A 141,754-nucleotide genomic window follows, 5' to 3' on the forward strand; every position below is an offset into this window, starting at 1 on the left:
GTGCAGATAGCCTCAGGCCAGCCAGCAACCGAACGGAGCTTGCCGCAGACAAGCGGCAACAATGCACCATAATGCCATCAAACTATAAAGGGACAGAATCAATTTGAATCTCTGGTGTGACAGGGGGCTCCCAAGAGCTGACTGTCTTGGAAGCTGGAGTGAGTCTGACTGGGACTGAGTGGCAGATGCACCCTATTGTGACCAAGCCCAGATGCCCCATGCATTCTTGGTATAGATTACCTGAGGAGAGGGTATTTTAGGGACCCGAGGGGGTACTGGTGGGCATTTGGTGTAGCAGCCGTGGAGACAGAAGAAATTACAGCTGTTTACCCTGCCCGGTCTATCAGAGGACCCTTCGTTTGTGGGGCTGCTGAGTGTCGAGGAGCAAAAGGTGCCCATTGCTATTACAACGGTCCAGTGACGGAAATACCTGACTAACAGAGACTCCCTGATCCCCATCCATGAGCTCATCTGTCAATTGGAGAACCAAGGAGTGATCACCAGAACACACTCCCCCTTCAACAGTCCCATATGGCCACTGCGAAAGTCCAGTGGGGAATGGAGACTAACTGTGGACTATCATGGCCCGAAGGAAGTCACACCACCACTGAGCGAAAGCGGCGGCAGCAGCGAAAGCGGCGGCAGTGACTTGAGGTTAGTGCGGGGGCGAGGGCGACATCGGGCTTAACCGGGCGGTTTTTCGTACTCTGGGCCCCCCCTGAGCCCCCCGCGAGCATCAGCCCCGAGCTGCTTCCCTCTGACCCCGGACCCGGACCCGGAGGTTCCCGGCAACGAATCAGGAGAGGAGGGGGCGTAGCCGGAGGCACCGCGGAGGCACTGCGGGCGATTTAAACGCGGTGAAACCAGAACAAACAGCTGACAGCGGCGGCAGCAGCGAAAGCGGCGGCAGTGACTTGAGGTTAGTGCGGGGGCGAGGGCGACATCGGGCTTAACCGGGCGGTTTTTCGTACTCTGGGCCCCCCCTGAGCCCCCCGCGAGCATCAGCCCCGAGCTGCTTCCCCCTGACCCCGGACCCGGACCCGGAGGTTCCCGGCAACGAATCAGGAGAGGAGGGGGCGTAGCCGGAGGCACCGCGGAGGCACCGCGGGCAATTTAAACGCTCCACCCCCTGTTATCGTTGATAAAGATCCTCCTGGAGGGCAGGGACTAGTCCCTGGCCAGACGGGAGTGGGAGAGGGAGACTCAGCAGTGCCTGTGTGAATCTGCAGTGACTGGGTGTGTCCCAGGGCAGGAGAGGCTGCAGTCGTTTGCAGCTCGTTGGGGAGGGCGCTGACTCCCTCCCAGTGCACAAGGCGAGGAAGGTGCCAAGGAGCTGTGAACCAGGGGTGCCACCAACAGGTATTTCCCAGTTCAGTGGAAGAACAATGGTATCTACCCGGTGGAAGAAGACCAAAATGGATGTGGGAACCCAGACAGAGCTCCCACAGAAGGAGGCGATGGTGCAGGTTGCAGGCTGCAGGGAATGCTACACCGTCTCTGTGGTGTCAGGGGGCTGTGTGCGCTGTGAGCAAGTAGATGATCTGCTCGGCCGAGCGGCACAGCTGCAAAGCCAGGTTGAAAGGCTTCAAGCCGAAGTAGAAAGGCTTAGGAGCATTAGGGAGGCTGAAATGGAGATAGACTGGTGGAGCCAGGCTCTGCCCTCCCTGCAACAAAAATGGGAGCACCTGCCAGAGAGCTCCCAGGATCGAGGGGCCCCTGTACTCTGCCCCTCTCAGGTGGAAAACAATAACCTAGAGGAGAGGAGTGAGTGGAGGCAAGTCTATGGCCGTGGCAAAAGGCGAGTGCCCTCCTTGCCTACCTTGCCTCCACAGGTGCCTCTGAGCAATAGATATGAAGCCCTAGTGGAATACAGCTGGTCCAATGGGGATGTGGTGGAGAGGCAACCTATATCAGAGGTCCCACCACAGTCAGAAAAACCTGACAGGCGTATAGCTACCTCCTCCATAAGGAAGAAGAGAAGAGTTTTAGTGGTTGGAGACTCCTTCCTAAAGGGATCTGAGGGCCCAATATGCAGAGCTGACCCCCATCACAGGGAGGTCTGCAGCCTGCCTGGAGCCCGAATCAGGGATATCACCAGGCAACTCCCCAACCTGGTGAAGGCCACAGACTACTACCCCCTGCTGATCTTCCAGACAGGTGGGGAAGAAGCTGCATCCCGTAGTCTGAGGGGGATGAAGAAAGACTATAAGGCCCTAGGGCGGTTGGTGAAAGAGTCTGGAGCACAAGTTGTTTTCTCCTCCCTCCTTCCATTTTCAGGTGATGACGTTGTTTGGAATAGTAGGATTCTCTCTATTAATGCCTGGCTACGAGACTGGTGCTACAGGCAGGGCTTTGGGTTCTTTGATAATGGCTGGTTTTATAAGACAACAGGCGTGACAGTGATACATGGGAAAGGTTTATGTCGTAGGGGCAAAAGGGTTCTGGGACAGGAATTAGCAGGGCTCATTTGGAGAGCTTTAAACTAGATTCGAAGGGGGATGGGGTGGTAGCTGGGCTTGCACCACTGGGGCAACGCTCTAGTGTTGAGGTAGACCAGGAGACCCCCCATCCCCCTGGGGTGAAATCAGGGGGTGAATCTGGGATGAAATCGGTGTGCCCAGCTCGCTCCCTGAAATGCCTGTACACCAATGCACGCAGCATGGGGAATAAGCATGAGGAGTTAGAAATCTGTGTTCGGTCGGGGGGCTATGATCTAGTGGCAATTACAGAGACTTGGTGGGACGCCTCGCATGACTGGAATGTGGTCATGGATGGCTATGTCCTGTTCCTGAAAGACAGGCCACTAAGGAGAGGTGGTGGAGTTGCTCTTTATGTGAGTGAGCAGCTAGAATGTATTGAGTTCTGTCCAGAGGCGGATCAGGAGCGAGTTGAGAGTTTGTGGGTGCGAATTAAGGGGCAGGCTGGCAGGGGTGATACTGTTGTGGGTGTCTATTACAGGCCACCGGATCAGGATGAGGAGGGTGATGAGGCCTTCTACAGGCAGCTGAGAGCAGTCTCGCAATTACAGGGCCTGGTTGTCATGGGGGATTTCAACTACCCTGATATTTGCTGGGAGGCCTACTCAGCCAGCCATCCCCAGTCCAGGAGGTTCCTCCAGTGCATTGATGATAAGTTTCTGATGCAAATGGTGGATGAGCCAACTAGGAGAGGAGCGCTGCTGGATCTGATCCTCACTAACAAGGAGGGTCTGGTTGAAGAGGTGAAGGTTGAGGGCAGCCTTGGTTGTAGTGACCATGAGATGGTAGAGTTCAGGATCTCATGTGGCAGGAACAGAATAGCTAGCAGAATCACAACCCTGAACTTCAGGAGGGCCAACTTTGGCCTTTTCAAGCAATTGCTAGGGGAAATCCCATGGGACAGGGTACTAGAAGGTAAGGGGGCCCAAGATAGTTGGTTAGCATTCAAGGACTGCTTCTTCCGAGCTCAAGATCAGAGCATCCCAACAGGTAGGAAGTCAAGGAAGGGTACCAGGAGACCTGCATGGTTGAACAGGGAACTACTGGGCAAACTCAAGTGGAAGAAGAGGGTGTACAGATCGTGGAAGGAGGGGCTGGCCACTTGGGAGGAATATAAGTCTGTTGTCAGAGGATGTAGGGAGGCAACTAGGAAAGCTAAGGCCTCCTTGGAATTAAACCTTGCAAGAGAGGTCAAGGACAACAGAAAGGGCTTCTTCAAATACATTGCAGGTAAAGCCAACACTAGAGGCAATGTAGGCCCACTGATGAATGAGGTGGGGGCCCTGGAGACAGAGGATAAGAAGAAGGCGGAGTTACTGAATGCCTTCTTTGCCTCTGTCTATACTGCTGGAGGCTGTCCTGAGGAGCCCTGGACTCCTGAGGCCCCAGAAGAAGTCAGGATAGAGGAGGAATCTGTCTTGGTTTATGAGGGCTGGGTCAGGGACCAATTAAGCAACCTGGACATCCATAAATCCATGGGCCCTGATGGGATGCATCCGCGGGTGCTGAGGGAGCTGGCGGAAGTCATTGCTAGGCCACTCTCCATCATCTTTGCTAAGTCGTGGGCAACGGGAGAGGTGCCTGAGGACTGGAGGAAAGCGAATGTCACTCCAGTCTTCAAAAAGGGCAAGAAGGAGGACCCGGGTAACTATAGACCGGTCAGCCTCACCTCCATCCCTGGAAAGGTGATGGAGCAACTTGTTCTTGGTGCTGTCTCTAGGCACATCAAGGATAGGGGGATCATTAGGGGCACTCAGCATGGCTTCACCAAGGGGAAGTCATGCTCAACCAACTTGATAGCCTTTTATGAGGATGTTACCCGGTGGATAGATGATGGTAAAGCAGTGGATGTGGTCTATCTCGATTTCAGTAAAGCGTTTGACACGGTCTCCCACAGCATCCTCGCAGCTAAACTGGGGAAGTGTGGTCTGGATGATCGGTTAGTGAGGTGGATTGTGAACTGGCTGAAGGAAAGAAGCCAGAGAGTAGTGGTCAGCGGGACAGAGTCCAGTTGGAGGTCTGTGTCTAGCGGAGTCCCTCAAGGGTCGGTTCTGGGACCAGTTCTATTCAATATATTCATTAATGACTTGGATGAGGGAATAGAGTGCACTGTCAGCAAGTTCGCTGATGACACAAAACTGGGAGGAGTGGCTGATGTGCCGGAAGGCTGCGCAGCCATTCAGAGAGACCTGGACAGGCTGGAGAGTTGGGCGGGGAGAAATTTAATGAAATATAACAAGGGCATGTGTAGAGTCCTGCATCTGGGCAAGAACAACCCCATGTACCAGTACAAGTTGGGGACAGAGCTGTTGGAGACCAGCGTAGGGGAAAGGGACCTGGGGGTCCTAGTGGACAACAGGATGACCATGAGCCAGCAGTGTGCCCTTGTGGCCAAGAAGGCCAATGGCATCCTGGGGTGTATTAGAAGGGGTGTGGTCAGCAGGTCGAGAGAGGTTCTCCTCCCCCTCTACTCTGCCCTGGTGAGGCCGCATCTGGAATATTGTGTCCAGTTCTGGGCCCCTCAGTTCAAGAAGGACAGGGAACTGCTAGAGAGAGTCCAGTGCAGAGCCACGAAGATGATTAAGGGAGTGGAACATCTCCCTTATGAGGAGAGGCTGAGGGAGCTGGGTCTCTTTAGCTTGGAGAAGAGGAGACTGAGGGGTGACCTCATTAATGTTTATAAATATGTAAAGGGCAAGTGTCATGAGGATGGAGCCAGGCTCTTCTCAGTGACATCCCTTGACAGGACAAGGGGCAATGGGTGCAAGCTGGAACACAGGAGGTTCCACATAAATTTGAGGAAAAACTTCTTTACGGTGAGGGTGACTGAACACTGGAACAGGCTGCCCAGAGAGGTTGTGGAGTCTCCTTCTCTGGAGACATTCAAAACCCGCCTGGACGCGTTCCTGTGTGATATGGTCTAGGCAATCCTGCCCCGGCAGGGGGATTGGACTAGATGATCTTTCGAGGTCCCTTCCAATCCCTAACATTCTGTGATTCTGTGATTCTGTGATTCTGTGATTCTGTGATTCTGTGAGTGCTGCTGTACCGGACATGTTAAAACTCCATTATGAACTGGAGTCAAAGACAGTGAAGTGGTATGCCACGATTGACATCGCTAATGCGTTTTTCTCCATTCCTTTGACAGTGGAGTGTAGGCAACAGTTTGCTTTCACCTGGAGGGTCATCCAGTACACCTGGAATCGATTGCCCCAGGGGTGGAAACATAACCCCACCATTTGCCATGGACTGTTCCAGACTGCACTGGAGAAGGGTGGAGCTCCAGAACACCTGCAGTACATTGATGACATCATTGTATGGGGTAATACAGTAGGAGAAGTTTTTGAAAAAGGGGAAAAAGTCATTCAAAACCTTCTAGAAGCTGGTTTTGCCATCAAATGCCTTAAGGTCAAGGGACCTGCAAAAGAGTTCCAGTTTTTAGGGATCAAGTGACAAGATGGCTGCTGTCAGATCCCAATGGATGTGGTCAACAAAATAACAGCCCTGTCTCTGCCAACTAACAAAAAGGAGACACAAGCTTTCCTAGGCTTAGTAGGCTTCTGGAGGATGCACATTCCCCATTACAGTCAGATTGTGAGCCCTCTCTACGAAGTGACTCGAAAGAAGAATGACTTTAAATGGGGCCCTGAGCAACAACAGGCTTTTGAGGAAATTAAACAAGAGGTAGTCCATGCAGCGGCCCTTGAACCAGTCCAGATGGGACCAGATGTAAAGAATGTCCTCTACTGCAGCCAGGGAGAACGGCCCTACCTGGAGCCTCTGGCAAAAGGCACCAGGGGAGACTTGAGGTTGACCCCTAGGATTTTGGAACTGGGGATATAGGGGATCAGAGGACCGTTATACTCCAACTGAAAAAGATATACTGGCAGCCTATGAAGGTGTTTGAGCTGCCTCAGAAGTAATTGGCACTGAGGCACAGCTCCTCCTGGCACCCCGATTGGCAGTGTTGAACTGGATGTTTAAAGGGAAGACCCCCTCTACACATCATGCAACTGATGCTACATGGACTAAGTGGGTTGCATTGATTACTCAGCGGGCCTGAATAGGGAACCTCAAACGCCCAGGAATTCTGGAATTAATCATGGACTGGCCAGAAGGCAAAGATTTTGGAATGTCATCAGAGGAGGAAGTGATGTATGCTGAAGAGGCCCCACCGTACAATAAACTATCAGAAAATGATTCAGAGTCATACAGCTGGCTCTAGATATTGCTGAGTGAGAAAAATGGCCAGTATTTTATCTGTACGCTGACTCATGGATGGTAGCTAATGCCCTGTGGGGATAGCTGAAGCAATGAAAGAAAAACCACTGGCAGCGCAGAGGCAAACCCATCTGTGCAGCCAAATTATGGCAGGGTATTGCTGCCCGATTAGAGAAGCTGGTTGTGAAGGTATGTCACGTAGATGCCCACGTACTCAAGAATCGAGCCACTGAGGAACATCAAAACAACCAGCAGTTGGAGCAAGCTGCTAACATCAAAGTGTCCCAAGTAGACCTGGACTGGCAGCATAAAGGTGAATTATTTTTAGCTCAGTGGCCCCATATTACATCAGGCTAATCAAGGCAGAGACAGGACATATAGATGAGCTCATCACTGAGGAGTGGATTTGACCATAGATGCTATTGCACAGGTCATCCACGAATGTAAAACATGTGCTGCAATTAAACAAGCCACAGGACTAAAACCCCTGTGGTATGGAGGATGATGGCTGAAATATAAGTATGGAGAGGCCTGGCAGATTGATTACATCTCACTTCCATGAACCCGCCAAGGCAAGCGCTATGTGCTCACAATGGTGGAAGCAAGTACTGGCTGGTTGGAAACATACCCTGTGCCTCACGTCACTGCCCGTAACACTATTATGGGCTTTGAAAAGCAGATTTTGTGGTGACATGGTACTCCGGAAAGAATCACGTCAGACAATGGGACTCATTTCCAAAATAGCCTCATAGACACCTGGGCTAAAGAGCATGGTATTGAGTAGATACATCACATCCCCTACCATGCACCAGCTGCCAGGAAAGTTGAATGATGCAATGGACTGTTGAAGACTACACTGAAAGCGATGAGTGCTGGGACATTCAAAAACTGGGATGAACATTTAGCAAAGGCCACCTGGTTAGTTAATACCAGGGGATCTGTCAATCGGGCTGGTCCTGCTCAATCTGAACTGTTGCACACTGTAGAGGGGGATAAAGTCCCTGTGTTTCACGCAAGGAATATGTTGGGGAAAACAGTTTGGATTCCTCCTGCCTCAAGTAAAGGCAAACGCACTTATGGAATTGCTTTTGCTCAAGGACCTGGGTATACATGGTAGAAGATGGGGAAGTTATATGTGTACCTCAAGGAGATCTGATTTTGGGTGAGAATAGCCAATAACTTGAACTGTATGATGCTAATTTTTATATGATACTGCTTGTCATCATTTCCCTAGTTATTTATCACAGTACGAATCACCCCAGGCAGTGAACGTGGCCTGCACCAGTTACACCAGCTGTGAGCTCCAGATACAACACATCATCCTGCTGCACCCAACTTCACCCATCTGTCAGACCATATTGAGGCCTGGTCCCAATCTGCTGACTGAGTGAATCCCACATCAGTTTTTCCTGCCCTGAGAGACTATTATGACAAATGGAACCCGTGGTTTTTGACTAAATGAATTCAATGAACTTTTTAGAGAGAGAGCCCATAGACTAAGGGAATTATATCTGTGTGTATATATGTATATGTTGAGAGACAAGGAAAAATAGTAGTGACTTGGATGTGACATAGATGATATAGAATAAGGGGTGGAATCCTGTCCTGGTTTTGTGGGGATAAAATTATAGAATCAATTTTCTGTTACATTTTTTTAGTTTGTGGTCAGCCATGGTGATCAAGGCCATTAGTAGTAAGCCCTGGCAGCTGACCCAGGCTGGCCCACAGGTGTGTTCTATACCATAAATGTCAGGTTCACTATAAATTGGAAAGCTTGGTGGGGTTGAGGGGGTTTGTTTGCTCTGCCTTCTTCTCCCTATTTTTTCTTCTACTCTCAAGGGTTATTGTCCCTGGAGGGACTGGCCAACACTCTGCAGGCTAAGTATAACTTTGTGTCTTTTGTAGTAGTATTGATATTGGTTTTCTTATTTTATTAAATCTGTTTCAATTTCAACTCATGAGTCTCCCTCCTTTTCCCAATTCCTTTTCTTGGTCAGGGAGGAGAGATGGGGTGATCGAACAACTGGTTATTTTTTAGCCCTGGGTGTGGGCTAAAGGGAGACACCCTGTCAAAGAAAGCTGGGCACAGAGGTGAGGCTGACTGGCCTGTAGTTCCTCAGGTCTTCCTTTTCTTCCCTTTTTAAAAAAGGGGGTTATGTTTCCTCTTTTCCAGTCAGTGGGGACTTCACCAGACTGCCAGGACTTCTCAAAAATGATGGATAGCGGCTTAGCAACTTCATTTGCCAGTTCCCTCAGGACCCGTGGATGCACCTCATCAGGTCCCATGGACTTGTGCACCTTCAGGTTCCTTAGATGGTCTCGAACCTGATCTTCTCCTACAGTGGGTGGTTCTTCATTCTCCCAGTCCCTGCCTTAGTTTAAGTTAACATGAAACACAGACGCATAACTGCCTCAGGCATACTGAGGGGTGAAGGCAGGGAGCAAAAATGCTGCTATCAACAAGATCTAAAATTTAAAATGAGAAAATATACTCTTAGATACGTTTAGTAGAAGTTGTTTGTGGATACTACCCATTAAATTATTCATTTGCTGCAAAAGTCTAAGATATAAATACTACCCTTAACAGACCAAAATAAGTCAATAGTACAGTCAACGTGTCTCAGATTCAAACACTCGGCTACAAACCTTCATAGTAACATTTGTTTTCCAAGCTCCTAAGGGTAAAAGCCTCTCTAAGATTATTTTGCAATATATATATATATGATACATTTCTCTAAAGAGTCTCTTCCATATAATTCCAAGATCAACATTGTTTTGGTTTCAGTGGTATATCACAGGTAAAATTCATGCATTGGATGAACTTAACTGTAGATAGAACATTTGCAGAGACCAAAGAAGTAAATATGAAAAGTCTAAGGTTAAAACTAAATCAGGTACTAAAGATCATCATAGAAATTCTCATCAAGATAAGATTTTTTTTCCTAATTTCTTTAGCAAATTAGACACCCTCCTCTTTATATTGTGCAGTGGTTATCAAACCTGCTCTGGTAGTGTGTTTATATTTCTTTAAAGTAATAAAGTTTAGATTTCTTTGATTTTTATTCTTAGGTGATCAACTCATCGTTCCTCCCTTCATCTACAGTAGTGCTTCTGTATGTTTTAGGACTTATTAGATTTCATTGTTAAATATGTGGGCACATATAGAGTCATTTACTCTTTCAAAGCACCTTCTTCAATTTGAAGATCATCTTTGTACAAAAATCCTTATCTGTACATAGAATCATAGAATTGTTTTGGTTGGAAAACAACTTTAAGATCAAGTCCAATCATTAACCTAGCACTGCAAGTCCACCACTAAACCATGTCCCTCAGTGCCACATCTACTTGTCTTTTAAATACCTCCAGGGATGGTGACTCAACCACTTCCCTGGGCAGCCTGTTCCAATGTTTGACTGAGGAGAAGAAACTGGACTCCACACAATCCAATGTGAGTCAAAGTGAAGACACTTTATTAAGCATAGGCTGTCCCTTTATACATTTGTACTTTCCCTGGCTGTAAGCATGTGCATTGCTATTGGTTAATATTACTGTCCATGCTTCAAGCACACTCTTCTTTGATGTGTTGATTGGTCACTGCTCTGCCACTGGTCTTTTCTTAATTGGCTCCATCAGTTCTTGTTTCTTCTCCTCCGTGTTCGGCTCCCACCGGCTACTCCCTCAATTCTTGTTTGCTCAGCTGCTGTTTTTCCTCATCTCTCGAAGGTCGGCTTGTTGACACTAGCTACATGAATCTTCTCACGCAGCTAGGCCCTCACTCCATACTCTCATACTTCTGGCTCATTACATGACCATTCTCCTCCAAAAACCCCTCTACAATTCCCCCTTTCTTTTCTTGAGCCAGAAAGGCTGTGTTTATCATCTGCTGCAGAGCCCTTTGCAAGCAGGAGAATAAACACAGTAATACAAGCATGATAATACAAATCACGAACAATCCCATCAATAGCATTTTAAGCAATCCGACCAGCCACCCTCCAAATCCCAGATTACCCAACCAGTCATCCAGAAACCCATGCTGTTCCCGTATTTTCTGTGTGGCGTTCATGAGCTCTTTGATCTGCTTATGAATTGACTTGGAGCGATTGTTCAGATCCATGCAACACATCCCATCAAAATCCTGACATCCATGACCGTGCGCTAATAATAAAAAGTCTATAGCAGCTCTATTTTGTAAGGTAGCATGTCGGATAATATCGACATCATTGGCTAATGCTTCTAAAACTCTAGAAGTCTGGTTAGCTCTTTTTGCAACCCAGCAAGCTAAATTTCACAGTTGCGTCAACCCTTGGGCAGCATCATTACATTCTATCCCTATGTTAGTGCCACTTCTTTTTTACCTGGCCTTATGTAGGTTAGTATGGTTAGTATGACTTTTTGTGTAGGCATTAGTAGACTTAATTTGCTTATTGTACATGAACCTCCCACCTTCTTACTGGGCAACCTTGGCCAAGCCCTATCCCCACAAATTAGGAATAAACCCTTTGGTAATTTTTGCTTTCAGATTCGTTTAAGGGGATCCCCACTAGACATGTATGAAAGGGTTGTTCAGACTGAGCTAAGGAGGTACAAAACTGTGTCTGGTTCAGGGTCCGCATCAGAGTCACCCAAACATTGTGACTCCCCTCCCAAGGTGTCAGCGGAAGGACTATCAGCTGGTGTCCTCTTGTCAGCTCCAGGATCCAAAGCAGGCTTAACACAGCTGTTGGGAAACCACCGTGGCCCTGCATCTGTAAAAACACAAGCATACCCACATCCCCAGGTAATTAAATCCCACGGGCCTGTCCACTTGCCCGTTTGCAGGTCTCGTGCTAAAACCTTTGCCCTGACAAGAGGATCGCCTCCCTGCAAAGACAAAAAATGAGAGATAATTACAGAACACTCTTTCCCAGTTGGCACAGTTAAATGATTCAATGTGTACACAGCCTTCCATAGGCGAGCATGCGAGGTCTCAGAGCTCATTCCCCCTTTTTGTTTTTCGAGAAGTTGCTTTAGAGTGTGGTGCACTCGTTCCACAATGGCCTGGCTGGTCGGGGAATGCGGAATGCCAGTAACATGTTCCACCCCCCCAGGAGGCGAGAAATCGGGCCATGCATGCAGATACATATGTCGGCCTGTTGTCCATCTTAATACGTTTTGGAATCCCAAGGGCAGCCCAGGCTTGCTGAAGATGTGAGATGGCGTCGATTGCTTTCTCGCCAGCATGGGCCAATGCCCACACAACCTTAGAAAAAGTATCCACAGAGACGTGAACATATTGTAGTATGTGTGTTACGTCCGTTTGCCACAGGTCCAAGGCTTGGCAGCCGCGCGGGTTAACCCCACGTGGAAACACCAGTCCGGGTCCTAGGCATTGACACTCCGGACAAGCGGCAGTGATAGATTTTGTGCCTGCAAAAGAGATCTTGAATTGATGGACTAATGCCCGAGCCCCTTGGTGAAAAAACTGGTGAGACAGAAATGCTTGATGAACTAGGTCTGGCACTGGAGGGGTTCAAGCGGGGGCTGCAAGGGCATTGGCACGCGCATTCCCTTCACATATGAATCCTGGCAGACCGGTGTGGCTGCGAATATGCAAGATATAATACCTATGCATACGTCGGTTCGCTACAGTCCATAGCATTTTCAGCAACGAAAATAATTGTTCTGAGTTTACCTCTTTGAGTAGTGCACGATCAACATGCTGTGCAATATCTGCTACATAAGCAGAGTCCGTAACAATGTTTACAGCACAATGTGAAAATGTTTTAAAAGCAACAATGGTAGCACTAAGTTCAACCAATTGAGGTGATCCCTGTACTAAATGCACCAATTCCTGCCATTGCCTTCCATCATACCAGGTAACTACTGCTTTTCCCGATTTTCCAGAGCCGCCAGTAAAGACCGTGGGGCCTTGTACTGGGCTATCCGCTGCCAGATGCTTTTGAATCACTTGTAACTCTGAATGAGCTTGTAATAATTTGTGACTGGGAAGATGATAAGATACCTGCCCTTCAAATCCTTCCAGGGCCAATTGAAATGGTAAACTGTTTGCCATACACCAGCTTACATAATCGCGTTCAATGGGAATTATCAGTCGACTGGTGTCTCGGCCCGTGAGTTGAACGCATCGTGTGCGTCCTTTCGTGATTATTTTCGATATCAGCTCAGTCTGAGTGCTCACTGTTTTTTGTGGTTGAACGGATAAAAACAGCCACTCTAGAGCGTGTAGCGGATCCTGCCAGCACTCATTCCACTGGCCCAGTAATCCCATGGGATGATAGTTGGCAATGGCTACATATAAACTTACTGGTGTCTCTAAATCCACACGATGTACCTTTTTCTGTTGCATACCATTGACATATTGTGGGACTGTTTTTCATGCCTTGGGGTAATACCGTCCACTGATATCGTTGACAAGGCGCCATGTTGTTCCTACTAGGTATTGAAAAAGCAAATTTACATTTGTCAGTTTCATGTAAAGGGATGGTGAAAAAAAACAATCTTTCAGAACAATAACCAAAACGTATAGTCTGCATCAATAATTCCTGGTAAAACAAATAGACCTTGCAAGGTTACACTAGGACGTCCGAGTAATAGTGCACTTAACCTGTTTCCAATGGGTCCCATGGCATTCATTGGTACCTTATGCACTCTGCTATTCTCTATTGCGATTGCGGTTGCTGTGGTAACATCCAGTCCGGCGCTCCCTGCGGTTCAGGCTGTGAGTTGACTGTTTACGCCTGGAACTGGTTGGGAAGATTCATTTGTGTCAGCACACGGTTCCCCCCCGCATTCTTTCTCCAGTTTCCCTGCACTCTGCAGCTGGTTGTTATCAGCTGACCTTGAGCATTATACTTAGACCTGCACTACTTCACAAAATGCCCCAGCTTCCCACAGCAATGACACATCAAAACAGTTACCTCTTCCACTCAGCTTCGACTTCTTAAGGCAGTTTTTCTTAAAGTGACCTTCTTGCCCGCATGTATAACAACGATGAACTACCTTAACTGCTGCCGCAAATGTTTTTGCTAAATGCTCCATCTGAAATGTGGTGGTTCCTACTTTCCCGCAAGCATCCATTAGTTCGGTTAAGGTGGGGTTACGGTTTGCCATCCCTGCAATAACTTTCCTGCAATCCTCGTTTGCGTTGTCCTTCGCTAACTGTAACAACAGTTTTGTATTTGTTTGTCTAAGGCAAATCACTCCCCAACTGAATGGCTCCCATTCGGGTGGGCCATTTCTGTCCCCTCGATATACCGAGCAAGCCAATACCCCGCCACCCATAGCAGCCGCGGCCCCGAAATCACTGTCCGCAAGTGCGTGCTCTCTTAATTTTCTCCAGAACCTGGCTGGGTCCAGGCCAGACACAGTAACCTGGACTGGCTGCAGCGTGAATAACTCCTCCACGCTACCGCCTGACTTTCCCAACCCTCGGGCTCTGCAGCAATTATGTCCCGCTTCCATCTCTTCAGAAAGGTCTACTAAGGGTGGCTCAGTCTCAGATTCGGGTAACAGGACGGTAGAAAGATCAATGTTCCGCTGCTGTTCCCTGGGCGGTGGGGGCGGCCCTGGTGGTGTGGAGGGTGGTGGTGGGGGGGAGCTCTGGCGGCACAGAGGGCCTTGGCGGGGGGGGTGCTCTGGCAGCACGGAGGGCAAAGTCACTGTGAAAGGAGCTGTAGCCGCCTCAGCCGCCGCCTTTGCCTTTCTGTCCGCCTTCATTTGCTCCAGTGAGTCTATAACTAATCTCCACATCGTCAATGACGCAGTGGCGATCTTGTCCCCCCTTGAGGCAGCCTCAAAGAAAGAAGTTCCAGCGCTTTGCCACGTACTAACTTCGAAAGCAGTCTGTGTCGTAGCTGGCAAATTATTCTTTTTACACCATATCAATAGTCTCCGGAGCAAATGCTCATCGTATTTTACCCCTCTCTTCGAGAGGATATGTAGGAGAAGCCTTACTATCGCACTTTCTTCTTTAGAGATATTTTGGCCCATCTCCGTTTCCCCGGCTGCTCACCTCACTGGGTGTCCCGTTGCAATGTACTTTTCTTTTCCTGCAGGTCGTCCTCTGGCCCACCCCAGTCTTCAGTCCCGCTGAGCCGTACTCCAGCCGGTGTATCTCCTTCTGGGCTGTTCCCCGAACTTGCCATTGATTTACTACTAAATCAGTATCACGTCGGGGTCACCATCTGAGGAGAAGAAACTGGACTCCACACAATCCAATGTGAATCAAAGTGAAGACGCTTTATTAAGCATAGGCTGTCCCTTTTATACATTTGTACTTTCCCTGGCTGTAAGCATGTGCATTGCTATTGGTTAATATTACTGTCCACGCTTCAAGCACACTCTTCTTTGATGTGTTGATTGGTTACTGCTCTGCCACTGGTCCTGCTGGTCCTGAAAAACTGCTGTTTTTCCTCATTTCTTCTTTCCAAGGTCAGTTCATTGACACTAACTACATGACTCTCGTCACGCAGCTAGGCCCTCACTCCATACTCTCATATATCTGGCTCATTACATGACCATTCTCCTCCAGAAATCCCTCTACATTTGGTAACCCTTTTGGTGATGAAATTTTTCATGATATCCAAACTAAACCTCCCCTGACACAGCTTGAGGCCATTTCCTCTCATCCTATCACTTGTTACATAGGAGAAGAGGCTGACACCTGCCTCACTACAACCTCCTTTCAGGTTGTAGAGAGCGATAAGGTCTCCCCTCAGCCTCCTCTTCTCCAGACTAAACCACCCCAGTTCCCTCTCATCCTATCATTTGTTACTTGGGAGACCGACACCCACCTTGCTACAACCTCCTTTCAGGTACTTGTAGACAGCAATAAGGTCTGCCCTCAGCCTCCTTTTCTCCAGACTAAACAACCCCAGTTCCCTCATCTGCTCCTCATAAGACTTGTGCTCTAGACCCTTCACCAGCTTCATTGCCCTTCTTTGGACTCTCTCAAGCACCTCAATGTCTTTCCTGTAGTGAGGGGCCCAGAACTGAACACAGTATTCGAGATGCGACCTCACCAGTGCCAAGTACAGGGGGACGATCACTTCTCTAGCCCTGCTGGCCACACTATTTCTGATACAAGCCAGGATGCTGTTGGCCTTCTTGGCCGCCTGAGCACACTGCTGGATCATGTTCAGCCAGCTGTCAGTCAACACCCCCAGGTCCTTTTCTGCCAGGCAGCTTTCCAGCCACTCTTCCCCAAGCCTGTAGTGGTGCATGGGGTTGTTGTGCCCCAAGAACAGGACCTGACACTTAGCCTTGTTGAACCTCATATAGTTGGCCTCGGCCCATCAATCCAGGCTGTCCAGATCCCTCTGCAGAGCCTTCCTACCCTCCAGCAGATCAACACTCCCACCTAAATTGGTGTCATCTGTGAACTTACTGAGGGTGCACTCAATCCCCTCATCCACATCATTTATTACGATATTGAACAGAACTGGCCCCAACACTGAGCCCAGGGGAACACCACTTGTGACTGGCTGCCAACTAGATTTAATGCCACTCACCACTGCTCTTTTGGGCTCAGCCATCCAGCCATTTTTTTACTGAGTGAAGCGTACGCCCGTCCAAGCTGCAAGCATCCAGTTTCTCCAGGAGAATGCTGTGGGAAACAGTGTCAAAGGCTTTACTAAAGTCCAGGCAGGCAACATCCACAGCTTTTCCCTCATCCAGTAAGCGCGTCATCTTGTCATAGAAGGAGATCAGGTTAGTCAAGCAGGACCTGCCTTTCATAAACCCATGCTGACTGGGCCTGATTGCCTGGTTGTCCTGTATGTGCCGCGTGACGGCACTCAAGATGAACTGCTCCGTAACCTTCCCTGGCACCGAGGACAGACTGACAGGCCTGTAGTTCCCCAGATCCTCCTTCCAGCCCTTCTTGTAGATGCCCTCACATTTGCTAATTTCCAGTCACCTGGGACCTCCCCAGTTAGCCAGGACTGCTGATAAATGATGGAAAGTGGCTTGGTGAGCACTTCCGCCAGCTCTCTCAGTACCCTTGGGTGGATCCCATCCAGCCCCATAGACTTGTGTGTGCCTAAGTGGCTTAGCAGCTCTCTAACCATTTCCCCGTGGGTTATGGGGGCTTCATTCTGCTCCCCATTCCCCGTCTTCCAGCTCAGGGGGCTGGGTACCTGGAGAACAACTCATCTTACTACTAAAGACTGAGCAAAGAAGGCATTAAGTACCTCAGCCTTTTCCTTATCCTTTGTCACTATGTTTCCCCCTGCATCCAATAAAGGATGGAGATTCTCCTTGGCCCTCCTCTTGTGGCTAATGTATTTATAGAAACATTTTTTTATTGCCTTTTATGGCAGTGGCCAGATTGTGTTCTAGCTGGGCTTTGGCCCTTCTCATTTTCTCCCTGCATAGCCTCACAACATCTTTGTAGTCCTCCTGAGTCACCTGCCCCTTCTCCCAAAAGTCATAAACTCTCCTTTTTTTTCCTAAGTTCCAGCCAAAGCTCTCTGTTCAGCCAGGCCGGTGGTCTTCCCTGCCAGCTTGTCTTTCGGCACATGGGGATGGCCTGCTCCTGCACCTTTAAGATTTCTTTCTTGAAGAGTATCCAGCCTTCCTGGACTCCTTTGCCCTTCAGGACTGCCTCCCAAGGGACTCTGTCAACCAGGCTCCTAAACAGGCCAAAGTCTGCCCTCCAGAAATCCAAGGTAGCAGTTCTGCTGACCCCCTTCCTTACTTCGCCAAGAATCGAAAACTCTGTCATTTCATGATCGCTATGCCCAAGACGGCCTCCAACCATCACATCATCCACAAGTCCTTCCCTGTTTACAAACAACAGGTCCCAGCGGGGTGCCTTCCCTAGTTGGCTCACTCACCAGCTGTGTCAGGAAGTGCTCTCCCACACACTCCAGGAACCTCCTAGACTGTTTCTTCTCTGCTGTATTGTATTTCCAGCAGATATCTGGTAAGTTGAAGTCCCCCACAAGAACAAGGGCTACTGATCATGAGACTTCTTCCAGCTGCTTATAGAATATTTCATCTGCCTCTTCATCCTGGTTGGGTGGTCTATAGCAGACTCCCACCATGATACCTGCTTTGTTGGCTTCCCCCCTGATTCTTACCCATAAACACTTAGCCATATCGTCACAATCCTCAAGCTCTAGACAGTCAAAACACTCCCTAACATACAGGGCTACCCCACCGCCTCTCCTACCTTGCCTATCCCTTCTGAAGAGTTTATAGCCATCCATTGCAGCACTCCAGTTGTGCGAGTCATCCCACCATGTTTCTGTGATGGCAACTATGTCATAGTTTTCCTGCTGCACAATGGCTTTCAGCTCCTCCTGTTTGTTGCCCATGCTGCATGCATTGGTGTAGATGCACTTCAGCTGGGCTATTGATCCCGCCACCTTTGTGGGGGGAGAAGCCCTAATTCCTGCATGACCATTCTCAGGCACTTCCGCAGTTTCTAACCCATCACTAACACTTGTGTCTCTGCTGCCGCATGGCTCTCCATCCCCTGCCTCAACTGAGATGGCAGACTAAAGGACCTCATAGCACACCGTCCCACAAACATTGGTGTGCCATCCCCAGGCTTGTCTCTAGCGAGCCTGGTTTTATCCTCTTCCCCCTTCCATACTAGTTTAAAGCTCTTTCAATGAGTCCTGCTAGCTCCTCTGCAAAGATCCTTTTCCCCCTTTGAGACAGGTGTACCCCATCTGCAGCCAGCAGGCCTGGTGTCATGTAGATGGACCCATGATCGAAGAACCCAAAATCATGCCGGTAACACCAGTCTTGGAGCCAGGTATTGATCTCCTGGCTCTTCCTGTTTCTTCCCTCATCATTCCCTGCAACTGGAGGGATAGAGGAGAACACTATTTGTGCTCCTGACCCCTTAACCAGTCGACCCAAGGCCCTGAAGTCTCCCTTAATTGCCCTCTGACTTCTCGTAGCTACTTCATTGCTGCCAACCTGAAAAAAAACAATAATGGATAATAATCTGAGGGCCTTACTAAAGTGGGAAGCTTTCTCTTCACATCTTTAACCCGGGCCCCAGGGAGGCAGCAGACTTCCCTGTGAAGTGGGTCTGGTCTGCATATCAGGCCTTCTGTTCCCTTCAGGATGGAGTTTCCTATGATATTTACCTGTTTTTTTTTCTTTATGGATGCTGTTTTGACACAGGGCTTAGGTTGACTTAACCTTGGCAACACCTCCGAGCTAGACGAACCATCATCCTCGTTACTGTTCTGGTCCCCTTGCAGAGCCTCATACCTATTATGCAAGGGCACCTGGGGAGGTGGGGTAGTCATGGAGGAGATGTGCCTGCTGTGCCAGGCAGGAACTTGTTGCCATTGCCCCTTATCCCTTAAGTCACTGTGTTCAGTCAGGCAGAGAAAAGACAGGGAATTCCCTGTCATCTGCCCTGTCTGCCTGTTGGTCCTGTCCCAGGGAAGGTAGGGTGCAATTCCCATAGTTTCTCTCACACTCCCTGATACTCCTCAACCTGGTCACCTCCTCCAGGAGCTCTGTCACTAAGCAGAGGAGTTCCTCTACCTGGGTGCACCTCCCACAGGTGTGCTCAATACTGCTGTCCGGTACTGGTGGAAGAGCAGGGCAGACCCTGCAGCCTGACACCTGGGTGGCAGCGTGTTCCCACTGGAGCTCTGTCTGGGAAGCTGCATCAGTTGTGGTGGATGCAGAGCTTAAAGAGGCCATGGCTCTCTGCTGGGTGGATACCATTGCTCCCTGGTCGAACTGGCAGAGCTTCAGCACCCTTCCTGTGCAAACTGCCACACCACACCCTGTTTGCCCACCCTGGTCGGTGGGGCTCCCTAAGGGCTTCTTTTATATGAGTTGGGGGGGCTTGGCCACCGTTACTCCTGGCCCCGCCCAGGTCTCATCAGCCTCTCTGCTCCCTCTGAGGTTCCCCGGTTTGGGAAACCCCCCCTGTGCACTGTGCTAGAGTGCTCCACTGCAGATCGTGCCGGCACCGGATCTGCTCGCCTTGGTGACTGAACTACTTGTAGGAGAAACCAGAATATTTTATTCACAATAGTTGTTGAGTGTGTGGTGTCTTGACAGGATAGTAAGAAAAGCACTGACGAAACCCTTTCTTGCACGGAACCGGCACCAAGGAGTTGTAAAATAACTCTGTACAATAGATAACCAAATCCTGCTTAAACATTGCCAAAGCAATCTGTCACCAGGGAAATGTCCACATCTTTAATGCACTTACCAGTATTACATTAATCAAGGGCCGTGCAAAAAGAAGTATTTTAAGAGATTAGCCAAGTTTTGGAGAAGCACTGCCCCATAGCTAGCCAGCTGCCAGCACTGCCCCGTTCCCAGTTACCAGCAACGCTCCCCCTTTCCCCAACATGACCATGTTTGCAGTCTGCCAGGACCAAGGGGATCAGCCTGATTTCATAACACAAACCACCAGTCTGATGTCCTCTCCTCATGGGAGCGGGAAGCACTTGCATGGACAAAGACCATAAATAGTCTACTCGTTGCTCAATAAAATACTTGTCACACATGTTAATCATTATCATCTTTTGCAGTCAGATAGTACTGTTCATCTGATGAGCTCAGCTTACAAATTTAGCTTGAATTTGGTCTGGCATCTGCCTTGAAGTATGCTTTGATTTGAAAATTACGTTAAAACTCTGCCTAGAATTGTTTCTGTGATTGCATGTGGGTCTGTGTGTGCCTGTACACATGGAAAGAAATTCCTAATATTTCGGTACTATTTGAATGAGCACTGAGCATCAAAGGCCATCTGCCAGTAACTGTATTTCTAAGCCTGGAAAAAAAAAAGAAGGAAGAGATATTTTAATCCTTTTGCTCATAACAACAGCAATTTCTCTGGAAACTCAAGCAGCTCTGAAAGGGATGTACAGTTTCCAAAGGCAGATCGTATTTAACAGGTTTCCAAATTCTCCATAACTTGATGTCTTAGTATTCTACCATATCAAATAAGGAGAATAATACAACTTTATCTAGCCAGGGTCCATATGGCAAGTACTTTCCAAGACTTTTGGAATCACAGATGTAAAGTGCTAAAGAAAGGCAAAATAATCTTTTTAAATGAAGGCAAGGCAGAAATGAAGTGCACTGTCAGAATGTCTTTGTGGATCATGAAGTTCTCTGTAATACTGCATACAGAGATTTGATATTCAGGAGAGACTTCATAGTTTAATCTGTCAGTTTTTACCACTATGGTATGTGCAGCATCCTTTTTTGTTGTTGTTGTTCCTAGAGTTGGCCGGGTTTCTCCTCAAATTATATTTGTTACAGTTGGAAATTCTTCATCAGAAGAGTTTTCTGAAAAAAAAAAACCCTAAACCTACCACTAACTGCCTGGGCTGCAGTTAGTATTTCTTTATCACACTCCCATGGCATATCCACAGCAGCCTGTTCTGAACATCTTTTCATTTAGGCTTTTGCACTGTAATATTTCCTTTTGTATTTCTTGTACTTATTAAAAAAATCATTAAAGCTGCACACTTGAATTTTTGTAGTCCTCAGAGCATGTGATGTGAAGTCTTGTGAAGCAGCAAAAGTGTTCCCAGATCTTGCTTCAGTGGCCATTTCAAGCAACCAATATCTGTTTTCCTTTTTTAAATAAAACATGCTGTTATTCAGCTTGAACTACCTGGGGTCTAGAATTCCGAAAAAAGCTAATAAAAAACTTTTCTAAACAGTTCTATTTTTGTATCAAATCCAAAGCACTGCAAGTCAGAGTTGTTACTTCAAATGAACATTTTTCTATATCGACACAGGTGCTTTGTAACAAGCATAGGAAATCCAAAGGACCAGTGAAACAAATAAATCACCAGAAATCCTGATAGAGAGAGACAGAGACAGACCTAGAAAATTAAACTGCTCTACCACTCTTGAAGAATTGCAATTTATAGTGATTAAAAAAAAATATGTCCTTGCAAATAACATCATTGAAAACTTCCAAGAGCTGAAATGTCAAATACTAATGCAATTCCCCTAAATATCCCCCATGTAAATCCTATTTCAGTGATATTAAAGAGTCAGAAGAGAGAGAATTACCATCCAGGGAGCCGAGCAGGAGAGGGGAGGAAATGGAGATATGCCTGAAGAGACAAGGATCCAGCTAACAGCCAGAATTAGCAGTGTATCGCACACGAAAGTGAGTCAGAACAATAGCTGTTTATACTCCTATTTCTTTCCAAGAGCAGTAAATGAATGAGCCTTCTCCGTATTGTGAATCTGCCAGGTTTAATGGAAGGCCTAGCCTGATTTTGAGTTAATTTGCTTGGAGCAAAGAAGTCTGAGGCCATAAACACCACAAATAACAAAGAGGTCTAAATGAAGCTTGTGTAATACAAGGGACTGTCATGCAGGTAGCCAAAGGATTTTGCCTTTTTTAAATACTTCATTGCAGATTTGCAATCTGAACAGGTACCCTGGGCCAAAGGGCTGCAGGGGCACCCAGGTACAAACCCAACACTCCCTGTCGGCACGGTGCTGCTCTAGGGGGAGATGAAGCAGGGTGCAAGTGGCTGCTTTTGCTTCGCTCCTTTAGGGAGCTGCGGCACCGTGGATCTGCCTAGAGGAGAGGAAAAGGCAACGCAGTGACATATACTCCCAGGCTACGTTCCATGTACCCACTTTGTGAGCTGGGGATGGAGTGGAAGCACGGGAGCCACCTGCCTTTCACTTGGTTTTTCAGCTGGAGGCCAGCAGAGAAATGGTCCCCATCAGATCTTTATTGCAAGGGGTCAGATTTGCAGGGGAGCATCTACAGGCTGGTGAAAGCAAAGACAGGTGCCTGCCTGCATGAAGGAGGCCTCTGGAGCATGGCCCATGGCTGGGTACAGATACAACATTTGATAACTATATTGATTGCAGTATTGTTGAGGTCATAATTATGGGGTTGATGGAAGGTCACTGAGCAAACGCCATTTCTGGTGATGCCAGATTATGTACTAGTAGTACACCTTTCATCAGTCATTTCTGTATTTCTCCCTTTGATGCTCCTTAACGCAAAGCAATCTGCAAAGCACCATAGTCCTCCTTCACATCCCTTCTTACCCTGGCAGCCCATCTGCTGCAGGGCATCTGTGTGGCTGGGGGTGCTCATCCTTTCCCTGTACAGTCACCCCTGCCTGTAACCATCTGAGTGGTGGTGGAGAAAGCACACATGGCCCCAAGACCATGATCCACTAGCTTAGATCAACAGAGATATGATGATGAGGTCAGCTGGCATTTATTTAATATTATACATGTGAATATTAACTTGCAAAGTTAGACATTAAGTTGCAAACAACATCTGGCTGGGAGAGTAAGAGGGCTTTTCTGCTCTGTATTTCTGCACAGCACCCAGCCCAGGAGGATCCCAGTCCAAGGCAAGTGGTCTCCTATGGACCACCACCCTGACTGAAACACCATACTGACTGTGATTCAGTTCTCTCTCTCTCTCTCTCTCTGGTTCAGCTGTGATGAAAAAGCCAGCTTTTTGCAGAAAAAAAATAAATCTCATCGAGAGCAATACTAAAGCTATTGCTGTGGGCAGATCCCTCCGTTGCAGCACGTACATAGCTACCCAGGGCAGATGAAGTGGAGGAGCCCGCATCTGCTGCATCTTTCTCTACAGCTTAGCTCTCTGTAATGCAAAAAGCAAGAAGATATCAGGGTGCTTCTCAGATGGAGAACTTCAAGAGGAATTCACTGCTCAACAGCCTAACTCTGCTCTTTCTCCCTCTCTCCCAGCAGCACTCCTACCCTCATCTCTTTGACATGCTGTGACTCTGTATAGAATAAGTGGTGACTGTGAAACCCTGACAAATGAGAGGGAACAAATGGGCTATTTCTATTTCTGGAATCGCCCATTAGAGAAGCTATTCTGTGGTACACAGCATGTCAGCGCACTTAAAAAAATAAATAGGAACAAGAACATTAGCAGAAGAAGCATATGTGGCCCCAAGACCATGACTCATTGGGTTAAATCAACCAGCTGAGGTCAGTGATTCTATTTATAAGCTTTTAGTTGCAAATATGGCGATGGGGACAGTGATTCTATTACTTAAATTTTACATGCTGTGTAAAATATGGCAGTGATTAATGTCTGTAACTAAGGCAGCTAGCTAGCTAGATGTGCTGCTTTTAGAACTTGGAAGCTATTTCAAGGTCAAGAGGTTTAGTTTTCTTCCTAAAGTGGGTTTTCAGCTGGTAAAGTGGGCTTCCTACAGATTTCAGGGTCTGTATTTATAGGCAATAAAGGTATTTTGTGCTCTTATCAGCATCCAAAAACCACAGCTTGATGAGAAAAGCCCCACTAATTGCACTTCCACAGTCACACATCCTCCATGCATTGAGGGACCATGAAAGCATTGACCATAAGCTGATGCCAAACATGTATTTTTACAAATACAGAAAAGATTTCTATAACGTGTTGTTGGTTTTCCTTTTGATGTTCCAAATTTTGGATATAAAGCATCCTCCTCTTTAGCCAGTCTGTACCCTGATCTTTTATACCATCAGTGTGTGGGGAGCTGGATTAGATGGTGCAGGTGGGGGGCCCTGACCCCGGGTTTGCTCACGGACTGCCGCACGACATCCTTATCTCTAAATTGGAGAGACATGGACTTGACAGATGGACCACTCGGTGGATAAGGAATTGTCTGGATGGTTGCGCTCAGAGTTGTGGTCAACGGCTCAATATCCAAGTGGAGACCAGTGACGAGTGGTGTTCCTCAGGGATCAGTATTGGGACCGGCGCTGTTTAACATCTTTGTTGGTGACATGGACAGTGGGATTGAGTGCACCCTCAGCAAGTTTGCCGACAACACCAAGCTGTGTGGTGCAGTCAACATGTTGGAGGGAAGGGATGCCATCCAGAGGAACCTTGACAGGCTTGAGAGGTGGGCCCAAGTGAACCACATGAAGTTCAACAAGGCCAAGTGCAAGGTCCTGCGCGTGGGTCGGGGCAATCCCAAGCACAAATACAGGCTGGGTGGGGAATGGATTGAGAGCAGCCCTGAGGAGAAGGACTAGGGGGTGATGGTTGATGAGAAGCTCAACATGAGCCAGCAATGTGTGCTTGCAGCCCAGAAAGCCAACCGTATCCTGGGCTGCATTAAAAGCAGCATGGCCAGCAGGTCGAGGGAGGTGATTCTGCCCCTCTACTCTGCTCTCGTGAGACCCCACCTGGAGTACTGCGTCCAGCTCTGGGGCCCCCAACATAAGAAGGACATGGAGCTGTTGGAGCGAGTCCAGAGGAGGGCCACGAAGATGATCAGAGGGCTGGAGCACCTCTCCTATGAAGACAGGCTGAGAGAGTTGGGGCTGTTCAGCCTGGAGAAGAGAAGGCTCCGGGGAGACCTTCTAGCAGCCTTCCAGTACCTGAAGGGGGCCTACAGGAAAGCTGGAGAGGGACTTTTTACAAGGGCATGTAGTGATAGGATGAGGGGTGTGTGAGCCGACACAGGCAGGACACAGGAACAACCACAAAACCGTGGATAAAATGCAAAGAACAAATTTATTCCCGTTACCTCGCAAACTGGGGGATCTCCGAAGCAGCACCCAGGGCAAAGGCACACAAGCGGGGACGCAGGCACCACGGAGCTCAGTTCCTGCTAGAGAGAGCGAGCAAGAGATTTCGGGCCTGCTGCCTTCGCCTGTATATTAGGGGTTTCTTGCAGGCAGTAGTTTTCCACTGTGCTTTGATCTTTCTCACAGCAGGGCAGGAATCTCAGGCATGAACAATTAGGTGCCTCTGAGTCTTATCACAGGCCTATGTTATCTGAATGCAGATGTTCTACTTGTCAAGCACACAAGACTAAACAACAGTTACTAGTATGATATATGTGTTTTTCGACACCTCAGGTGCAAGTCACTTGAGTGTGTTTACAATCCTCCTTGCCAATCTTCCGTTATATTCCCACAAAGGGTAATGGTTTTAAACTGAAAGAGGGTAGATTTAGATTAGATATTAGGAAGAAATTCTTTACTGTGAGGGTGGTGAGACACTGGAACAGATTGCCCAGAAAAGTTGTGGATGCCCCCTCACTGGCAGTGTTTAAGGCCAGGTTGGATGGGGCTTTGAGCAACGTGGTCTAGTGGAAAGGTGTCCCTGCCCATGGCAGGGGGGTTGGAACTAGATGATCTTTAAGGTCCCTTCCAATCCAAACCATTCTATGATTCTATGATGATTCTATGATCAGGACACATCGAATCTCAGGCTCAAACAGATGGTGGGAAACCATCTCTCTGAGGAAGGTCCACTTCTGTTGCCAGGACAATGCATGTAGAACATTACAATAGGTGCAAATAATCTTACAGCCCTGCTGTCTTATATGTGAGTTGTTACCATTTTATCATTGTTTTCACTTACTGTGAAATGATTCCATTCTGGTTTTCACTGTCAATTAAAAAAAAAAATCAGAGGTAGTGCTGACAGTATTCCTTTCTGTCAAACACCCAGAAGCCCGTAGATATGCCCAGGTACAATGTATTTGTACAAGAGGAGAGGTACTCTTCTCTCCTCTCTTTCACCAGGAAAACACAGGACGATGACAGGGTAAGCCCAGAGCAAAATAATAACTACATTATCTCCAGTTATCTCCATTTCCCAGCAGGAGTAAGTTAAAACCAAGCAACTCACTGCCCTGATTCACATCCCACTGCTGCAGAGGTAAACAGGGACTCAGCAAGTTTGGTAAGAGAAAGCCAAATTCTGCTCAAGCAGGGGAGCTCACTCCAGAGGCTGATATGGCAGGCAGAGCCCCAGTTGACTGATATGTCACAATCCCATCTCTGTTGGTCAAAACTGAGAGAAGTAACACAGGGAAGTGCCAACCCAACAGCTGTACTGCAACATAACAGCTGGAGGCAGCCAGTCCTCCTCACACAGGGCAGCGCAACTGGGGGAAATACCAATGGAGAGACCACAGGCATCTGGTGGGCAAACCCATAAGAAGGTGTCCTGGTTTCGCTGGGATAGAATCAATTTTCTGTTACATTTTGGTTTAGTTCATGGCCAGCTGGACGGGTGGTGGTCTAACGCTCAAATCGACTGAATGACATCTGGGGTGAGGTAGAGGCCCCACAGCCCAATGTTGCTTCAGTAAAATCACAAAGACCCCCCCATACATCTGTGCTGCGTGCCCCACGCCTATGTTGAAACTTCTGGCTGAGAGCCAATCGGCACATGATATTTGACTTAATCCCACCTCACCAAGAGTATAAATCTGGCATTTGGAATCCTCCATTTTGAGGATGAGAACTCCAGCTATGGGATGGGTCAACAGGCCTGGACCTCTCTCTCCTCCCTAAGCAGGGACGCCTCTTGGGTAAGATTTGAGCCTCTGACTATGTCGGATGTTACTCAGGAACATATTGTTAGCAAAAGCGCTGAATTGTTAGCTTGAGCTTAACTTTGCAGTAAGTGCATTTATCAATGGCAATTCCGAACTTCTTGTATCTGTCACTTTAATAAATCATCTGTTTCAGCTTTGTGAAGCTGTTTCAGTGAAAGTCCTTGAGAGGGCTCTGACAGGCAAACATTGATTCTGATGAGTGGCTGTACTCACAACCCTTTAGACATAAACCGTTGACCAAGTCTGGGACTAGGATTGTATCCAGCCGCACCTAGGCTCCTCTCTGAGAAGGAGTTTAGAAAGCAAGGGGGTCCTTTCTGAACCTCGTGACTCAATGGGAGGGACTTTCCCCCTAGCCACATGTCAGACTCATACCCATAACATGACAGTCTGTTAGCATATTAGCTAACCCCTCCAGGCATTTGGGATGGGGCTTGCCACCTCCAGTCTCTCCCTTCTCAGTCTCCTCCTTTGATCCTGACTCCTGCAAGCAGACACGCTTGGGAGATGAATCCCATCCTTCCAGGCTGCTCAGCCTCGCACACCCACGGCTGTCTGCCTGCAGCCTCTTAACAGTCAGACCCAGTTGCCAGAATATGTAAAATTTCCTATAGGAACCCTGTAGACCCACAGTAATTACAGACAAACTGTGGTGCTGGTTGGGACTGTGCTGTAATTACCAGCAGCAAAGATAAAACCTCTGAGCAAGCTCTCAAGCTATTTAGATTACAACTCTGCTCAGCTTAGCAGCACTCTCCACAGCAGCATCTGTCTTTCAGCAATGTCAGCTAGCCACTGTGCAGGGTTTCACACAGTTTTACTTGCTCCCCAGTTCTTCAAGTTTTTTGCTTATTTGTTTTTTAAGGCTGTCCTGGTTTCATTGGGATTTTGTTTCAGTTTGTGGCCAGCCATGATGATTAGGGCCATTAGCAGTTAAATCCAGGGCAGCTGACCCAGGCTGGCCCACAGGTGTATTCTATATCATTAACATCAAGTTCACTATAAAAGGGAGGGCTTGGAGAGGGAGAGGTGAGGTTGTTTTTGCTCTTCTCTCTTATGGTCTTGTTGCTGATGATTAGTATTCCTGGACAATGTGCTGCAACTCTGTAGCTAAGTGTACTTTTGTGTGTTTTGTGTTAGCATTTATATTGGTTTCTTTATTTTATTAAATCTGTTTAATTTTAACCTATGAGTCTCTCTTTTCTTAATTCCTTTCCTCATTTGGGGAAGGGCCATTGGGTGAGAGAAAAACTGCTAATATTTAGCCCTGGGTGTGGGCTAAATGAAGACAAAGGCCAACTTCTGTATGAAATATTTTAGTAAGATTTTCTCTCTTAAAGCCCTTACTAGTCACTACTTCCAAGGTTCGTACTAATGAATTTCATTCTTTCCAATGGAAATTGCATGCATTGCAGGTCCATGGAGCATCAAGGGGAGGTGATTTACCTGCTAATGTCAGTCTGATAATTTTGTGCTTAGGTTTGTAGGCATCCTCTATAGCTGTTTCCCCACTAAGTGCTTGGTGGCTTGAATTTTTCATGGCTAAGGCATCCAGAAAGATTATTATTTTTAAATACAGGTTAGCTACTCTTTTATTTGATTTGTGTGTGTGTTATTTCACTCAGTGCTTTGGTGTCTTGTGACCTGCTTACAGGCTGAAACAGGCTCCAGTGGACTTTCATGCCTTTATATTCAGGTTGCTCTTAACTTAGGGAAAAAACAAAAAACACAACTCTGAGGCAACTCTGTCCTTCAGTTCTAAATCAGAAATGGCTATTCTGTATAAGTGATTGAAAAAACGTTATAGCAGTTCAATTCAGGGTCTAGGACAACTCTGTGGCCAACTCTATGTGGGACAACACAGCTCATTTGATGTAGTTGCCTTTATCTCATTATTAATTTTAATATCTCCTAGCATTTCATTGCCATTATTTGAGTTTTTGTATTTCATGTATTAAAAGGAACGATGAGATAAAGGCAACTAAATCAAACATGAAATACAAAAACTCAAATAATGGCAATGAAATGCTAGGAGATAATATTAAAAGTAATGATGAGATAAAGGCCACTACATTAAATGAGCTGTGTCGTCCTGCAGGGAGGAGTTGTCCCATTCCGCAGTGTCCTTGTGGGGAGCTCTGTTGTTCTCCTGGCACAATTATAGCAGTAAAATAAAGTGCCAGGCACCATGTCTACTCTTCTGTACTGATATGCCCTTAAGGAGTTTAAACAGTTCAGTCTGTCTTTGAAAACATTGTGAGGTGACTTAATTACAATGTAAATGCATCTTCAGAGGGAAAATATCACAATATAATGGCTGGGAGTTACAGTCAGGATACCAGCCTTAGAAATGTAGGACATTTGCACAGTATCAGCACCAGGTTAACCCTATCCAAATAAAACTGCCAAAGCTTGAAAAAGAAGTGTAAGGCTCCTAGTTTCTTCTTACTTGAAAATCTGATTTAGCCAAAACCTGTGATGCACAGTGGGGAAACAGATGCAGCTTTTCATCAGGAGACTGGAGCAGATTTACTAGCAGTCTCTCTTCACCTTCAAAGTCACCTGTATTAACAGCCACTTTACAAGCTCCTGCAGCTTCAAGGAGAAACTCGGCCATTTCAGAGCAAGGCAAGTAAAGACGTAGATCTGTAGAAATATCCCAGTGCCTCTCCACAACTTGGAATATTTGACTTGCCTGGTGTACTATGCATTTTAGATTGTGTTTTTTTCTTTTTGTAATTGTGCAGTATAACAGGTCATGAAGGAAAGCTAACAGGAAAGCCAAGTCACTTTTTTTGAGAAAACACAGGTAAGAGACCAATAACTGTCCCTTCAGTCCTAGAAGTAAGAGGCACCAAAGTAAGGTGTATTTTATGTAAAACTTAAGTTCATCTTGTGCATTGGATAACTCAGCAACTTAAATGTTAGGTCCTTATTGAAACACGCTCATGGTCTGTCCTGTGATAAAAGCTAGTTGGCTATAAGAGACCTCACATCCACATAAACAAAGGCAGTAAAAGAAACCTGGACTTCAGTAGGGCCAACTTTGGCCTTTTCAAGCAATTGCTAGGGGAAATCCCATGGGACAGGGTACTAGAAGGTAAGGGGGCTCAAGATAGTTGGTTAGCATTCAAGGACTGGTTCTTCCGAGCTCAAGATCAGAGCATCCCAACAGGTAGGAAGTCAAGGAAGGGTACCAGGAGACCTGCATGGTTAAACAGGGAACTGCTGGGCAAACTCAAGTGGAAGAAGAGGGTGTACAGATCATGGAAGGAGGGGCTGGCCACTTGGGAGGAATATAAGTCTGTTGTCAGAGGATGTAGGGAGGCAACTAGGAAAGCTAAGGCCTCCTTGGAATTAAACCTTGCAAGAGAGGTCAAGGACAACAGAAAGGGCTTCTTCAAATACATTGCAGGTAAAGCCAACACTAGAGGCAATGTAGGCCCACTGATGATGAATGAGGTGGGGGCCCTGGAGACAGAGGATAAGAAGAAGGCGGAGTTACTGAATGCCTTCTTTGCCTCTGTCTATACTGCTGGAGGCTGTCCTGAGGAGCCCTGGACTCCTGAGGCCCCAGAAGAAGTCAGGATAGAGGAGGAATCTGTCTTGGTTTATGAGGGCTGGGTCAGGGACCAATTAAGCAACCTGGACATCCATAAATCCATGGGCCCTGATGGGATGCACCCGTGGGTGCTGAGGGAGCTGGCGGAAGTCATTGCTAGGCCACTCTCCATCATCTTTGCTAAGTCGTGGGCAACGGGAGAGGTGCCTGAGGACTGGAGGAAAGCAAATGTCACTCCAGTCTTCAAAAAGGGCAAGAAGGAGGACCCGGGTAACTATAGACCGGTCAGCCTCACCTCCATCCCTGGAAAGGTGATGGAACAACTTGTCCTTGGTGCTGTCTCTAGGCACATCAAGGATAGGGGGATCATTAGGGGCAGTCAACATGGCTTCACCAAGGGGAAGTCATGCTTAACCAACTTGATAGTCTTTTATGAGAACATAACCCGGTGGATAGATGATGGTAAAGCTGTGGATGTGGTCTATCTTGATTTCAGTAAAGCGTTTGACACGGTCTCCCACAGCATCCTCGCAGCTAAACTGAGGAAGTGTGGTCTGGATGATCGGGTAGTGAGGTGGATTGTGAACTGGCTGAAGGAAAGAAGCCAGAGAGTAGTGGTCAATGGGACTGAGTCCAGTTGGAGGCCTGTGTCTAGCGGAGTCCCTCAAGGGTCGGTACTGGGACCAGTTCTATTCAATATATTCATTAATGACTTGGATGAGGGAATAGAGTGCACTGTCAGCAAGTTCGCTGATGACACAAAACTGGGAGGAGTGGCTGACGCACCGGAAGGCTACACAGCCATTCAGAGGGACCTAGACAGGCTGGAGAGTTGGGCGGGGAGAAACTTAATGAAATATAACAAGGGCAAGTGTAGAGTCCTTCATCTGGGCAAGAACAACCCCATGTACCAGTACAAGTTGGGGGCAGACCTGTTGGAGAGCAGCGTAGGGGAAAGGGACCTGGGGGTCCTAGTGGACAGCAGGATGACCATGAGCCAGCAGTGTGCCCTTGTGGCCAAGGCGGCCAATGGCATCCTGGGGTGTATCAGAAGGGGTGTGGTTAGCAGGTCGAGAGAGGTTCTCCTCCCCCTCTACTCTGCCCTGGTGAGGCCGCATCTGGAATATTGTGTCCAGTTCTGGGCCCCTCAGTTCAAGAAGGACAGGGAACTGCTAGAGAGAGTCCAGCGCAGAGCCACGATGATGATTAAGGGAGTGGAACATCTCCCTTATGAGGAGAGGCTGAGGGAGCTGGCTCTCTTTAGCTTAGAGAAGAGGAGACTGAGGGGTGACCTCATTAATGTTTATAAATATGTCAAGGGCAAGTGTCATGAGGATGGAGCCAGGCTCTTGTCAGTGACATCCCTTGACAGGACAAGGGGCAATGGGTGCAAGCTGGAACACAGGAGGTTCCGCATAAATATGAGGAAAAACTTCTTTACGGTGAGGGTGACCGAACACTGGAACAGGCTGCCCAGAGAGGTTGTGGAGTCTCCTTCTCTGGAGACATTCAAAACCCGCCTGGACGCGTTCCTGTGTGATATGGTCTAGGTAATCCTGCTCCGGCAGGGGGATTGGACTAGATGATCTTTTGAGGTCCCTTCCAATCCCTAACATTCTGTGATTCTGTGAATAAACTGTCTTTCAAAGGCAACAAGCACTTGCAGAGCCATTGATTTCCCTGGGTGCTGAGGTCAGTCTGTGCTTTCAGGGGGTTCAGCTCACAGCTCCATCCCTTCCCTTCTGCTCCATCCTGTCCCTGGTGCATCCTGCCATGTACCTAGAGACCCTGACTGGTGGGGGGGAGCTCTTCCATTTTCTAGTAGCAGCTCTAAATCATTCTTTACATTAACATGGGACAGCTGCTTTAAAACTTCCCCCCCCCCCCAATATTTTAATGCTCTTCAGAAAGGTTGCTTCACATCCTCTGTGACCAAAGCAGACAGAGAGCAAGACTGAAAGTGGTGGGTAGTTCCTAAAGAAATCTAGAATGCCTATGTGTTTTTAATGACATAGCTATGTGTGTACTTAATTAAATTAAAAAACAATTACCACAATTTATGATATGAATCAACTCTTTAGCAAACTGGGATTGCAGCTGAGTTTGCTTTTTGACTACTTTTTTTGCTGATTGTAAATGATGCTGGCTGATGTTTCTCCTTACAGTGGAATAACAAAAGGTAATTATTTGGTAGGTGCTCAGGCTGTTCAGTTCTGGAGTGACATTAGCCTTTTTCTCTTCCTGAAGGAGGTTGGATGGAGGTGGCAATTTGTTTATTGGCCCTAAATGAGGTTGAATTGAAAAATAAGAGATGCCAAGAACCTATGCTAAAAACCATGGTGTAAATGAGAGTTTCTTACTATACATACTGGTACACTAGGAGAGATTCCCACAGGGAAAACAAGTTCATGCTGCACCACTAAATTCCTTGAGATTCATCCATAAATATGGATGGATATTAATTAGGAAAGGCAGGTATTTCACTGGTGCAAATATGCAATCCTGTCTTTGAAGAATGTGACAGGTGTATGTATTTACTGAAAATATCCCAGAAATTCATGTTTTTGCAAAATAGTTTCTCACCTTTTGTTTAATTGAATTATCCACAATAAGGATCTCTTCTAAGTGGGAGACAAATGCTTGAAGTAGTGTCCTGGTTTGACCTAGGACAGACTTTTCAGTTAAGTTTCTTTTAAGTGACTTTACTTCCTGATGTTGACTACATGGGCTTGTTGCTATGGGAACCAGGGTCCCTGTTGGGTCTCTCTGTTCCACAAAGGAAAGGACTGTAAAGTGTCGCACCTGCGGGGAGGAGCGGACAGGACAGGTGACCCAAACATGACCAAGAGGGTATTCCATCCCACCCATGTGATATACTCAGTTAAAAGCTGAGGGACCACGAAGGTTGTGCTCTTTTCCCCTATGGCCGGAATCCTGGGAGGGCTCTGCCCACGCTCCTGCTTTTGCTCCTGAATCCTGTTGCCTCCTCTGGTTCAGGACTCCCCAACGTCTGCCCTGCAGTGTCAGTGGTGACGTGGTCATCGTGGGGGGGGAGCTCATATAGTTCATTATTATACTCTTTCTTTTCATTGTTATTGTTTGTTAAAACTGTTTTAACTTTCCAACCTGTAAGTCTCTCAACCTTCTCCTTCCCCAGAGGGGAAAAGGGAAACAGAGAGCATCTGTTTAACTGCCCCCCCCCCAGCCTTAAACAGTGGCAAGTAGTGAAACAACTTTATAAATAACACCTGTGGACTTGCATGACTTTGCAGAAGATCAAAAAAACCTCTCAGCCCAAGCTATTCTGATAGCAGTGGCCAGAGGTGCAGAGCCTCTTCCCCTCCTCATGCCATGCTACAGGCAGGTCTGGTGCCTTGCTTGGGGTTTGCTGCCTGGATGAGACTGCCTTGGTGCATTATCTGCCTGATATTGATATTGTCTTGCAAAAGAAATCTTGATGCTGGCAGTTTTGCTGGCAATACCTCCAGTCCATCAGTCAAATTAGACATTAAAAATCTGCATCTAAATCCAGTTCCATGAAAGAACTCAGTGTGTAAATTCTGGGGTATTCAGGACAAAGCTGAACAATATTGTGAGTACTGCTTTTTTTTTCTGCTCAAATAAAACCAGGGCAGACTACCATAGTGCTCTATTCCCCAATCTCTCTGTTATTTGACCAGCCTGTTGAACTGGAAGCCTGTTGGAGTATCCAATTTAGCAGTCACAGTCAAAGTGATGAAGCTGATCACAGGATTACAGAAATGTTAGCTGAGAAGGATCTTTGGAGGCCATCCAGCTCAACCTGCCACTTGGAGCAGAGTTTTTGTCTTCTCCGAACACCTACCTTCAAGATCCATCCCAGAGCAAAGGGGGGAAAAAAAACCCAACCAACCAAAAATCAGATGCACCAGATGGGAAGGAACTGAGTGATGTATTGGGAGTAAAGAAAGCAAAAATGGAGAAGTAAAATATTTTAGTCTACTTTGCCAGGAAAACAGGACTTATGTGACCACACTGTAAGTATATCTGTGCCTTTCTTCTCCCACTTGACCTTCTTAATCAAAATAGAAGTGAAGAAACCTTTCAAACAATTTAAGTGTCTACAGCTTCCATAAAAATAAATGGCCAAAGAGAGAAGATGCTTTTTAGAGCTGCAACACAAACTCAGCTTCTTTTTTTTTTTTTTTTTTTTTAACAAGCAGAGAGCCCAAAAGGGAAAATTACTCTTGTATATATGCTCTCACTATAGGAAAAGCTTGAGTAAGAGATAGCAAGTCCTTAGAGCGCTGACTTGGGAACAAGATCTACTTATGTTAGAGAACTGGCAAAATCATGATCCTCAAGTTCTCCCTGTTGCATAGACAACTGCTTGCTTTTGAAGCAAGCAAAGAGAAGTTTCAAGGTAAATTAACATCATTTTTTTGTTCACCTTAACAAAGCATGTGTTATAAGCTGTAGCAGATGGCCAGCTGCTTCAGTTCAGCCACCAAGGCAGCTAGTATTGACAAATGTATTTGTTAAAGAAGGGGAGGTTCCTTGAAGCATCAGCAGGGAATCTGAGCAGAGGGGAAAGCAACTCCAAGGACAGGGTAAAGGAGAGTTGAGCTTGAGTTGACTGTAAAACTGAAAGCAAAAAAAGGTTAGTAATAAAAAGGCAAGAGTGGAAACATAGAAGGTTGGCAATCAGTACAGATCATTCAGGAACACGAAAGAGGAATCCACCAAGCAACAGGGAAATAAGAAACAGAGAAGACCAGGGGCCAAAGTCAAGAGAAAAAAGCTGAAACAGCAAATTGTTTGGAAGTACTTTTCTGCTGTTTTAGGAACCAGCTTTTCTTCTTACTGTTTCTACAGAAGCTCTTTCTCCCCCTGAGTCAGAAGGCATTTCTTACCATCAGCTTTTCACAGGCTTTGTGCTGATGCTTTGTAGGCAGGAAAAAACAAGAGTCAATGGGAGGAAGCTCCAGATTTTATTCAGAGATTAATATGGGCAGTAGCTCTGACCATGCTTCTTCCCCATCCAAAGATCCTCCCCTCCTACCCAAGAAGGCCACCTCTTACACACACCTGAAATCACATATTTGACACTTACAAAGCACTTGACAGGAAAGGAGATGCTAAGTAATTAAACTGTTGTGTACATTAAGCATTACCACAGACTAAATGAGTTACCTTTTCAAGAAATTTGTACTTCTCTGAATCGGGAAACCCCCTTCCATATAGAAAAATAGATGGACACAAGAGGGGAAACTAGGATATAACAGGCTTTGACTACGTGAAGTACCTGAAGCCCAGTTCAGGCATAACCAAGGCTTTGATCTTAAAGTTCTGTTTCCCAAACTGCTGAAGACGAGAGTCTCATTGAAAAATTGGAGATTACTTAGAAAATGAAAAAAATCCTTTAAGTATTGCATGCGATACACAGTAACCATTTGCAGCTCATAGCTTGAAAGGTTGCTTTATTTTGTTTTGGTAGATTCAGTCCAGTTCACAGAGAACACATTAGTTAATACATATCTTCACTTTGTAGGAGAAATGGGCATGAACATATGAGCAGTCACCAGCCTTTTATAGCTAATTTATGCAACTTTTGCCTCTAAAGCATCACGTATGGCACACAGGTTTCACTAACATACCATTTGGAGCACTGTAACATCATCTCTAGAAACACAAGAGAGGATGTAAATATCAAGGACTGTAAAATTATATATATACTGCTTGTGGATTTATATTAATGTTTTTGACATTAACTTGAAAGTTTGTTTTAAAAGAAGGAGAATAATATATGTTTTTCCTTGAGGCAAGGGTTCAAGTTCAGGCTATGATAGCAATCTTCACTTTAAGCAGCCATTGAGAGCTGAGGACTCAGAGCAGCCAAAAACTGTCTTAAAACCAGGTCTTCAGGTCTCTTGTGAGCTGCAGGAGCAGCTAGTAGGAAGAAGGAAACCTGAATCTCAGTAGAACAAAGCAGTCTCCCATGTTTAATCATTTTATTAGAACCTGAAATAGCAATGAAGGCAAGGATGTTTGCTAAATCAGTCCCTGTTAACCTACCAAACTTACCTTCATTGTTAGATATAAGGTCTGGTAGCACTCATGAGGCTTTGAGGTTTTTTTTTAAAGCACAACATAGGACTCAAGATTCCAAAAGCTCATCTATTTCCCCCACACATCCAGGCTTATGCCAGGTGGTCTAGCAAAAGATACTGTTACTCTTCACAAACCCTTCGTTACTTACAAAGTTCTTTGATGCACTCACTACAAACTCTCCCTCTCACAGACAGAGGTTCTATCTTTAAGCAAAATAACTGCCTGCAGTATTTATCAGCTTTATCTTCTACATGGAAAAAAAACAAACCAAAACAACAAACCCTCTCTCTGGAAGGGATTAAAGGAGGGTGACCTTTTTTTTTTAAACCATGTTGGCTGTAAGGGTGACAAAAACCCAATATTCTCCACAATGTAACATGAAACCAGCAGGAACATGAAAAATACTGACAGAGTGAAGATGAGAGGACAGAAAAGGGACTATGAAAGATACTTTCAGTCTGAAGCATGTTTCAAGTAGCTTAAAATGGCTTTGAAAATCTAAAAGTTTTATGCACTCAACTTACTCCTGAATACTCCACTATTTTTTCTGACTTTTCTACCTAACTGCTTTTCTCTCCTCTCAAAGAGGAACAGAAAATGAGAAAACAGATCACAGGAGAAACAATGAAAGCATCAAGTTAGCATGTACTATCAAGTACACAAAGTATTCTGTAAGCTGTCAAATATAAGAGCAACACAGCAACTTTCATTTTCCCTCCACTTTAAACATTTTCAAATGTGATTGCTTTAAAGAAAATGTCCAAAGTTGATGCCCAAGCTCCTCAGTTTTAAACACAGGATCTTGCAATTGGGAGAACACAGTTTATCTTTTTATTTGTAAACCAAAATTTGAAATACTGTACAATATACTTTTAATTTAATTTTTCTAAAGAAACATCATTTAAGAACTTGAATTTCAACTCTACAGTTATATACCATCTAGTATTCTTGCTCTGAATATTAACCAAAAAACCTGTAAGCCCCACTATAAATCTTCATTGTTATGAGGGGGAAAAAAAAATATAAATCAATGCTTAATTCATTCATAATATTTACACTGTGGAACCAATGGGAAATAACAAGCAGTGGCAAAGAGGCAATAAATTTTAAAAAGCCAAAGTTTTATTTTTTTTTTTTACAATAGTGTGCTAATCAGCATAATTGTATATAAAAAATTAAAATATAGCAGAGCATCCCATTACAGAAATTTTAATCATCTGAACTGCAGTCATTACTTGCTAACTGTTTACATGCAACACCTGCTAGAACTGACTTTGTTTCTAAAGTGTAAAATAGATTATGAGGTTTAAGAGACAAACATTTATTTATGTACAAACAAAATTTAAAACTGCACTCAAGAATTGTACTGGTCACAAGCCTCTTCCATACAGGAGAAGAAAAAAAAGAAAAAAGTACAAGTGATGATAGAAAGTGGTCTCTTTCTATATGCTAATTATCAAAGGCAATGCATAGACTGAGAATACCTGAATGGCAAACTCTGTAGACACTGGAAACAAACACCTTTCACATACATGCTCTTTATAGGAGGCCTTTCTTTCCATCAAATGGCAACAGCTGATAGCAAATAAGGGGCATCAGGTGTACAACTAAGTAGATCTTGCAAAATACTAAGATGGGGCAGTTGTTAATATACAATTTAAACTATATATACACAATATAATGAAATGTATCCCATCCCAAAACTGGTTTATGAAACAATTGGACCTTTCTACACTAGCCCTACAACTCAGCTATTGTTCTAACAAAAACATAAGTACACAAGAGACTTGCATGAAAAGTAAAATTTATGGGGCATTTTACAGGAACTATTGACAAAGCTGCTTAATGGCATTTCTGCTTTTAAAGTAATTTTGTTAGGTATAATTGAAACAATGTCTGTGCATAAAATGTCCTGATGGACACTTCAAAATGGAGCTTTGGTGATTTTAAAAGGCCCTTTTCTGCAGTACAATTCATAACAGATCAAAAGTATTGATGCATGCACACATCTGTGTCAGCTGAGACTAGTGATCCAACTGCATACACATTTCCTCCTTGAGGTACTTTCCATGTTAAACCACTTCAATAACAGTAAGATGAAAAATAGATTAAAGTATTTCAGATAACTCAAACTGAATAGTAAATAGAATGCCAATATGGAAGTAAAACCTTTTTCTGTTGTTTTTAAACAGGAAGGTCTCTTGTACCAGCAGAATCCTGTATATAGATACACAGAGAAGGAGGGAATACACCACTTATAATTCCCATTAAACAAGAGCTGATTCATCATGAGAGAAGGTACAAATTACAGAAAACAAACAGTCAATAGAAGAGAAACAACTGGTTTACATGAAAGAAGATAACTGCATTCAGACTGAAGTGTTCTATTTTGTGAAAGCTGCTACAACAGCCCACAGAACCTCATTTGTGTTGGCTTTCATACATTCAACCTCAGGGTCTAAATCCAGAAGCTGCCGCGCTCTCTTTGTGGCTAAATCATACTGCTCATCCAAAAGGGGGGCAAAAGCATTCTCCAGAACATCTGAAGCATGGGCTAAATAAATGAGTGCCAGCAAGCGCTTGTCCATGCGGTGAGGGTCATTCACCCATTTGTCAAGAACTGCTTCTTGAACCTTCTTGATGAGGCGCTGTTTGATATTGTTGTTGGTGAGAGGGTGCGTAGTCATGTCAAAAAGAAGGAAGTTCTGTTTCTCTGTTGTCAGTACACCTTTTTCCACTAGATTTTTAGCTAACCGTTCACGGACGTTTCGCAATTGGTAGTGCAACTTCAATGGGTTCCATGTTTCACCTAAAAAAACAAGCAAAAAAGCCAAGAGTCAGGCAAAATTTAAACTGTACTATTACAGTGATCCCCCCACCGCTGAAGAATGAGCCGTCAAATTCATATAGCTGACCATTACACTAAGATATTGTGCTCATGTCAGCATTTCTCTGATCTCTGACCTGTCCAGATATATAGAGACAGAGACCATAAGAGCCTCTTTGAGGAGTTTCAGTGTACATTTAAAGTTTGGACAAAATGCTAGCTAAGCCACATCTTGATTAGGGATATGACAAATAAGCACTCTTGTACTGAAGGAAAAGAAAACGAAACAAGAAAAAGACAACCCCCCAAAACCAAACCACCAAACAAAACACCACACAGAGTCATGAAGAAAGAGTTAATAAAACCAAAAATAAGCATCTCCTCCAATCTTGTCCATTTGTCTACTTCCAGCCTTTTATCAGTTCAGAAGCTAGAAGTGTCATTGCCATTCTTTCTGCCACAGAGACAAGCTTATGCACACCTACCCTATACATCCTACTCATTTCCCTGTTTGTTTGGGTTTACATTCTTCTCTCCCTTCCTGCCCCCACCAGGTGAAACAGTGACACCCACTGTGTGAGTGTGGATGTGCGCATTACACACAGGCACATGTTGGGCAGGGGCTTTGATGTTTCTATAAAAATTATTTCTAATGTGTGTGGGTTTTTTTTTTTTTTTGTTAAGGCAGGAGGAACTGGGCACTTCAGAGTGTGAGTGTGTGTGCTCAGAGGGGGGAATTTTAAAAGCACAGAATCAGCATCAACAGCTACTGAGAAAGCTAAAGTTGCTAAGCACTGAGAAATCCATCTTTGCTTAAGAGTTTACTTAACAAGCTAAAATTTTAGGTCCAGTCTACCTAAGTATTTATTGTAAGTATTAAAATCCCCTCCTGATATAAAAGAGCCTATGCATTTTAAGAAGAAGAAACAGCATGAAGTATTTCTTACATAGATGGGGGGTTTCCCATAAATGATGGGAGAATTTCTATATCAGAAAGCTTTTTAAAAAAATTATTGGTTAATGAATAATAATACACAGATTACTTTAAGGTTTCTCCCACTGTGATGGAAGGTGACATACACTGTATCCAAGTAACAGACAAGTAAACAAATGAGGTGACACCAACTGCATAGTGAAAGGCAGAGAACCCACCCAGGCCTGAACTCCACAAGTCCCTGTAGGAATCACATTCTCATTGAATGTGATTCCCCAGCTTGACCATGAATGAAGCCATCACGCATAAAAAAAAAAAAAAAAAAAAAAAAAAAAGAGTCATCCCCTTACAGTGTTTCACAGGGCAAAGGTAATTTCCTAGATGTTTCTAAATTTGTTAGGCGGATGTGGCTATACAATAATAAAAATCAGTACTGTGGTGACACCTTGTGACCAATCTCCTCAATTACACAGGCACTTGCTTGTTCAGACAGATGTGTTACATCTGCAGGAAGACCTGACATTCTGATCCAAACTTCTGTATTCCCTATACTTGCTTCCCTTAGAGGCTATCTTATAAACAAGATCAGCCTGGCAAAAGTCACCTTAAATGTCCATATAAATATTTCCATGATGGCTTTTGAACACTAACTTCAAGCAGCATTCTTTGCATTGGTGATAATTATGGATAGAGTAGCTATTTCCAGGATCAGGCCCTAAAGCAAAATTCTAAAAGAAGTTATCATCAAAAACCCAAAACAAAACACCAAAATATTTTTCTTCAAAGGGCAGTTCTCTGAACCATGGGAAATGCCAAGAACCCTAATACCATCCAAGAACTAGTAATTAAATACCCACGTGTAAGTAAAAATGATTGATCTAAGTCTCAGCCACAGCACTGACGATAACTATCTTCCCAGAGCCAAAGCTTAGCAGGGTCAGAAAAACCTTAGCTTAGCTCAAGGAAAACCTACAACATTGTTAATTCATTAGTTGACCTTTTTTGAATCGGTACTAACTTGATGCGCTCTGCACTGTGAGAGAAGGTGAAATGTCAGCACAAATTATGTATTTGGGACAAGAAAAATGAATTGTTTTTGCAGGCTGTAAAAGTGAAGGAGAGCTAAGAAAGAACTAAACTGCAAGGATACGCAGCAGCCATGCCCCCTACTGACAAGGGCTGCTTTGTTCTCCTCTCTACCCCCTCTGCCTGACAGTCAAGGAACAAGAGGGGAGGGATGGCAAAGGCACTGAGTATGAACTGTATGCGAGTATGCAAGGAAGGCTGCTTCAGGTGGTGCAAGATGAATGGGAAGAACATAACGAAAACAAGGCAGCATAGAAAGCTGGAGAGATTTTGCTCATTTTTGAAACCCTTACTTATCTGTTGTTACAAGTAACAAATAGATTTAGATAGATAACTTCAAGTCTCATTACCCCCTACCTCCCAAAGTCGTATTGTTGACAAAACAGTGGGTTTTTTCCCTGCACTGTTTGCACAACTAAGTGCAGCTCTGATCTACTCCAGGGAAGCTGCATTTTGTGTGTTTTGCAAAAACAGACAAACCTTAGTGATGAATTTTGGCTACAGAAAAAAGAAAAAACAAAACCCAATAAAAGCACTACATGTTAAAAGGTGGTCATTGTTAATTTCAGTTTAATTTATGCATCCTGAGAATACAAACATTGGTGAGGTATATGAAAAGTGTTAAATGCAATTGTAAAGATGAAATCTAATTGACATTTCATTTTTTTAATGACAATTTATTAGCTTTACAGGAAGAGCTGTGTGCAAAGTACTCATCATGAAGACTTTGTTTTGAACAACTAGAAGTATCTAATATTTGAAAATATTTGTTACATTTCTCTAGTTAATGGAAAAATGGAAAGAACTCCTGACTATTGTTTCTTTATGATTAATGGCCAAATAACCCTCAGTTTTTACATCTGAATAGTGAGCTCATCTCCTTTCTTTATCAAAAGATACAAATACTGAATCCACACGGCTATACTCCAAACTTCCACTAACCCTCATTTCCAATTACAGAGAAAGGCAGTTATATCTCCAGGGTGCAGTCCTGATTTACTTCAGTCATCAGAAGACACCTCTCCCACAGAGTAGAGATGTCCTCTGACACTTCCATCTAGATCCTTTCTGTACCAAGTTAAGTCAAAAGCAACAGTTACTTATAGTTGATTAAAGGCTACAATCAACAAGAGACTAGTCTAGAGGACAGATTAATTAACTTCTTTGCATACTTTCTCCCCAAAAATCTTACAGTATAATCTCTAGTGATGCCAGATAATTAGCTTTACTGGCGGGGGGGGAGGCAAATACATTATGTTCAAGGCTTACCACTAAGCAGTTCAATCCAATTTTGTACTGTTTCAGGAGGTTGGGTCTCTTTTACGTGTTTCAGAGCTTCATCAAGCAGAACATCCCCTGTAGGAGCATCTGACTTGCAAATCACCTAGGACAGAATAAAACGCAGTCAGTATTTTGACTTAATTCATATACCATAAACATCCAACAATAAAAACTGGGAAAAAAATCTACCTGTTATCAGAACCAAGGAAAATTTTAAGGAGTGAGGAATCTTCTCTAAGAATATACAAGTTTAAAAAATACCTAGTTGTTAAAAAAACTATTTAGGATTTTAATTACAAAGCTACATTAAGTCTTAAGTTATCTATAACCTAAATTAACCTTAATTGACTAAAACTATAGTATTAATAACATGCTTAATACCTAATTTTTTTTTTTTTTTAAGGAAGATAATCCACTAACCTGGCCGGGTCCTTCACTTCCTACCCCCCAAAAAAATATACTACTGTCTTAAATTGCTCTCTGATGGCTGTCAATTTTACTGCTTCAAGTCAATTTATTCAGAATACTGCAGAGTTAAACAATTAGGCCACATGAAATTGAGAAATCAATTAGAAAGTGAAAAAGCAGGAAAACTGGTTTTCTTCCATATATTGATGGATAAAAATAGGTTCAAGACAACATCTATAAGTTTTACAGCTCTGAAGAACATGTTGACCAGCAACACTACGTTCCATTCACTAACAGTTAAAATACACGTATTAGGCAAAATATGTATGTACCAATAAACTCCTTAATGATATTGCATTTATTATTGCATATTAAGTTTGTTATTTAATAACTCCTAAAATTGAGTTCTTCCCTTAAGAGAGCACAGGAGAGAGTGAAAAAAAATCATTCACAGTAACATAATAAAATTTAAGAATTTGAGTAACTGCTTGTTTACCAGTATAAGTAGTTATATAAACTGTGTCCAAATACCATTTTTTTCTGGTTAGAAAAACAGTAGCACCAAACTAAAACATACAGATTTAACTAGCCCAAGTCAATATGTTTGAATAAAAACAAAACAACAACAAAATTCTATCTTTCTTTAGGAAAAGAAGAGTTACTACTGCTTCAAAGCTATTTATGGAAATAATGATTAAATCTGGCAATTTAAATAGTTTTACAAGTTAGCAATTTATAAGCATCAGGTAAAAAGATAACAGGCAATTGACAGAAAAACTAACACATCAGAACAATTCCACATATACAAGAGAAGCAGCAGGTGAAAGATCTTATTTTTAGTAAAGCTTCACAGTAGTCAGAAAGGTATTCTGGAAAAGCTTTAAGTGTCCTATTGAAATATATCCCAAGTTCAGTTCTGTTCTGTAGTTCTAATAATCCTTACTACACACAATAGAGGAGTACAATACATTTTCATAGGGTCTGTAGATGACACTGAAATGAGTTGCAATGGTAACACAGCTTCAATACTGGCAAGATGATCCCAAACTGGAGATGTGTACAAAAGTCAATGAGATGAAATTAAAAAGAAATGCAAAGTAGTATAGTCAGGATGAGAAAACAGATGACAAATATAAGAGATATAATAAATGACTATATAGTTCAGAATGGCAGAAAAACCATCTAGTAATTCTAGCAGTAGACTATGAACCAAATGAATCAACAAAAGCCAAGTCTTTTGACAAAGTAAGAATTTCATTCTAAACTGGATTAACAGGAAATTGCTGGAGAGATCTTTGTGAAGACCTAACAGGTCATAGCTGGAATACTATGTCCAATTTAGATGGTCTCTATAAAGCACAGAAACTAATATTTTAATAAAAAACAGCATGAATGAACCAGTCCAAAATGCTAGGCTAAAAAGAATGACATTTGTTTAGATCTAAAAAGCAGCATGTAAGACATTTTTACAAAGAGGGTATCAAACAGTAGTTGAAGGTGTTTACTTTGGGAAAAATAAAAGATACCAGCTTATTCTGGATATACAGAAGATGCAAGATATATTGTCAAAAACTTCAACAGGCAAATTAAACATCCAGGGAGGTTGTTGAATTGCATTCAGTGGAAAAATTTAAGACTAGACATCTGCCAGGGAGGGACCAGAGAAACCTGATTTTCTGTTAACTGCATCAAGATTAAATAGTCTCTTGAGATACTGTTCAGATCTCCACTTCTGGAAGCTGGAGATCACTCCAACCATAAGTCTCAGATATTTGGTTTTAAGAACACAACTACATTTTAATCCAGACAATCCCTATTTGAAACTAAACACACAACAATGCATATTTACCTATCTGATTTACAAGCTTGCACCATAGCGTCACTCAAAACCTTTATTAACCACATATTATGATATTACATATCTTCCAGTTTTATATCAAGACTGAATTTTTGGAAGTTTCTCTTCTTTAATTATACAGGAGCATACTTTAAGTTGGGCTTTTAAGCTGCTAGATTGTGGCTATTAATAGCCACCCTTCAGATATTCCTTTAATAATTAGCCTAAAAACACCCAACTTATTTATCCTTACTTCTTTTTAAAAATGACATTCCAGCAGTATTTTAGTTTCTTTGATGTGTCCCATATGATTTGTTTCACAGTAACCTTACACTAGATCACTCCAGCCTGCTGCAGTTGGCAACCTACTACTCACCATCTCACTTTAACAGGTAAGATGTGAAGTCATCTTTTTTATCCGTTTTATTAAAACAAACAAACACAAACCTCACTGAAGAGGGATATCGCAGACTGTCCTGGTTTGGCCCAAACCAGGCCAATCTTCCTTTCAGTGATTTTTACTTTCAGCTAAGTCTCTTCTAAGTAACTGCACTTTCTGAAACTAACTGCATGTTTTGCAGACAGTGTCTGCTTCTAGGACTGATAACGCTCGAAGTTTGTAGTTATCACTGAGACACCGGTAGGGATGTTATGCAGAAAGGCTCTTGCTGTACTTAGTCTTAGAGAAACCAAGGTCACTGCTAAATTCCTCACTGCTTATGAGTGAAGAGCCGAAGGGGGGTCGCACCTGCAGGGAAGAGCGGACAGGGCAGGTGACCCAAAATTGACCAACGAAGGTATTCCATCCCATATACGTCATTTCTCAGTATAAAGCAGGGGGATCACAAGGGTCTCGCGCTCTTGCCCCTTCCTTCTCCTGCTGCGCCCTTCCCTTGCTGCTTCTGCTGTGTTTGGGTGCTGCTGCTGCTTCGGGCTGCTTCTGCGGCTTGAGCCTTTGGCCAGTGTCCAGGGAGGACTCTGTCCGTTTTCCTGCTGCCCCCGATCGCGATCTGTGCATCCCTGAATCCAGTTCTCGACCGTCGCTGGGCCCAGCCTGGGCCTTCCCGGAGCCTGCCCTGCAGTGCCGGTGGTGACGTGGCCGACATCGGGGGAGCTCGATCTTGGTTTTGTATATATATTTGTATATATTTGATTATTTCTATTATTACTATTATACTCTTTTTCATTATTATAGTTTATTAAAACTGTTTTAACTTTCCAACCCATAAGTCTCTCTCCCTTTTCCCTTTCCCTTTCCCTTTGGGTGGGGGGGAGGGTTAACAGAGAGCGTCTGCCACAGGTTTAATAGCTGGCCCAGCTTTAAACCATGACACAGACTTAAAAGCATTTTTTAAGTAAGATTGTTTTTTGAAGTTTAGAAAACAGCTTTTCTTGCTTATTTGGGGATAAGATACTTTTTTCTACCACTGCACAGAAGTTTAATAAGCTAGTCCAAATATAATCCACCATGACAGTATGAGCCTAAACCTACAGGCTGTAGAAAAGAGCTGTAAGGAGCGTAGACACTCCCATTCAACTCAGTCAGGGCTCCATAAGCTCTTGGGAAGCCACAATACACAGCAATTTTGTTTCTAAGTTTACCATTCTCTGCAGCCAGGCATACAGCGCTGTTTCACAGAATGTTAGGGATTGGAAGGGACCTCGAAAGATCATCTAGTCCAATCCCCCTGCCGGAGCAGGATTACCTAGATCATGTCACACAGGAACGCGTCCAGGCGGGTTTTGAATGTCTCCAGAGAAGGAGACTCCACAACCTCTCTGGGCAGCCTGTTCCAGTGTTCAGTTACCCTCACTGTAAAGAAGTTTTTCCTCATATTTATGTGGAACCTCCTGTGTTCCTGCTTGCACCCGTTGCCCCTTGTCCTGTCAATGGATGTCACTGAGAAGAGCCTGGCTCCATCCTCATGACACTTGCCCTTTACATATTTATAAACATTAATGAGGTCCCCCCTCAGTCTCCTCCAAGCTAAAGAGACCCAGCTCCCTCAGCCTCTCCTCATAAGGGAGATGTTCCACCCCCTTAATCATCTTTGTGGCTCTGCGCTGGACTCTCTCTAGCAGTTCCCTGTCCTTCTTGAACTGAGGGGCCCAGAACTGGACACAATATTCCAGATGCGGCCTCACCAGGGAAGAGTAGAGGGGGAGGAGAACCTCTCTTGACCTGCTAACCACACCCCTTCTAATACACCCCAGGATGCCATTGGCCACCTTGGCCACAAGGGCACATTGCTGGCTCATGGTCATCCTGCTGTCCACTAGGACCCCCAGGTCCCTTTCCCCTACGCTGCTCTCCAACAGGTCTGTCCCCAACTTGTACTCATACATGGGGTTGTTCTTGCCCAGATGCGGGACTCTACACTTGCCCTTGTTATATTTCATTAAATTTCTCCCCACCCAACTTTCCAGCCTGTCTAGGTCTCTCTGAATGGCAGCACAGCCTTCTGGCGTGTCAGCCACTCCTCCCAGTTTGGTGTCATCAGCGAACTTGCTGACAGTGCACTCTATTCCCTCATCCAAGTCATTAATGAATATATTGAATAGTACTGGTCCCAGTACCAACCCTTGAGGGACTCCGCTAGACACAGGCCTCCAACTGGACTCTGTCCCATTGACCACCACTCTCTGGCTTCTTTCCTTCAGCCAGTTCTCAATCCACCTCACTCCCCAATCATCCAGTTTCTTCTCACTTCTCTGCTACATTGCATATTCACTGCACAGATTCTTCCGATTACCCTTCCCCTCAAACAAAAGTATTTTGGTTCACACTTCCACTGTATTTCTCTTCCCCTACCTTTCCCAGCACATGCAAACAGGCATTAGGGGAAGCCCAGCCACCTCTCTCCTATGCTCATGGATCTGCTCTTTCTTGAAGGAGGATTTCTTGACAAATGCTTCTTGGTTAACTCTCTCCAGAGACATAACAGAATAAGAAGAGTGGGAAATCAAGTGGGTTGGGGATCTTGTGAATTGAATCATCACAGAAGATAAGGCATCTGCAAGGGGGTATTTTTTCTCTCTAATAGATGAGCTAAGGTAGAAAAAGAAGTCAAGATCCTGATTCTTCAGAGATAATGGTCCTTAGCCTTATTGCAAAGAATATTTCTTTATTCCAATTTTTCAGTGATTTATCATGTACTAGATTTGCCTTGTATCCAACTGCTGAGGACATTTCAATTATATGGAATACTTCATTTTCTACAATGCAGCTTTGCAATTAAGCAACGCTAAAGATGAAGCGCCTCTTGCATTGATTTTTAAGTAAACTTCATTATTTAGTTTTAATACAAAAATTCACTCATGCATTAATCACTCAGAAGTGTCAGCTATAAAATACTGAAGTTAATCCGCCAAGGATTTGTCGGGATTTCTTTTAAGGACTGTAATTATTGTGTTTGCTTTCTGAGACTGTAAGGCAGCATAGAGTACCATTTTCTATCTATCTTCAATAACCACGTCTTAGAAATTACTTTATTTATACATAAACCTCAATGTTTATTTGTTTCTAAAAGTGATACCAGTAGATAGAACTCCAAAATGATGCAATGATATATGACATACTCTGAAGCCAAATTTACAAGGATGTTACAACATAAAATACATCATACTGACTTTCAGAAGTTTCACTATCGTTCATCAAGTCCTTGTCTGGCAGTTTCTCAGTCTCATTTGTCTCTATGTCATTCAAGCATTGATTTAATGCATCTTGATCACTTCTGAAGTTGTCTCTTAAAAACTGCAAAAAATAATCAGCAAAGATCCACCTGATTTAATGCTTGAAGTGGAACTCATTGTAGCTAGCAATCTTTTAAGTCAGCTGTGTGACCAAGGCCACCATTAGCTGGTTATAAGTCCATACTACTGCCCAAAGAACTAGTTTACCATCTTCTTGTTCTCACCTTATCGCTTGTGCCAGCAGTCTCACTTGTGCCCCAGCTGATGATAAGATCAAGAAAGCGATTCAAATAAAAACTAAACTGATCAAAGAAGTGAATTAGTTTTCAGCCAGAGTGGTTACCTGACAAGGCTACACAAACACTACAAGACAGGACTACCCTTCTCAGCTGCAGCACAGGCTAAAGTGACTGAAGCCTAAACTCCTCCCTTCAGATCATGGCTTGAAGATACAGGGTTTTGAGTCACGAATCAAAGCTTTAGTTTTAATGAGATTTTACCTTTCCACAAAGTCCCAGAATGAAGCAGGGGCAGGGAGGGAGAAAGGCTAGCCTGAGAGGCAGAAGCTATATAAAAATAGTATTGCTACTGAAACTCCACCTCACTGAATCACAACCTTGGATGCAACTAGACAGCTCATTCCACTCACTAAGCACAGTATTTAATTCACAGAGAAAGCTGAGGGCAAGGGGAGCAAAGCCTGCAAGAGGGGGACACTTGGTAAAGTTAAGACAATGAAATCTAGCAAACACAGAAATGAGACTGAAATTTCATGTTAATGCAAGACTTCAAATAAGGTATAAAACAACACAAGTCAGTCATGAGAAGGATTTCTAAATTGAGAGAGGTGGGGCAAGTGGAGAAAAACCATCATATATATCAGTAGTTAAGGATTTTATTTGCAAGAAATTCCTTAAGCAAAAATCAATCTTAATTTGAATTTTATATTAAGCATTTTTCATAGAACCCTCCTGCCTGCAAAAAGAAATCTCTCAATTGCCTTACAACAGCAGAAAGAACAAAGCATTTAATATTGGATAGCTTTTAGCTCTCCTTAAGCAATGGGGAAAAAAAATAAAAATTGAAACAAACACATCAACCTACCCCCAAAAATCACATTATGAAATTAAAAAAAGGAAAACAGTAATTTTGCTTGTATTCTTTACTGAAGATATGCACAGGTTATTTTTCCATTTTCCTAAAAAGACACAGTTAAAATTTCAGTTAGATAGAGCTGACGAGGTTTGTGTAGAATGTAAATAACTGCTAAAGAACATACCTGAATGCCTAAGGAGCCAAAAGCTTTGGAGAAAAAAAAAAATACATGCAAACTAATCAGTGCTGAATATGCTTAAACGAAGCTAAAAGAAGTAGGAGCTGTTTGTCTGAACAGAGGTTTGATTCTTCAGAAGAGGAGGAAGCTGGGAGAAGGTTAGGGAATTAGTAAGCTTTCCTTTAAAAAATTTAGCAAGGGATAATATTGACAGGGAAGTGTGCCATAAAAGAGAATTTCTTTGTGATGGATAGACAACATTTGACCATGTTTTCAATAAACTTATTTTACAAGTATCCTCTAATGCTGATGAAGTAGAAATTCTTCAAACAGCATGACTTTGCACATTTTGTACTAAGGAAAAAATCCAGTGGCAAAAGTAATAAATTAAGGTGCCTCAAATCTTCAACCTAATTCAATAAAGAACCTTAAAAATTTGCCTATCTTAAAGGTCAGTGAGTACAACAAATTTAACACACCCATCACATGCTTAAACTAGATACAGTTTTGTGTTCTCAGGGGCCCAAGGTACAAGGATCGTTTCCTTCCCATGCATTGCAAGCACTAACTGCAACACTATGTACACCAGAATTAAACTGGTGACTTGGAGGATACATCTGGCAGACTGTCAGTTAGCCATCCCTCTCAGCTCCAGCCCACATCTCACCAACATTGCAAAATTTAGTTCCTTCAGGAGATTACAACTGGTGCTACTGGCTCTCAGCAGCAAGTGCTGCCGCTGCACCCTGGCCAGAACCACTGCCAATTGTTTGTGTAAGGTTCCCAACAGCAGCAGGAACACATCAAGAGACCAAACGGGAGCAGAGAACAAGTACAGAAGATTTCACATGGCACTTCAGCTCACCGATTAAACTCTTTAGGTAATAACTCCTAGCATCTAACTTATGTCACTACTCAGAATCCCTATCCCTCTATAAAGAAAAAAAAATGTATTTTTTTTCTTACAACCACTTGGAATTTATAGCTACTATATTGCCTGGAGCATGACACAAAAGTCAATACAGCCATTTTCCTCCACTTACCTTTCTTGTTAATAAACTTTTGCGCCTCATTCCACAAGCCTCTAACTGAAGACGCCCTCGCAATGCCAATTCGATTAACATACAACCACGCAATCCTGAGGAGATGCAATCATTCCAGAATGAGGTGTAGCCCTGTGAATGAAAGGCAGTAAGACATTTCCATCTCCACCTGAAAACAAATAGAAAAAGAGGCTTACTGTGTTCTCTAAGCAGTTCTCCTGCCCTCACAAACTTCTAAAGTAGCATCACTAGTCAACTACCATTCCTATATTGAAAACATGAAAGAGAAAATAGACTCATCCCCTATTAGTTTCAACACTTTGTCTCTGCTCTTTGAGAAGCAAGGAAACTTCAAAAAAGTGATACAAAACAAAACAAGAAGATATCAAGAACTACAAGATATTTCTGTAAAAAGGAAGGAGACTCATAGGTTAAAATTTAAACAGATTTAATAAAACAACACAACCAATATCAATGCTAATACAAAACACACAAAAATATACTTGGCCCATAGAGGGGTGGCAAATCACTCCAAAGAAAGCAATCAGTGAAAAAGGGAAAGAGAGACAAGAAAAGAGAAGAACGCAAAAAGACAGACACCACACACACACACACACACACCCCCCCCCACACACACACACCCCCACCCATAACGCAGCTGGCCAAAAACTGAAACAAAATGTAACAGAAAAGTGATTCTACAGATTTTATCCTCACAAAACCAGGACAGGATTCCACCCTTATTCTATATCATTTACATCAAGTCACTACTATTTTCCCAGTCTCTCGATGTATATATATATCCATATATACACACAGATATCATTCACTTAAGTCTATGGGCAATCTCTCCAAGAAGTCCATTGAATTAAAATAGTCCAAAACTCTGGGTTCCATTTCTCATAATACTCTCTCAGGGCACGAAAAAAAAATGGTGTGGGATTCACTCAGCCAGCAGATCAGGACCAGGCCTCAATATGGTGTGATGGACTGGTGAAGTTGGGCACAGCAGGATGATGTATTGCATCTGGAGCTTGCAGCTGGTGTATCTGGTGCAGCCAATGTTCAGGGTCTGGGGTGATTTTTACTGTAATAAATGACAATTAGCATCATACAGTTCAAGATATTGGCTATTCTCACCCAAAATCAAATCTCCTTGGGGTACACATTTAACTTCACCATCCTCCAGGTAGGAAGTCAAGAAAGGGTACCAGGAGACCTGAATGGTTAAACAGGGAACTGCTGGGCAAACTCAAGTGGAAGAAGAGGGTGTACAGATCATGGAAGGAGGGGCTGGCCACTTGGGAGGAATATAAGTCTGTTGTCAGAGGATGTAGGGAGGCAACTAGGAAAGCTAAGGCCTCCTTGGAATTAAACCTTGCAAGAGAGGTCAAGGACAACAGAAAGGGCTTCTTCAAATACATTGCAGGTAAAACCAACACTAGGGGCAATGTAGGCCCACTGATGATGAATGAGGTGGGGGCCCTGGAGACAGAGGATAAAAAGAAGGCGGAGTTACTGAATGCCTTCTTTGCCTCTGTCTATACTGCTGGAGGCTGTCCTGAGGAGCCCTGGACTCCTGAGGCCCCAGAAGAAGTCAGGATAGAGGAGGAATCTGTCTTGGTTTATGAGGGCTGGGTCAGGGACCAATTAAGCAACCTGGACATCCATAAATCCATGGGCCCTGATGGGATGCACCCGTGGGTGCTGAGGGAGCTGGCGGAAGTCATTGCTAGGCCACTCTCCATCATCTTTGCTAAGTCGTGGGCAACGGGAGAGGTGCCTGAGGACTGGAGGAAAGCAAATGTCACTCCAGTCTTCAAAAAGGGCAAGAAGGAGGACCCGGGGAACTATAGACCGGTCAGCCTCACCTCCATCCCCGGAAAGGTGATGGAACAACTTGTCCTTGGTGCTGTCTCTAGGCACATCAAGGATAGGGGGATCATTAGGGGCAGTCAACATGGCTTCACCAAGGGGAAGTCATGCTTAACCAACTTGATAGCCTTTTATGAGGACATAACCCGGTGGATAGATGATGGCAAAGCAGTGGATGTGGTCTATCTTGATTTCAGTAAAGCGTTTGACACGGTCTCCCACAGCATCCTCGCAGCTAAATTGAGGAAGTGTGGTCTGGATGATCGGGTAGTGAGGTGGATTGTGAACTGGCTGAAGGAAAGAAGCCAGAGAGTGGTGGTCAATGGGACAGAGTCCAGTTGGAGGCCTGTATCGAGTGGAGTCCCTCAAGGGTCGGTACTGGGACCAGTTCTATTCAATATATTCATTAATGACTTGGATGAGGGAATAGAGTGCACTGTCAGCAAGTTCGCTGATGACACCAAACTGGGAGGAGTGGCTGACACACCGGAAGGCTGTGCTGCCATTCAGAGAGACCTAGACAGGCTGGAGAGTTGGGCGGGGAGAAATTTAATGAAATATAACAAGGGCAAGTGTAGAGTCCTTCATCTGGGCAAGAACAACCCCATGTATGAGTACAAGTTGGGGACAGACCTGTTGGAGAGCAGCGTAGGGGAAAGGGACCTGGGGGTCCTAGTGGACAGCAGGATGACCATGAGCCAGCAGTGTGCCCTTGTGGCCAAGAAGGCCAATGGCATCCTGGGGTGTATTAGAAGGGGTGTGGTTAGCAGGTCAAGAGAGGTTCTCCTCCCCCTCTACTCTGCCCTGGTGAGGCCGCATCTGGAATATTGTGTCCAGTTCTGGGCCCCTCAGTTCAAGAAGGACAGGGAACTGCTAGAGAGAGTCCAGCGCAGAGCCACAAAGATGATTAAGGGGGTGGAACATCTCCCTTATGAGGAGAGGCTGAGGGAGCTGGGTCTCTTTAGCTTGGAGAAGAGGAGACTGAGGGGTGACCTCATTAATGTTTATAAATATGTAAAGGGCAAGTGTCATGAGGATGGAGCCAGGCTCTTCTCAGTGACATCCATTGACAGGACAAGGGGCAACGGGTGCAAGCAGGAACACAGGAGGTTCCACATAAATATGAGGAAAAACTTCTTTACGGTGAGGGTAACTGAACACTGGAACAGGCTGCCCAGAGAGGTTGTGGAGTCTCCTTCTCTGGAGACATTCAAAACCCGCCTGGACGCGTTCCTGTGTGATATGATCTAGGTAATCCTGCTCCGGCAGGGGGATTGGACTAGATGATCTTTCGAGGTCCCTTCCAATCCCTAACATTCTGTGATTCTGCGAAATTTTAAGTTTGGTTCTCACTGAACTCCAAATTAGGGAAGAAGAAATTATACACGAAATAAAGAACCAGGTATATCCAGGAGTGTGGGCCTCAGGAATGCCTGCAAAAGCTAAAAATGCAGAATGGGTTGTTGTTAAACTTAAAGAGAGAGCACAGCCTGTTAGGATAAAACAATATCCCCTGAAACTGGAAGATAGGCGAGGAGTGAAAAGTATTATAGAGGACTTAATGAGATGTGGATTATTGACTGAATGCTCTTCAGAGTATAACACACCTATTTTGCCTGTTAAAAAGCCTGATGGCAAAACTTAACGATTGGTGCAGGATTTGCGAGCAATAAATCAGATAGTTGAAGATTTGTATCCGGTAGTGGCAAACCCATATACTTTGCTGACCAGTTTAAAGGAAACCTATGAATGGTTTACGGTATTAGATCTAAAGGATGCATTCTTTTGCCTCACCTTGGCTCCTGAAAGCCGCAATTTATTTGCCGTTGAATGGGAAAACCCTGATACAGGACGAAAAAAACAACTAACCTGGACAGTGTTACCTCAAGGATTTAAGAACAGTCCCACCATTTTTGGGAATCAATTAGCAAAAGAATTAGAAGCCTGGGTAAGGCCTCTGGGAAATGGGACTCTCTTACAGTATGTGGATGACATTCTGATAGCTACAGAAAAGGAAGAGGAATGCAAAGAACGGACTGTGAGTTTGTTGAATTTTCTTGGACTAAGTGGTTATCGAGTCTCATTACAGAAAGCCCAGATCCTGAAGAAAGAAGTAATATACCTGGGATTCGTGATTTCAAAGGGACAGAGACAGCTTGGGAGTGACCGAAAGGAAGCCATCTGCAGGTCCCCAGAAACAACCACGGTAAAAGAACTTCGAACCTTTCTGGGGATGACAGGTTGGTGCCATTATGGATCTATAATTATGGACTTTTGGTTAAACCCCTATATGAACTATTGAAAAACAGCCATACTCAATTAATATGGACTAGTGAGGCTAGAAAAGCATTCAAAGAACTGAAACTGGAACTAATGAGGGCCCCAGCCTTGGGCCTGCCTGATACAACAAAGCCTTTCTGGTTGTTCTCATATGAGAAACAAGGAGTAGCTTTGGGAATTTTGGCACAAAAACTAGGCCCTTATAGACGGGCTGTGGCGTACTTCTCCAAACAATTGGATGAAGTAAGCAAAGGATGGCCAGGGTGTCTTCAGGCAGTGGCTGCCGTTGTTCTGATTATCGAAGAAGCTCGACAATTCACCTTGGGACAAAAGATAACTGTGCACACTTCCCATGCTGTAACCTCGGTTTTGGAACAAAAAGGGGGACACTGGCTCTCACCACAGAGATTCTCAAAATATCAGGTGGTGCTAATGGAACAGGATGATATAGGAATTGTTACACCTACCCTCATAAACCCTGCTTCCTTTTTGAGCGATAAACAGGAAATGGAGACAGTCGTGCATGACTGTATAGAGACAATTGAGACTGTGTATGCAAGCAGACCGGACTGAAGGAGGAGCCATTGGAAGAAGCTGACCATACGTGGTATACTGATGGATGCAGTTTTGTAAAGAACGGGGTTCGAATGGCTGGATATGCTGTGACCGCCACAGACCACCTAGTGGAAGCAAAGTCACTCCCTAAGGGCACATCGGCACAACGAGCCCAAAAACTTGCTCTTGTGAGAGCGCTGGAGCTTGCCAAAGGATTGAGAGTGAACATCTGGACAGATTCGAAGTATGCCTTTGGTGTAGTCCATGCCCATGGAGCAATTTGGAAAGAACGGGGACTCTTAACTGCTCAAGGGAAAGGTATAAAACATGCTGATATGATTTTATGACTTCTAGATGCTGTATTACTGCCGTCAGCAGTAGCAATCATGCACTGCAAAGGACACCAGAAAGGTAACACTGACAGGGGAGTGGGAAATAAATTGGCTGATTATGAGGCAAGACGAGCTGCGGAACAAGGTGAGGTATTAAGTTTAATTCCTGAAAAATCTTTGCCTCTACTGGAAAAGGTTGAGTATGATGAAGGAGGTCAGAAGTTAATTGCTGGTCTGGGGGCCAAAATCAACCCCTCAGGATGGGCAGTGTTAGGAGACAACAGAGTGGCCGTTCCCTTTAGGATATTATGGAAATTGATAAAGGCGGAACATGACAAAACACATTGGGGAACTGGAGCCTTATATGAATCCCTTATCAAGCAAATAGCAGCCAGAAGATTGTATCAAACTATAAAAGCCAAGATGTGAGGTATGCCTAAAGGATAGTCCAAAGGTGGAACATCGTGTGAAATTTGGAAATACTAGTAAGGGAAAGGTCCCAGGTCAAATTTGGCAAATAGATTTTTCGGAACTCCCTAGAAAAGGGGGGTATCGGTATCTATTGGTATTAACTGATACCTTTTCTGGACGGCCTGAAGCCTTCCCTTGCAGAACAAACAAAGCCCGAGAGGTAACGAGAGTCTTATTGAAGGAAATTATTTCCAGATTTGGGGTACCAAAAGAAATATCCTCTGACAGGGGCTCGCACTTTGTGTCACAAGTAGTTCTACAAGTCAGTGAACTTTTGGAAATTAATTGGAAATTGCATACAGTTTATCGCCCACGTGCAAGTGGACAAGTAGAGAAAATGAATCATTTAATTAAATTGCAGTTGGGTAAGATTTGCCAGGAAACCAATCTAAGATGGGATCAAGCCCTCCCTATTGCGTTGTTAAGACTTCGAACCAAACCAAGAACCAAGGAAAAACTGAGTCCTTTTGAAATCTTATACAGGAGGCCATTTCAAACTAGATATCAAGGGCAGGATCTTATCCAAGTGGGAGAAATTACTTTACAACAATATTTAATTGCATTGGAAAAACAATTACAGGAAGTAAACAAATTGGTAATCTCTACTAGAGCATGTGATTTAGACTCACCAGTGCATTTGTTTAAACCTGGGGATTGGGTTTATGTTAAAAATATTTCAGGTGACCCTCTCGAAGAAAAATGGAAAGGCCCTTTTCAAGTTCTGCTCACGACCTACACAGCGGTCAAGCTTGAGAAGCACACCGCCTGGATCCACTACTCGAGAATCAAGAAGGCACCCGAAGGACCATGGAAATCCCAACTCACAGGACCCACATCTGTAAAGTTAACTCGAGACTGTTCATGATTATATTGTGGTTTTGTTTTTGCTTTAGTATAGTAATGTCCTTCACTCCCAGCTGGCCCTTGAAAAGAGGGCCAACTACTGCGAATTTCACATGGTGGTGGAAAAAGGTCCCTTAGACAAGGCGCCAAGACAATTTTACATGTGAAAGCAGTAAGACGTGCCTTTACGTCGACATTTGGTTTACTGTGAATTGTACTCTATGGAGACCCTACAATAAGAAGAAACAATCCACATAGGGAGTAACATTAACTGGATGGCAGGGAATGACCTTCGCATTGTGTCCAAATTTGACAAATATTACTGTAAAACCACAAGCCACCTTAAAATGTTGTACAGTGAAGGGAGTAGGAACCCCACAGCAGTTAACAGAATGCCAGCAGAATAATGATACCAATACTCTCATAAATGGAACTTACACTTGGGAACCCGGTGACTAGGAGACACTGATCTGTGGAAATGGAAGCTCAATCATTAATAGGGCTACTCAGTGGGTGGCTACTGTAACATTTCTAAATCCCCGACCCACCATAAACCGGGATCAGTTAATCAGGTTACCTTCCACTTGCATAAATGTGGCAAGAATTAGGCAGAAGCATGTGCTATTCTTTAACCTCTCCTTTCCAGCCTCCCCTCCTTGTAGGGCAAAACGAGCGTGGTTTGACACTTTGCTTGGAGGTGTAGGAACTGGGATAGGACTCCTAAATTCAGTAGATTTAGAGACTTTAAGAAGCAAAGTCGGAACGGCAGGGTTTGATGTAGCTCAGGCAATTAAGATTCAGGCTGATTGGCTACCAACCACCTTTAACCCTCAGATACAGGCTTTAGAATATGATATAGAATCTTTACATTTCTTTAATCGAAGCATAATTACCCAAGTGCAATCACTACGAAATTTGACACGATTCATGAATTGGACTGTTTGCACCCTGCAGACTATGTGGCAATTGGAACAAAAGGATAAGGTGCAATCCTACTTGATGGGTAATAATGAGTTTATGTGGAAGAGATTATTTGAACATTGGATTCACCCTGAACACTGGATAAGACCTAATTCCCAATTCGTACAATGCCACGATAGATGGTGTGCTGGAAAATTAATATACTACAATATAACCAACCTTGAAATAATGTGTAAGTTTCTAGTACTCCCAACACTCTTTCCGAGTGAGGGAAACTCAGAATATTGGCTACCGGAGTTTCATGGAAAATATATTGGGAACAATAACAGAACGTATGATTTAGATCTTTGTGAAACCACTTCTGATGGAATCTTATGTGGACAACAATCTCAGTCATATGAACCCTGCTTATTAGAGCATTCTGTTAACAGCTGCAAATGGATGATCCTATCTCCTGATGTGTTTGAAATGTTTGTAGAAATTAATGCTAGACATGTGTGCTTAGTGACTAACAACCGATCGGTAGTTGAAGAATACCATGTAACCACCCCATTTATAGGACAGAAGAACAAATAGCAATGTTTTGGCATTATGAGAGTTTAAATGTAAGTCAGTCATGCAAGTGTGTCTTTGGAAAAATTGAACAAAATCCTGAACCAATCTCAGGAACTCAAAGAACATTTAAAGAAACGAAATAAGACACTCGCTGACTCCATAGTTCAAACAGTAATAACTCGAGACAGATTAGTAGGATTGGCAAGCCAAACTAAAGATGATACCGCTCACCACTGGTGGGATATCTTCTCAGGATACTCACCCTCTGCGGAGAAAACGTTACATGTCCTAATTCACCCACTCCTGATATTGTTAGTGTTTGTCATTGTACTAACAGCTTTCAATTGCCTTTTATGGTATAAGTTGAAGAAATTAGCTGTGAAAATTTGGACCCTACCTAAGATAATGAAATATGAAAACTTGGAACCTTTGTAAAAGAATTTACAAGTAACAAGTAAAGGGGGGAATGAAATGGTTGGGGGCCCCAAGAACAAGGGATGTTGAAAATACCTTAGACACTCGATTAACCTAGATATACAAAACAAAGGGAAGCTTTTACAATTTGAAGAGTGGTAATGGCTGTAAGATAAGGAGGCTCCAGGATGGTCTCACTTCAGATGGCTGGGCCTTGGGAGGGGCGGATGCACGGGAACATGGAGATAAGGGAATTGCAACAGCTACCTCGAAGGACGTGGCCTACGTGATCCCCAGACTAAGTTTGCCCAGAAGCAGGGGTCAGTTGTAGGTAGATTAGGGTACGGCGACCGGAAAATCTCGGGCTGTAACGGAAGGTAGGCGTGGCAAAAGGAGCAGGAAGTGCAAGTATCGTGCGAGTTCGTACGGGACAAGACAACTATATAAGGCTGTTGCGCAGTTAAATAAACGCCATTTGTTGCATCCTCACATTGGTGTCAGTGCTCAATGGCCCTGGGGTGCGGATAGCCTCAGGCCAGCCAGCAACCGAACGGAGCTTGCCGCAGACAAGCGGCAACATCAGTCAGCGAACACAGTGAGGAAGACTACCGGCCTTCATCTGAAGACCCCTGACGACCACCAGAGAAAACGACTGCGCATGCGGAACGGACATTTGCATATCTCATGTCTATGTAAATGAGTTCTTGGAAATCCTATGACTATGTATAACTTTATGGTATATATTCTCTGAAAATTTGCCAAACCGGTGGAGCACTCATGGTGGATAATCCCCAGTGCTGCAATAAAGAACGCCTGCTTAATAACACACTAGTGTTATTGAGTTTTCTTTCGGACTCCTTACCCAGCCGCACCTAGCTTCCCACTTTGGTGAGGAAAGTTAGAAAGCAAGGGGGTTTGGAGATCTCCGATTTTTGTATCAAAGGTATTTGGCAAAGATCAGTGCCAAGCGTGTTCACAATTTCTGCACAATCGATGCTGCTTTAAGAACTTGCACGAAACTTCAAAATTATTTCACTTAAGCACAAAACAGACAACCTTCATGGAGCAGTCATTGAGTTACCTCTTACATTGCTTTACTCAGCTTCCAGGCAATTGTCAAGCTAGTTTTATTAAAAAAAAAAAAACAACCAAAAAAACCCCCAGTATTTTCTCTATCCCAAGTGCAAATTAAAGCCACCCAGCAGTAGCAGTGCAAAAACTACAATTAAATTACAGATGCCATTTCACATTTATAGCCATTACACACCTCAAAATATTGACTGAGAAAGTCTCTTTAATGGATTACAGAGTGAAGGTTAAAAAAACCCACTTAATTAAAGTTAGGACAAAATACTTATATGAGACCATGTAATGTTTTACTTCAGAATACTTTCTTTGTTTTACCCATTAGAGTTACTAAAAATCTCTTCCCACTAGAGAAATATACATTCTCTCTCTAATTTTCAGTTAACTCCTAATAGGAGAGCAGCAATTCTACTATACCTGGCACAGACCAGAAAAGAGTGGGGAAGAGTGAAAAATCCATGAAAATCTCTGATTCAAAAGAAAGGAAAAGAAAAGAAGCACTTGCAGAGTTCCAACCCTGAGGCTTCAAGATACACACATGGTAATTAAAAAAATTATGTGTTTAACTTACTTGGTTAAGGCCACCTGTTTACAGAACCTTCTACAGCATAACATATACTGTGGCTGCCAATGCATTCCCTGATCTAACACAGTGAGTCTCAAGCTATTATAGATTACTTTGCAGACCACAGAATCGTGGTAAATAGAAATCAGCTTTATAATTCTTTTACAAAAGCATCATAAAGCCATGTAATAGGCTGTGAAGATAACTGAGGGTTACAATAGCCTCCTCACCATAAAATAAAATAAAATAAAATATTTATTTTAGCAACAACAGGCCCCTTAGGCCCATCCTCAGATCCACACAGACTCATATTCAGTATTAGAGGTCAGTGTTAGGTCAAAGTCTTGGCCCTGACTCAAACTCAATTTACATTTATGAAGAACCACAACAGCAGAGCTTCTCTGAGATAATGCATGTAACACTGCCCAATCTAAACTTCTCTTTCTAAATGCCTTTTCATTTTATATTCAGACTTAATAGTACTCCTTAAACCCTCACCTAGCACCCTCTACTTAAAAGCAAAACAAAAGATCTATTGTAACCAAACTGAAATAAACCAAAGGGGAACCTTCTGAAAGAGAAACATCACCAGTTACCCAAAACCCTGAATTCCCGTTCTCAGGAAATTCCAAATTATTTTTTTATGAAAGACACTAACAAAAATACTTCAAAATTTAGTAAAGAATGGAATTTCTGAAACTTCATTTAGACAGCAGAAAAAATGTTATTTTAACCCTTTTTAGCCATGGTAGCCCCATCAGAAGGGGAGCTGGCCAACCTGGAAAGTAACAGAAAGCCAAGACAGACAACAATTACAGCTCCTGACGAGTCTGAAAGTCCTAGTTCTGAGGCAATATATCTGACAGTCTATCAAGAAGACATGAAACCCCTCACTTCAGGGTTTCTCAGCTAGGAGGCACAATCTAGGTTAGAGAAAGCTTTCACTTTAGCAAACAGTAAATTCTGAATTTACAGATAGCCTGTTTTCCATTAGAAGAATATTTCAGAGGAAAAATTTCAGCCAGCTCTATTTGGATGCTGAAAGATAGAAAAACTAGACTTCCTGAACTCTGCTGGAGTTTGCTATTACTTTTATTACTTATGCATGGATGACATTCAAATACTGTGTCATGGTAGCAATATAAAAGCTCTGAGACATAAAACTATTGGGTTTTTTATACATAAACAACTATCTAGCTTTCCCAAACAATGGTGTTCTGGTTTAACCCCAGCCAGCAACTAAGCCCCACACAGCCGCTCGCCCGCTCCCCCCGCGGTGGGATGGGGAGAAAGAATCAGAAGGGTAAAAGTGAGAAAACTCGTGGGTTAAGATAAAGACAGTTTAATAGGTAAAGCAAAAGCCGCGCGCACAAGCAAAGTAAAACAAGGAATTCATTTGTTGGGGGATATTGTTGCAGCTAACGGAAAGAATCAAGAGCTGAAGTCAACAAGCTCTCCAAGCAAGGCCACAGGCCTATCTCCTGTGTGCTTCCCACGGAGCCTCTGCATACTTGACCACAAACATCACTGTGAACAGTGCTGGACTTGGCACCTGCAGGATCATGTTACAGCACAGGGGGATGGTGAAAGGACTGACCAATGGGAGGTTGCAGGGGGGCGCGTGGACAGCGTGTGGCAGAAGCGGGGCGACCAGTTGGGTTTTGCATGGACAGTGCCTGGCTGCATGTACGGAAGCAAATATGTTATAAAAAGGGGGTTTTTTTGTAATAAACGACTTATGCTTGATTCACATTGGATCGTGTGCTGAGTCCTTTTCTCCGCATTCATTCACTACTTCCCATTGGCAGGCAAGCCAATAGTACTAGCTACTATGAAGAAAATTTACTCTATCCCAGCCAAAACCAGCAGAAATGGTTTCTTCCTTGCCATCTGTTCTTTCTGATATGTGGCAGACTATTTTTATGGTATGTTCTCAGAAATCACAGATGACAAACATACTGTAAAATATTCTGTGCTTACTGGCATCATGGGAAGTTATTGAGGGCAATTATCTCCAGGTCTCATTAATCACCCTCACAAAATTTACATGCCAGCATAATAAAAATACAACTTGGAGACCTGTAAAACATACAAGGTTCTGTTCTACTTTTAAGATGAGAATGAGAAGAAATAGTTGTCAACAGATGTATAGCCTGAGACGGACTAACTAAAGCAAATATGGAACTTGGAAGAACTTTGAAAGTCAGTTTAGGTCATTTGTAGAATTAGGCAAAGCAAACTGAGTAGTCTGCTGGTATAAATTATGTGTGTGAGACTGATTTTCATGTTGCATAGCACAATTGGCAAAGAGCCTGCTTACTTCTAACATTTACACAGCACGTGTCATGAAGCGAGAATACCTGAATGCTTGCTTTGAGTAGTTATCTCAATACTGAGAAAAAGACTCATGTTTTGCATATACATAAATTCAGGTATCTTTTCTTAGAGGTACTTAAAGTAGCAGAGAGAAACACTGGGGGGAAAAAAGCAGGAAAAGAAACTGAGAACAAAATGACATCCCAGTGTTTAATTACTTTCCCAGCATAAGCATCTCTTTTGAACCACTACTTTCTGCACACCACTTCAACTATTCTTCCTTCAAGACACTCATTTCAGTTTTACTGACCTTTCAAATCAATGTCACAGCATCTCATTTTAATCTTGCATAAGACCATGTAACTTGAGAAGGTACGTCCTCCCCCATGTCTTCATTTTTAGACATTTGAGGGCTAAACCTGAGAATGCAGTCCAACAAAGCATGAACTGCTGCTGAAGACAAAGTATTTATTTTTTCACCCCATCTCAGCACATTGCTGCTATCTCTCTTGACGCCACAGTAGCATTTGTGTAGTCAACTAGAGGAGAATGTGGCCTGTCTGAAAGCTAATGGTCAGTCTCTTCACCTGATTCACTGAGAAGATGAACAAATTGCAGAGGCGGCATGGAAAAGAGAAGGAACATGTTTGGGACAGATAACAAAAGGCAAGAGCATCCCCTTCAGTGATAAGTTTGTCCATTAAAGTGTGGGTTATTTCAAAATCTGAATAGTTTCCACAACCTGAATAATTACAGCTAGAACTATTCAGTTAGTCTTTGGGATAGAGAGCTCAATTAAAAAAAAAAATCATACATTATTGGGCTACCTATATGAAGCCATTCATGAGCACAATCCGCTCAGAAAACACAAAGGACATAATGCTTAAGGTATCATGCACTATATTCATTGCTACCTTGAGCTCCCCATTTTGGACCTCAGCAATGATTACCCTAATCATCATAAATTTGAAGTTATGTTACTTAAATCTGACAGGACAGCAATAGCATCCCTTTCTGATTCTCTGAAGCAACAGTAAGTTCTTTCAGAGGTGTCTACTACCCTATTGTTAGCCAGCACAAAGCACAGACAGAACATAATAACCCAAAATCATCATCTGTCACCCATTTGAAACCTACTGTAAAAGACAGGCAGAGATAATTTATCTTGAAATATGGGCTGTGGCAAGTTGTATTTCATAATGGACTTGATCACAATTGCGACAGAACTCTCACTTTTTTAGTCAAGGAGTTCCTGTCTGAAGTAGTAATTTTTGGATCTACAGAAAGACAGTTGGGGAGGGCAGAGGGGAAAGGAATAACAGCATACGCTGTTCAGGTGCATTGCAACAAGTTAAAAGTTAATAGGAATTTTGATCTGCCACAGTTTTCACGTCAAAGATGTGAAACAAAGAAAATTACTCAACAGCACAATGTACTGTTAAGCAGGTATTTATTAGCGGCGCAGAGGCAGCATTGGGGATTCTCCTCCATAAATGCTCCCAAAGAGTGAATATAATCAAGCTCCTTATATTTACAGAATACATACATATTCATTATACTTCAGAGAAATCATTATCTTAAGCCTTCCCAATCCTAAAACTAATTGCATATTCATTAACTGAGTTATTTTACAGTTTCGTGCTGCCATCTAATGTCCGGTATCACAATCACTCCGGGGGTCTCTGGTGGTCGTTTACTTCCTTGGGTGGTCGTATCTTCCTCTTCATCGTGTGTCCTCAGGGTGAACTCGAGCTGATTTCTCCTTTGTTCTTTCGAACTTGGCAACTCATCCCGTCCTAAACCAGTTTGTTCTGGCCTTGTGGTTACTTCATCCCGTCATCTTAAGTCCATAGTATGTGTTGAGCTCATGCATCCTCAAGCTTGTCTTATCAGTTCCTGTTTTATTAGCTAAGCTTGTTCCATCAATCACCTACACAATGAAGCAGCAACCTCAAGGTCTCAAATTCAGATGGCTGTTTCCTTCCCCTTGCATCCTATCTCCAACATAAGAATCTGTTGCGAGCAACTTCACAACTTTAATCTGCTTCACAGCTATGATTGTTGATGACAAACACTGTTTTTAAGTATTTTGATTTTAATGAAGAGTACTAGCAAACCAAGGAGCATAGGGCTATCATATTCCCCAAAAAGACGAGAACCATCTTAATATACTGTTTCCTTTATGTAGTCTCTCTACAATTACTAATATTATTTTAGTAATAATATTATTATAATATATATAATAATATTATCTCTACAATTACCAATATTATTTTGATTTTTTTGAAAGCAGCTGGAATCACCCTGAAGAACTTCTACTACACATCTCCTTAAAACTGTTCCCAAATACAAAGAGATAAAAAAATACAAAATACAAGCAGCATGTATATATAAAGGATAATGAAAGTACATGGTTTATTATAAATTATGTTTTAGCATAGAATTTCAATCCTTTCTGTTGACCCAAAAGCTTCATTTTATTAATTCCAAATTAATCTGTCATCAGTATTCTTCTACAACAGAAACACTACATCTTCTTGGATATTCATGTCAAGTCATACAACTAAATGGAGATGCTAGCAGACAGGAGTAGGAGAGAACAAAGAAGAATAAGTGAACATCAGCTTCTGCCGCCTTTACACGATTCTGTGGTTCCTATCCTTTTAGATGGAAGTAAAATTGCTGATTAAAAAGAAAAATTGCCTGCTATTGTTGCAGGTAAGCAAATCTCTTCTTTGTGATAATATAACTATAGGCAGATATCTCAGGCAGACCAAAGTCAATAACTAAGTTACTGTAATAAGTTTATGTATTCTTGTATTTGCCCAACAAATCTGATATCTGACTTTTCAAGTCAATCCTAAAAACTTCAACCACATCCTTTTTCAGAGCAGGAAATTCTTATACTAGATATAAGGTACACTTTTAAAAGGTTTACCTAAAGTTTATTCTTCCAGCAAGAAGCTTCTCAACATAAAAATAAGCAAACAGATCTTGTAAAAATGAACACAAAATACAAAAACCAAAAACAACAACAAAAAAAAACCCACAAACTCTTCCAAGTTCTCAATGACAAATAGAAAAGCTGGTTGTCCTGGTTTCACCGGGATTTGGTTTCAGTTTGTGACCAGCCATGGTGATGAAGACCCTCAGCAGTTAAATCCAGGGCAGCTGACCCTGGCTGGCCCACAGGTGTATTCTATATCACTGACACCAAGCTCACTATAAAAGAGAGGGTTTGGAAAGAGGAGGCTCTTTCTGCTTGCCTCTTCCTTGTCATGATTACTGGAGCAACTTGATAGTGATCTGTGGATAAATATACGTTTGTCTGTTTTGTGTTGTCATTTATATTGATTTCTTCATTTCATTAAATCTGGTTAACTTTGTCCTACAAGTCTCTCTCTCTTTTTCCCAATTCCCTTCCTCATTTGGGGAAGGGACATTGGGTGAGAGAAAAATTGCTATTGTTTAGTGGGCTAAACAAAGACAGTTTATTTGGCACCCAATATAAATAGATCATGTGGGAGAACCATAGACTTTTGGTCTAAGAGTCTTGAAGGGTTGAAGTTTTCACAGATTTGACTTTTTTTGGTACAAGCATTCATCATGTTGGTGTCAGTAGCAGGGCCACTGGGTGGAATCCTCTGGTGTTTGGTTTTACAGTCACTTTTGGGATGGTTAATCAAGTGTGTGGTTTTGCCATTGTTTGTTACTGGTTTTGAGTGGTTTGCCACTTCTGGGCACGGACTTAAAGGTATCGCTCTGCTATGTGGTTTGGCATTGGTTTATGGCATTATAAATTTGTTTGGAACTGGGACCATTTCTGATTTATATGGAATGAGAATGAGGGACCTGTATGTTCTTTTTCCCTTGAAGCAGATCTCACTGGCTTTTGAAAATTTTGAATACCTGTGGGATGTTTCGACCACTCTGCTCATATTGTCAAGCCTCTTGAATGTCTTTCAGTTCTTGCTCTTGCTTAAGCATTGGTATAAGGGCAGATATGGCACAGCTGCTGTAACCACTGTAACAGACACTGCAGCTGCCCTGGCACCCACAACTGGAATCACAGATACTCAGACCCTGCCAGTCCCTACAGCAGACATCCTGGCTACCCCAGAGGCTATTCAGATCTCTGCACTAGGCACTGTGATTACCCAACTCCAGGAAATACTTGCTGTGATTACTCAGACCTTGGTAACAAGGGCTGCAGCTAATCAGCCCCCAGTGATGGGTGATGCAGCTAACCTAGGGACTCAACCAGTGCTGGTATCAGTTGCCCCTGTACAGAAGATGAAAACCAGAAAAAGAGCAGGTTGTGATGGCCTACCAGGGACATCAAAGGAGGATGAGCCAGAGGCAACCACTCGATCCCTATCCCTGAGTGAGCAGCGAGACATACATAGAGATTACAGCCATCATGAAGGCAAGCAGCTTGTTACTTGGCTGCTCTGTTGCTGGGATAATGGAGCCAATGGTCTCAAGTTAGATGGTAGAGAAGCCAAGCAGCTGGGACCAATGGCTAGAGAAGTGGGTATTGATAGGGGTCTTGCAAGTGGTGCACAGCCCCTCACTCTCTGGCAGCAACTCCTGCGAAGCCTAAGGAACAGGTATCCCTTTAGGCATGATGTCATATACCACCCAGGCAAGTGGACAACCATTGAGAGAGGTGTTAAGAATCTCAGGGAAATAGCTGTGTGGGAGCTGATTTTTGAGGACCTGGATGACCCGCAGACACCACTAGATCCAGATGCACTCAAAGTTACTGGACCCACGTGGCACAAGTGGGTATAGACCATGCCACTGTCACATGGCAATTCATTAGTGTTATTTAGCTGGGCTGATGCACCAACAGTGGGTGATGTAGATAATCGTATGCGGCAATATGCAGACAATCTCATTTCCTCCACACAGACCATCGTCTCAGCTGTGGAAAAACTGTCTGAGAAATCCACAGAACTATTTGGTAAGGTGTTGGACAAATTGTCCTAGATGGAGGACAGACCCCGCTCCCCACCTGCACTGAAGAATGTCTCAGCCATCAGGAGACAGTGTTCCCCTGCAAGACCTACTCGGGAGAGATGGTACACATCATGAGGTACCCTGTGGTTTTTCCTGCGTGACCACGGAGAAGACATGAGGAAATAGGATGGAAAAGCTACCTCAGCTTTATGGACACGTGCACATGAGTTATAAGATGAACAGATTAGGAATGGGGCTTCTTTGAGGAAATTTGTTGCTCCAGTTTCCAATGGGAAGCTCTCCAGACAGTGTAGATGGGCTTCAGATTCCTATTAACCAGATGTGAATAATGGGGATCAAATCTATGTGAGCTGCTCGAACCAAGATGTTGATAACAAACACTATATTTAGGATTGAGGGGCCCTGCCTCCAGCCAGGTGGAGGATAGGGACAACTGTGTGTTTTGGACTGTGTGGATTCAATGGCCTGGTACATCAGAACCACAGCAGTATAAGGCTTTAGTGGACACTGGTGCAAAATGCACCATACTGCCATCAAACTCTAAAGGGACAGAATCAATTTGTATCTCTGGTGTGATGGGGGGCTCCCCAGAGCTGACTGTACTGGAAGCTGAAGTGAGTCTGACTGGGACTGAGTGGCAGATGCACCCTATTGTGACCAAGCCCAGATGCCCCATGCATTCTTGGTATAGATTACCTGAGAAGAGGGTATTTCAAGGACCTGAGGGGGTACTGGTGGGCATTTGGTGTAGCAGCTGGGGAGATGGAAGAAATTAAACAGCTGTTTACCCTGCCTGGTCTATCAGAGGACCCTTCTATTGTAGGGCTGCTGAGGGTTGAGGAGCAAAAGGTGCCTAATGCTACTAGAACAGTCCACTGATGACAATATCGGACTAACAGACTCACTGATCCCTATCCATGAGCTGATCTGTCAACTGGAGAACCAAGGAGTGATCAGCAAAACACACTCACACTTCAACAGTCCCACATGGCCAGTGTGAAAGTCTAATGGGGAACAGAGACTAACTGTGGACTATTGTGGCCTGAACGAAGTAACACCACTGCTGAGTGCTGCCATACCAGACATGTTAGAACTCCATTATGAACTGGAGTCAAAGGCAGCCAAGTTGTATGCCATGACTGATAACGCAAATGTGTTTTTCTCCATTCCTTTGGCAGGGGACTGTAGGCAACAGTTTGCTTTCACCTGGAGGGGCATCCAGTACACCTGGAAGCGACTGCCCCAGGGGTGGAAACATAGCCCCACCATTTGCCATGGACTGGTCCAGAGTGCACTGGAGAAGGGTGGAGCTCTGGAAAATCTGCAGTACATTGATGACATCATTGTATGGGGTAATACAGCAGGAGAAGTTTTTGAAAAAGGGGAAAAAGTCATTTAAAACCTTCTAGAAGCTGGTTTTGCCATCAAAACACAGAAAGGTCAAGGGACCTGCAAAAGAGATCCAGGTTTTAGGGATCAAGTGGCAGGATGGCTGCTGTCAGATCCCAATGGATGTGGTCAACAAAATAACAGCCCTGTCTCTGCCAACTAACAAAAAGGAGACACAGGCTTTCCTAGGCTTAGTAGGCTTCTGGAGGATGCACATTCCCCATTACAGTCAGATTGTGAGCCCTCTCTATGAAGTAACTCGAAAGAAGAGTGACTTTAAATGGGGCCCTGAGCAACAACAGGCTTTTGAGCAAATTAAGCAAGAGAGAGTTCATGCAGTGGCCCTTGAACCAGTCCAGATGGGACCAGATGTAAAGAATGTCCTCTACACTGCAGCCAGGGAGAACAGTCCTACCTGGAGCCTCTGGCAAAAGGCACCGGGGGAGACTCGAGGTCAACCCCTAGGGTTTTGGAGTCGGGGATACAGATGATCAGAGGACCATTATACTCCAACAGAAAAAGAGATACTGGCAGCCTATGAATGAGTTTGAGCTGCCTCAGAAGTAGTTGGCACTGAGGCACAGCTCCTCCTGGCACCCCGATTGGCAGTGTTGAACTGGATGTTTAAAGGACAGACCCCCTCTACACATCATGCAACTGATGCTACGTGGAGTAAGTGGGTTGCATTTGCTGTAGAAATTTTCACATAATTGTTGTAGAAGTTCTCATGAATTAAGCAAATAAGAATCAATAGAGATAAAATAGAATTAAGAATAGAATAATAAATATAAGTCAATCTGAATAAACACAGGTGGGTTTTCACAATCCATGAATATTGTTCTCAAAGCTCCTTTGTATAATCCTGACCTATGACTGAACAAATCATCAGTCAAAGCTTAATGAGTAGCTAAGCAGGAGTAGGCCTAAAAGTATTAATTTCTGAGCATTCTAGTGTATGGTTAATCTTTTTTTTTTTTTTTTTTTTTACCTTAAAAGAATATAGAACACTTAGAAATAAGGATTAATAGAAATAAGGTTCTAAATAGACTTCAGCTGTTTTAGGTTAATATTTAGGAGACATTGGCAGTGGGAACCAGACTCTGGTCAACCCAGATCAAGATGGGACGCTGATCACAGCAAGAACTTTAAGGATGGGGTGTTGACCAAAGCCGAAGTGGAACCAGAAGATAAAGATCCGCTGACCAATGGAAAAGAATGGACTTTTGTGGACTCCTGACAAATGAAGAAAGAGGAATTGAAATAGTGGAATTTTAACAGAAGGTCGTGAGAAGTTTGTGATGTAACTACTTATTAGTTTCTATATAAACTGATAGTGAATTTGAGTCAGGTACCATTCACTGTGGTGGTGGTCCAACTCTGAGTTGCTTCAATAAAGAATCAGCAAACCTAGAGACCCAGACTCTACCAATTTTCTTTAACAGCACCGATTACTCAGCGGGCCTGACTAGGGAACCTTAATCACCCAGGAATTCTGAAAGTAATCATGCATGGGCCCGAAAGCAAACATTTAGGAATGTTGCCAGAGGAGGAGGTCATGCGTGCTGAAAAAGCCCCTCCATACAATAGACTATCGGAGAATGAGAAGCATCATGCCTTGTTCAACGATGGATCTTGTCACATTGTAGGCAAGCAGTGAAGGTGGAAAGCTGCTGTGTGGAGTCCTATGCGAAGACTGGCAGAAGCAGCTGAGGGAGAAGATGAGTCAAGTCAGTATGCAAAGTAAAAGCCATCCAGCTGGCTCTAGACATTGCTAAGCGAGAAAAATGGCTAGTACTCTACCTGTACGCTGACTCGTGGATGGTAGAAAGTGCCCTGGGGGGATGGCTGAAGCACTGGAAGAAAAACAACTGCCAGTGCAGAGGCAAACCCATCTGGGCAGCCAAATTATGGCAGGATATTGCTACCCGATTAGAGAAGCTGGTTGTGAAGGTATGTCACGTAGATGCCCCTGTACCAAAGAGCAGAGCCACTAAGGAACAACAAAACAACCAGCAGGTAGATCAAGCTGCTAAGGTTAAAGTGTCTCAGGTAGACCTGGAGTGGCAGCATAAAGGTGAACTATTTTTAGCTCAGTGGGCCCATAATACATCAGACCATCAAGGCAGAGATGCAACATACAGAGGGGCCCATGACCGAGGGGTGGATTTGACCATGGACACTATCACACAGGTCATCCATGAATGTGAAACTTAGGCTGCAATTAAACAAGCCAAACAGCTGAAACCACGGTGGTATGGAGGATGATGGCTGAAATACAAGTATGGAGAGGCCTGGCAAATTGATTACACCTTGCTTTCACGAACCCAACAAGGCAAGCGCTATGTGCTCACAATGGTGGAAGCAAGTACTGGCTGGTTGGAAACATACCCTGTGCCTCATGCCACTGCCTGTGTAACACTATTGTGGGCCTTGAGAAGCAGATTTTGTGGCAACATGGCACTCCGGAAATAATTGAGGCGGACAATGGGACTCATTTCTGAAATAGCCTCATAGACACCTGGGCTAAAGAGCATGGTATTGAATGGATATATCACATCCCCTACCATGCACCAGCCACTTGGAAAGTGGAATGATGTAATGGACTGTTGAAGAGTACACTGAAAGCAATGGGTGATGGGACTTTCAAAAATTGGGATGAACACTTAGCAAAGGCCACCTGGTTAGTTAATACCAGGGGATCTCTCAGTTGGGCTGGTCCTGCTCAATCAGAACTGTTGCACACCATAGAGGGGGATAAAGTCCCTGTGGTTCATGCAAGAAATATGTTGGGGGGGAAAACAGTTTGGATTCCTCCTGCCTCAAGCAAAGGCAAACCCACTTGTGGAATTGCTTTTGCTCAAGGACCTGGGTGCACCTGGTGGATGATGCAGGAGGATGGGGAAGTTAAATGTGTACCCCCAAGGAGATTTGATTCTGGGCAAGAATAGTCAATAACTGTATAATGCCAAGTGTCATTTATTACAGTAAGAATCACCCCAGACCCTGAACATGGGCTGCAGCAGATATATGCACTGCAAGATCAAGATGCAATACACCATCCTGCTGTGCCCAACTTCAACAGTCCATAATACCATATTGAGGCCTGGTCCCAAGCTCCTAACTGAGTGGATCCCATACCAATGTTTTTTCCTGCCCTGAGAAATATTATGAGAAATGGAACCCACGGATTCGGACTGAATTGATTCAATGGACTTTTTGGAAAGATGGCCTGTGGACTGGAGAGAGTATCTGTGTGGATGTATGTTGAGGGATGGGGAAAATAGTAGTGACTTGATGTAAATGATATAGAATAAGGGGTGGAATCCTGTCCTGGTTTCACTGGGATTTGGTTTCAGTTTGTGGCCAGCCATGGTGATCAAGGCCCTCAGCAGTTAAATCCAGGGCAGCTGACCCTGGCTGGCCCACAGGTGTATTCTACATCATTGACATCAAGCTCACTATAAAAGAGAGGGTTTGCTGGGAAGAGGTGGGGGTCTGTTTTGTGTTGTCATTTATATTGATTTCTTCATTTCATTAAATCTGGTTAACTTTGTCCTACAAGTCTCCCTCCTTTTCCCAGTTCTCTTCCTCATTTGGGGAAGGGACATTGGGTAAGAGAAAAACTGCTAATGTTTAGCCCTGGGTGCAGGCTAAACTAAGACAACATGAAAGAAGGGACTATACTACACTCAAAGTTATCCATGAATAAATAATATAATTACAGATTAGCCATGCTGTAAGAGCAGGGATAACCACACTAGATGCATGCAGAGAACCATGAAATACAAACACCATTTCAACACTAAGTCCACTTGTATCCTAAGTGCTGCTTCCAAATCAGCATGTCATCCTCCAAAGAGCCCAAAAGCAGGATTTACTCAGCAGCACAGTAGAGAGGCACTTCACTGCATCTTCTAGCACACAGAATTTGGGTGTTCCTCCTCCCCCACCTCCTATCTTCTGCTAGCCTGTAATTTATGTATGGACATGAAATAAAAAAGGACCAAAAAGGTAGGCAACTATGAAAGAAAGAATTTTTCATCACAGACATTACATGCTTTGTTGTTATTAGGCCCTGAACATTTTGCCCAGGGAAGTAGTTGAGTCACCATCCCTGGAGGTATCTAAAAGATGTGTAGATGTGGCACCTAGGGACATGGTTTAGTGGTGGACTTGGCAGTGTTAGGTTTATGGTTGGACTCAATGACCTTAAAGGTCTTTTCCAACCTAAATGATTCTATGATTTGAGAAAAAGCATGCCTTTGTCAAGGTTTCAACACATTCATACATCATTCTTCAACTGAAATGTGAATTCCCAGTATATGCCTCTTCATGTTTCACTCTGTCTCAGAAATTTTCCAGCAAAACTTGGGAGCTTTTGAGTTGACATTCAGGCTGTTGCTGAAAATGGGAGGGGGCAGGGGGGGAGAGACTAAAAAGATACAAAGATGACTTGAAAACTCAATCATTTGTTACTGATAAGGGACATAACTCCTTTTCCTTTTTTTTACTTGCTATTTGATCTGGGTGTGAGCTGTCCTAGGGGTTGAGGAATTCTTTAATTCTTTATCTTATCAGCCTGATGCGTAAATTAACTGCCTAAGCATATCTCAATAGAACAAGTTGCAGAACATTAAGGTTATACAAAATCCAGTAAGAACTGGTCTTGCAGTTTGAGCCAAGATGTTACCACGCCCGTGCAAGAAGAAAAGGTGAGAAGTGCACAGCGAGGAAGACATACCGCCTTCATCCCTGAGGTCCCGGCCCACGACCACCAGGAGGAACTTATTGTAATAAAGACCACCTTCTCGGGGAAAGTCATGAATATGTATAGGCGTCCTTGAAATTATGATGAATATGTAACACTTTGCTACATAAATACAAGCTGAATTACCACGAAGGTGCGCACGATTTTGGTGGGACTCCCCCCCGTGCTGCCCAGCGCTGAATAAACATACCTACTTTACAACCCTACCAGTTGTGGAGTCTGTTTTCCGCGCGTCATTACACAGGCAAAAAATCCCAGACTTCTGCATCATAATATGAATTTCACAAAGCCAAATCTTAAGATCAGGGAAAATACCACCCATATTTTGAATGTTTTCAAAATTCCTATTTCACCTTTCAGAAAAATCTCTTTAGGATTAAAATATAAAATTCAGTAACAAATTCAGCTACTCAGATTTGTAAGAATAAAGAAACTACATTTTAGCACTAATCTGATCAACACAAAACAGCACATCTGAAGCAGGCAAACTGGCTCCCTAATAACTTATTTTAATACAACAAAAAGTATCATAAGCTGGAGACCTTCACATGAACTATTTGGACAAAGTGCTATGCTGTAACACTAAATCTTCAGCAATAAATTAAGTTTCTGAAAGCCAAACATGAGTAGCAAAGATCCAAGAAAATTTCTGTACCTAACGAAGTGATTTAACATTACTTCACTCTCACAAATGACATTTTAGTCTTCACCAACGAAAGCATAAATAAAACCAGAAATATTTACTGTTGCAGCAGACTGCAGTACATGACGATTATTTCAGCGTGCTTTATGTGAGTTTTCTTTCAGCAAATAAGGAATTAGTTACAGATCAAATAAGTATTTTATCTTACTAAATATAATTATCTGAGCTATAGAAGTAGGTGCCATGTCTCTATAGCTGCTTCAATTTGTTTAGTTGTGGCACATTATACAGAGGACAGGAGCAGCTGTGTGCATTGCTGTATTTTAATAGATTCCCAACTTGTACCAGGAGAACTCCAAAAAGGAAAAAAAAAAACCAAAAACACAACCATAAAAAACCCTACATGTACAAAAAACTTAAATGAAGCAACAGTTATAGAGCACAGCCACGTAGCAACCTCAGTTTTCTATGGGACTGAGTTATAAGATGTCTGGAAGAGCTGTAATGAACAAACTGGCCTGTACTCATCTCTTAGCTCTCATTTTTAAATAAGCTAACTTAATATTTATCACTCCCTTCTTTTGGGAGCGATGACCTCCGATGCTTCAGTAGTTCTACAGAATAACCTCCCTTTTGCTGTGGCTTTGACCTATCCTACTGCAATACTATTTTTAACCTAATACAGCAAAGTATTTTATTTCTGTAATTATTTTTTATTCCTATAGCAACAGGATATTGCTCTATTCTAAATGGATGAACATGATTCCCTTTCCCAGTCATGTTTCTGAAGGGTTTCCAAATAAGTTGTAGGTGTTCTTGTGATGCTCCTTTTGTTCCAGTATATTACCTGCTCCTCCAAGGACACTGCATCTGTCATATTATGCAAGCATGCACATATTTCAGCACGTACCCCTTAAAACCTATCTTGACCTTGGAATACAGAAATAGTTATGTATACACAGAAGATAAAATGGAAGAGGAACCATTGGTGGAAAAAAGAGCAACCAGTCCACATACATAAACTATATTTTAATTAGGCCAAACAGAAAAAAAAAAAAGACCATGTCCAGGAAGCACATGAAAATGCAGTTAATTGTGTTCAAACATTAAGAATGGGATTGAGGCATGCTGTGTTTGTTTTAGGGCAGCTGAACATTCCCATCACTGAACCCATACTGCAGCAATAACCAGACAACAACTCAAAAGTTTTGCTGTGGTTTTTACAATCATTGCACTATCCTGAAAGCAGGATTCACATAAATATCTAACAATCTCCTAGAAGCACTAAACTCATCAATTCATCACTGTCTGAATCTTCCTGAAAAACTCTCTCCTATGAGTAAAGGTTCTGCCATCTACACTTAAAAATTATAAATGGTAGCCCCTTACATGTGAGACTTTTTTAATACAATTTACATAGTGTTAAGCCATATTCACCAGTGTTTAATATTAGAAATAAAATTATCCAAAAAAACTCTAAAAGCTAAGTTATCAATGCAGTTATCAGTGACTTTTCTGAGAAAGAAGCTATTTTTAGGGAAACATGTTCTTAGGCCAATTCAGACTCCTTTATTTTATTTATTTATTTTAAACTCAACACTAAATTATTTTATCCTGTTGCAATAAAAAAGGATGGATGTTATCAGCTTTAAATTCACTGGCTTTCAGTTGAGCTTATAGCTCACATACCTGCCTTTGCCTTTGCCTTTCCCTTACACTTCGTGTAGTTTCACAATTACACTTTACAGACTCTGTATTGCTTTTTGCTGCTTGATGTCATGACAAAATCTCACACAAATATCACGGGAAATCAATTCTATTGGAAGTAAAAACTTTATAAAAAGCATTTCGAGATGCATAAAGTACCTAAGTTTTGCTTACTTATCATTAGAACAATAGAGAACAACAACAAAAAAATCATCTTTGAAAATGAATCTATAGTTTTATTTTCAGTTTTAAAAGGGGAAAAACCATGGAGACACAGCAGTTTACATAGCGTAAGAGAGAAGGGTACAAGCAGACACAAAACCAAAATACAAACCCTAGTGATTCATGTCTAACAAAGCTCAGAAACGGTGTATGCTGCAGTCTGTGCACATAAGCCCCGTACCCTAGAGATGGTAGTATTATTCTTTTTGTCTGACGTCTCAACTGCAAAATCTCAAGGGAGTCATGAACATCTGTGCCACTGTAATAACTTAGTTCCTTTTTCTATACAAAGAAATATTAGATTATCTGCAGTGTGTGCCACTGCTGCACTTAGCAAAGTTAAATGATTTACAATTTTGATGCACACCAGTGCAAAGTTGGATTTTTAGGCTCAATATTAATTATTAACTTTTGATATACTAGGAATACTTTCACCATGTATTCTTTCTAGGCAGACAGAACGTTCCCTGCCTTGAAATCTTTACAGCCTAATGCCCACAAATTCAGAAGATTTAGCACACAATCATGGGTAAAAAAAAAAGGGCTGAAAGATCACCCAGTCTATCCCACCTTCCTCAAGGCAAGACCTCCTAGGCAATCCTGCCAGATACCTGTCTTATCATGCCTAACTTACTTTCCTGCAACTATTCAGGTGTGTAGAAAGAGAAACATGCATATGCACAAGTCTTCAGATCCAACAGGTGGAAGAACACAACACTGTGAATATCTACTGACTTTATTAGGATGCCATGGCAAGGTCCATCTGAAAAAAATGGGATTACAAGAATATGGCCCAAAATACACAATCTGAGAAATAAAATATGTTATTGTGGCAGGTATATATACAGATATACCCGCACACATTAAAAAACAAATGCTAACTAGGAAAACTATTCTTTAACCTATTCATTATCAACCAGCAAATTTATTTTAGATGTAATGTACAGTCAAAGAACATATAACTTAGCAGCTCCCCCCACCCCATTATTCAGTGCTCATGAACACACAGTTTTAAGAGACTTCCACCCAAATCAATGAACTGGCCTCATTAGTTTACTTATCACTAAAAAAAAAAAAAAAAACCAAAACAGCAAGTTGCTTAATTAAATTCATATTATAACTCATATCTAAAATAAAGGCATATTATGCTTCACCATACATCACATCAAACTAAACTGACAGGACTGACTCTCTGTAATGTGCGTGCTTTTTGTATTGATTACCTCTTTCAAATGAAACAAAAAATCCAGCACACTGGTAGTATACCTTCCTCAATGACTTATTCACAGTATCATGACACACAATTAAGCTATACATTCAGTAAAAACACAGAATTATATAATATTGCCATTTCCTCATTTTGACACACTTATCATTATTCAAGGCCCATTTTTGTCAAACATATCTCCCCAAAGTTTAAGACATTTTTAACATGCATTAGTCTGGGAAGTCTTATTAAAAAGGGCTGCTAAGCATCCTAAAGCACCTGAGGATCCCATAAGTACCATATAGCTGTGACTGACAAAATACATAGGAGTAGACAAGGCTCCCACATTAGAGCTACGGGTAAGTATAGGAGTATAAATATCACAGGTCTAACCAGGGCCTCCAAGTCAACCACCAATGCTGTCAGAGGCTCCAGGTCCCCGTCTTCCCCCAAGCCCTATGCTGCCTTCCTTGAGATACTACAAACATTAGAGCCCCTCTGCGAACCCTGCATCCAAAGGGCGATCCGAAATCTCCGCCAGGTTCCCTCTCACCCAACATCCAAGCACCTTCCCCACCTCCTCCAAAATCCCGAGCCTGTTCCAGCATGCGCCCCTACCCCTAGCAACGTCACGGTCCCCGTCCCCAGCAACGCCTCTGCTCCAAACCTACAGCAACACGCACCGAGCAGCGTCCTTGCCCCCATCCCACCCGCACCCTAGCGCCACTTAGGCTCCCCTTCCCCATCAATAACCTTCACAAGCCCCCGAATAACCAGTGTCCCCTCAGGCACCCCCTCCCCAGGGCCCCCCCAGCACCACTGGGACTCCTCAGCCACCCCCTGCACAGCGCCCCTCACCTCGGCTCGGCCCGGCCCGCCCCGCCCCAGCCCCGCCGCACCTCACGGTCCTTGAGGCCCAGGAGCAGCACCTCTTCCATGAGGGTGAGCCGCGTTTCCTTGGAGTCGCCCTTCTCGTCGTCGCCGGGCTCGTCCCGGCGGCCTTCATCCTCCTGGCCGCCCCCCGCCCCCAGCTCCTTGTCGGCGGCGGCGCTGCGGGAGGCCTCAGTCCGGCGCTGCACCAGGCCGGAGCTGCGCTGGGTCAGGGAAGTCATGGCTGGAGGCGGCGGGAGGGCAAAGGCCCGCCGTAGGGAGAGGGGCTTGGCGACAGCTCGGGAGCAGGGGAGAAGACGGGCCAGGAGCCGCTCCTGCCTCCGTCCTATCCGCACCGGGGCAGCGGCCGGCCGGAGGGAGTCATGGGGAGCGGGCCTCAGCCGCAGCAGGGGAGGCGGAGACAGTGGCAGTGAAGGCCGGCGTCCCCTCCTGCGGCGGCCGAGCTGGTGGAGGTGGCTTCTCCTCCAATATGGCGGCGCGGGCTGATGTCAGTAGAGGATGTGGCAGCAGCAGGCGGGGGGGAGTGGGACCGGAAAGGGCCGTGGGCGGGAGGAGCCCCCCGCGGGGCAGGAGGTGGGGATGGAGCGCCCCGGGGATGCGGCTCCCTCGACCTCAAGGAGTGCGGGCGGTGCTGGCCGTTGTTGACTGTTACTGTTACCCGGGGCTGTGTTAATCCAACACTCCGGGCGGAGGAGAGGGTGGCCGGCCGGCCGGCCGGTGCCCGCCGTGGCATAACCCAGGGGCTGGGTAGTACACTCTCTTAATATTTTTTTCTTTAAAAGTGCCTTATTTACATCCTTAAGTCTGCTTGATTTAATTTTTAGCCACAAGATCACGTCTGATTGCTAGTGCAGCCCCCCAGGCTGTATATATATATAGTGTGTATATATATACACACTCATCGACTAAGCTCAGGTGAGCACATGGAGCTCTCAACAGTCTTGACTTTAAACCGAGTAAATGGAGTCCCTCGGCTCTGCTGTCGATGAGGCATCTTTTCAAACCTTTAGCCCTTTTGAGTGTGGCACACCAAAAACTCAAAACTACTTATCAAGGCTAAATCCCATATATGTTTCCAGGTAGCATATTTTATTGCAGAATAAAGGTGCTTAGGATGCAAGGATTGCCTATACTTTTTAGTCCACAATTAGGATATTGCATTTGGCCATATTGAGATATATATAAATTTTTAAAAAATAATATATATAATATTTATTCAAGATATACATAAAATATTTATATAAATATATATATTTTTTTTTAGGTGCATCCTGTTTGCCAAGAGCTCCAAGTCACTTTGTAAGTCACTCCATTATTTCCCACACTCACAATTCTTGCATAATCTGCTAATGTGACTTGGTAATAATTCAGTATAGCTTCTTCAAGATCATTGATAAAAAAGAATAGCAGACAGACAAAACTGATCCCCGGAGGATCTGAATCACTCACACAAGTGTCTGCGGATTGTTCCTCTTCTGTGTTTTGAGGCCTGACGATTATTCACAGTCCACTTACTGTGTGACATTCTGATTTTTTTATCTTTCTAGTTTTTTTAATTAAAATGTTTTGCAGGTCAAATGCCAAATCAAAACTTAAGGATATAACATCACTGTTATGTCGTTATATTTGTCACGGCGGTCAAATAAAGACAGGAGACAGAAGGATAGCTCCAAGCAGGCAGCAAAGCAAAAGCAAAAAGCAAAAGCAAAAATCAAATAGCGCCCGCGTTTATTTTGCTCCATTTTTTATATCTTCCCTCCTCTAGCTGGCTAGCTTTATGATTGGTTGCACTCGCTGTTCATGCACCCGACCACAACCGCTGATTGGCCGTCACACGCCGGCCACGAGTCTGTGGTTGGCAGCTGGAATGTCACTCCGTATCTTGTTTTTCTCACATCCTGTTTTCTTGCTAAATTCCTCTTCCCTCTCAGGTTTAACCGTTTCAAGGACATAGCTCCATTCCTTCAAGATTAGGGCCGCCAGCAGCCCAGTCCAATCCCTCACTGTTACTTTTATCAAATAAGTATTTGCATGAAGAAGAGGTACAACAATAGCATTACAAGATCTGTTTTCTGGAAATGTCTTTTCTGAGTAGTAATTATACTCAAATCTTTATTAATTTAGTCCTATATGAGCCACTCAGATATTTTTCTGAGGATTACGACCAAGATGACAGGTATGTAATTAACCTGGTGTCGTGGTTTAACCCTAGCCAGAAACTAAGCACCACACAGCCGCTGGCTCACTCTCCCCTGGTGGGATGGGTGAGAAAATTGGAAGGGTAAAAGTGAAAAAACTTGTGGGTTCAGATAAAGACAGTTTAATAGGTAAAGCAAAAGCCACAAGCACAAGCAGGGGTGTACCTGCTCTGTCATGGGCTTATCCATGGCCACACGCTTTGAGGTGCTCCAGCATGACCTCATGCACAACCACTGATGCTTCAAGGTGTATCTGCTGCAACATGGACTTATCCACAGCCATAGATGCTTCGAGGTGTACCTTCTCCAGCGTGGACTTATCCTTGGGCCACAATCACTTCAGAAAGATACCTGCTGTGACACAGACATAACCACGGCCACAGATGCTTCGAGATACACCTGCTTTGGTGTGGGCTTATCCACGGCCACAGTACCTTTGACTCATGTTCACATTGTAGTTCCATCCTGTCCAGTACAGCAGCACAGAAACAGCAGTGATGCCCTGGCCATCTGCCAGCCCAGGTGCATTGCCATTGCTGTTATCAAAATGTTCCCAGGCACAGCAGAGTAAGATGATCAGCAGTACAGCAAGCAGCAAAAGCAAAAATCAGCCACTAACGAGCACTAGACTCTAATATACAGTAAGGCAAGCAAGCCCCATGGCAAGCACAGGAGCCTGTCAATTAATAGCTAAACAGCAATAACAGCTATAAATTCAATCTAGCACATTCCAATCAAATCTGTCATTATCTCAAACCCTTCAAGCCCCACGTTGGGTGCCAAAAAGGACTGTCGTGGTTTAACCCCAGCCAGCAACTAAGCACCACACAGTCGCTCGCCCACTCCCCTCACAAGGGACTCCGCTAGACACAGGCCTCCAACTGGACTCTGTCCCATTGACCACCACTCTCTGGCTTCTTTCCTTCAGCCAGTTAACAATCCACCTCACTACCCGATCATCCAGACCACACTTCCCCAGTTTAGCTGCAAGGATGCTGTGGGAGACCGTGTCAAACGCTTTACTGAAATCAAGATAGACCACATCCACAGCTTTACCATCATCTATCCACCGGGTAACATCCTCATAAAAGGCTATCAAGTTGGTTGAGCATGACTTCCCCTTGGTGAAGCCATGCTGAGTGCCCCTAATGATCCCCCTATCCTTGATGTGCCTAGAGACAGCACCAAGGACAAGTTGTTCCATCACCTTTCCGGGGATGGATGTGAGGCTGACCGGTCTATAGTTACCCGGGTCCTCCTTCTTGCCCTTTTTGAAGACTAGAGTGACATTCGCTTTCCTCCAGCCCCCAGGCACCTCTCCCGTTGCCCACGACTTAGCAAAGATGATGGAGAGTGGCCTAGCAATGACTTCCGCCAGCTCCCTCAGCACCCGCGGGTGCATCCCATCAGGGCCCATGGATTTATGGATGTCCAGATTGCTTAATTGGTCCCTGACCCAGTCCTCATCAACCAAGACAGATTCCTCCTCTATCCTGACTTCTTCTGAGGCCTCAGGGGTCCGGGGCTCCTCAGGACAGCCTCCAACAGTATAGACAGAGGCAAAGAAGGCATTCAGTAACTCCGCCTTCTTTTTATCCTCTGTCTCCAGGGCCCCCACCTCATTCATCAGTGGGCCTACATTGCCTCTAGTGTTGGCTTTACCTGCAATGTATTTGAAGAAGCCCTTTCTGTTGTCCTTGACCTCTCTTGCAAGGTTTAATTCCAAGGAGGCCTTAGCTTTCCTAGTTGCCTCCCTACATCCTCTGACAACAGACTTATATTCCTCCCAAGTGGCCAGCCCCTCTTTCCATGATCTGTACACCCTCCTCTTCCACTTGAGTTTGCCCAGCAGTTCCCTGTTTAACCATGCAGGTCTCCTGGTACCCTTCCTTGACTTCCTACCTGTTGGGATGCTCTGGTCTTGAGCTCGGAAGAAGCAGTCCTTGAATGCTAACCAACTATCTTGGGCCCCCTTACCTTCTAGTACCCTGTCCCATGGGATATCCCCTAGCAATTGCTTGAAAAGGCCAAAGTTGGCCCTCCTGAAGTCCAGGGTTGTGATTCTGCTAGCTATTCTGTTCCTGCCACATGAGATCCTGAACTCTACCATCTCATGGTCACTACAACCAAGGCTGCCCTCAACCTTCACCTCTTCAACCAGACCCTCCTTGTTAGTGAGGATAAGATCCAGCAGCGCTCCTCTCCTAGTTGGCTCATCCACCATTTGCATCAGAAACTTATCATCAATGCACTGGAGGAACCTCCTGGACTGAGGATGGCTGGCTGAGTAGGCCTCCCAGCAAATATCAGGGTAGTTGAAATCCCCCATGACAACCAGGCCCTGTAATTGAGAGACTGCTCTCAGCTGCCTGTAGAAGGCCTCATCACCCTCCTCATCCTGATCCGGTGGCCTGTAATAGACACCCACAACAGTATCACCCCTGCCAGCCTGCCCCTTAATTCGCACCCACAAACTCTCAACTCGCTCCTGATCCGCCCCTGGACAGAATTCAATACATTCTAGCTGCACACTCACATAAAGAGCAACTCCACCACCTCTCCTTAGCGGCCTGTCTTTCCTGAACAAGACATAGCCATCCATGACCACATTCCAGTCATGTGAGGCGTCCCACCAAGTCTCTGTAATTGCCACTAGATCATAGCCCCCCGACCGAACACGGATTTCCAACTCCTCCTGTTTATTCCCCATGCTGCGTGCATTGGTGTACAGGCATTTCAGGGAGCGAGCTGAGAACACCGATTTCACCCTAGGGGGATGGGAGGCCTCCTGGTCTACCTCAACACTAGAGCGTTGCCCCAGTGGTGCAAGCCCAGCTACTACCCCATCCCCCTTCGAATCTAGTTTAAAGCTCTCCGAATGAGCCCTGCTAATTCCTGTCCCAGAACCCTTTTGCCCCTACGACATAAACCTTTCCCATCTATCACTGTCACGCCTGTTGTCTTATAAAACCAGCCATTATCAAAGAACCCAAAGCCCTGCCTGTAGCACCAGTCTCGTAGCCAGGCATTAATAGAGAGAATCCTACTATTCCATCCCGCGTCATCACCTAAAAATGGAAGGAGGGAGGAGAAAACAACTTGTGCCCCAGACTCTTTCACCAACTGTCCTAGGGCCTTGTAGTCTTTCTTCATCCCCCTCAGACTACGGGATGCAGCTTCTTCCCCACCTGTCTGGAAGATCAGCAGGGGGTAGTAGTCTGTGGCCTTCACCAGGTTGGGGAGTTTCCTGGTGATATCCCTGATTCGGGCTCCAGGCAGGCTGCAGACCTCCCTGTGATGGGGGTCAGCTCTGCATATTGGGCCCTCAGATCCCTTTAGGAAGGAGTCTCCAACCACTAAAACTCTTCTCTTCCTCCTTGTGGAGGAGGTAGCTATACGCCTGTCACGGTTTAAAGCTGGGCTGGCGATTAAACCTGCGGCAGATGCCCTCTGTTATCCCCCCCCCTCCCCCCAGAGGGAAAGGGAAAGGGAAAAGGGAGAGAGACTTCTGGGTTGGAAAATTAAAACAGTTTTAATAAACTATAATAATGAAAAAAAAAGTATAATAATAATAATAGAAATAATCAAATATATACAAATATATATACAAAACCAAGATTGAGCTCCCCTGAAGTCAGCCACGTCACCACCGGCACTGCAGGGCAGGCTCCGGGAAGGCCCAGCCTGGGTCTAGCGATGGTCGAGAGCTGGATTCAGGAACGCACGGATCGGGATCGGGGGCAGCAGGAAAACAGACGGAGTCCTCCCTGGACACCGGCCATAGCAGAAAGAGAGCGAGACCCTCGTGATCCCCCCGCTTTATACTGAGAATGACGTGTATGGGATGGAATACCCTCGTTGGTCATTTTTGGGTCACCTGCCCTGTCTGCTCCCCCCTGCAGCTGCGACCCCCCTTCGGTTCTTCACTCGTAAGCAGTGAGGAATTCAGCAGTGACCTTGGTTTCTCTCAAGAATAAGTACAGCAAGAGCCTTTCTGCACAACATCCCTACCGGTGCCTCAGTGATAACTACAAACTTCGAGCGTTATCAGTCCTGGAAGCAGACACTGTCTGCAAAAACATGCAGTTAGTTTCAGAAAGTGCAGTTACTTAGAGGAGACTTAGCTGAAAGTAAAAATCACTGAGAGGAAAATCGGCCTGGTTTAGGCCAAACCAGGATACCCAGACTCTTTCACCAACTGTCCTAGGGCCTTGTAGTCTTTCTTCATCCCCCTCAGACTACGGGATGCAGCTTCTTCCCCACCTGTCTGGAAGATCAGCAGGGGGTAGTAGTCTGTGGCCTTCACCAGGTTGGGGAGTTTCCTGGTGATATCCCTGATTCGGGCTCCAGGCAGGCTGCAGACCTCCCTGTGATGGGGGTCAGCTCTGCATATTGGGCCCTCAGATCCCTTTAGGAAGGAGTCTCCAACCACTAAAACTCTTCTCTTCCTCCTTGTGGAGGAGGTAGCTATACGCCTGTCAGGTTTTTCTGACTGTGGTGGGACCTCTGATATAGGTTGCCTCTCCACCACATCCCCATTGGACCGGCTGTATTCCACTAGGGCTTCATATCTATTGCTCAGAGGCACCTGTGGAGGCAAGGTAGGCAACGTCATCGCTCCGAATGACCCCCCCTTCCTTCTTCTTCCCCCAGCTTTATATGGTGAGCATGACATGATATGGTATGGAATATCCCTTTGGTCAGTTGGGGTCAGCTGTCTCAGATGTGTCTCCTCCCAACTTTTTGTGAACCCCCAGCCTACTCGCTGTTGGGGCAGTGTGAGAAGCAGAAGAGGCCTTGACTCTGTGTAAGCACTGCTCAGCAATAACGAAAACATCTCTGCATTATCAACACTGTTTCCAGCACAAATCCAAAACATAGCCCCATACTAGGGGCTTTTTAAAAAAACCTGTATGCAAGTTATTCTGGCTTACTGATACAAATTGCCTACCTTTACTACTGCTGTTTAAATTTCTCTAAAGTTGTAAGGGACCAAATTGGCAAATAGATGTCTCAAAGTTTGCCTATGTGGGTGTACCTGGACACTTGTGTGTAGGAGAACTTGTCTAGACATGTCTAGACAGACACTTGTCCCTGTCACTCAAACTTGTTTACACTGAAGTGAGCACTGGTCCCCATCACCTGCTGTCAACACTCAGGCCCGGGACGCATGGACACATCCATTGGATGGAGAAAGTGCGGGCACACGCCCATTGGACGGGACAGGTACGCACGCCCACCCTTACTCCCCATAAAAAGAACTGCACAGACAGGCCTGCAGTTCCCACTTTTCCACTGCTTCTGCCTCATCTGTGTGCGCTATTGCCTTTGCTCTGCTGCATCACTCACTGCTGGAAGACAGAAGACGTTGCTGTACCCATGGTGGTGACTATCCCTGCACATCTCTCCCTCCCTCCCTCCCTCCCTCTCTCTCGGAATGCTGCTTATTTTTCCCCCTTTATTTCCCACCTTTCCTGTTGCTCAGTTTCCTCTGCCTTTGTTCAATAAAGCGGCTTGTTTGGCAGCATCTAGCCTCATTTGTGCCTTAATCTCACCTCTTGGGATCACAAAGAACCTTCCCAGGGCCCACACTCGAACCTGGGCTCTGACATTAATTGGTGTAGTCGGCAGGATCCCTTGAGGTGAGAGTGCTGCATTTTCTATCGCTGCTTTTCTTTCGACTTATCTTCCAGGCGTGCCTCGTGTGATTCTGGTCAGTTTGTGTGTGCCTCTCAGGGATGTTAGGGGTGGGTTTTGTGTGGATTGAATGCTTGTGTGCGGCCTCCCTGGGATGATTGCCCCCTCCCCACTTGTTGATTAGGAGTTTGTAGGAACTTGATTGTGGATCAGAATTTTGAGAGAAAAATTGCTTGTGAACTGAGACTTTTGTGGACGTTTGAGCGTGGGCGGTCTAGACTTGTGTGAAACACCGCGTGTCAGATATGGAAGTGAATAGCGTGTTGTACAACCGAACTCGTGCCTTACTTAAACATGGTAGATTTTGGGCTGGAAAAGGGAAAGAAGTTATCTGTGCCGTTTTGGGTGTGAGTTTAGTGGCAGCTGTGGAAGCCCGAGACCAGCAGCGTGGTGCCGAGTCTCAGATGGTGCAGTCCCTGCAGGCTCTTGACTGGGCCCTGTAGGGACAAGTAGAGAATTTGAAGGGGCAATTAGAACAGAAGGCGGCTCAGGCAGCCTGTCTGCAGTCTGTTCTTAAAGAGCAACTCCTCATGGACGAGAGTCACGATTTCCAGTCGCCCCCTGAGAGGGAAGCCGCATACCCCTGTGAGGAGTTAGAGGAGGCAAAACTTAGACTAGATGATGATCTGAGTTACCCTCCTCAAATTACCACCAAAGAAACACCCTATTCTGCCACAGAACTGGCCAGACTAAAAAAGGAGTACAGCCGCACTTCTAGGGAGTCAGAAACCGAATATGTATGGAGAGTGTCACTGTCCGGTGGAGACCACATATTGTTAAGCGAAAGGGAGGCGGAACGGTACTGGGGACCTGGAGTAACTACGGGTGATCACCGGGCTCCCTGGTCCCTAACTCAGAGGGCGGCTTATTGGGCGGGCGGTCTCAACCCCTTAGAACGGGGAGAACCCCTCGCTATTGTGGGGGCTACAGAACAATTACTGGAAAGCATACAGAAGGCGGCATGCTTACAAATGATGTACGAGCACGAGCTCAGATCTAAACAGGAATCCCCAATGATGTTGCCTGTGGGCCCTGAACAGATGACACCCTTGACTGATAACCGGGTCTTCCGGAATCATTAAAACTCATGGGCATACAATACAATGCAGTCTACAACTACCTGAAGGGAGGTTGTAGTGGAGTGGGAGTCAGCCTCTTCTCCCAGGCAACTAGCGATAGGACAAGAGGACATAGCCTCAAGCTTCGCCAGGGGAGGTTCAGGTTGGACATTAGGAAGAATTTCTTCTCAGAAAGGGTCATTAGACATTGGAACGGGCTGCCCAGGGAGGTGGTGGAGTTACCATCTCTGGATGTGTTTAAGGAAAGACTGGATGTGGCACTTAGTGCCATGGTCTAGTTGACAGGGTGGTGTCAGGGCAATGGTTGTGTTACCGGAAAATAGTAACCAAGAAAACTCTCCAAACCAAATGATAGTTTAGAAAGCCGACATTGGTTTATTGCAGCGCTGGGTGCATGGGGGATATCTCCTCCTAGCATGCACACCTAAGAACAAAAGCTTGCTCCTTATATACATAATTCCAAGCAAAGCCCACCCATTCCAAAAAAAAAAACCTTATGCATAATACGTTATGTAATGCATTACGTAATGTCTTTACGCATGCGTACTAAATTGGGGAAGGGGTCATGGGTGGTCTCTGGGGGTCGCTGGTGGTCGCAATCCCCCTTAAATCGTGCTTCTGCACAAGCATGGTCGAGGCCTTCTTGTTTACAAGTACATGTGTTCTCAAGAAGAAGATATCGTTTTGGATTTATCTCTCCTCTGACACAAGAGTTTATGAATCAAGTTAATTTAGACATCACAAAGTTGTTCTCTACAGTTTTGTTTTGTCTTTTAGCCTTATATAATTAGCAGAGACCTTTGTTTTTCTGGGACTAAGCGTAAACAGCATGAATCATTATTTACTAGAACCTTGTTATCAATCCCATAAACAAACTCTATCTACAAAACATGTAGTTTGCTTCAGAACCTATTGTTATTATTCTAGCTAAAAGGAAAATTATTGACAGGAAAGTTTGTTCTGTGTAAAGGTAACACAGAGCAGGCTTTTTAGAGCCTACTCTGAGGCCTACTCTTGCTAAACCATTGCTGAACCGAACCATCCGGTATCAGTTGGACTCGATGATCCCAGAGGTCTCTTCCAACCTGATTGATTCTGTGATTCTGTAATTACAGAGCGCGATTAAAGCAGTTCCCCAAAGCAAGAGGGTCTCCGCCGCACTAGTGGGGCGGGTGACCCCTGAACACAGGTCCTCGAATTTGAAGGTGTGGACCTGAGGGGAGGTTGCCCAGGAGTTAATTAATTACGGATGAAAGTATGGTCCGGTTAACATGCCATCCATGAGATCTGCCCTGAGGTGTTGAAAAGGTATCCCACAGGACCTCATGGACAGGTTACCCACAGACAAGCTAGAGAAGTTAGTCTCGGGGTGGCCCGAGGAGCAGGCAACCCAAGAAGCAATATCCAAAACCCTGACTCCTAGTGCACCCCCTGTCCCCAATTGGTTTCTGCAAAACATGTGGTTCACTGATGCCTCCGCTAAACGGGAGGGTAAAATCTGGAGATACCGGGCAGTTGCTTTACAGATAAGAACTGATCAAAAATTGATTACAGAAGGGGAAGGCAGCGCGCAAGTGGGAGAGTTAGTGGCTGTGTGGAGTGTTTTCAAACATGTGTCCCCTGTTTATATTTACACTGACTCCTTTGCTCTGTGTAAGGGGTGTACGGAGTGGCTCCTCTTCTGGGAGCAGAATGGGTGGGAAGTTAACAGAATACCTGTATGGCAGAAGGAGAGATGGCAAAATATTTTAGCTATTGCCAAACAGGGAAACTTTGCTATAGCATGGGTGACTCCCCATCAGCTTGACGAAACCCAGGTCAGCCAGTGGAATAACAAAGCTGATGAATTAGCCCGACTGGCTCCTCTACAAAGTGAGCCGGTGGTAGAAGAATGGGAGCGATTATTAGAGTGGTTGCATCTGAAAAGGGGGCATACTGGAGCAAAAGACCTCAGCCGGGAGGCCGGAGGCTGGCCGGTTACCAGGGAAAGTTGTCAAACCTGTATTTCTGCCTGTGGCCAGTGCTGCAGCTGGCTGGACTGGCACCCCCTCGAGGGTGCCCCCCTACATCTTAGGCAAGGGAAAGGTCTTTGGGCTTTTCTTCCCTTTTCTACAGGTGAACCCCCCAAAGGACGATGGCAGAAGACTCCCATGTGGATTCTGATCCCCTGTATAATACTGGTATTCATTGCGTTTGTACATTTGGCATGGGTTATATATAATCATGTCCCCAGACAAAGATCAAAACTGTGGTATTGGACTGAAACGTTGGGACCCCAAGGGCAAGGGGGATGTTGTAAATACTTTAATTACTCGACTATCCTGGGTGCTCAACTAAACAAAGGGAAGCCTTTACAATTCGGAGAGTGATAATCTCACTTCAGATGGCTGGGCCTTGGGAGGGGCGGATGCACGGAAACATGGAGATAAGGGAATTGCAACAGCTACCTCAAAGGACGTGGCCTACCTGATCCCCGGACTGAGTTTGCCCAGAAGCAGGGGTCAGTCAGCGACCACAGTGAGGAAGACTACTGGCCTTCATCTGAAGACCCCTGACGACCACCAGGAAAAAACGACTGCGCATGCGAACGGACATTTGCATATCTCATGGCTATGTAAATGAGTTCTCAGAAATCCTATGACTATGTATAACTTTATGGTATATATTTTCTGGAAATTTGCCAAACCGGTGCGCACGACTTTGGTGGGACTACCCCCTGTGCTGCCCAGCGCTGAATAAACATACCTACTTTACAACCCTACCGGTTGTGGAGTCTGTTTTCCGCACGTCAGGACCAACAAGACTGGAGAGGCGGTATGGTTCCAAAAATATTGGTCTCGCACAAATGATACCATCCTCAGCCAAATTAGTTTTGGATTATTTGGATAAATGATTCAAAAGTTTGGGAATGTACTTATTGTTATTGGAATAAAACAAAAAGAGAATCTATCCCTGTTTGGGAGGACCCCTGGGAAATAAGAAAAATTTATATTTTTACAAACCTGCAACCAGGGGAGACCCCTTCAAAAAGGGAATTTGAGCACTAAAAGGCCATTACACGCATAAGGTGCTGTCAGCAAATTGTGATAAGGGCCATAACTCCTTTTCCTTTTTTTACTTGCTATTTGATCTGGGTGTGAGCTGTCCTGGGGGTTGAGAAATTCTTTGCCTGTGAGCTGTCCTAGAGGTTGAGGAATTCTTTAATTCTTTATCTTATCAGCCTGATGCATAAATTAACTGCCTAAGCATATGTCAATAGAACAAGTTGCAGAACATTAAGGTTATACAAAACCCAGTAAGAACTGGTCTTGCAGTTTGAGCCAAGATGTTACCACGCCCGTGCAAGAAGAAAAGGTGAGAAGTGCACAGCGAGGAAGACATACCGCCTTCATCCCTGAGACCCCGGCCCACGACCACCAGGAGGAACTTATTGTAATAAAGACCGCCTTCTCGGGAAAAGTCATGAATATGTATAGGCGTCCTTGAAATTATGATGAATATGTAACACTTTGCTACATAAATACAAGCTGAATTACCGCGAAGGAGCGCACGACTTTGGTGGGACTACCCCCCCCCCGGTGCTGCCCAGCGCTGAATAAACATACCTACTTTACACCCTGCCGGTTGTGGAGTCTGTTTTCCGCACGTCATTTTGGCGAGCCAGCCAGGAGAACTCTGCTCGGCTGCGGGATCGACTGAGGAAGCGGACGCCCCTAGGCGCGCCCCGAGCACTTTTCTCGGAAGGGGCCTCCGATTCCAGCCGCTCACCGCAGGAGCAGACAAGAATCTCCTGAAGCCGCGGATAAATGGTATGTTTAACAGGGGACCGGTCGGGAAGCCAGTAAGTCGTTGGGGACGCCCACTCGTGGCCGGGGCTGCTGGTAAACCGCGCAGTAGACGTCTGGCGTACAGCGTAGTCCCCATATGGGAGGAGGGTACCCGATGTGGGGATTCGCTGACCGATAAGAGCGGCCGCTAGAGATCTTGAGGGTAGATCGAGTGAATCCGAGGTTACCGCTGCATCTCTAATCGAGAGCCAGGACGGACCTGCTAATGTCTGTATAAGAAGCAGGAGAAGGGTAAGCGAGCCTCTCACAATTCTGATATGAATATTTGCAGCTGCTGGAGGGATACTAACTGGAGCGATCATTGTATGTCTTATTTGTAAGTGCCCGGGTATTTTATGTTAAGAGTATTTGACTGCGTGTTTTATGTTAAGAGTGTTTGACTGCACGTGTATGTTTTGGTGATACGGCACCGCTGTGAACTGAGTGAGAGTCCTGATTCGTAGCGCCAGAAATGTTTGCAGAAATTTGTATATGTGAGTTAAGTTGCTGTGGTGCTTAGTCAATTTCTTTAATATCAGAGTTCTGACTAATCTCTTGAAGAAGCCTATTTAACTCCCACAGGATGGTTAATAACTCTGGGCTGGGAACAACATCCGCAAGAACGCCTGCCCAAATCTAGATACCCGGGGCAATACCTTGTTTTGTGTGATACTTAATAGACAAGGTGGATGACATTCGGTGTGGATACTTTTAAGTTGTAAGACCTGTAAAAAGGTGGTAATAAAGCCAGGGAAGATTCGAAACCTTCTCCAACAGAACCCCTTATTATAATAAAGTTGGGGAATGAGAAAATAAAATTTTAGTACATACAGGAACTACCTATTCAGTGTTAAATACATGTAGGAGTAATTTCAATGGTCATAGTACGTCAGTTGTTGGTGCCACAGGGCAGGAAGAAACTGGACCGTTTTTCCAGCTTTTAAAATTTGGAATTGGGAAAAGGGGTGTTAACCCATCAATTTCTCTACATACCAGATTGCCCCATGCTGCTGTTAGGATGAGATATGCTAAGTAAATTGAATGCACAAATGATTTTTACAAAAGGAAAAATCCAAGACCATATTCCTGAAAATAAAGCTCTGGATGCCCAAGTTTTTATATTACAGAAGGAAGCCGAGTTACAGGAGATACCAGAAGATGCTGTGACACCTCTTGTATGAACTTCAGGAACACCGGGACGATCCCGAACGGCAGGACCGTTAACCATCCAGTCAAAACCAGATGCCGGACCGGTAAGATGAAAGCAATTGAAACAAGAGTCTCAGAGCATTTCTCAGGATGGCCGGATGGTGTTGCCTGTGGATAATGAATTTTGGACTCATTGCCGAACCCTTATATGAAGCTGTACAGGGGAAAGGAAACCTCCTTGTTTGCACTCAGAGGTGCATTTACAAAATTAAAACAGACTTTAATGAGTGCTCCAGCTCTAGACCTCCCAAACTTAGAAAAAACCATTTGAACTGTTTATACATGAAAGACTGCATATTGCCCTAGGAGTGTTGGCCCAGAAACTAGGATCATAGAGAAGACCTGTGGGATACCTTTTAAAACAACTAGACAATGTCAATAAGAGATGGCCAACATACCTCCGAGCAGTGGCAGATACAATACTGCTGATCCAAGAGGCAAGAAAATTGACGCTCGGGCAAAAGCTAACTGTGTTTGTGCCCCATGCATTTACAACTATCCTAGAACAAAAAGGAGGACACTGGCTGTCACCGAGCCGGATGCTGAAATATCAAACCATCCTTCTGGAACAAGATGATGTGGAGCTGAAAGTAACCAGCATCCTGAATCCAGCAACCTTTCTGACCACGGATCCTGGTAGGACACAATTAACACATAATTGCTTACAGACAGTGGAACAGACATACTCCAACAAAGCTGACTTGAAAGACATGCCAATGGACAACGCAGACTGGGACTTATTTATGGATGGTAGTAGCTTTATGTGGGATGGAACACGGAAAACAGGATACACAGTGGTAACCACTGAGGAAATAATTGAAGCTAAGGCTCTACCATCTAACACATCGGCTCAGAAGGCAGAACTCATAACCCTTCTGAGAGCATTAGAATTATCAAAAGACAAAACTTAATATATGGACAGATTCAAAATTTACCTTTGGAGTAATCCATGCTCATGGAACCATTTGGAACCGTGGCAAATGAGTATCAGTATCTTTTAATAATGATAAATACTTTTTCAGGCTGGCCGGAAGCTTTCCCCTGTCGCACCAACTAGACAAGAGAAGTAACAAAATATTGCTTAAGAAAATAATACTGAGATTTGAGGTACCTATGGAACTATCTTCAAATAGGAACCCACACTTTGTATCGGAAGCTGTTCAAAATTTGGCTAAAGTATTAGAGATAAAATGGAATCTCCATACCCCATGGAGACCTCAATCAAATGGAAAAATAGAAAGAATGAATCAAAACCTAAAAAGACAAATGAATAAAATCAGATTAAATAACCAGGTGAAGGAAAAGGTTAATCATTTTAAAATCATTTATGATAAACCCTATCAAATGACAGAAACAGGAGTTGATCCTGAGATCATGGGAAATAATATCTAAAAGAATATGTTATCTCTCTAGGAAAGATTTTATCCTCTCCCCACAGGTACACCACTGTGAGTGCATCGATACCAACCTGGAGAAAACACCAGCTGAGACAACAATTAGAATCCAATAAGTATTTTGAAAAGGTCTCAATGATATAGTAAAAGAATTTACTAACTTTATAGAAAAGGGGGGATTGATAAGGGACATAACTCCTTTTCCTTTTTTTACTTGCTATTTGATCTGGATGTGAGCTGTCCTAGGGGTTGAGGAATTCTTTAATTCTTTATCTTATCAGCCTGATGCATAAATTAACTGCCTAAGCATATCTCAATAGAACAAGTTGCAGAACATTAAGGTTATACAAAACCCGGCGAGAACTGGTCTTGAGGTTTGACTGAGAGCCAAGATGTTACCACGCCTGTGCAAGAAGAAAAGGTGAGAAGTGCACAGCGAGGAAGACATACCGCCTTCATCCCTGAGACCCCGGCCCACGACCACCAGGAGGAACTTATTGTAATAAAGACCGCCTTCTCGGGGAAAGTCATGAATGTGTATAGGTGTCCTTGAAATTATGATGAATATGTAACACTTTGCTACATAAATACAAGCTGAATTACCGCGAAGGAGCGCATGACTTTGGTGGGACTACCCCCCGTGCTGCCCAGCGCTGAATAAACATACCTACTTTACACCCTGCCGGTTGTGGAGTCTGTTTTCCGCACGTCAATTGGACCGGGGTGTGTTATGTTGGGGTGATCCACCCTTTATTCTTCCTGCTCCCAGGAGACAAGGACGAAGACTTGAGTATCAAATTATATGACAGCCTTACTAGAAACAAGCGATCTATTAATGCTGCTATAGCAGGTGGTAGTGGCCAAGTGTGGGGAAAAGATGCCTGGCCCCCTCAAAGAATTATTATTATGGACCTGCCACCTGAAATCCTAATGAAAAAAACAGTGGCGCCTGAGAATCCATCTATAATCTAAAGAGCATAATTCGGCTACAAGCTGTCTTAGAAACCATGACCAATGAAAGTGCTCGTGCCCTGGATCTATTAGAACAGGCCACGGAAATGAGAACGGCAATTTTCCAACATCGAATGGTCCTTGACTACTTGCTGGCAGAAGAGGGAGGGGTATGTGGTAAACTGAATGATTGCAATGGTCAAGTTGTTAAACAGATAACATTAGCAATACAAAAATTAGCTCATGTTGTTACCGAAAAATAGTAACCAAGAAAACTCTCCAAACCAAATTATATAGTTTAGAAAGCCGACATTGGTTTATTGCAGCTGGGTGCATAGGGAATCTCTCCTCCTAGCATGCATGCCTAGGAACAAAAGCACACTCATTATATACATTATAGAAAAATGAATATTCATACAATTCCAAGAAAAGCCCATCTATTCCAAGAAACCTTATGCATATGCTAATACATTATGTAATTGTCTTTGCACATGCGTACTAAATTGGGGAAGGGGTCTTGGGTGGGCTCTGGGGGTCTCTAGTGGTCGTAATCCCCCCATAGTTATGCTGTCCGCTGTATAACCCCGCTTCTGCGCAAGTGCGGTCGAGGCCTTCTTGTTGACACATGCAGGTGGCTTCAAGAAGATCCTGTTCTGGTTCTTACAGGATTTATCTCTCCTCTGGTGCCAGAGTTTGTGAATCAAGTTAATTTAGACACTACAAAGTTGTTCACAGTCTTGTCTCTGGCCCTTCTTTATAATTAGCAAGGAATTTAACAGAGACCTTGGATTCTCTAAGACTAAGTGCAAGCAAGAGTCAGTGATGACTATATGTCTTCATTTAGCCTGCACCCAGGGCTACACAATAGCACTTTTTCTCTCACCCAATGCCCCTTCCCCAAATGAGGAAGGGAATTGGGAAAAAGAGAGGGAGACTCATGGGATGAAGTTAACCAGATTTAATGAAATGAAGAAAATCAATATAAATGACAACACAAAAGAGACAAAAATATAGTCATCCACAAATCACTGGCAAATTACTCCAGGAATCACACCAACAACCAGGGAAGAGAGGTAAGAAGAGCAGAAAAAGCCCCACCTCTTCCCCGCAAACCTTCTCTTTTATAGTGAGCTTGATGTTAATGATATAGAATACCCCTGTGGGCCAGCCAGGGTCAGCTGCCCTGGATTTAACTGCTGAGGGCCTTGATCACCATGGCTGGCCACAAACTGAAACCAAATCCCAGTGAAATCAGGACACTATAACACTGTTATCAGTCCCATAAGCACACCCTATCTACAAAACATGCAGTTTGCTTCAGAACACACTGTTATTTTAGCTGAAAGGAAAATTACTGACAGGAAAGTTGATTCTGTCTAAAGGTAACACAGAGTAGGCCTTTTAGAGCCTACTCTGAGGCCTACTCTTGTGAAACCGTCTGGTACCAATGTCCCAATACAAACCTGGGAGGGTTGGGAAATTGATCCCTTTTTGTGGCTTCCAGGCGCTCCCTGGGTCAAAAGTGTTTTATTTTACCTGTTATGTGGTTTTGCAATGTTGTTCTTACCTTGTATTATCCCCTGTTTTATACAATTAATTCCATGTGTTGTAAGTAACATGCATTTTATAGCCGCTCCATCACCAGAGGGCATAAAACATGTTTGTGGTGTTTACCAGCCAAAGCCCTCCATTATACAACTTGTTTAAATATGTTGGTTCCGTTTCAAATGCTCTTTTGCTACTTTGCTGTCCTCTTCCTTCTCCACCACTGTGGGATCCTGAAGAAATTACACGAACCGCAATGACAAACATTGAGCCACGGGGTGGTGTGAGGGACCAAATGGGCAAATAGATGTCTCAGAGTTTGCCTATGTGGGTGTACCTGGACACTTTTGTGTAGGAGAACTTGTCTAGACAGCCACTTGTCCTTGCCACTCAAACTTCTTGTCCTCGTTTGGCCTAAACCAGGCCAATTTTCCTTTCAGTGATTTTTACTTTCAGCTAAGTCTCTTCTAAGTAACTGCACTTTCTGAAACTAACTGCATGTTTTACAAACAGTGTCTGCTTCCAGGACTGATAACGCTCAAAGTTTGTAGTTATCGCTGAGGCACTGGTAGGGATGTTATGCAGAAAGGCTCTTACTGTACTTAGAGAAACCAAGGTCACTGCTAAATTCCTCACTGCTTACGAGTGAAGAGCCAAAGGGGGGGGTCGCACCTGCAGGGAGGAGCAGACAGGGCAGGTGACCCAAAATTGACCAACGAAGGTATTCCATCCCATACACGTCATTCTCAGTATAAAGCGGGGGGGGATCACGAGGGTCTCGCTCTCTTTCTGCTATGGCTGGTGTCCGAAGAGGACTCTGTCCATTTTCCTGCTGCTCCCGATCCCGATCAGTGCATTCCTGAATCCAGCTCTCGACCGTCACTAGGCCCAGCCTGGGCCTTCCCGGAGCCTGCCCTGCAGTGCCGGTGGTGACGTGGCTGACTTCAGGGGAGCTCGATCTTGGTTTTGTATATATTTGTATATACTTGTATATACTTGATTATTCCAATATTATTATTATACCTTTTTTTTGTCATTATTGTTGGGGGAAAATGTTGCAGCTAACGGAAAGAATCAAGAGCTGAAGTCAACAAGCTCTCCAAGCAAGGCCACAGGCCTATCTCCTGTGTGCTTCCCACGGAGCCTCTGCCAGACTTAGCACCTGCAAGGTCACAGGCCAATCTCCTGTGTGCTTCCCACGGAGCCTCTGCATACTTGACAGTAAACATCACTGTGAACAGTGCTGGACTTGGCACCTGCAGGATCATGTTACAGCACAGGGGGATGGACTGACCAATGGGAGGTTGCAGGGGGGCGCGTGGACAGCGTGTGGCAGAAGCGGGGCGACCAATCGGGTTTTGCATGGACAGTGCCTGGCTGCATGTACGGAAGCAAATATGTTATAAAAAGGGGCTTTTTTTTGTAATAAACGTCTTATGCTTGATTCACATTGGATTGTGTGCTGAGTCCTTTTCTCCGCAACTGGCGACCCCGATGTGAACGTCCGGCTGGCGAGACACGTTCGGAAGAAGGTTTTACTGGTGGAACAGCGGCGGGCAGAGCTGCTTTACCCGGGACTTAGAGGACACCGTGGATTCGGTGAGCCACCAGGTGTGGAAGACCCTCAGCCTGCAAAGAGCTGTGCTTTACTTGGGGAGCATAAGATTTGCTTGGGAACACTGCACTGAGAATAGTTTTTGCTTGCTTCTGAGATAAAGGAGCCGAGACCAGTTCACAGGGCTCTTTGAGGCATGTAACAAGTAAACATGTGTTGAAGGTCAGTTCTGAACACAGAGCTGAAAACAGGAATGGTTGTTGATGTTTTGAGCCCAGGACACTGTGGGCTCTTCCCAGGATGAGTGATGAGTGCTTAGCGTGTGAATGTTGATGTTATCTTGAACTGCCTAGTCTGGCTCCTGCATTGTAGCAGTTAAATAGAGTAGTAGCATAACAATAAAAAGCCTTAGGCCTTTCGGCTTCAGGCCCTTGCATCCTCGATCTCAGAGTCTGTGCCTTCCTTGCCGCCCGCCGCAAATGGCGCCCGAACAAGGTTGAAGATTAACGAAGAAGCGGCAGCGACTCTGATCGAAGGATTGTCAGGGGCTAGCGCGTGCCAGGACCGGAGAGTCCCCAGGATCGGAGAATCCCCAGGATCAGAGAATCCCCAGGACCAGAGAGTCCCCAGGACCGGAGAGTCCCCAGGATCGGAGAATCCCCAGGACCGGAGAGTCCCCAGGATCGGAGACTCCCCAGGACCGGAGAGTCCCCAGGACCGGAGAGTCCCCAGGATCGGAGAATCCCCAGGATCACAGAATCCCCAGGACCTGAGAGTCCCCAGGACCTGAGAGTCCCCAGGATCGGAGAGTCCCCAGGACCTGAGAGTCCCCAGGATCGGAGAATCCCCAGGACCGGAGAGTCCCCAGGATCGGAGAGTCCCCAGGACCTGAGAGTCCCCAGGATCGGAGAATCCCCAGGATCACAGAATCCCCAGGACCTGAGAGTCCCCAGGACCGGAGAGTCCCCAGGATCGGAGAATCTCCAGGACCGGAGAGTCCCCAGGACCAGAGAGTGAGTCCCCAGGACCGGAGAGTCCCCAGGACCGGAGAGTCCCCAGAATCAGTGAGTTCTGCGATCGCAATAAACATGGGACAGGCTAGTTCCCAAGAGCATAAGCTCTACACTGAGGTATTACAGCGTATATTACGCGAACAGGGCTATAAGGTCCAATTAGCGAAATTGGTGCAGTTATTAGTATGGATCAAACACAACTGTACCTGGCTCCCTGTATCAGGGACTTACGATGCAAAGATTTGGGCAAAAGTGGGAGTAGAAATACAAAAACGGAACACGTTGCAGTCTGATATTCTAAAGGATTTAGAAGCACCGTGGAGGGTTGTTTTTATAGCAGTCTCTGCACTCCAGCCTGCAGAGGAGTATTTGCAATCTCTGGCATCCACTCCTATTAACACCTTAGTGGATGTGAAGGAGCAACAGGAGCCTGTATATGAAACAGTCTCTGGAGAATCAGACGATCCTTACGATCTTGATTTCACAGATCCAGACATACAGTCCAATTTATACCCACCATTAACATCGGTAAAAGAAACGGCTGCGGCCGTCCCTTCGGCACGGGGGGTCTCGCAGCCGGCAGCAGCAGCGGCAGCGGCTACGGACGGAGCACAGTTAACACCAACAGCTCCTCCGTATCCTGCGTCTGCCGAGCCACCTATTGGCTTTGCTGAAAAGGCATCAGAGTCTCATGTAACGAAATACAAAACGCTGGCAGAAAATTGTAGAGAGGAAGCTGCTCGTAAAGGAGATTTTGGCATGCTGACGGCGATGCCGGTAATCTATCGTCCAAATCATTCTCCTGAGTATCAATACCTTAGTTATGAAATGATTAAGGAAGTACGGGCTGCGGTGAGAGACTATGGTTTGCACAGTAACTATACTTCAAATTTAGTAACAGTCATTGGGGAATCCTATACTATGACCCCACATGATTGGAAGTCACTTTTACGGATGATTTTAACACCTGCACAGTATTCAGTGTGGCTGGCAGAGTACCAGGAGGCTGTTTCTGCAGACACTTTGGAAAATAGGCAAGAATATTTGGGAGTTAATCAGTATGAGACACCAGAGGTACAGGCACGGTTACCTCGGCAGCGTTTACAACAGATCTCTGCATTGGCTTTAAAGTGCCTGAAACGCGTCCCGGAGGCAGGGAAACGCCAGCCCTCTTTTGTGGCAGTCAGGCAAGGAGCTCAAGAACCCTATGTTACATTTATTGATCGTTTACAAACAGCACTGAGCAGGCAGATTGATGATGAAAATACAGTAGAAACGCTGTTATTACAATTGGCTTATGAAAATGCAAATGCAGATTGTCAGAGAATTTTGGGCCCTCTAAAAACTCTTACAAAAGTATAGCAGAATTTATTAAAGCTTGTCAGAATGTGGGTTCTGAAGAGCATAAAGCTACTTTACTTGCAAGTGCCTTGGCTCAGCAACTCGTTGTGGGACGAGCAGAAATGAAATGTATTGAGTGTAATCAAATGGGGCATATTAAAAAGAACTGCCCAAAGCCGACAGTAAAGAAAAAAGATGAGCAGAAAGGAAGGTTCTCCCACAGGGCATGATGAACAGTCCCACGATTTGTCAGTTAGTGGTCTCTGCTGCAATAGAGCCGACTCGAAGTATTTTTAAACAGTCTCTTATTTACCATTATATGGATGACATTCTCATTGCAGCTTTGACACAGACAGAACTGATGAAAACTGTAAATCATCTAAAAGACTCTTTACAACAATTTGGGCTTCATATTTCCCCAGAAAAAATGCAAACAGAACCGCCCTGGAAGTATTTGGGATGGGTACTGTTTACCAGAACCTTACGGCCACAACAACTTTGTTTGGTAAACAATATCTCTACATTAAATGATTTGCAGCAACTACTAGGGACAATTAATTGGATTCGTCCTGTGCTGGGTATTTCTACTGAACAGTTAAGTACCCTGTTTAACACCTTGAAGGGGGATTCAGATTTAACTTCGCCTCGAATCCTTTCTGACAAAGCAAAACAGGAATTGGCATTGGTAATTCAAAAACTTATAACTTCCCAAGCAGGACGTATAATCTTACACTTGCCTCTTCTATTTTTTTGTGATTCACACGAAATTCCAGCCTTATGGGCTATTTGCTCAATTGACAGAATCACAGCAATTAGTTACCCTGGAATGGATTTTCTTATCACACACCTTTACAAAAACAATTATGACTCCTTTGGAGATGGTCATTATGGTGATTCAGAAAGGACGGTTCAGGATACAGCAGCTGACAGGTCGAGACCCTGACATTATTTACCTACCCTTTCATAAGGAAACGCACATTACTCTGATGAGGGACAGCCTTGAATTTCAGGCTGCTCTGGCTGATTATTTGAATGATAACCATTTTACTTTGCCACAGAATAAAATCTTGCAAGCCTTACCTTCCCTCTGTTTACAGCCACAGAGAGTGATGGTGCCTCACCCTATACCAAATGCAAAAATGATTTTTACAGACGGCTCAGGTAAAACAAAGAAGGCCGTAGTAGCCTGGAAAGAAAAGGCACAATGGCAACACACATCAGTTACTGTGGAAGCGTCCATTCAGATTGTTGAATTGTCTGCAATACATTTAGCTCTGACATTGTTTGCAAGCGAACCTATTAATATTGTATCAGATTCACTATATGCTGTTGGCGCTATTAACCGCTTAGAAGCTGCATTTATCAAAGAAATTAGCAATAAAGAGCTGTATAAACTTTTCCTTGCTATTGCAACTCTGCTTCAGCAACGACAGCATCCTTGCTTTATTGTTCATATTAGGTCTCACACTCGCTTGCCAGGACCTCTGGTAGAAGGGAATGCAGTAGCTGATAAGTACACTGTTTTGCCCATAACATCATCCTCCCTTACTCAACAATTTCAACATGCACAATTATCTCACTCCTTTTTCCATCAAAATGCTCGCAGTTTACAGAAAGAATTTGCTCTCACAAAAACGCAGGCTCGTGATATTATTCGGGCATGTAACGATTGTCAACTATATAATACTGCAACTTATCATGATGGTGTAAATGTCAGGGGACTGAAGGCTAATGAAATTTGGCAAACAGATGTTACACATTATCCACCTTTTGGCAGGCAAAAGTATGTTCATGTTACTGTGGATACCTTTTCTGGTTATGTTGTTGCTTCTGCAGCTACAGGGGAACGGACTCAGGATGTTAAGAAACATTGGACAAGGTGCTTTGCACTTATGGGCCTCCCTAAACAAATAAAAACAGACAATGGACCTGCCTATGTATCTCAAGCAGCGGCCTTATTCCTACAACAGTGGGGTGTGTCTCACGTTACAGGTATCCCGCACACCCCCACCGGACAAGCCATAATTGAACGGACACATCAAAACTTGAAACACATGTTGCAAAAACAAAAAAGGGGGAGTGTAGCCACAGCTCCTCAAGAACAATTAGATATGGCTGTGTTCACTTTAAATTTTCTAAATCGGTCATCTTCTCGATTAGATACCACGGCAGTGGAATGACATTTTCAGGCTAAAGTTCCCTTTACACAAAATCCTAAGGTTTGGTATAAAGATCTGCCAGGCCCAACTGATTGGCGTGGAGCAGTAGAATTGTTGACATGGGGGAGGGGATATGCTTGTGTTTTACTCCCAACAGGTCCTCTTTGGCTACCTGCGAGATGCGTGAAGCCATACCATGAGCTGGAGAAACCACAACCATAACCCGGTACCAGAAATGCAGACGCTGAAAGCACAGGGACCACGCAAGCGACGTAGAACAGTCAACCTGACACCAGGCATTACTTGTGGAATGCTGAAATGACTGGATGAGCACGCAAGTAGCATGCTGCGAGGGGTCTTGGGTGGTCTCTGGTGGTCGTGGTCCCCCCATAGTTGTGCTGTCTGCTGTGTGACTTCGCTTCCACGCAAGCGTGGTTAAGGCCTTTCTGTTGACACATGCAGGTGGCTCTGAGGAGAAGATACTGTTTTGGTTCTCACAGCACTTATCTCTTCTAGAGCGTGTGAATCAAGTAAATTTGGACACTACAGGGATGTTGTTCACAGTCTTGTTTATCTTTGGCCCTTCTTCGTAATTAGTGATGCTACAGCATTATTGTATAGATATCTATGTTTATTCCTTTTCTATATGTATTTATTGCATGCCTCTGTAGATTACTCTGCTCTACACTCCGCAAGCCAAATGTGCACGTCCAGCTTTGCACTCCCCAGGAGAAGCAGTCTCATGAGCGAGGGGGTGGAATGTGGGAATATAGCGGAAGATTGGCGAGGAGGATAGTGGGCACGCTCGGGCGGCTTGCACCTGGGATGTCGAGGAACACGTATATCGTGCTACTGACTTGTTTAGTCTTGTGTGCTGGACAAGTAGAGCATCTGCATTCGGATGGCGTGGGCCTGTGGTGAGGCTCAGGGGCACCTGATGATTTATGCCTGGGATTCCTGCCCTGCTGTGGGGGGGATCGGGGCGCAGTGGAGGGCTGCCGCCTGCCAGAGATCCCTGGTGTGCAGGCGAGGGCGGCGGGCCCGGAATCTCTCTCGCTCTCTCTCTAGCAGGAACTGAACTCCGCGGTGCCTGCGTCCCTGCTTGTGTGCTTTTACCCCGGGTGCTGCTTCAGAGATCTCTCGGTTTTAAAGTTCTTCACTTTACCGGGTCTGCAATCAGAGGACTCTGAAAAGCCGAAGCCCACATCATGACCACCCTTATCATCAAATAAACAAAAAAGGGGGAAATGTGGAAGACCCTCAGCCTGCAAAGAGCTGTGCTTTACTTGGGGAGCATAAGATTTGCTTGGGAACACTGCACTGAGAATAGTTTTTGCTTGCTTCTGAGATAAAGGAGCCGAGACCAGTTCACAGGGCTCTTTGAGGCATGTAACAAGTAAACATGTGTTGAAGGTCAGTTCTGAACACAGAGCTGAAAACAGGAATGGTTGTTGATGTTTTGAGCCCAGGACACTGTGGGCTCTTCCCAGGATGAGTGATGAGTGCTTAGCATGTGAATGTTGATGTTATCTTGAACTGCCTAGTCTGGCTCCTGCATTGTAGCAGTTAAATAGAGTAGTAGCATAACAATAAAAAGCCTTAGGCCTTTCGGCTTCAGGCCCTTGCATCCTCGATCTCAGAGTCTGTGCCTTCCTTGCCGCCCGCCGCAACCAGGGGCACGATGGGGGGTACTATAACTAAAGAAGAAAGTACAGTCTTGTCTATGTGGCAGCTTGTCTTGAAACAACAGGGGATAAGTCTCCCGGACCCATCGTTGCAAAAAATGTTGTTGTGGGGGAAAAAGCATGGATGTGATACATCTGCTACTACTGCCTTCAGTTTAACAGTATGGGAAGGATTAGGATCTGCCCTTTTTGAGGCAGCGACAAAGGGAGATAAAGCTGCCGTGGAACTGTTAACGACATGGCATGTAATGAAAGAGACTGTACAAAAAGTAAAGCAACAGCAAGACAAAGAGGAAAAGAAGGAGGATTTGGAGCCTCCTGTACTAGTACACAGCACTTCTGTGCCTCCTCCTGCATCAAAGAATGAAGGGACAAATGTTCCAGGAGAAGAAAAATCAAAGAAGGTAATGACAGAAGAATCTACAAGTGCACCGTCAGTTAAGGTGAAGTTGCTGATACCTACCACTCCTCATGCGGTGGCCGAGTATTATAAAGACTTATTGATCACGGGCACCCCAGAATCGGATGACGAAGGGGTGGTACAGAAGCCCCGGCACATAAAGCGACCACCCTCTGCGAACCCGAGATTGCCACCCTTCAGTGGAGCAACCCCAAAGATAACTGAAGGAGCTGCACATCCTTCTCCTTCTGCGCCACCTGCTGACAATGAAGAACTGTCTCAGGCGCTTAGTATTAAAACCCCTCAGCCCACACCAGATAAATCACTTAGTTTACCTGGGATTACTGTGTTCCCTCGGGATCCTGGGAAACTTTGGGAGGCTGTAAAATCATCGGCAGCTCAGGAGGGGGAGTGGGAGGTAGTAGAGAAACTGGGAGGCATGGGAGGTGCAGCGGGTGAATCTGGGTCTTTGAGTACTGGTCCTTCTGCTTATCCTGTGATTTTCAATGACCCTGCAGCAGGACAGCCTCATTCACATGTTCCTTTTTCATGGAAGGTGGTACAAGATCTACAAAGAAATGTAGCTCGATATGGGGTGAATTCTCCCCCACGTATGCAAATGTTAAGGCTTTTGACAATGGAAACTTTGACTCCTTGGGATTTTAAGCAACTAGGGAGGATAATTTTTCAACCTGTGCAATTTTCGGTGTTTAAGTCAAATTGGAGAAGTGCATGTGAAGCCCAAGCTGTAGTAAATTTTCAGCTCAATCAGAATGACCCTAGGTATGGTAATGGGGTGGATGTTTTAATGGGAGAGGGTCAATTTGCTAATCCTAGCCATCGGGCTCAATGGGACCTTCTTATCCTGGAACAAATAAAAGCGCTGGGTATGAATGAAATTGTAAAAACTGCACAATTGGCGTCCCCAATACGCAGCTATACTACCGTAAGACAAGGACCCAAGGAGCCCTTTTTATCCTTTGTTGAGAGGCTACAAGAAGCAGTTGAAAAGCAAGTTTTTGATGTTGGTTTACGAGATACTCTAGTTAAGCAATTAGCTAGGGATAATGCTAATGCTGATTGTCAAAAAAATCATTGAAGCCTTACCTGGAGAGCCAGATTTGAATGCTATGATAAAGGCATGTGCAAAAGTGGGTACTGTGGAACATAAGGCTCAAGTTATGGCTGCGATTAGAACTCAGGAGATGCAATGTTACAGATGTGGGAAAAAAGGGACACAAATTTAACAGCACCACGACAGACTACTGCAGAGGTACAGCAACTGATTACAGAAATAGAAAGCAGGCTACATTCCAAATTTGTACATCGTATTGATTTGAATCAGGAAATACAAATTGTCACTTTGTTTGATAGGCAAATTCCGTATGCAATAATTGGTCAATGGAATTCAGAATGGTCAGATCCGTTACACATATTGGAATGGTTGTTTCTACCTTCGAAAACAAAGAAAACTGTCCCCATGATTGCAGAGCTATTGGCACAGATTATCATCAAAGGACGGATGCGATGTCGGGAGCTTGTGGCCAGAGATCCTGCATCACTAACCGTTCCTATTGCAGCTCAATATTTTGAGTGGTGTATGGCCAATAGCTTTACTTTGCAAACAGCCATGGAGAATTTCTTGGGACAGGTTGTTTACCACTTGCCCTCCCATCCGGTTGTAAAATTGAGTGCAGAACTTCCAATTGCCACGAGAGTGTTGTGCGCAGACACTCCTGTGGAGGGAATTACCATTTTTACAGATGGATCTGGAAAAACAGGCAAGGCGGGCCTTGTCTGGTATTTTGAGGGCAAGTGGGAATCTATGGTAGTACAACAAGAGGGTTCACCTCAGGTGGTAGAATTACGTGCTGTATTAGAAATATTTCAAAATTTCCTCACTCCCTTTAATTTGGTTACTGATTCAGCATATGTAGCTGGCATTGTAAAACAATTGGACAGATCTGTCATAGAGCATACACATAATCAGTGTGTTTTTGAATTGCTGCGAGCTCTGTGGCAAGAAATTCAAGACCGAACTGCATTGTTTTATGTTCTACATGTAAGAAGTCATACTAATTTGCCTGGGTTTATTGCAGAAGGCAACGCCCGAGTGGACTCTTTGGTTTCTGACCCTACAAATTCTACTGCAATGACTGTACAGGTGCCGGACATTAAACAGCAGGCACGTATGTCACATGAGTTTTTTCATCAAGGATATCGGGCATTACGACAACAATTTCATTTGTCACACAGTGATGCTCGGAATATCGTGGCCATGTGTCCTGATTGTCAACAACTACCACAACCTATGCAGATACAAGGAACTAATCCTCGTGGACTGCAGGCCTTGGACATTTGGCAAACAGATGTAACTCACATTGCTGAATTCGGCAGGTTAAAATATGTTCATGTAACGATTGACACTTTTTCTTCCTTGATTATTTCTACAGCACAAACAGGTGAGCATGCTGGCCACGTCATTCAACAATGGCGGAAAGCTTTTGCAACTGCGGGCATCCCTAAACAGATAAAGACTGATAATGGACCTGCTTATCGATCCACTAAAGTTCAGGCTTTTTTACTGGCATGGGGTGTTACTCATATCACTGGAATCCCTCATTCTCCCACGGGACAAGCGATCATCGAGCGAGCACATCAGACTCTGAAACGCATGCTTTTAAAACAAAAAGGGGGAATGAGTGGTGAGACACCTGAAGCTAGACTGGACAAGGCAGTATATGTATTGAACTTTCTCCAAATTCAAACTGATAAAACTGATCCTCCTGTTGTAGTGCATTTTGGATCAATGAAAGGATGATCGCAGATGGAACTTGGTGTAAAAGTTTTTATTCGAGATTTGCAAACAGGGCAATGGACGGGACCACATGATTTGTTAACCTGGGGACAGGGTTATGCTTGTGTTTCCACAGATGTAGGACCTCGTTGGATGCCAGCCAGGTGTGTGCATCCCACTGTGGGAAAGGAAAAAGTAGTAACTCAGAATCAGGAGACAGACACTTGAAGATGGGAGGGTTGTATATAGCTGTTTTTCTATATGCTCTCATAGCAAGCCTTACAGCATGGATACCATCTCAACCGAAAACCATTGTCTGGGTCACATTAAAAATTTTTGCAGCTTCTTTACTAGTGCCTGGAGCAGCTGCTGCTAGAGCGTTAAGTACCTTGAATAAGTTGGGATGCTGGCTTTCAAAACAGACCAATGCTACTTCTGCGGCCTTAAGTAATTTGCTGTTAGATGTATACTCAGTTAGACACGCTACACTGCAAAATAGGGCTGCTATTAATTTTCTTTCTATGAGCACATGGGCACGGGTAATATTTTTGATGTTGTTGTTTGGATGTTGTTTGTTGTGGTGTGTCTCGGGCATGATAGAATCAGCAGTGAAAAGGGTATGGATGGTTCAAGAACTTATGGGATCTGCTGATCCTATGATGCCTGAGGAAATGGTGGGAATGAAGGAAATACGGATGTATCCATGATCTTTTTAAAACAAAAAGGGGGAATTGTTGGGGGATATTATTGCAGCTAAGGGAAAGAATCAAGAGCTGAAGTCAACAAGCTCTCCAAGCAAGGCCACAGGCCTATCTCCTGTGTGCTTCCCACGGAGCCTCTGCATACTTGACCGCAAACATCACTTTGAACAGTGCTGGACTTGGCACCTGCAGGATCATGTTACAGCACAGGGGGATGGTGAAAGGACTGACCAATGGGAGGTTGCAGGGGGGCGCGTGGACAGCGTGTGGCAGAAGCGGGGCGACCAATCGGGTTTTGCGTGGACAGTGCTTGGCTGCATGTACATAAGCAAATATGTTATAAAAAGGGGTTTTTTTTTGTAATAAACGGCTTATGCTTGATTCACATTGGATCGTGTGCTGAGTCCTTATCTCCGCAGGGGGAAGAATTGAAACCCTCCCCAACAGAACCCCCGGTTATAGTAAGGTTGGGGAATGAGAAAATAAAATTTTTAGTAGATACAGGAGCTACCTATTCAGTGTTAAATACATGCAAGGGTAATTTGAGTGATCGAAGCGCGTTAGTTATTGGTGCCACAGGGCAGGAAGAAACTCAACTGTTTTTCCAGCCTTTAAAATTTGAAATTGGGAAAAGGGTGTTAACCCATCAATTTCTCTACATGCCAGATTGCCCCATGCCGCTGTTAGGACGAGATATATTAAGTAAATTGAATGCACAAATTACTTTTACAAAAGGAAAAATCCAAGTCCATATTCCTGAAAATAAAGCTCTGGATGCCCAAGTTTTTATGTTACAGAAGGAAACCGAGCTACAGGAGATACCAGAAGAAGTTGAAAATGCTGTGACACCGCTCGTATGGGCCTCAGGAACACCGGGACTATCCCGAATGGCAGAGCCGGTAATCATCCAGTTGAAACCAGACGCCAGACCAGTAAGACGAAAGCAGTATACAATTAAGCTAGAAGCAAGAAAAGGACTAGAACCATTAATAGAACAATTTGTAAATTTTGGGTTATTAAGAGAATGTCAATCAGAATACAACACTCAGATACTGCCAGTTAAGAAACCTCATTTAGAAGAATACAGATTGGTTCAAGACTTAAGGGCTATAAATCAAATCGTGCAGGATGTCCACCCAGTAGTGGCAAACCCGTACACTCTCTTAACCACCCTGAAGGAAACAGATAAATGGTTTACCGTATTAGACCTAAAAGATGCGTTCTTTTGCCTCCCACTGGCAGCTGAGAGTCAGGAACTGTTTGCTTTCGAATGGGAAAGCCCCGCGACCAGTAGAAAAACCCAATTGTGTTGGACAGTGTTACCGCAAGGATTTAAAAATAGCCCTACAATCTTTGGAAATCAATTGGCCAAAGAATTAGAGAACTTGCAAAAGATGCATGAAAACATCACTTTACTGCAGTATGTGGATGACATACTGCTAGCAGCAAGTAACAAAGAGGATTCCATACAAATAACAATAGATCTTCTAAACTTTTTGGGACTGGCAGGGTACAAGGTATCCCAGAAAAAGGCACAGATCACTCATCAGGAAGTAACCTATTTGGGATTCACAATTTCCCAGGGTCAGCGTAGTCTGGGAACTGAAAGGAAAGAGGCTATCTGACAAATCCCAGAACCCAAATCAAAACAGGAGCTTAGAGCATTTCTCAGGATGGACGAATGGTGTTGCCTGTGGATAATGGATTTTGGACTCATTGCCAAACCCTTATACGAAGCTGTACAAGGAGAGGGAAACCTCCTTGTTTGGACTCAGCAATGCAGAGATGCATTTACAAAATTAAAACAGACTTTAATGAGTGCTCCAGCTCTAGGCCTCCCGAACTTAGAAAAACCATTTGAACTATTTGTACATGAAAGACTGCATATTGCCCTAGGAGTGTTGGCCCAGAAACTAGGATCATGGAAAAGACCTGTGAGATACTTTTCAAAACAATGAGACAATGTCAGTAAGGGATGGCCAGCATGCCTCTGAGCAGTGGCAGCTACAGTACTACTGATCCAAGAGGCAAGAAAATTGACGCTCGGGCAAAAGCTAACTGTGTTTGTGCCCCATGTAGTTACAACTATTCTAGAACAAAAAGGAGGACACTGGCTGTCACCGAGCCGGATGCTGAAATATCAAGCCATTCTTCTGGAACAAGATGATGTGGAGCTGAAAGTAACCAGCATCCCGAATCCAGCAACCTTTCTGACTACGAAGCCTGGTAGGACAGAATTAACACATAAGTGCTTGCAGACGATGGAACAGACATACTCCAGCAGAGCAGACTTGAAAGACATGCCAATGAACAATGAAGATTGGGGCTTATTTATGGATGGTAGTAGCTTTATGCGGGATGGGACGCAGAAAGCAGGATCCTCAGTGGTAACCACTGAGGAAATCATTGAGGCTAAAGCTCTACCATCTAACACATCAGCTCAGAAGGCAGAGCTCATAGCCCTACTGAGAGTATTAGAGTTGTCAAAAGACAAAACTGTTAATATATGGACAGATTCAAAATTTGCCTTTGGAGTAGCCTATGCTCATGGAGCCATTTGGAAGGAGAGGGTGTCGTTATATTTGTCACAGCGGTCAAATAAAAACAGGAGACAGAATGATAGTTTCAAGCAGGCAGCAAAGCAAGAGCAAAAGCAAAAGAGCGCCTGTGTTTATTTTGCTCCATTTTTTTATAACTTCCCTCCTCTAGCTGGCTAGCTTTATGATTGGTTGCACTCGCTGTTCACGCGCCCGACCGCAACCGCTGATTGGCCATCACGCGCTGGCCACAAGTCCATAGTTGGCAGCTGGAATATCACTCCGTATCTTGTTTTTCTCACATCCTGTTTTCTTGCTAAATTCCTTCAAGGTCAGGGCTGCCAGCAGCCCAGTCCAATCCCACAAGAGGGGACTGTTAACTTCTCAGGGATCCCCAGTCAAATATGGGCCAACAATCCAGTAATTATTACAAGCAATTAATCTACCCAGACTAGTGGCAATCATGCATTGTAAGGCACATCAATTTGGAGACAGGCCAGTGCATGTGGGAAACCAGATGGCAGACAAAGATGCAAAAGAAGCAGCCGAAAGTCAAATATTGCTAGTTTTACCAGAAAAAGTCTGAAAGTTGGGGCCTAAGAGTCCGCAGTACACACCAGAAGATGATCAATTGGCTAATCTACTGAAGGCAAACAAAAACGAAGAAGGGTGGTGGGTGACTCCTACACAACATGTAATAGTTACACAGGAAATTATGCGTGAATTGGCTAATAGACAACATCAAGAAACTCACTGGGGAATTGAAGCAATGGTAGAGGCACTGAAGACACAAGTGCTAAGTGTACGAATGACTGGGATAGTCAAAAGCATAGTGAAGAAATGTGAATTATGCTTGAAGAACAATCCTCACCTACCCCGAAAACCTGTATTAGGGGTGACAAAAAGAGGAAACAATCCAGGAGACTATTGGCAAGTAGATTTTTCTGAATTACCGCGGCAAAATGGGTATCGGTATCTTTTAGTAATGATAGATACTTTTTCAGGCTGGCCGGAAGCTTTCCCTTGTCGCACCAACAAGGCAAGAGAAGTAGCAAAAATATCGCTTAAGGAAATAATACCGAGATTTGGGGTACCTATAGGACTATCTTCAGATAGGGGCCTACACTTTTTAGCGGAAGCTGTTCAAAATTTGGCTAAAGCGTTAGGGGTAAAATGGGACCTCCATACCCCATGGAGGCCTCAATCAAGTGGGAAAGTAGAAAGAATCAATCAAAGCCTAAAAAGACAGATGAGTAAAATTTGCCAAGAGGCTCAGATAAAATGGCCAGGTGCTTTACCCTTAGCTTTGCTACGAATACGCATCCAGCCTAGGACTAAAGAAAAGCTTAGTCCTTTTGAAATCATTTACGGTAGACCCTATCAAGTGACAGAAACAGGAGTTAATCCTGAGATCATGGGGAAACATTACCTGAAAGAATATGTTATCTCTCTAGGAAAGGTTTTGTCCTCTCTCCACAGGTACATCACTGTGAGTGCACCATTACCCCTGGACGTGCCTGTGCATCAATACCAACCTGGAGACTGGGTGTACCTGAGGACGTGGTCAGATGAACCGCTAAAAGAGAAGTGGAAAGGACCTTTCCAGATTTTGCTCACCACCTACACAGCTATCAAGCTCGAAGGAGTCACTCCGTGGATACATCACAGCAGGATCAAACCAGCCTCATCACCAGAATGGACTGTAAAACAAGAGGGACCTTTACGTTTAAGATTAACTCAGGGATCACAAGGTTCTGGGTTCTCTCCCTTGCAGTGATGTTCGGAAATGCAGAAATTGATACAGATGGAGAGGCCAATACAGACATAGATGAGAACTTAATTCTAACTTTGATACAAGGGATTGGTAGAATGCGCAATCTTACTAGTATGACAGCATGCATCCCAATTCCTCATTCAGCCAGTCAGCCTATCCCCTGGGGTATCATACCAATGAATTCATCCTTGTTGGAAGCTTGTGATAACATCACAGAAGCCTTTAAACAGGCTAATGCTTCCTATTACCTAGACAAAGAGAATAGGTGTAAGCAAAAAGGTAGTGATGTTTTGCAAGATGCTACTCACTGGAGATCAGGAGGTAACAAAACAGTATTTGGAAGGGGTTCAGAGAAACAGTATCCCGGAGGATCACATCCCTTAAATGCTCAGTTTTTACAAACTGCCTTAGCAGCCTCCGGTGGACAAGCTGTAGGGTTACTGAGACTTTGTGTTACTGATAATGTGATACCTAATGTGACCACTGCTCCGGAATGTACTCACCTTAGAAAGAAACTCAAAACCTGGACCACACCTTTGGGAGGGCATTGGAAATACATAGGGAAAGTAGATTGGTGCTTTAACCGGGGTATGAAGCCTATTCGTAATATTAGCAGAGCTGATTGGAGGTGCCCCAACATCTTAAATCATAGTCTAAAATATTGAGCCTAAATTCTACCTTGATGATGATGGAACATTGCAAAAGACAAAATTTTTCAAATGAAAATTGTAGACAGGAAATTCCATCCCCAGGTTACACAACATGGGTCATGTCAAATGGATATTGGACTACTCGACTACGATTAAGTACAGTAACTAGGCAAGTGACTCTAGGATTATTGACCCTATGTCCTACATGGAAAGAGAATCCAATCAAAGCCCCATACTGGGGACGAATTAAAAGAGATGTTAAAACAGAAAGAGACCCTGATACTTGGACTGGGCCCTCCTCAGCAACACAACTTGAATGGGGATTTCAAAGTTTCCTTTTACCAGGACCGATGGCTTTAGAAATTCAGATGTTAATAGAAAATCTAACGTGGCAAGTAGAATCTTTATCAAGAGCCACTCAAAAGGGATTCCAAATTGTTAATAAACAGATCCAAGCCAATACTAAAATGACTCTGCAAAATAGACTGGCCTTAGACTTGCTATTAGTCAAAGAACAAGGAGTGTGTGGATATCTTAAGTTAGACAAAGAGCACTGCTGCATCCACATCCCAAACATCACTGATAATCTACAAGAGCAATTGGCCAAAATGAAGAGAGTAGCAGAAGACAGCAGGGCAATCAGGGATGCAGCAGAAAATAGTTGGCTCAACACAATCCTGCAAGAATTAGGTGGATTGTCTCTAAAAGGATGGTTAGCTGCATTGTTAGAGGGAATAGTTTATGTAGTTGTGATTATAGTTATCATAGGGATCTGCGTGAGTTGTGTTAAGAGAATCATTGAGAAAAGTATATGGAAGTAGTGAGATAATAAATCTAACTACTTCCAAAGGGGGGAATTGATACCAGATGGTTTAGCAACAGTTTATCAAGAGTAGGCCTCAGAGTAGGCTCTAAAAGGCCTACTCTGTGTTACCTTTACACAGAATCAACTTTCCTGTTAGTAATGTTCCTTTCAGCTAGAATAACAGAGAATAACAGTATGTTCTGAAGCAAACTGCATGTTTTGTAGATAGGGTCTGCTTATGGGACTGATAACAGTGTTATAGTCGTCAATGATTCTTGCTTGCGCTTAGTCTTAGAAAATCCAAGGTCTCTGTTAATTTCCTTGCTAATTATAAAGAAGGGCCAAACAAGACTGTGAACAACAACTTTGTAATGTCTAAATTAACTTGATTCACAAACTCTGGCGCAGGAGGAAAGATAAGTCCAGTGAGAACCAGAACAACATCTTCTCCTTGAGGCCACTTGCATGTGTCAACAAGAAGGCCTTGACCACGCTTGCGCAGAAGCGGGGTCATACAGCGGACAGCACAATTATGGGGGGATTACGACCACTAGAGACCCCCAGAGACCACCCAAGACCCCTTCCCAATTTAGTATGCATGCGCAAAGACAATTATATAATGTATTAGCATATGCATAAGGTTTCTTGGAATAGATGGGCTTTTCTTGGAATTGTATGAATATTCATTTTTCTATAATGTATATAATGAGTGTGCTTTTGTGCCTAGGTGTGCATGCTAGGAGGAGAGATCCCCCATGCACCCAGCTGCAATAAACCAATGTCGGCTTTCACAACCAATTTTATCTTTTAAGAAACAGGGCAAGCTGAAGTATAGACAGTTTTCCACATGCAGCTTACCTGAAGATACAGTACTCTATTAAAAAAAATCAATTTTTATAATTTTTTCAACAATCCATGCAGATACAGATATTTAAAACATTTCAGCCTGTGTGGGTGATTACACCAAAACCTCTGTTTTACTACTTGGGACACTGACGTCACTTGAGTGTCTGCTGCACAGACATGAGAATATTTAAATATAGTTTACATGATTAATTTTTTGTTATTTAATTCTAAATATACAATATACAAGTTACCTGGCAATAAGCAAGGATTTACTTTCTTTTCTTTGGGTTCCTTTATGTTTATTTCCTAGAGAGAGAGAAATTATTACTTTGCAAAGATCATACCTTCAATACATGCTGTAAATAACAGCACCCTCCCCTCTTAAATTCTTCACATTCTAGCAAATAGGCAAATTAAAATTAAGGAAAATATTTCCTCTCCTAAATTAAGGAGAATAAGTTTGTGATGTGCTCCTTCCACTTGTCAGTAGTCTGCTAGCTAAATAATTAAGTTAGTGGTTTGACACCCACAGCATCAGTTACATGCAATTGTGAACACAAAAAAGGAAATGTGCTATTTGCATAAGTATCAGACAGAAATAAAGCATTACCAATATTATTTAAGTTCTTTCAATACATGTAAATGGATAAGTGTAAACTTAGCATTACATTACCATCTCCCAGAGCTCAATCACAAGCTTTTCCACATATGACTTAATATTTGTTTCTAATGCACCCTTCACAATTTTTCAAGCTGTATCCTTCATTATCTGTTTCTGATTTTCTTATATGTATTATTGCAGTTAAAGTTTTCAAGTTATTTACCAAGTACTACTAAGACTATAAGGAAAGGGTTTTCAGAATCTCAGAGCCAAGAGGCAAAAGAAGTCACAGGACATCCTTTAGTTTGGACCCAAATTGCACAAAACAAACCTATTAAAATCTCAGTATCAGTTATTCTAGCCTTGAGGCACTGATAGCTGGGCTAAAATCTCCAGCTGATAGACTATTAAACTAGAGGACATGCTACATCCTTCCTGCTCAGCCAGTTCAGAACTTCCTCCCCCAAGGCAGAATCACTTCACATGCATTGGAATCTTTCTGGAAAGCTATTAGTTAACTGGACACCCCCCCACACTCCCCCCGGGGCCACAGCAGTAAGTAAACTAATTTTAGTTTGTGACCAGCATCCAAAGTCAAATATTGCAAATCAAGGCAAACAATCAAAAGGAGACATAAGCAATAGCATTTTTTCTGGATAAAATACATAGAAACAAAAGCCCCTGAGAGCATAAAAATAATTCCCCTTATGGATATGAATACCAGTTTATGCTAGTGCTGGCAGATAAGACTAGAGCAAAATAGTTGACCCCAAAGAAGTTCTTTAACCTTACATCCATTTGTTAAAATGCAATGAAGCTTTTATAACAGGTATCATAGAGGCAAATAATTTTGAACAAGTTATTTGGGTTCTGGTTAGAAGTTAAACTGGTTATCTTCAGAAAGGAATTAGAATTTTAATTAAATAGCATCACAGCAGAATAGAGACCTCGGTCAAACACTGAGATCAGCTTGTGAAATCCAATTTCACTCTTTGTTGACAAAAACCCACAGAAACTGAAGCGCTTATTATAGGCAGAATTCCTATAAGGTACAACAGCTGCCAATAGCTGAACATCCAGAAATGAGAGTTCTGTTTGAAAGTCAACATTTATATTCCCATAATAAAATCATAAATATTTTAAAGACAGTTTTCCTACATATGCACTAGGGATAGCTAGAATGCAAGCAATGAACATTGTTGAAGAATCCACACTGCCACACTCATTTTCCAAGAAAGGATATTAAAATACATTAAATTCTACTGATGTCACATTTTGTATTTTCTCTTTTAAGAGAGAAGGCAAAGATCTTTATGAAGAGAAGTTGTTAACTCACCGTGAGTCAGTGCAATTTGTGTAGGAACCCATAAGTTTAGCTAATATCTCCACTCTGTTTCAACTTTATTTTTCTAATGGATTTCAGTTTGGGGATAACACAGATCTTAGGACTAACTTAAGAGCCTGCTGACACTAAAATGCATGCTCTTCAACACCCCTTTAATCAGTCATAAAGTTCTTACTCATCCACCCCTTTTATCCCCAGGTTTGTCTAACTACATGGTGAGGTAATTTGGTTCATAAGATCAGCTGGAAAGTCTGTACTTGTGCTACATTTGGTTTTGCTGTTACTGCCTATTGTTATCAGAACTGGCTCATCAACAGGTCAGATGAGCACAGAAACAAAAGAAAGGGAAGCAGCAGAAGCTAGTCTCTCCCTTTCAACGAACTACTAAATCCACTCAGGAAATGGCACCCTCTGACCATTTGTTGAAGTTAAGCATGCAAGCACTTTCAATATATGACCACTGAAAGCCACGCACACCTCTAGATAGATACTACTTCATCTGTAGCTTCCCCATTCTGAATTCCCCAAGCAGCATCTTTGCAATTCTTACTCAAGATGATACAACACAGGAAACCCTACTATCAGCAATAGCTAGAAACAGATACCCATAGGACACCATGCAAATGAGGAAAATTAACTTTGGATTGCCTCAGAACTGATAGAAACAAAGACCTCCACTTTGCTGAAGGTTTTAGAAACTTCTTACTCAGAGATCCTTTCCACCTGTGCACTTACCTTGTTCTACATTCATTTTTTCCAGGTTATCAGAGCAAACAGTAGTAGGCAATACAGCAACACTCCATAGTTATTGATTATAACAGTACAGAGTACCAAATCATACCAAAACTGCAGGCTGACAACGTCATGCCATACTAATTCATAATGCATCACCCTTCTCATTAATCCAAATCAACTTCAGTTGATAGCACTATGACAACCCTGAAGTGTCAAGGAAAGGAGACATCATGCTCCTTGCAGATTCTCTGCTTCAACAGTGGGGAGAACACAACTGAGATACTGTTTTTAAGGAAAGCCTCACCTCCTTTTCTTGGTTTTTACCCCAGTATAGGGAACAACTGCACAGTTTGCAATACCCAGGGACTACATTCAGCTCTCCCACAAAAATATATTTAAAAGGGCTAAAATATATTCTCCAAGTCTGTCTGGGGAGACATGTCTTTCCCAAGTGCTGAAGCATACATGTGAGGCAACATCAAGTTTAAGGCAGTAAGGTCAAGTAGCAGTTATGCTATATTAACAGGGTCCCAACAGTTAGGGCAAGAGAAGGATCCCAAATGATTCCTGCTCTTTGCCCTAGAGCCTCACCACAATTTACAGCAATTCCTCACCTCCCACTCCACAGGAATATAAACAACTGTGGACAGAAAATGAGTAAAAAGTGAAAAACATTCCCTGCATGCTAGCATACAGATTATTCTGATCTTATCAGAGAAACTGGAATTTTTTGAATCATTATTGCAAAAATATGTATATAGGCCTATTGGTACTGGATATTGCTCATTACTCTCAGCAGAGTAAGCTCTGAACCTACCTTATCCCACAGTAATGGTTCCATTTGCTCATAGATGGACATTTGTGCTAGAAGTAATTCCAAAAATGGAAACCAATATTTTTAGTAAACATACTAGAAAAACAATGTTTACCAGATTCAAGTCATGAAGGAACCAGTTATCACTTCCAAAGTTTTAAAAGCACTGGCTGAAACATACATTCTTTCAAAGGCTGACAACAGATAGTGTGAGAACACAGGATATTTTAATATTGTTCTATAGTTTTCACAAGTAATCTCTCAACAGGAAAGCTCTACATCATGGTGAGGCTTGCTTCTTATTTACTTATACTTCACTAAAAGACTAACAGAGGGCTGAGATAGCTTTCTTAACTATACATTTATCTTTATCAGTTGTAAAAGTCAAACTGTATACTGAAATATTTTCAAATTAGTTGTGCTCCAAGTGAATACAGTATTCCTGAGTAAAATAAACCAAACTTACATCTAACAGTTCCACTGGAATTTCATGCAGAAAAAGAAATACCTGTGCACATGCTTAGCATATACTTAGCATTCAGAAGCAAACCAGAATACATACTTGGTATTTTATGAAAGACTATTTCTTAGTCTGTCACGGTTTAAAGCTGGGCCAGCTATTAAACCTGCAGCAGACGCTCTCTGTTAACCCTCCCCCCGCACCCGAAGGGAAAGGGAAAGGGAAAAGGGAGAGAGACTTACGGGTTGGAAAGTTAAAACAGTTTTAATAAACCTATAATAATGAAAAAAGAGTATAATAATAATATTGGAATAATCAAATATATACAAATATATATACAAAACCAAGATCGAGCTCCCCCGATGTTGGCAACGTCACCACCGGCACTGCAGGGCAGGCTCCGGGAAGGCCCAGGCTGGGCCCAGCGACGGTCGAGAGCTGGATTCAGGGATGCACAGATCAGGATCGGGGGCAGCAGGAAAACAGACGGAGTCCTCCTTGGACACCGGCCATAGCAGAAAAAAGAGAAGCGAGACCCTCGTGATCCCCCTGCTTTATACCGAGAATGACGTGTATGGGATGGAATACTCTCGTTGGTCAATTTTGGGTCACCTGCCCTGTCTGCTCCCCCCTGCAGCTGCGACCCCCCTTCGGCTCTTCACTCATAAGCAGTGAGGAATTCAGCAGTGACCTTGGTTTCTCTAAGACTAAGTACAGCAAGAGCCTTACTGCACAACATCCCTACCAGTGCCTCAGTGATAACTACAAACTTCGAGCGTTATCAGTCCTGGAAGCGGACACTGTCTGCAAAACATGTAGTTAGTTTCAGAAAGTGCAGTTACTTAGAGGAGACTTAGCTGAAAGTAAAAATCACTGAAAGGAAAATCGGCCTGGTTTAGGCCAAACCAGGACATTGTCAAACAAGCTTAATCCCATGTTGTATTCCATACAGTCCATAAGAGATACTTACCACATTTTAATTAAATAACAATGCTGAAAATAATCTCTAAATGCTTGTTTTCCTTCCTTACATTGTTCTGTCCATCTCCTCTGATTTCAATGCCCAGCTTCCCCCATGTCAGTCCAGAGGTCCACCTTTGTAACTTCTATTCCTCATGCCACCCTTCAATTCCACCACTCCAATCTAGAATGAGTGTCGTACTATTTTAAAAGTTATCACTACAGAATGCACAATATTGTACCAAGCTTTACAAGGAACAAGTATTCATAGTAGTTATAAGCTAACAGCAATACACTACTTGAGACACAAACCCTCACAACTCAGTGGCCTGAGGTGCATTCCAGATTTCAGGGACAAGCAGCATGAAGCAGAACAAACTCTTTTAAACTCTTTTAAAGTTTAAGGGCTAATACAAGAATATCCTATAAGAATTAACATGAAGGATTTAACTTTTAAGAATGCACACACAAAAAGTAACTAAGTTTCATATAAAGTTTAACACCTAAATTTTTATTCAAATTGAGATTTTGAAGAAAATATGATCCAGCTTGCTAGCCTTGTAAATGTTTTCAGGTTTGAAATATGAGAGTTAGAAATCATGAAGTAATTCACTGGTTCTTGTTTCTGTGTCTCCATAGACAAGTATTCCTAGTCCATGATCAGACATGTCCAAACATTGACTTTTATACCCTAGTATTCACCCCACTTCCTGCAGGGCAGCCAAGTCTATCCTGAGGGGAAGTATGTCATTAATATCAACATCCTATGGTCTCGCTCTTAAAGACCATAAGAATAATAAGAATTGTTCTCCAGACCGTTCACCAACTTCGTTGACCTTCTTTGGACTCGCTTTAGCACCTCAATGTCTTTCTTGTAGTGAGGGGCCCAAAAGTGAACACAGTATTCGAGGTGCGGCCTCACCAGTGCTGAGTACAGGGGGACAATCACTTCCCTAGTCCTGCTGGCCACACTATTTCTGATACAAGCCAGGATGCTGCTGGTCGTCTTGGCCACCTGGGCACACTTCCAGCTCATATTCAGCCGGCTATCGATCAACACCCCCAGGTCCTTTTCTGCCAGGCAGCTTTCCAGCCACTCTTCTCCAAGCCTGTAGCATTGTATGGGGTTGTTGTGACCCAAGCTTCTGCTGCAAAAGCCCATGAAATTCTTAGATTTAAGTGCATCAAGGAGATGGCTAAAAGCAGCATTAAAAATAAAGAGTGAATGACTGCAAACTCTGGTCCACCAGGATATATCATTAAGAGCTTCATCTTGTAACATTAAATACCTTTATTATTATTCCTTCAGCCATCAAGATCATATTTGAGAAGTTACATTACTGTAGTTATAATCAAATTAAAATACTCTGCATTATTTGTTATCTTACTGCACTACATATATTTGACTTGTACCTTTTCCCACTGGCCATTTTTCCCAGTAAGTGTTAATCACCCAGCATGCTTTAAACAATGGCAAAATATCTTTCGGTAAGTCTAACAAGTAATGTTCTTACCTTCACAAAATTCAGTTCCTTCAGCATACACTTTTTTGTGTATTTATACAACATACCCTCATAAGGTGAAAGACTGACTTCACACAGAGATTTATTTGTAGACTCGAGAAATCTTCATACCTATCATTTGCATCCATTTTCACTGGGAAATACAAGGAAGATATAGAAAGCTTTTAAAGTAAACTGATGAAAATACAAGTCACCAGGGCTGAACAACATATAAAAACAGAGTTGCTACCACAAAATAAGGACATAAGTTTTAAATAGGACAGCTGACTTAAGCCATAGTAACTCTGCATCAGTATTTCAGATTCAGTGAAAAATAAAAGCAGCAGATCCTCCAAGGTCCTATCAGTGACAAACTCTGTACTAATTAACAACATAGAGAAAAAAATCCCTTCCTTAAGAAGCTATCAAGAGAACTGAACAGTTAAGAACCAGTTTGACACAGATTACAAAGAACTATGGAGAGGAAAAAAAGAAGCACAAATGTCTAGTTTTCATCAAGAGTTGTTTAAGGGGAGTAAGAATGAAGGAATACCGAATAACAATACTGAACTAATACCATCCACTAACATGAGCTCAGTAAATTGAGTCTAAAGCCACTTCAATCAAACTACCAACAGAAGTTTCAATAAATAAACAAAAGGGCAACAGGAAGAACAATACGAAAGATACACACATGAGTTCAACACTGAGCTGTTAAGGAAAGAGACCCAGGGCTTTACAGCAACAGAACTGAAAAGGAGCTTGCAAAGACAGATCACACATTGAGAGTGATGTTAAGGCACATTAAGAAAAGAAGCAGGTTTGGAAAGTCCCATCTTACAAGCTGAATAGTCACCATGGCAGCCTGATATCTGTTCACTGCTTACAAAAAGCAATTCAAGTTAAGTTCCAGAAAAACAATCAGCTTAGAATTAACTAGCCAAATACATTTTTTAAAGTTTTCTCAAGAAGCAACAAGTAAGTTGCTTTCCCCTCATTCTCAGGGAAGCATCCTCGAGGCACCAGACATGCAATCCCGAAACAGCACACCTAACAACACTTGCACTAGCACTCATCCAGCCAAATTCCCGTCCCACCCCAAAGGCACACTACGAAGCTCTTCAAAACTCCCCACGGAAAACTCCTGTGTCTCACTATCCTCACAGTAAAGAATTTCCTCCTAATATCTAATCTAAATCTACCCTCTTTCAGTTTAAAACCATTCCCCCTTGTCCTGTCACTACTTGCCCTTCTAAAAAGTCCCTCTCCAGCTTTCCTGTAGGCCCCCTTCAAGTAGTGGAAGGCTGCTAGAAGGTCTCCCTGGAGCCTTCTCTTCTCCAGGCTGAACAGCCCCAACTCTCTCAGCCTGTCTTCATAGGAGAGGTGCTCTAGCCCCCTGATCATCTTCATGGCCCTCCTCTGTACTTGCTCCAACAGTTCCATGTCCTTCTTATGTTGGGGGCCCCAGAGCTGGACGCAGTACTCCAGGTGGGGTCTCACGAGAGTGGAGTAGAGGGGGAGAATCACCTCCCTTAACCTGCTGGCCACACTTCTTTTGATGCAGCCCAGGATACAGTTGGCTTTCTGGGCTGCAAGCACACATTGATGGCTCATGTTGATCTTCTCATCAACTATTACCCCCAAGTCCTCCTCCTCAGGGCTGCTTTCATTACATCCTCTGCTCAGCCTGTATTTGTGCTTGGGATTGCTCCGACCCACATGCAGGACCTTGCACTTGGACTTGTTGAACTCCATGCAGTTCGAATGGGCCCACCTCTCAAGCCTGTCAAGGTCCCTCTGGATGGCTGTTTTCACACCAAGCCAGAGTCTTAACTCTGATGGAAAGTGCAAAAGGAGCTTTAATTCCCACATAGCACATGGGAATTCATTTTTCAACATCTTATCAGAAAAGCCCTACATCCAAAAAATCAGAATGTAACTGCTATTTGGCATCAGCAAAATATCCACACGGCCCCATGTCCTGTCCCTGGTAATGAACAGTAGCTGATGCTTAGGAAAAGAGGACAAGCACAGGGAGCAAGGAGTGCTCCTTCCTGGGGTTTGCTCCCCAGGCTAAGAAATGTGCTGGGCTGAACCCATTGCGGAAGAGATTTGAAGCCCTTTTCCAGGAATTTGAGGGCTGGATTCAGATCCCTGCCTCATCAGTCAGTGTTTTCATCTATTCTAGAATGGAAGAAACAAAGTTATCACACATGCAAGTTAACTTACCTCAGAAAAGTATATTTGTATCTGAAAAGGCCAGCTGCAACCCAAAGACACTGTGCCCTAACAGATTACAGAGCACTTAGGGCTTTTGTTATTTTCCATTTCCCCAGAAAGACCTCTGTGCAGTCCTCTCCCTTTCTCTTTTAAAATCTTGAGTGTCTGTGAGTATTCACAAAAGCCAGCTTCAGCCCAGCAACCTAATGTCCTTAGATTCCCTCCACAGACAGTGGAGGGAAATAGGCTCCTTCTGAAGGTAATCAGGGTAACTAAATAAACTCCTTGTTCAGAAACAGCCTCAAGAGACTGCCTGGTGCTCAGGGCACCTTGGGAAATCAGCTTGGCCAGGCTGAAGTTGACCTTTCTGCGTGTCCTCCTTTCCCGCCTCGTCTTTATGCCCCCCCCTGCAGTCATCTGCTGCCTCTCATTTATGTATTTATATATTAACTTTTCTGTTATTTTCATGTGTCTCTTCCCTCCAGCATTTTTACTCTGTAGTGTTTTTCTGAATTGCCCCCTCCCCATGAGGAAACGACAGTTCAGTGTTGTATCATTTGGGATTGTTCTCATCACTAAGGAAGACTTTTAAAAAAATAATTTCTGCAACAAATTAAACTCCTTGGGATGGTGTCCTGGTTTGGACTAACACAGAACCAATTTTCGTTTCAGTGATTTTTCCTTTCAGCTAAGTTTCTTCTAAGTAACTTCACTTTCTGAAACTAACTGCATGTTTTGCAGACAGCATCCGCTTCCAGGACTAATAATGCTTGAAGTTTATATTTATTACTGAGGTACCGGTAGGACTGATATGCAGAAAGGCTCTTGCTGTACTTATTCCTAGAGAAACCAAGGTCACTGCTAAATTCCTCACTAACTACAAGTGAAGAGCCGTAGAAGGGTCGCACCTCCAGGGAGGAGTGGACAGGACAGGTGACCAAAATTGACCAATGAAGGTATTCCATCCCATACACATCATTCTCAGTATAAAGCAGGGGGATCACGAGGGTCTCATGTTCTTCTTCCATGGCCAGCATGCAAAGAGGACTCTGTCCGTTTTTTCTCCTGCCTTCAATCCCAATCCGTGCGTTCCTGAATCCAGTTCCCGTCTGTCATTGAGTCCAGTCCGGGACCTCCCGGAGCCTGCCCTGCAGTGTCGGTGGTGACATGATGGTCATCGGGGGAGCTCGATCTTGGTTTTATATATATTTGTATATATTTAATTGTTTGTCATTATTATTATACTCTTTTTCATTGTTATTGTTTATTAAAACTGTTTTAACTTTCCAACCCATAAGTCTCTCTCCCTTTTCTCTTTTCCTTCCCCTTCTGGGGGGGAGAAAGGATTAATATAGAGCATTTGCCATCAGTTTAATACCCAGTCCAGCTTTAAACTGTGACAGGATGGAAAGTCCTTGGGGAAGATTTCCAGTTATCCATCACCAGCTGGGAATCTGGTCCATCTAGCTAAATAGTTGTTCCTTGTAGGACTCTTCCTACTGGCCATGAGGACTCCTGCTCTAGGAGGAGAGAAGCCAGTGAGAACCGTCCAGCATCTGAGTCACATGGTACAGGACAGGCAGGTTCCAGTGTATCTGTAGGGAGAAATACTTGGTACTAGGCCTAGACAATAGCCTCTTCTCTTTGTAAAGTACATATAGAGACTCGAAGCTTTTGCTAGCTACGTCCTGTCTCTTCTGTTCTTTCACTTTAGCAGTGAAAATTATATCTAGCACGACTGAACTAAAACATATGGGTTTTTTTACTTTGCCTACCAGACCCTTGACATACTCTTGGCTTTGATTTCCTAATGAAAAACACATGCGTGACTCACTGTGGGAAAATAACAAGATTGATGAGGAGGATTGTAAACACGGTCAAGTGACTTGCAGCTGAGGTGTCAAAAAAACACATATATCATACCAATTATTGTTTAGACTTGTGTGTTGGACAAGTAAAACATCTGTGTTTAGATAACATAGGCCTGTGATAGACTTGGATGCACCCTATCGAACACGCTTGAGATTTCTGCCCTGCTGTGGGAAAGGTCAAAGCACAGTGGAAAACCATGCCTGCAAAAAATCCCTGATATACAGGCGAAAACAGCAGGTTCGGTGATCCTCTAGCAAGAACCGAGCTCTGTGATGCCTGCGTCCCCCCTTGCATGCCTCTGCCCAGGTGCTGCTTTGAGGATTCCCCGGTTGGTGAGGTAACGAAAATAAATTTACTCTTTGCACTTCATCCGTGGTTTTGTGGCTGTTCCTGTGTCCTGCCTGTGCCAGCTCACACACTCACTAATCGCATATCTATCTGGGGTTTTGACAGGAGCCATCCAGCTAAATGCTCATGTTGTCAACCCCAGTTCCCATACAGTTGCTGTAACTAAAAATTCCAGCCCAGATAATTTAAGAAACAGGCACAAGCCCACCCATTAAGGAAAGTTACATGCTCTTTAGTAGAAACTGTAAAAACTAATGGTAAAACACAAATGTGAGTCTAGAGGCTGGACCTAGCTTCCTATTTTTGTCCCTGACCTCAAAAGACCTTTGTTTAAGCAAGGTAAACCTTTATTTGGCTAAGATAAATGAATCTTTGAAGCAGCAAATCTTGTAAAAGAAATCTCATAAAACCATGTATTCTACCCTGTTAGCAACTGTCTTGGGCTTGCTAGAATTTTTTTCTCCAGAACTGTGGTTTTTGGCTCCAGGCCTTTGGAAAGTTTCTTGACAAAACTTTCTAGAATTAAAACATGTTCATGCTGATGCCTGCATGGGAGTTTGGCACACCTGAATGTCAGATGGGTATTTGGAAACATTTGTCTTGGGGACTCCAGAACCCACCTGCGCTTCCAGAACATTTTTCCAGGGAAATAAGTTATTTTAAATCGTCTGTTCTTGTCTGATGCGTGGGTGACATCTGTAGAGGGTCTGTTCCTTGGGGAGAATATGTAAAACAGCAGAGGGTTGGTGGAAGTTTCTTGTGTGGACTTTGTTCCAAGCCCTTGGCTTTCAGGTCTGTTTTCTCTTACTATGCTTCATTGCTCCTTGGGAAACACTTCAGCCCTGGCTACTCCTGTAATACAAGCTCTGCATTGGTCGCACAGCTTGTAAATTAGCACATCTTATGCCTTTGGATATGCTGGAGAATATGCTGGGGACATTAGTTAAAGCATCCAGAATCCTGGTTTATGATTTACCACTGCTGTATGAGGAATGCTTATCCTGAATCTATTACCCTGAAATCATCCTTGGCAGCAGGAGAGGCAGACAACACAGCCGCAAGAAGTTTTGTAAGAAATGGATGCAAGAAAGCAAAAATGCACACTATCTCCTCACACAAGAAATATATCTGAAATGTCTTTCTTCTCCTGTTCCCAATGTTTTGCCAGATATACTCTTCTAACACATTTTCTCAGGTCTTCCTTTATAACCTCTTTCTCAGGTTGCCTTCCTCAGCAGGAATCGTTACCTGGGGGAACTTCTATAGCTCATTTCTTCTTTGCAGCCCCCCAGTGACTCTGGACAAATTGAATCTCTTTTCTCCCTTCTCCTATACCTACTCTCTGAAACGTTTCATTTCTTTGCCCCTAAAAGTATTTAATTCTAATTTTTTCATGAAATAATCCTAATTGTGTTTCTAACCACTGCTCTCTTCTTATGCAGTAGCAGAGATTTTATATTGGATTTTGCTGCCATGGCAAATTTACTGCATCAGGGGCTTTTTTTTGGTGTTCGTTTGTTTTTGGGGGGTTTTTTTTGTTTTTTTTAAGTGCATCCTTTGGCAATAGAGAGGAACGCTGGAGTAGCTGAAACTACCATTTTCGCTTCGTGCTTGTCACAGAAATGTGAAAATTAACTCTGCCTTTCCAAATGGAAGCTGCTGCTAACGACACAGCGCTCTCTGCTGTTGTAAGCAGATTCGTTTCAAATATTAGCCCACTTGAGCCTGTTGATTTGCTGCATAAAGCTGCACTTTTTTTGGCTGTGCAGCATTTTGATTTCCAGGTGTTTGGAGATGTGTGCTCACAGGCTCTCTAAAATTCTCCTCTTCATTCAAATGTAATGGAGCAAGGCATGAACACTAGATGTACAGGTTTGTCTGTTAAGTAGGATAGATGCATTAAAGGTCAGTGCCTTCTCTTCATCTCTCACTTCACCTTTCCTCCTAGCTCATTTGCAGTGACATTTCACGTAACATTTATTAGCACCACAGCTCTGCTGGCCTAAACCATTTCAGTCTCAACCTTCTAAATCACCTGGCACTTCTTTTTTCTTCTATGTTTTTGTGGAGGACTGCAGTTGCTGCGTGTATGGCAAATCACATACTGCACCAGGTCTTCTCTCTGCATGAAATAGAGCCTTTCTCTTAATTTTCCCCACGCTATTTATTTTTATAATTTGTAGTTTACTGTTTTACTACTTGACATAACTTTTCTTCCATTTTTAATTTAGCTTTGATTTGTAGTTCTCGAAGAAAGAGCCTTCTGTGGGATTGGACTGGGCTGCTGGCGGCCCTGACCTTGAAGGAATTTAGCAAGAAAACAGGATGTGAGAAAAACAAGATACGGAGTGATATTCCAGCTGCCAACTATGGACTCGTGGCTGGCGCGTGATGGCCAATCAGCGGTTGCGGTCGGGCAAGTGAACAGCAAGTGCAACCAATCATAAAGCTAGCCAGCTAGAGGGGGGAAGATATAAAAAATGGAGTAAAATAAACACAGGCGCTCTTTTGCTTTTGCTCTTGCTTTGCTGCCTGCTTGAAACTATCCTTCTATCTCCCGTTTTTATTTGACCGCCGTGACAAATATAACGACAAATGGTGCCCCGTGTGAGGAACGACCGGAGCATTTAGAGGTGCTAATTGACCGCGGACGATGAGTGGTGACGGCGGGTGTCCAACGTAGCTGAGACAGGCGGAGTTGAGCCTGAGGTCTGGACCACTGTAACAGACACCTGAAGAGGTGAGCCGTTGGGGACTAATTAACATGGGTGCTAAAATTTCAGCCGAGGAAAAATCCATACTAACAGTACCGATAAGCATCCTTGAAAGGAGGGGCATCAAATATGAGGAGAATGCCCTGAGAACATTGCTGGTGTGGTGTAAAAAGAATAATTTGCCAGCTACGGCGCAGACTGCTTTCGAAGTTAGTACGTGGCAAAGCGCTGGAATGTCTCTCTTTGAGGCTGCCTCAAGGGGGGACAAGATCACCACTGCATCGTTGATGACGTGGAGATTAGTTATAGACTCACTGGAGCAAATGAAGGCGGACAGAGAGGCAAAGGCAGCGGCTGAGGCGGCTACAGCTCCTCTCACAGTGACTTCGCCCTCTGCGCCGCCAGAGACACCCCCCCCCATCGCCCTCCACGCCGCCAGACCCCCCCCCACCGCCCTCCACGCCATCAGAGCCCCCCCCACCGCCCTCCACGCCATCAGAGCCCCCCCCACCACCCTCCACGCCGCCAGAGCCCTCCCCACCGCCCAGAGAACAGCAGCGGAACATTGATCCTTCTACTGTCCCATTACCCGAATCTGAGACTGAGCGACCCTTAATAGACCTTTCTGAAGAGATGGAAGCAGGACATAGTTGCTGCAGAGCCCGAGGGTCGGGAAAGTCAGGCGATAGCATGGAGGAGTTATTCACGCTGCAGCCAGTCCAGGTTACTGTGTCTGGCCCGGACCCGGCCAAGTTCTGGAGAAAATTAAGAGAGCACGCACTTGCGGACGGTGATTTCGGGACCGTGGCTGCTATGGGTGGCGGGCTATTGGCTTGCCCGGTATATCAAGGGGACGGGAACGGCCCATCCGAGTGGGAGCCATTTAATTGGGACGTGATTAAGGAGTTAAGAGCTACATGTATGCAACATGGTCTGGGCTCGCCCTATGCTCAATTGTTATTGTGTAGTATTTTTATGGGAGACTTGACAGCCCACGACTGCCACGCAATTGCTCGAGTGATACTGACCCCTATGCAAATGTTGCTTTTTGAGGCAAACTGGAGGCGATTTGCTAACGAACAGGCATTGATGAATTTGGAATATCCACAAGATGATCCCCGTTTTGGGGCTGGGATACCGCAGTTGATGGGAGATCCTCTGATGAATTCTCCCCAATTGCAAGCTCACTTGCATCCTTTAATCCTGCAACAGGGAAAAGAACTGGCCTTCCAGGCCCTGTTGCAGGTCCCAGATAACGGTGCTCCTCAATAATCTTGGACCACAATAAAACAAGGTCCAGGTGAGGGATACGTGTCGTTTTTAGATAGGTTGAGAGATGCCTTAGAAAAACAAATACTAAACGGGGCTGCTAAAGAAACATTGTTGTTACAGTTAGCGAAGGACAACGCAAACGAGGACTGCAGGAAACTTATTGCAGGGATGGCAAACCGTAACCCCACCGTAACCGAGCTAATGGATGCTTGTGGGAAAGTAGGAACCACCACGTTTCAGATGGGGCATTTATCAAACACATTTGCGGCAGCAGTTAAGGTAGTTCATCGTTGTTATACATGCGGGCAAGAAGGTCACTTTAAGAAAAACTGCCCTAAGAAGTCGAAGCTGAGTAGGGGAGGTAACTCTGTTTTGATGTGTCATCACTGTGGGAAGCTGGGGCATCTTGTGAAGCAGTGCGGGTCTAAGTATAATGCTCAAGGTCAGCTGAAGTGACCCGCTTAGGCCTATGCTGTCAACTCGCAGCCCGAACCGCAGGGAGCGCCGGACTGGATGTTACCACAGCAACCGCAATCACAATAGAGAACAGCAGAGTGCATAAGGTTCCATTGAATGCCATGGGACCCATTGGAAACGGGTTAAGTGCACTATTACTCGGATGTCCTAGTGTAACCTTGCAAGGTCTATTTGTTTTACCAGGAGTTATTGATGCAGACTATATGGGTCAAATTTGTGCGATGGTATGGACCCCTACCCCCCCGTGTCAATTTCCGAAGGTAGCCGGATCGCGCAGTTGATTCCTTTCCGAGCGCAAGTCACTTGTAAACAGGATAAGATCAGAGGGGAGGGGGGGTTCGGTTCGACAGGAATGCCGCAGATCTTTTGGGCTCAGAGCATACAGAATAACTGCCCAACTTTAACTTGTATAATCACCTTCGCCAGAGGAACCCCCTCGACAATACAGGTGACGGGGATGATTGATACGGGAGCAGATGTGACTATCATATCTGCATGTATATGGCCTCGATCCTGGCCCACCTGCTCGGCTGGCTCCCTGCTGGCAGGAGTAGGTGGTGCGACACAGAGTGTCCAGAGATGATTTATGGTGCAAGTTCAGAGCCCTGAGGGTCAGATGGCAACAGTGCGACCCTACGTGATTGATGTTCCCTTGAATTTGTGGGGACGGGATGTTCTGGGACAATGGGGAGTGGTCATTGGTACACAAAAGGATTTTTAATAGGGGCCACTGTTGTGGAGGGTGCACAGAGACCAACTCTGCCTCTAACTTGGCTAACAAACACCCCCATTTTGGTGGAGCAGTGGCCCCTTCCTGAAAAAAAGTGTGTAGCCCTCCAACAATTAGTGGAAGAACAAGTAGCACAAGGTCACTTAGAACCTTCCCATAGCACCTGGAACACCCCTGTGTTTGTAATTAAGAAAAAGTCAGGTAAATGGTGACTACTGCAGGATCTGCGAAAAGTAAATGACGTGATGGAGGGGATGGGAGCCTTACAACCAGGCGTGCCCTCTCCGACTATGATTCCACAAAACTGGGACATTTTGGTTATTGATCTGAAGGATTGTTTTTTCACCATCCCTTTACATGAAACTGACAAATGCAAATTTGCTTTTTCAATACCTAGTAGGAACAACATGGCGCCTTGTCAACGATATCAGTGGACGGTATTAACGCAAGGCATGAAAAACAGTCCCACAATATGTCAATGGTATGTAGCAAAGGCGTTGACACCAGTACAGGAGCAATTTCCACAGGTATACTGTTATCATTACATGGACGATATTCTTGTGTCAGCTGCAGATAAAGCAGAACTTCAACAAGTATATCCAGTTCTGCGGCAATCATTGGCCACTTTCGGGCTGTGTATAGCACCGGAAAAAGTTCAGCAGCAGGCCCCCTGGAAGTAGTTGGATCAGACAATTGAGCCACAATCCATCCAATTCCGAATAAACATCAAAACCCTGAATGATGTGCAAAAATTATTAGGGACCATCAATTGGGTAAGGCCGTACTTGTGCCTCCCGACTGCTCAATTGAAGCCGCTTTTTGACCTATTGAAGGGAGACACTGATTTGATGTCTCCCCGGTCATTGACAGTGGAAGCCACCTTGGCTTTAGAGGAAGTGGCCAATGGTATGTGGCAGAAAAAGGTACATCGTGTGGATTTAGAGATACCAGTAAGTTTATATGTAGCCATTGCCAACTATCATCCCATGGGATTACTGGGCCAGTGGAATGAGTGCTGGCAGGATCCGCTACACATTCTAGAGTGGCGGTTTTTATCCGTTCAACCACGAAAAACAGTGAGCACTCAGATTGAGCTGATATCAAAAATAATCACGAAAGGACGCGCACGATGCGTTCAACTCACGGGCCGAGACCCCAGTCAACTGATAATTCCCATTGAACACGATTATGTAAGCTGGTGTATGGCAAACAGTTTACCATTTCAATTGGCCCTGGAAGGATTTGAAGGGCAGGTATCTTATCACCTTCCCAGTCACAAATTATTACAAATTCATTCAGAGTTACAAGTGATTCAAAAGCCGCTGGCAGCGGATAGCCCAGTACAAGGCCCCACGGTCTTTACTGGCGGCTCTGGAAAATCGGGAAAAGCAGTAGTTACCTGGCATGACGGAAGGCAATGGCAGGAATTGGTGCATTTAGTACAGGGATCACCTCAATTGGTTGAACTTAGTGCTGCCATTGTTGCTTTTAAAACATTTTCGCATTGTGCTGTAAACATTGTTACGGACTCTGCTTATGTAGCAGATATTGCACAGTGTGTTGATCGTGCGCTGCTCAAAGAGGTAAACTCAGAACAATTATTTTCGTTGCTGAAAATGCTATGGACTATAGTGAACCGACGTATGCATAGGTATTATATCTTGCATATTCGCAGCCACACCAGTCTGCCAGGATTCATATGTGAAGGGAATGCGTGTGCCAATGCCCTCACAGCCCCCACTTGGACCCCTCCAGTGCCAGACCTAGTTCATCAAGCATTTCTGTCTCACCAGTTTTTTCACCAAGGGGCTTGGGCGTTAGTCTGTCAATTCAAGATCTCTTTTGCAGATGCGAAATCTATCACCTCCGCTTGTCCGGAGTGTCAACGCCTAGGACCCGGACTGGTGTTTCCACGTGGGGTTAACCCGCGCGGCTGCCAAGCCTTGGACCTGTGGCAAACGGACGTAACACACATTCCCTCTTTTGCTCGCCTACAATATGTTCATGTCTCTGTGGATACTTTTTCTAAGGTTGTGTGGGCATTGGCCCATGCTGGCGAGAAAGCAATCGACGCCATCTCACATCTTCAGCAAGCCTGGGCTGCCCTTGAGATTCCGAAACATATTAAGACGGACAATGGGCCAGCGTATATATCTGCACGCATGACCCGATTTCTCGCCTCCTGGGGGGTGGAACATGTTACTGGCATTCCTCATTCCCCAACCGGCCAGGCCATTGTGGAACGAGTGCACCACACTCTGAAGCAACTTCTCGAAAAACAAAAAGGGGGAATGAGCTCTGAGACCCCGCATGCTCGCCTATGGAAGGCTGTGTACACATTGAATCATTCAACTGTGCCAACCGGGAAAGAGTGTTCTGTAATTATCTCTCATTTTTTGTCTTTGCAGGGAGATGATCCTCTTGTCAGGGCAAAGGTTTTAGCACAAGACCTGCAAACGGGAAAGTGGACAGGCCCGTGGGATTTAATTACCTGGGGACGTGGGTATGCTTGTGTCTCCACAGATGCAGGGCCATGGTGGTTTCCCACCAGGTGTGTGAAGCCTGCTTTAGATCCTGGAGCTGACAAGAGGACACCAGCTGATAGTCCTTCCGCTGACACCTTGGGAGGGGAGTCACAACGTTTGGGTGACTCTGATGCGGAGCCTGAACCAGATGCAGTTTTGTGCCTCCTTAGCTCAGCCTGAACAACCCTTTCATACATGTCTAGTGGGGATCCCCATAAACGGATCTGAAAGCAAAAATTACCAAAGGGTTTATTCCTAATTTGTGGGGATAGGGCTTGGCCAAGGTGTCCCAGTAAGAAGGTGGGAGGTCTGCGTACCATAAGCAAATTAAGTCTACTAATGCCTACGTGAAAAGTCATACTAACCATACTAACCTACATAAGGCCAGGTAAAAAGAAGTGTCGCTACCATAGGGATAGAATGTAACGATGCTGCCCAAGGGTTGATGCAACTGCGAAATTTAGCTTGCTGGGTTGCAAAAAGAGCTAACCACACTTCTAGAGTTTTAGAAGCATTAGCCAATGATGTAGATAGTATTCGACATGCTACCTTGCAAAATAGAGCTGCTATAGACTTTTTATTATTAACGCATGGTCATGGATCATGGGTTCTTTGATGACTGGCTGGGTCACCTAGGATTCAGGGGATGGCTGACAGGATTGATAAAGATGGGACTTATGGGATTGTTTGGAGTTTGTATCATCATGCTCATGTTACCGTGTTTGTTTTCTTGTTTGCAAAGGGCCCTGCAACGGATGATTGTGGGATTGGACTGGGCTGCTGGCGACCCTGACCTTGAAGGAATTTAGCAAGAAAACAGGATGTGAGAAAAACAAGATACGGAGTGATATTCCAGCTGCCAACTGTGGACTCGTGGCTGGCGCGTGATGGCCAATCAGCGGTTGCGGTCGGGCGCGTGAACAGCGAGTGCAACCAATCATAAAGCTAGCCAGCTAGAGGGGGGAAGATCTAAAAAATGGAGTAAAATAAACAGAGGCACTCTTTTGCTTTTGCTCTTGCTTTGCTGCCTGCTTGAAACTATCATTCTGTCTCCTGTTTTTATTTGACCGCCGTGACAAATATAACGACAGCCTTCCTCATTTTGTTTCTTCATTTTGATCCATTTAATCAGTTCTGTTCGTCTTTCTGATATAATTTTTTTTGTGTTCACCCCCCCCTTCTTCTCAAATTTATAATTCACTCAAAGACTAGTTCTTTTAACTGGAGTTATCCATAAGGGTATATCTGGCTGGGATGGAGTTAATTTTCCCCATACATTTCTCTTTTGTGCGTTATGACTATAGTGTCTGGCACTTTGAGGTTTAACACACAGCATTGCTGAATAAAAAAGGCAAACACTGCTTATTAGTAAACTGCTAGCATTATCAAAACATAGGATATTAAAATGATTACTTGTTTGTAAATTGATTACTTGGTCTTATTTTTGTCTTCCTAAGTGCACAATGTAATATTTAAAATCAAAGCTAGCTCCGTACTTTTTAAAACCTTGTTTTTTCATTCTTCTTAGCTTAACAAGAGTCAGAAGTTACATAGCTAAAATACCCATTAAAATGGGCAGGAAAAACAGAAAAAATCTGCAAATTCACTCTTCATCACACAGTACAAAAATCATGGTCACAGCTTCATATTTGTCCTGGTTTTGCTGGGATAGAATCATACAATCAATTTTCTGTTCAGAAAAGTTGCACTTTTGAGAAGACTGCAGCACCCAATATGGTGGGAACAAAGTTGATAAGACACTGTTTTAGTTCATGGCCAGCCATGGTATGTGGGTTTCCATGGTGATCAAGGTTGTTAGCAGTTTTGAGTTAGCCAGGTGCTTAAGCTAGGAGGAGCCAAAGCCAGGGCAGCTGACCCAGGCTGGCCAATGGCAGTATTCTATACCATGAACGTCATGTTCAGTATAAATTGGAAAATTTGCTGGGGACAGCTCTCTCTTCAATGGTCACCATCCCTGGAGGGTTTTGCCCGTCATTCTGCTCCCAAGGCCTGCTCTCCTGTTCGTTGGAGCTGTGGTGCTCGCAGTGTTTGACATCTGGCATTCACTGCTGGGAGCGTGCAGCTCGCAACCACTATATGGGCTGAGTATAACTCTGTGAATTTTATATTAGAATTAGTATTAACATTGGTTTTCTTATTTTATTAAAACTGTTTCCATTTCAACCCACAAGTCTCCTTCCTTTTCCCAATTCCCTTTCTTGGCTGGGGAGGAGTCATTGAGTGATTTCTGACCTATGAGGAATGGCTGAGGGAGCTGGGGTTGTTTAGCCTGGAGAAGAGGAGGCTCAGAGGTGACCTTATTGCAGTCTACAACTACCTGAAGGGAGGTTGTAGTGAAGTGGGAGTCGGCCTCTTCTCCCGGGCAACTAGCGATAGGACAAGAGGACATAGCCTCAAGCTTCGCCAGGGGAGGTTCAGGTTGGACATTAGGAAGAATTTCTTCTCAGAAAGGGTTATTAGACATTGGAATGGGCTGCCCAGGGAGGTGGTGGAATCACCATCTCTGGATGTGTTTAAAAAAAAGACTGGACATGGCACTTAGTGCCATGGTCTAGTTGACATGGTGGTGTCAGGGCAATGGTTGGACTCGATGATCCCTGAGGTCTCTTCCAACCTGATTGATTCTGTGATTCTGTGATAGAACAACTGGTTATTGTTTAGCCCTGGATGCAGGCTAAATGGGGACAGTTTATTTGGCGCCCAACATGAATAGCTTACCCAGGAAACAGCAGACTTTTAATCTGAAGGTCTTGGAGGGTTGAAGTTTTAACAGATCTGACTGCATTTGTTACAAGCATTCATTATGTTGGTGTGGGCAACATGGTCTTTGGGCAGAATTCTCTGTGATTTCTTTTCAGAGTTGCTTTTGGAACTGTGGGCAGCTTTACCACCCTTTGTTATTGGTTTTGTGCGGATAATTGCTTCTGGGTGTGGGGTTATAGGTATCACTTTGCTATGTTGTTTGGCATTCATTTATGGTATTATAAAGTCTTTTCTAATTGTGCTGATTTCTGATTCCTATGGAATGGCAGTGGGCAAAGTGCTAAGCAAAACAACAGTGGCAGATTCCTCTGAATATTTCGGGAGTCAGCTAGTGGACTTTGTTGCTAATTATACTTTTTGTTTCTTTTCGCATGGTCAGACTGAGGGGGAGACATTTGTTTGGTGCTTTCCTTCTCTCTTGAGGCTTATTTCAGCAGTTCTGGGGAATTTTGAATACCCTTGGGATGCTTCAACCACCATGCTCATATTGTCAGGCCTTTTGAATGTCCTTCAGTTCTTGGTCTCGCTTAGAGTAAAACATCAGTATAGGGGTGGGTATGGTGCAGCTGCTGCAACCACTCTAACAGGCCCCGCAGCAGCACTATGACAGACACCACAGCTGCCCTGGCCACCACGACAGGCGTTGCAGATATTCAGACCCTGCCAGCGCCTACGGCATGCACTGCAGCTACCCCAGAGGCTAATCAAATTTCTGCAATGGCTACTGCGATTACTGAATTCGAGGTGATACTGGCTGCGATTACCCAGACTTCGGCAACAAGCACTGCAGCTATTCAGCCCCCAGCAATGGGTGATGCAGCTGACCTAGGGATTCAGCCAGTGCCAGTACCAGTTGCCCCTGTACAGAAGAAGAAATACACAAAAAGAGCAGGTTGCGAAGGCCTACCAGGGACATCACAGGAGGAGTAACCAGAGGTAACCACTCAATCTCTATCCCTGAGTGAGCTGCAAGATATACGTAAGATTACGTCAGTCAGGCAAAAACGCCAGGAGGCCCACATGGATGAACAAGGAGCTCCTGGAAAAACTCAGGCATGAAAAGGAAGCCAACAGAGGGTAGAAGCAAGGGCAGGTAGCCTGGGAGGAATACAGAGAAATTGTCCAAGCAGCCAGGGACCAGGTTAGGAAAGCTAAAGCCCTGATAGGATTAAATCTGGCCAGGGATGTCAAGGGCAACAAGAAAAGCTTCTACAGGTACGTCAGTGATAAAAGGAAGACTAAGGAAAATGTGGGCCCTCTCCAGAAGGAAACGGGAGACATGGTTACCCAAGACATGGAGAAGGCTGAGGTACTCAACAACTTTTTTGCCTCACTCTTCACCGGCAAGTGCTCAAGCCACACTGCCCAAGTCACAGAAAGCAAAGGCAGGGACTGGAAGGATGAAGAATCACCACTGTAGGAGAAGATCAGGTTCGAGACCATCTAAGGAACCTGAAGGTGCACAAGTCCATGGGACCTGATGAGGTGCATCCGTGGGTCCTGAGGGAACTGGCAGATGAAGTTGCTAAGCCGCTATCCATCATTTCTGAGAAGTCCTGGCAATCTGGTGAAGTTCCCACTGAATGGAAAAGGGGAAACATAACCCCCATTTTCAAAAAGGGAAGAAAAGAAGACCCGGGGAACTACAGGCCAATCAGTCTCACCTCTGTGCCTGGCAAGATCATGGAGCAGATCCTCCTGGAAACTATGCTAAGGCACATGGAAAACAAGGAGGTGATTGGTGACAGCCAACATGGCTTCACTAAGGGCAAATCGTGCCTGACAAATGTGGTGGCCTTCTATGACGGGGTTACAGCTTTGGTGGATAAGGGAAGAGCGACTGATGTCATCTATCTGGCCTTGTGCAAAGCATTTGACACTGTCCCGCACAACATCCTTGTCTCTAAATTGGAGAGACATGGACTTGACGGAAGGACCACTTGGTGGATATGGAATTGACTGGATGGTCGCACTCGAAGAGTTACGGTCAACGGCTCGATGTCCAAGTGGAGACCAGTGACAAGTGGTGTTCCTCAGGGGTCAGTATTGGGACCGGTGCTGTTTAACATCTTTGTCGGCGACATGGACAGTGGGATTGAGTGCGCCCTCAGCAAGTTTGCCGACGACACCAAGCTGTGTGGTGCGGTTGACACACTGGAGGGAAGGGATGTCACAGGCTTGAGAGCTGGGCCTGTGTGAACCGCATGAAGTTCAACAAGGCCAAGTGCAAGGTCCTGCATGTGGGTCGGAGCAATCCCAAGCACAATTACAGGCTGGGGGGAGGATGGATGGAGAGGAGCCCTGAGGAGAAGGAATTGGGGGTGATAGTTGACAAGAAGCTCAACATGAGCCGGCAATGTGTGCTTGCAGCCCAGAAAGCCAACTGCATCCTGGAGTGCGTCAAAAGAAGCGTGGCCAGCACATCGAGGGAGGTAATTCTGCCCCTCTACTCTGCTCTCGTGAGACCCCACCTGGAGTACTGTGTCCAGCTCTGGGGCCCCCAGCATAAGAAGGACCTGGACTCGCTCCAACAGGTCCATAGGAGGGCCACGAAGATGATCAGAGGGCTGGAGCACCTCTCCTATGAAGACAGGCTGAGAGAGTTGGGGTTGTTCAGCCTGGAGAAGAGAAGGCTCCGGGGAGACCTTCTAGCAGCCTTCCAGTACCTGAAGGGGGCCTACAGGAAAGCTGGAGAGGGACTTTTTACAAAGGCATGTAGTGATAGGACAAGGGGTAACAGTTTTAAACTGAAAGAGGGTAGATTTACATTAGATATTAGGAAGAAATTCTTTACTGTGAGGGTGGTGAGACACTGGATCAGGTTGCCCAGAGAAGTTGTGGATGCCCCCTCCCTGGAATTGTTCAAGGCCAGGTTGGATGAGGCTTTGAGCAATCTGGTCTAGTGGAAAGGTGTTCCTGCCAATGGCAGGGGGGTTGGAACTAGATGCTCTTTAAGGTCCCTTCCAACCCAAACCATTCTATGATTCTATGATAATGAATTATATACAAAACCACTATTGAGCCCCCCCCCCCGATGGCGATCATGTCACCATTGACGCTGCTACACTGCTGGGCAGGCACTGCGGAGTCCTGAATCAGATGCAGCAGCAGGTGGGAACTGGATTCAAGAGCAAAGGCATAAGCATGGGCAGAGTCCTCCCTGCATGCCAGCTATAGGGGAAGAATGCATGTTCCTTCGGTCCCTCAGCTTTAAACTGAGTATCACATGGGTGGGATGGAATACCCCGTTGGTCAGGTTTGGGTCACCTGTCCTGTCTGCTCCTCTCTGAAGGTGCAACAATTCTATGGTCCTTTCCTTTGTGTAACAGAGACCCAACAGGGACCGTAGTTTCCATGGCAACAAGCATGTGTAGTCAGAAAGTACAGTCACTTAAACTTAACTGAAAAGTCTGTCCTAGTCCAAACCAGGACACCTAGGGTTTTAGAGCTGAGGATATAGAGGATCAGAGGACCATTATACTCCAACTGAAAAAGCAATACTGGCAGCCTATGAAGGAGTTGGAGCTGCTTTGGAAGTAATTGGTACTGAGGCACAGCTATTCCTGGCGCCCCAATTGCCAGTGTTGAACTGGATGTTTAAAGGGAAGACCCCCCTCCAGACATCATGCAACTGATGCTGCATGGAGTAAGTGGGTTGCATTGATTACTCAGAGGGCTCAAATAGGGAACCCCAATCGCCCAGGGATTTTGGAAGTGATTATGGACTGGCCGGAAGGCAAAGATTTTGGCATGTCACTAGAGGAGGGGGTGATGTGTGCTGAAGAAGCCCCACCATATAATAAACTATCAGAAAATGAGAAGCGACATGCCTTGTTCACTGATCTTCTTATATGCAAACAGTGAAGGTGGAAAGCTGCTGTGTGGAATACTACATGACAAATCGCAGAAGTGGCTGAGGGAAAACGTGAGTTGAGTCAGTTTGCAGAAGTGAAAGCCATCCAGCTGTCTCTAGATATTGCTGACCAAGAAAAATGGCCAGTACTCTACCTGTACACTGACTCGTGGATGGTAGCAAATGCCCTGTGTGGGTGGTTAAAGCACTGGAAGAAAAAGAACTGGCAGCGCAGAGGCAAACCCATATGGGCTGCCCTATTGTGGTAAGATATTGCTGCCCATTTAGAGAAGCTGGTTGTGAAGGTACGTCACGTAGATGCCCACATACCCAAGAGTCAGGCCACTGAGGAACATCAAAACAACCAGCAGGTGGATCAAGCTGCTAAGATTAAAGTGTCTCAGGTAGACCTGGACAGGCAGCATAAAGGTGAATTATTTTTAGCTTGGTGGGCCCATGACACTTCAGGCCACCAAGGAAGAGATGCAACATATAGATGGGCTTGTGACTGAGGGGTGGATTTGACCATGGACACTATTACACAGGTCATCCACGAATGTGAAACATGCGCTGCAATTAAACAAGCCAAAAGACTAAAACCACTTTGCTATAGAGGATGATGGCTGAAATATAAGTATGGGGAGGCCTGGCAAATTATATCTTACTTCCCCGAACCCGGCAAGGCAAGCGCTGTGTGCTCACAATGGTGGAAGCAAGTACCGGCTGGTTGGAAACATACTCTGTGCCTCATGCCACCACTATTGTGGGCCTTGAAAAGCAGATTTTGTGGTGACATGGCACTCTGGAAAGAATCGAGTCAGACAATGGGACTCATTTCTGAAATAGCCTCATAGACACCTGGGCTAAAGAGCATGGTATTGAATGGATATATCACATCCCCTACCATGCACCAGCCGCCAGGAATGTGGAATGATGTAACGGACTGTTGAAGACTACATTGAAAGCAATGGGTGATGGGACATTCAAAAACTGGGATGTACATTTAGCAAAAGCCACCTGGTTAGTTAACACCAGGGGATCTGTCAATCAGGCCGGCCCTGCTCAATCAGAATTGTTATGTACTGCAGAGGGGGATAAAGTCCCTGTGGTTCACGCAAGGAATATGTTGGGGAAAACAGTTTGGATTCCTCCTGCCTCAAGCAAAGGCAAACCCATTTGTGGGATTGCTTTTGCTCAAGGACCTGGGTGCACCTGGTAGATGATGCAGGAGGATGGGGAAGTTCAATGTGTAGCTCAAGGAGATTTGATTTTGGGTGAGAATAGCCAATAACTTGAACTGTATGTTGCTAAT

General features: G+C 44.4%; 1 protein-coding gene across 2 annotated transcripts; it reads right to left on the bottom strand.

The window, feature by feature from the left end:
- Positions 1-37,762: 37,762 nt before the first annotated feature.
- On the bottom strand, positions 37,763-79,535 carry LOC137675741 (Golgi phosphoprotein 3-like). Of its 2 annotated transcripts, none has more exons than XM_068421939.1 (4): positions 79,076-79,535; positions 51,045-51,176; positions 42,779-42,893; positions 37,763-39,471 (listed from the first exon to the last, which is right to left on the bottom strand). In XM_068421939.1, the coding sequence occupies exons 1-4, from the start codon at positions 79,286-79,288 to the stop codon at positions 39,047-39,049; spliced, it is 885 nt and encodes a 294-aa protein (XP_068278040.1). In that variant the 5' UTR covers positions 79,289-79,535; the 3' UTR covers positions 37,763-39,046. The 2 variants fall into 2 exon arrangements, with proteins under 2 accessions (XP_068278040.1, XP_068278041.1); XM_068421940.1 differs by having other exon boundaries at positions 51,045-51,213; positions 79,076-79,281.
- Between the last annotated feature and the right edge of the window lie 62,219 nt (positions 79,536-141,754).

The sequence above is a fragment of the Nyctibius grandis genome, chromosome W, assembly GCF_013368605.1.
Source record: "Nyctibius grandis isolate bNycGra1 chromosome W, bNycGra1.pri, whole genome shotgun sequence".
NCBI classification, from domain to species: domain Eukaryota; kingdom Metazoa; phylum Chordata; class Aves; order Nyctibiiformes; family Nyctibiidae; genus Nyctibius; species Nyctibius grandis.

Bases quoted from the DNA above. Each gene is read 5' to 3' on its own strand.
- LOC137675741 (XM_068421939.1), bottom strand. From the start codon at position 79,288: ATGACTTCCCTGACCCAGCGCAGCTCCGGCCTGGTGCAGCGCCGGACT. The intron at 42,894-51,044 runs GTAAGTGGAGGA...ATTCTGTCCTAG, and splicing joins AAAGTTTATTAACAAGAAAG to GTGATTTGCAAGTCAGATGC. The intron at 39,472-42,778 runs GTAAGCCTTGAA...TTGTTTTTTTAG, and splicing joins TTGGATTGAACTGCTTAGTG to GTGAAACATGGAACCCATTG.